At 32.5% G+C, this 110745-nt stretch overlaps 2 protein-coding genes across 6 annotated transcripts; one reads left to right on the forward strand and one right to left on the reverse strand.

The window, feature by feature from the left end:
* Positions 1–11789: 11789 nt before the first annotated feature.
* On the reverse strand, positions 11790–33469 carry LOC127703191 (uncharacterized). Of its 2 annotated transcripts, XM_052207725.1 has the most exons (7): positions 33406–33469; positions 26072–26410; positions 22996–23372; positions 21666–21731; positions 15401–15487; positions 13612–13746; positions 11790–12161 (listed from the first exon to the last, which is right to left on the reverse strand). In XM_052207725.1, the coding sequence occupies exons 3-7, from the start codon at positions 23362–23364 to the stop codon at positions 11940–11942; spliced, it is 879 nt and encodes a 292-aa protein (XP_052063685.1). In that variant the 5' UTR covers positions 23365–23372; positions 26072–26410; positions 33406–33469; the 3' UTR covers positions 11790–11939. The 2 variants fall into 2 exon arrangements, with proteins under 2 accessions (XP_052063685.1, XP_052063683.1); XM_052207723.1 differs by lacking the exons at positions 26072–26410; positions 33406–33469 and having other exon boundaries at positions 22996–23700.
* Positions 33470–33506: 37 nt separating this feature from the next.
* LOC127703183 (CCR4-NOT transcription complex subunit 1-like) lies at positions 33507–95947 on the forward strand. 4 transcript variants are annotated; one of them, XM_052207709.1, is made up of 49 exons: positions 33507–33807; positions 36684–36791; positions 37893–37991; positions 38690–38870; positions 39323–39466; positions 39785–39924; positions 40777–40832; positions 41343–41466; positions 42195–42314; positions 42864–43031; positions 45519–45646; positions 46465–46597; positions 48362–48469; positions 49545–49664; positions 51160–51282; positions 51966–52120; positions 52847–52991; positions 53299–53983; positions 54604–54768; positions 60864–61048; positions 61285–61409; positions 62108–62218; positions 63274–63352; positions 63772–64023; positions 65599–65739; positions 66063–66242; positions 66759–66875; positions 69549–69659; positions 70098–70232; positions 71082–71366; positions 72023–72163; positions 72670–72825; positions 73768–73926; positions 74905–75009; positions 76874–76996; positions 79026–79214; positions 79875–80029; positions 80591–80792; positions 81101–81168; positions 82657–82888; positions 83669–83905; positions 84548–84711; positions 85070–85187; positions 87372–87473; positions 88873–89130; positions 90110–90187; positions 90944–91121; positions 94183–94450; positions 95543–95947. In XM_052207709.1, the coding sequence occupies exons 1-49, from the start codon at positions 33706–33708 to the stop codon at positions 95640–95642; spliced, it is 7758 nt and encodes a 2585-aa protein (XP_052063669.1). In that variant the 5' UTR covers positions 33507–33705; the 3' UTR covers positions 95643–95947. The 4 variants fall into 4 exon arrangements, with proteins under 4 accessions (XP_052063669.1, XP_052063670.1, XP_052063671.1 ...); XM_052207710.1 differs by having other exon boundaries at positions 90110–90178; XM_052207711.1 differs by having other exon boundaries at positions 39785–39894.
* The last annotated feature ends 14798 nt before the right edge of the window (positions 95948–110745 follow it).

Raw genomic sequence — 110745 nt, forward strand, 5'->3', positions numbered from 1 at the left:
AGATGCATTTAGGGAAGGTTTTAAAAAGATCAGCATTAAAACTGTGGATACAGACGTAATTGTGATCGCTATATCTGTATTTAAGGACACAGAAGCTGATGAGATATGGATAACATTTGCAATCGGGAAACATTTCCGTTACATTCCTATTCATGATATTGCACAATCTTTGGGTTCTCTTAAATATAGGCTTTTACCAATATTCCATGCCTTTACAGGTTGCGACATTGTATCTTCATTTGCAGGACGAGGAAAGAAACAGCATGGGATACATGGAATACTTTCCCCGAGATATCAGCTGCTTTTAGACAGATGGCAGACCAACCAAGGACAATATGCCGTGATTCAATTCTACCATTGCTGGAGCGATATGTTGTTCTTTTGTACCATCGGATAAGTGAATCAAACAGTGTAAATGAAGCTAGAAAAGTGCTCTTTGTACATAAAGGTAGATCAATCGAGTCTGTACCACCAAAAAAGGGGCACTTTTCCAACATGCCAAACGTTCTGTGTACCAAGCTGGATTGATTTGGATACAGTGTTATCTTTTACAGCCTGTTCTTCCATCCCCAGACTGTATGGTTGGAAAAAGCATGACAACGGCATGTAAGAACCCGTTCTGGACAATATTGGCAGAGGCAACCTCTTCACTACAGGAGCTTGTTCACTGTTGATGCAAGAAAGGTTGTCGAGGACAATGCAAGGGTTTCAAATCCGCCCTTCCGAATACAGCTTTAGGCAAGTGTGGTGGAGATTGTGCCTGATGGACTGCAGCGAGTATAGGGTTTACCGACACAAACAAGATGAATGAACGTATTATTGCATATAACAGCTACTGTATATATATTACTTTCAATTGTACTCATCTGATATAATTTTTTGGTATATATATATAATTAATTATCTAATTACTACCACAATTTGATATTAATAGTATTGTAATTTTCATTGTTATTAATGAATGTAATGTCAGTATTACAAATCTAATCTTGAATCAATCCTAATTCTATCTTATTTTTGGGTAATATTTTTACAAATTCAAATGTGACGTCACTTTATGTGGTTTTTTTTAGAATTTCAAATGTGACGTCACTTTGTGCGTTGAGGCTTTGGCTAACTCGGCTGTGTATTTTTATGTGTTGGATTAAGTTGTTTTATGTAATTTATCCGTTTTTATTCTGTAGTTAGTCCCCACTTCGGTTTTATCATGTATATCTATTATATAGTCATTTTATAAAATTTACTGTTTGCAAAAGTATAAATTATTCTAAATTATAAGGATGTTCTTGTCCCAGGCAGAAAACTCTAGCCGTGTTAGGCGCAACTTTTTGGAAGTTTTGGTCCTCGGTACTCTTCAGCTTTGTACTTGTTTTGGCTTTCAAACTTTTTTCATCTGAGCGTCACTAGTTAGTCTTGTGTGGACGAGACGCACGTCTGACGTATTAAATTTTAAACCTAGTACCTTTTGTTAGCTATTATTCGTGTGTTTCTTTGTCCTATATGTTCTCCCATTTATATGTATTGTAGTCATGTCATGTAATGTTGTCATTTTAATGTTATATTTAACATTGCCATAAAAGCGGGAGGTTTGGCATGCCACAAAACCAGGTTCAACCCACCATTTTTCTTAAAATGTCCTGTACCAAGTCAGGAAAATGGCCATTGTTACATCATAGTTCGTTTCTGTGTGTGTTACATTTTAATGTTGTGTTTTTGTTGTGTCGTTGTTCTCTTATATTTGATGCGTTTCCCTCAGTTTTAGTCTGTAACCCGGATTTGTTTTTATCTCTATCGATTTAAGAGTTTCGAACAGCGGTATACTACTGTTGCCTTTATTTGCAACTTCCTTTTGACTTGTTTTAACATTTTTGTTATTTCGGCCGCCATCTTGGAAAAAACGGAAGTTGATAGTTTTTTATATTGGTTTCATATCTTTATTTGTTAAGAAGGGTCTAAAGAGATAATATATAAAGTTTCATTGTTTTACCACCTTGTGTACGGTTTCTTTGATATTTAGTTGAGAATTTTTGCAATTTTGTCCGCCATCTTGGAAAAAACCGGAAGTTGATTTTTTTCAGGTTGGCTCCATATCTTATTTTGCCTAGAATGGTGCTAAAAGCTTATATACCAAGTTTGATGCTTTTACCACATTTTGCAGAATTCTGATGAAAAATTGGACTTAGCTGCTTGATTATAGTTAATCATACGCAAAACAAGTACTCTAAATCTGTTATATAGTGACAAGTAAAAACTTTCTATGTAAATCAGAAGATCTTGTAAAGTTTGGCTATATACTGAGATTGTTAGCAATACAGGGGTAAATCTGCTATTATAGGGGCGCAATTTGAATCGTTGTTTGTGTAATTTAGATAACCAGTACATAGTCGGGACTTTCAAATGTTCAGAAGAGGTTTTTAGCTGGATAGTAGCAGTGATATGCTTGTTTACAATTTGACTCTCTGTGGAGCGTACGGACCTGAATGTAGAAGAATTGACAATTGCGTTCTGGAGATCTTCCGTGTGGTATATTCGTCACACCACTACTACATTGTTGGCTGCTTTGTCTGCCAGTACTTGAAATTTATTTTTTATTCTAGGAATGGGTATATCATGAAACCTATTATTAAATTCAAAATTGTTTTCAAAATGAGATATACGAATATCAACAGTATTCTTAATTTTATTTAAATAACTGTCGAGAGATTTTTTATCAGATTTTTCACTTTTTCACTAATTCTTACAGTAGGCTGACAGAGCGTCTTTAATGACCTGACGACACTGTTTTCAATCTATAATAATGGAGAACGATATTTCAGTTCTTTTTTAAGATAAGTTTTGACCTCACGGTCTTCAACGATGCTGAGGTCTCCTGTTTTCAAATGACCACAAGGAACATATCTAAAACTAAATGTTTCACTGGCTGAAAATGAAATTGTATAACACTGCAGAAAACTATCATATAATTAACTTATTGGTGTATCACCAAGTTTGCATAATAATTGATGTCTACCATTATTTTTATTAACGATAACAGGTAAGCAAGGGTATAATTTATACGTTGTTTAATACGTAGAATGCGGTTTTTAAGTTTACCATGAGACCTGTTATTTCTTAGCCGTTTATCTACAATATTCATGATATCGATAGAAGTTTTAGATACGTTCCCCTGTCCCAATATTGTGTCATTGAGACCGAGAGAATAAGCTGTTTGAAGTCTTTTCATCCAAAATAGTTCGCGAGCTTCACAGGATTTTTTAATTGCTTGTGTGATTGTCCTAGTTTTTTATGAAAGGTTTCAAGTGGTTGGAATTTTATAATTCTAGATTTTGATTATGCTTATCTAAATGTTGGTATATCAAACTTTTGAATTTTTTAGGTCTTCGAAGGCGGTAGAGGTGCTCTTCATTTCTTCTGTAATATTCTCATCACGTCTGTCCCACATATTGAATATCATACTTCAAGTTAACAGATAAATAAGGTTTTGGGTTTTTCAGGTAATGTCACAGGAAAAGGAGAACGAAAAATCTCTCCCGTTCACTGATGGCCAAACAGTATTGTTTGCGTTATTTCGCAAAGGTAACATAGGAAGAAATATTCAACAAATTGTGTGGCGCTAATACGCTTCCGTAAGGTAGACTTCACTTTTATAGAACTCTTTTTCATTTAAAGATGATGACGATATGAGTTTTTTTAATTGGCTGTTGTTTCGAAAAATTAATTAACACTTTCAGTTTCAGCATGAGTTTACTTGAACCATACAATTGGTTCTTTTTGAGTAAATAAACTCATCATAGATACTACGTCAGACGCGCGTATCATTATAAAAGACTCATCGTTGACGCTCGATTCTAAAAAATTTAAAAGGCCAAATAAAGTACGAAGCGGAAGAGAATATAATCTGTAAAGGGAATTAGCTGTTAAATTCACGTTCACCGTTTTTACTGAAATTATCATATTTGGTTAATATCATACTAAAACGTTTATCCAAATTACAAAAAGTTTAAAACAAAACAAAAAGCGATGCATTTACTCATTATAATGTATATGCATTTCGTTTGTATTTTATACTATATGCCATCGAATTGAACATCGAGATGACCTCAAAATAATCCTATAGTCATATGACCTGACTTAAACTAAATTATACACAAAAATACACAGACATACACGTGCAATCGTATAATGACGACTTTTCTAAGTCTGTTTGATTTGATTTCATAGAATTTGTTTTTTTCTTTTTTAATAACTGGCCATGCCTTACCCGTCTCCAGTTAAGTCGATTTGAAGGTCGCTTGAATACGGATTGAAATGAGGTTGACTTACTGACTTGCAAACCAACAATACATCAACGACTTGTTTAGCTTATTTTGGCACAATTGAACCAAATTGAATTCTAATAGCCAAAATTATTTCACAATACCGCTTTGATATTTGTTTGAAACAAAATAAATAAATTTCAATGTATATTCTAAATCGTAGCTAATGCTTATTAAAGGTGAGATATTCAACAGTAAACCTAAAAGTTTTTTTTTATTATTATCTTAAGCAATATACACCGACTAAAGTCAATTTGCTTGATGAAGATTGAATCGTTTTGTCTAGATTAGAAAGTTTATAAACGAAATCTTTTATACTAAATGTGATAAATCAGGCGAATTCTTACTATCAAAATAACATAAAGGCGAGACATATCTCTGTGTTAACAGTTTATTTATTCAAAAGAACCTTCTAATACCAATATGGAATAAAGTTTAGTATTGTTTCTAATCTAATTTTGATGGTATGTTTTTATATGTTATTCCACTGATTGAGATTATAGGGTGAGGGTTAAGTGCCAATAAAATCTAGTTAAACCCCGCTTCATGTTCATGCGCATGCCCAAATTCTGGAATCTCATCTGTAGTATCTGTGGTTCTCGGTAACTATATCTTAATACCAACCGTGCAAGACCCTCATGGGTAGTGAAGGTCGTTAATCCCCCCCCCCCCTTTCCCCAAACCCTAGTAGTGGATAATCTTAATATATTTGTCCTTTACAATTTGAGTCGTAATAGATCGTCGATAGTATCTGTTAAATCTATTCACTACTTGCATTCAGTCCTTTGCATATGATATAGCCATTTGTCGATTGTTGAGGACGTTATGTTGACCTTTGTTTTAAATATATAGGAGAGGGCGTGCGGTCGCATTCAAGACTCAACATTTTTATATATATATGAAAATATTAATTAAAAATATTAATTAAAGATATTAATTAAACAAGAAATGTCAATTTTAGGTAATTTTAAGCATTGATTTGAACATATACAATATAGGAAAAATATGATAATCTTCTTTCAAGTTCCTATTTCGCATTAGCTGTATATATCAGGTATAAAATACTTGGAATTTTAATTGAAGTACGGCAGAGGGAATACTGAAATAATTAAGTTAATGTAAAAATATGCTGTTTTATTCTAGACTTATGATTATGAATCGTGTTTTAATTATACAGGTCGGGTATATTTAAAATATAGATTAGAGAAATAAAGATTAAGTTAGAACATGACATATACTTTAATTTTTACATGGACTGAAGTTCAAGCTCGAGAAAAAAATATTAACATGTACAGTAAAAAAGAATGGAAACAATGCAAAATATGCTATACATGGAAACATGCCAGTTTTATTAAAATCAATGATGTAGGGAGGTTTATTTCAATATTCATTTTAATCTGAGACTACAGAGGTTCGTGAGTGACCAATCTCTGTGTTATAGTAGTCTCAGTTTTAATAGAGGAAAACACTAACGAGAGAAGTGTTATTTTCTTTATCGAATGCGTCTTTCACCAAATCAGTGTTTCAATTATTTCAATCGTTGATAATCATCTTTTTTTTCAAATAACGGTTAAATAAGCTAAGACATAATCAATGTGTGGATATTGGAAATACTCTGGAATTTGTATAACAATCAAGTTTTCGAGAAAATTTAAACAAACCAATTGATGGATTTGTTCCAAAAAATAGGAAATCCATCGAATTTATATTATATTTGCAAATTTTGGTAGATTGTATTTTAAAACAATATCTGTTCAAGCTTTTGTTGTTGTTTCATACGGGAACTTGCTAAAGTTATGATATCTCTCTGTCAAAAAGACTCAAAAGCACAGCCATAGTAAACAATTATAAACGTAGATAAAAAATAATAAATAAATATGGTTAAAATGAATATTGAAGACATAATCTTTCAATCAGTTTAATTGAAGTCTGGAGCTGGCATGTCAGTTAACTGCTAGTAGTCTGTTGTTATTTATGTATTATTGTCATTTTGTTTATTTTCTTTGGTTACATCTTCTGACATCAGACTCGGACTTCTCTTGAACTGAATTTTAATGTGCGTATTGTTATGCGTTTACTTTTCTACATTGGCTAGAGGTATAGGGGGAGGGTTGAGATCTCATAAACATGTTTAACCCCGCCGCATTTTTGCGCCTGTCCCAAGTCAGGAGCCTCTAGCCTTTGTTAGTCTTGTATTATTTTTAATTTTAGTTTCTTGTGTACGATTTGGAGTTTAGTATGGCGTTCATTATCACTGAACTAGTATATATATTTGTTTAGGGGCCAGCTGAAGGACGCCTCCGGGTGCGGGAATTTCTCGCTGCATTGAAGACCTGTTGGTGACCTTCTGCTGTTGTCTGTTCTATGGTCGGGTTGTTGTCTCTTTGACACATTCCCCATTTTCATTCTCAATTTTATTGACACGAGAAGATGACCATTAAAAGATCAGCTCATGATCATTTAAGCGGTATCAGGTAGTCTTGTGCAATATGTTTTGAACATCAAACTGATACTTTGGGTCCTCTGTACACATCGAAGACTGAAAGTCTCCATGAATTTCCTCTTTATGTCATTAGCGTCTATATGTTAGCCTTCCGTACACATCGAAGACCAAAAGTGTCCATTAATTTCCTCTTTATGTCATTTGTATCTATATGTTAGTTAACTCTATTCCTAATTGTATCAAGATTGTAAGATCACGAAGGTCTAGCCAACGCCCTGGGCCCTTTTACCTGAATTTTCTATGATTTTACAATTAAGCCCTCCGTACATATCGAAGATGAAATGTTTCTGGGAAATCCTTTTGATAGGATCTGTATCTATACCTATTCATAGTTTAAGCTAAATGTTATTGACATTAAAAACCAGGAAGGTCTCACCATCATTTGAAATTGGAAATTGGGAATGTGTCAAAGAGACAACCCCCCGATCAAAGAGCAGAAAACAGCCGAAGGCCACCAATGGGTCTTCAACACAGAGAGACAATCCCGCACCCGGAGACGGGCTTCAGCTGGCCCCTAAACAAAAATGTGTGCTAGTTCAATGAAAATGGACGTCACAATAAACTCCAAAAACATATAAATGAACTAAAATTAAAAAACATATACAAGACTAACAAGGCCAGAGGCCCCTGACTTGGGACCGGCGCAAAAATACGGCGGGGTTAAACATGTATTTGTGAGATCTCAACCCTCCCCCTATTTAAGCGGTATCAAGTAGTTTTGTGCAATATATTTTGAATATCAAACTGGCACTTTGAGTCCTCTGTACACCTCGAAGACAACAAATTCCTTAATTCCTCGTGATGTCTTTTTTATCTATATGTTAGCTAACTCTTACCAAATGAATATATAATCCATTAGTGCAATAGTAAATTATCCATTCCATAAATATGATGATAGTATTTAAAATTTGCGGTGAACTCAGATGACCAAAAGGATATCATGATGGAATGTAAATACAACTGGGTACCAAATATTAATGGTCTATTGCAAGCACTTCTTCATAAATAAACCTTATTAGACAACGTTACATTTAAATAAACAATGATTAACATTCAGATACTAGGCTGAAGCATGACTAAGGAGATGGCGTCGTATACGCTACTTGCAAAGCAAATGCAGAGATGTTCATACGACAGCCTGCAAAACACAACTTTTTCGTACTACTACAAAAACTACACTCTTCTGGAGCACAAAGTTCACATCAGGATTTAGCTCGATTTATATTACTCACACTTTAGTTTTCTGTGTAAAAAGTAAAATACAAAAATACCGAACTCCAAGGAAAATTCAAAACGGAAAGTCCCATATCAAATGGCAAAATCAAAAGCTCAAACACATCAAACGAATGGAAAACAACTGTCATATTCCTGACTTGGTACAGGCATTTCCTTGTGTAGAAAATTTTGGATTAAACCTGGTTTTATAGCTAGCTTAACCTCTAACTTGTATGACAGTCGCATAATACTTTGTAAAGTGTCGCTTTATTTTGTCTGGTCACGGGGTTGTTCGTCATTCTAGTAATTTTGGTTATCTCTGGAGTGTTAGAGTGTAATTTTATCATCAACTGAAATTAATTTTGTCATATTAACGTTTTGGTTATCGTCTGTTAAATTCATTAAGTCAAATGGCTATCCTGCTATAACAGATTTAACATAGCATTTCTCTAGGTCGCGTAGTAAATACTTTTATATGATTTATATGTTTTATTTTTGTAAACAAAGAGTTGGAGAATATTTGGAGAATATTTAGGTCAGTTGGAGAATATTTGGAGAATATTTGGAGAATATTTAGGTCAGTTGGAGAATATTTGGAGATGATGGGTATATAAGGGCCCCTGTTTTAGTGTTTATAAGAATTGAAGGCGAGAAAAGAACAATACAATATGAAACGTTAAAAAGGATTTTGTTATCTTGGCAGATTCTGGGCAGATTTTAGCATATCTTGGGAGGACTTATAGATTCATAGAAAGTTGTGTTACATTACTATTCAACTGTATTTAGTTTTGATATTTTGTCTGCACAGTATTGGACACTGTTGCGTGGTTTTTGTCCGCTCAGTATTGGACACTGATGCGTGGTTTTTGTCCGCTCAGTATTGGACACTGATGCGTGGTTTTTTTTTTTGTCCGCACAGTATTGGACACTGTTGCGTGGTTTTGTCCGCATAGTATTGGACACTATGTGTGTTTTTTTTTGTGTGCACAGTATTGGACACTGTTGCTTATTTTATGCGGAATGTAATGAAATCTGTTTGTGATGTGTGAAAGTGATGTACCAATGAATCTTTGAATCATACATTTTGTGAACTGTGTATAATGTGAATATTAGCCTGGAATATAATTTTGATAAATCATAGATTAGTCAATTTACTTGTATATTATATTTAACAACAAGACTACACATCATTGGATTATTTGTCGTTAATTGTCCGTTATTTCAATGTACCCGGCCTGACCTGAAAGATTTACTATACTCGACCGCCATGGCAGGAGTACCTCTTTAATGCTTTAAAACAACGTAAAAGTTCAAAACTGATTTCCTATACACTAAAATGCATAAATGCATCTTTATAGATACATCAAATTAGAAATCTTACCATTTCGATAATGTAAAAATTCCAAGCTTATTTGAAGCATAGCTGAGAGAGAGCCTCCTCTCGTTTGACTTAGGACTTAAATGTACATATGTTAATGTAACAGCATATCATCTATATACGGCCTATCTTAAATACTTCATTATAAAAAAATGTGTCTTGTGTTTTTTCTGCATTGAAAACTGTTTGATCTGGGCATTGCACTGTTCAAGATGTTATTTAAAATCTTACCACCTATGAAGTACGGTCATTGATAGAAGAGTGTAGGATAGCATGCTTTAATATTAGCAGGTAAAGTACTGTGAGCTTGCTTTCAGTTACTGCGAGCATTTTTCAATACGGTATATATATATATTGTTTATTATTGTTTTATTATCTATTATACCGTTAATTGCCTTTTCTGAAATGGTTGTTTTGTGGTCTTTTATGTTCTTGTATTAGTCCATTAATCGAAATTAAAAAGGGGAAGGGTAGAGATCTAAAACCAGTTTAATCCGATATTCACTACCCTGTTCGAAGTCGAGCTTATGCCATACCTTGATGTTTTTGTTGTTTTGAGAATTAGGCTTTAATGGGACGCTTTTGATTGTTTCTGTTTGATTTATTTACAACTTTTGTAGACTTTGGACGAATTTAGAGCTTGGTGTATTATACAGAAACGTATTAAAGACTGCAGTTGTCTTTTGAACATATTATCGTTGGTTACTGCCTCATTGACGTATACCCGCCATCTCCTTTTAGACATATACGAAAGGATGGACAAGCAAATGCCATCGGACAAAACTGAAGTTTATATCAAGTACTCACAGGAAAAGTTTTTTTTTAATCAACTAGTGTAACGATAAAGTGTTAGTTGCCATAGCATCGCAGAACAGATTGATCCCATATATTATTGATATAATGTTTAAAATATGACAATCCCATCATTATAACAGAAACACGCAAATCATTGACAGTGGTCAAACATTGATTTCTGGACAAAACTGGTGTTGGCAGATTGAAGCTCGCAACACATTAAGCAGTTTTTATCCCCCGCCAAACAAAAATCTACCTCTTATCAAACGATGTACAGCAAAGATTAAAATGAGTTTTTGTAAACATTCTTAAAACTAGTTTTGTGAGAGAAAAAAAATATTGGCACTTTTCCTACAAGATTCGTAGACATCTCAATTTGTACCGGACAATAACTGGTATTTCATAAATCATCCTACAGAGGTCATTCTACGAAGAAACCATTCGGATATCCACAGTTCATTTTCTCTCCCCATGTAAAAGAGAGAAAAAAATGAAAGGCATTCTCCATATGTACAAGAGTAATTAATGGCGTACAAAAAACAACGCCGAGGCTCACCGCATGGTTCTTCAGCGATTAAAACCATTCACCAACGATTAAACCATTCTTCAACGACTAAAACAACACAATACGGATAACTTATGAAGACTATGCTGCCGGACTTTAAAAACGCAACACACATGTTGGTGATTTGTTTTACCAAATCATGATTAATCCTTATATAATTGCTTTCATGCTTACCATACGTCTTTCTGTTAAGAAAAATTCAATACCTGATTTACCTGAGGTATTTTCAGTGAACATACCGGATTATTGACGTCGCACAAATTTCTAAAAGCAAAATTAGAAACCAATGCATGTTTTTAAAAGTTTTTTTTTCATCTTGAAACATTTCTTGGGATACATACCACCACTTTAATAAATCAGTAAAAATGTTACTTTTCAATATTACTGAGATAGAGCAACGAAAATCTGAATCAGGCCACAAGAATATTGCAGGCAGGAATATGTCAACGTGCTGTTGCAAGGCAATTTCAAGTCAAAATCGCCTCGTATAGTCCTTAAAACAACGGTACAGACAGACGGAATGTGTCCATGGCCAAATCAAACTGCAGTGACAACGCCAGGTCAATAGAATATATTACGCAACGCCATTTGCGAAACAGGTTTACGACTGCAACGTCAACTGCTTACCAAGTTTTCGGATGTCATGGCAGACAGATTCATCCCATATATGTTTCCAATATACTGAATTGCCATAGAATCGATTGCAGAAAAACATTTTAAGGCCTAAGGTTTAACCCGCATAATTGCCAAAAACAGACTGTTATGGGTAAACCCAAATCCGAATGGACAAAACAGAGCTCAAAACAGGCACAAAAGTCGGTCAATCTTTTATGCGTTGGTAACAAGCAGTCATTGCCTTAATTCGACGGTGACACATCTATCGAATAGGAGAAAACCATGGTTTCAGTGCATACAACATGATTTGAACAAAAAACGTGACGTAATCAATTCAACTTTCGAACTACTAACTTTATTTGAAGTCCGTCAGTTTATAAACATTTAATGCATAAAGATATATGAACAAGGCAGAAAATCTATATTTTAGCAAAATATTAACACAACAACAATCAAAACATAAACAACTTTAACAATGATAATCACTTAGTAACTATTTAAAGATTTGTAGACGACTATGACATTAAAATAATTGTAAGGGTAGACAACATATCACTCTTTGTACGACGGTGGATCATCATAGATAACCTGTTGTGATTTAAAGTTATCTCCTCCTTGGTCACGATGCTCCGTCACCTCATACTGTGATGCCCGTGATGCCCGGCTGTACTCTGATTGTCTCTGGTACTGTTCGGTGTTCATGTCATTCCCCGGGATATGAGTTTGTGGAGGACTCATTATCGTTCCTGGCTGATTAGAACTGAAGTAAATTACCTAAAGTGCAAAATGATCATTGTAATAAAGAAAACAAAATCAGTTTTAAGTGTATACGTCCGCCAAAAATGGGTATTAGGTTTTTTTTATCAATTTAATATTAATATTGACAGGCGGAATAAATGTCATTGAGACAGCAAACAAACAATAGAGTGCTCACAAACATGCTTAACCCAATCAAATTCTATATGTGCCTGTCTGTGCCAAGTTTGTAGCTTAATCATTGGTTGTCTTTGGTAGCTGTATGTCATATTTAATTTTCGGTTATTGTTTTATCAGGCCGTTGGATTTTTCGGTTGAATCTCACATTTTGTCATGTCGGGTACATTTATAGCTCACTAAACGGTATGGGTTTTACTCATTGTTGAAGGCCGGACGGAAACCTATTAGTCCTATAACATAAGCCTTCGTAGGTTCATATCGTTTGCTTTCGACGTTTTTTATTTGATATTTTTGTTTACTATCAATGCCGAACCACGTCGTTTGATGTTCGGCATTGAAAGTAAAAAAAATATCCGTCGAAAAAACGTCGAAAGCAAATGATATGAACCTACGAAGTCTTATGTTACAGGACTAGGAAACCTATAATTGCTTACATCCACGTCATTTGACTCGGTGGATTGTTGTCTCACTGGCAATCATACCACATTGCCTTACTATGTAATAAACATATTTTTGTGCGAATTTTATTTATCAAAAGCCATCAAAATTGTGGGTTTTTTTCTATTTGAAAAGAATTTTACGAAAACTCAAGTTACCAAAACAGACCTGCTCACTACCTTTATAAACGAGGGGCATTTAAAGCTTGAATACATATTGCATAGACCATATGCTGAGCTACAGATGATTTTATATTTTTTTTTTTTTTTTGAGTTACTTGTTGTCTCATTGACGTATAAATCGCCTTATATTCGCTTTAATTGAAGGAAGAATCAAGACTTTAAAAATGAAACGTGAATATCTTGTTTTTTTAATTTTTACTGGAAAATAATCAGTTACTAACATGCAGTTTTCTTAATTCATTAATCTTTTTTCCGATTAACCGATGGCTGATTCATCTAACTTCAAAATATTTATGTCGGGGACATACGTGATAACTCCTGCTTGTATTCGTAATTTATTCTCCACTAACTTAAAAAAAGGGAGGTGAAAAATACCAAAAAGATATTCAAACTCATAAGTTGAAAATAAACTGACAACGTCATGTCAAATAACGAAAAAGACCAAAAGACAAACAACAGTATACAAAACACAACATAGAAAAATAAAGACTGAACAACACGAACCCCACCAGAATCTGGGGGAGAACTCAGGTGCTCCGTTATAACTTAGAATATGACCAAAATATATCTTATTTGGAACAGGATAAATGAAATTGTAACATCCAGTTTCTATTTACTGTAAAATCTTAAATACTAGTATACATGTATAAGAAAATTGTTCAACTTACGGTGGGTTCCGACACTTCCCATGCAGAACAACAACAGCAATAGGACGCTGAAATGATCCCTACAACAAACTGACCAGCAGAAAATATGGACAAAAAGGCTGACAGCACGACTACTTTTCCATTGTGGAATTCTCGCTGAAATAAAGGACGACGCTTAAATTAATAATAATTTCTGATATTAACGAAGTTAGAAATCGTCTCTTTTTTAGATACGTGTGTTATAATTAAATCAATTTAACAGACGAGAGGCAAAGTATATGTAACGAAAAAAATGTAGATGTAGCATTTATACTTACAGATATACAGTCATTTAAAACCCGCTGCATTTGTTTGCACCTGTCCTAGTGTTCAGTGGTTGTCGTTTGTTGATGTGGTTCATACGTGTTTCTCGTTTCTCGTTTTTTATATATTTTTTTAAGGATGAGTCATGGACATGCTTAATTTCTACTTTCTTTTTGGCTAATTATTATATCCAACTTTTTGTGTACTATACATATATGGATATCTATTTTTCTTTTTTCTTTTTGGGCTGCTTGTTTGTTATCTATATCAACCACACTTGCAAAAAAAATGCATTAGTATTAAAAAAAAAACATACCATAGATTCTTTATCTACATATTCTTTAAGAACTTAAATAGTTCTCGTTAAACTTTTTTTTTATCTCATTGTTTGTATTGTATTATGAAAAATTATTGATGTTGTAATGTTTATGCCCTTTGGGGCCCATAATTGGAAAAATATCTTATAGATTAGACCGTTGGTTTTCCTGTTTGAATGGTTTTACACAGGTCATTTTTGGGGCCCTTTATAGCTTGCTGTTCGGTGTGAGCCAAGGCTCCGTGTTGAAGGCCGTACTTCGACCTATAATGGTTTACTTTTACAAATTGTGACTTGGATGGAGAGTTGTCTCATTTCATGCATATGCAGGACGAGAACAAATATCGTCCGAGATGAAGAGTGGAAAATTTGGACTGCCATTTGAAAAAAGGATTTGTTGGATAGGAGCAGAAATTTTGCCTTGCGACTTGTGGTAGTGTTTTCCTGCATCCAAGTCAGCGAAACGGACGCCCTGTTTAGCATTTGTTTTACTATAGGAGGAGATAATTTTGAATAATGTCTTTAAAAAATTCGGACCTTCGTTTTGTCTTAAAATTTCAATTTCCTTACCGGGGAGAAATGTTTTTCTTGGGTATATGTATATAACTTATACATACTTCGTCTCAAGTTTAGGCCCAACAGTGTTAGATCTGCAAATTTGTGTTTATATATCACAATTTTTAAAAAACATAAACAAAAATCAGAAATGCTCGTTGCCTTCCTAACACTTCCTTTTTGAAAAAAATAAATGGATTCACGATTGAGAAGTTTCATATACACCTGACATTCAAAAACGCATAGCAATAGTTAATAAGCTGAAATTTAATTGTTGTCTTACAGTAACGTACATTCGAATGCAAAAAGTGCCATACTTCATAATTCAAAAGTGTGCATAATATCCGTCATTGTACGGGTTACTATTTAGTGATGTTTTAAAGGTCTTAAAATTTACTTGTGTATTGAATATTTATTAGTATAAAATCCAAAAATCGGACTGCTACTCAATACCACAAATAAACAATAAGCAATACAATTTTGTAACATTTACAAAAAAGAAAAATTATTTAAAAAAAAAACTAAGTTTGTTTGGGTTTTTTTTTCTTGTTACCTTTTCTTAAATGCTAGACAATAAGCCTCCCCTCAAATGGACATAACTTGTGTAGAAATTCTTATAGAAATAATCTTACTTACGTATATGGCTCCAATGACTCCAAGACTGAATATGATAGGTACAAATAGAGCAGATCCAATTATACTACATACCATAAAGGCAATTTTCTGAATAATAGAGTATAACGTTGAAAGAAGGGTTAGTCGAGCGTAACATATTTCGACATTAGCAATATTTTTTTTCCTTTCGTTTATGCATTATTTTGAATATATATAATGAAACAATGAAATATTTTGAAAAATCGTACTTTTTCAGATTTTAAACGGTTTTTAAATTGTAGCAAACTTGCCCTTCTTCATCCAGTTGAGCTAAAATTAAAATGAATCTTATGTTTAAATCTATAAACATAATGACACATTGATAATGATTATTCCCAAGATTAAAAAAATAAACTCATAATATATGCAATTACAATCCGAGTCCTTTGTTCTTTATAAGATCGAGAGTTTTTATGTTATCAAATTTCGAAATCATTTTAAAATAAGGAATCATGAATCTCTCTCATGCATAGATTTGATTAAGGTGTCAGACCAGTCTACCAATTCTCCCACCTCAATTTGGAACGTAAAATACTGCTTTTGATGTCATTGTTTACTTAAACTAACAAACAAATGGTGTCTTCCTCGAATGCCAACATTTTATATGTTACCTATTCCTTGAATGCCAACAAAAATATTTCAATGGATGTTTATATAATAACAATAGGTGTTTTTATAAGTATTTAACTGTTAAATAATTAGTGAACTTGATAAAATTGCAAAATTTTATCACTTTTTGATAAGAAAAAATAGTAGACATTAGGATAAAATTATTATGAATTTTAAAGAAATAAAGAAGATGAAAACATTTTTATTACTTTTTATTAAAAAAAAAGATATTTTGAGAATGGAAATGCTTATTAACCTATTCCTTGAATGCCAACAAAAATATTTCAATGGATGTTTATATAATAACAATAGGTGTTTTAAAGAAATGAAGAAGATGAAAACATTTTTATTACTTTTTATTAAAAAAAAAGATATTTTGAGAATGGAAATGCTTATTAACCTTTTCCTTGAATGCCAACAAAAATATTTCAATGGATGTTTATATAATAACAATAGGTGTTTTTATAAGTATTTAACTGTTAAATAATTAGTGAACTTGATAAAATTGCAAAATTTTATCACTTTTTGATAAGAAAAAATAGTAGACATTAGGATAAAATTATTATGAATTTTAAAGAAATAAAGAAGATGAAAACATTTTTATTACTTTTTATTAAAAAAAAAGATATTTTGAGAATGGAAATGCTTATTAACATAAGACATTAAAAAAAGGATATTAGAGATTTATTTAATTCCATATCATTGTAAATATTATATTATATAGACTATAGTTAATATGAACTAAATGAAGATTTCAATTGAATAAGTAATTAAACTTTAACAAGAGGGCACACGCTGAAATGTCTCGCCTTCTTTACTAATCATTGATATTATGTTGATAGTTCTAAATATAAAGCTTTACTACAACTATCACATAAATTTAACATGATCCAAGAAAATGAGGTCAAGGTCATATAAACCAAACAAGAAATACATGTACACCTTACAATCATTCAATACACTAAATATAGTTGACCTATTGCTTATAGTTTCTAAGATACAGACTTAACCAAGAAAACTAAATATTGACTAATGAACCATGAAAATGAGGTCAAGGTCAGATGAACCATGCCAGGCAGACATGTACAGCTTGCAATCATTCCATACACCAAATATAGTTGACCTATTGCATATAGTATTAGAAAAAAAGACCAAAACTCAAAAATTTAACATTGACCACTGAACCATGAAAATGAGGTCAACGTCAGAAGACACCTGCCAGCTAGACATGTACACCTTACAATCATTCCATACACCAAATATAGTAGACCTATTGCATACAGTATAAGAAAAAACAGACCAAAGCACAAAAACTTAATTATAACCACTGAACCATGAAAATGAGGTCAAGGTCAGATGAAACCTGCCAGTTGGACATGTACACCTTACAGTCCTTCCATACACCGAATATGCTAGACCTATTGCTTCTAGTATCTGAGATATAGACTTGACCACCAAAACTTAACCTTGTTCACTGATCCATGAAATGAGGTCAACGTCAAGTGAAAACTGTCTGATGGGCATGAGGACCTTGCAAGGTACGCACATACCAAATATAGTTATCCTATTACTCATTATAAGAGAGAAATTAACATTACAAAAAATCTTAACTTTTTTTCAAGTAGTCACTGAACCATGAAAATGAGGTCATGGACAATGGACATGTGACAAACGGAAAATTCGTAACATAAGGCATCTATATACAAAGTATGAAGCATCAAGGTCTTCCACCTTCTAAAATACAAAGCTTTTAAGAAGTTAGCTAACACCGCCGCATCACTATCCCTATGTCGAGCTCCCTGCGACAAAAGTCGCATGCTCGACAAAAATCATCAGAACTAATTAAGTAAATTTGATAACTTCGAAGCTGGAAACTTTAAAAGTTTCAAGAAAATCCATAATAATGGGGAAACAAGAATTCCGATGAGTTGCGAACATTTTAAACACCTAAACAATATTATTTTATGAATCAATTACAATAAAAAAAAGGTGTAGTATTATTATCAAGAAAAATATCCTGAACAAACTGAACAAAATAAAAACATTGTAATCTAACACGTGATACAAAGTTTCAAGAAATTCCATCAAGTAATATGGGAGGATATTACAGCACACACAACTATAGAAATATTGAAAAAAAAACTTCAAAGACTAAAGAGGCTATTGTAGAATTTGAGCAAACTGGAATTCCTGACAATATGCACATGTTCACTTTGTGATGCAACACTTTTCAAAGTTTCATTTTAAGAGAATCCATATTTGTTCAAGCAGTAACAGCAAAAAATGATATTCAACAACTTGACAAACATGAATTAGATTTAGCTACCTGTAATTTACCTATCTGTTTAATTAGTATGATTGTTTTGATAAGCATGCACTTTTGTTGTGATAACTACTTACACATATTCCTTGAACGCCAACATAATTTTACAGGTAAATCGTCGGTAGATCAAAGGATGTTGGCATTCAAGGAATAAACCAAACAAATTTGCAGAAATGAAACTTTTGGTGAAAGAGAAATATATGTAGACCATTTTGAGCCAAAATTTACTTGTTTATGAGTTTGCATTAAAAAAATTGAGGATAAATGCGCTACATAGTATACTTATTTAAGATATTCAGAAAACCAGGGGTTATTTTTTAGTAGTACTTGATTTCCGAACTGTAGTATTTCATTACAAGACTTTAAACATTGGTTGAAAATTGGCATGTAGAAAGGTGATGCATGTACAATTCAGGATATACCTGGTTTCTATGAAGTTAAACTTAAGGTAAAATATTTAGAGAGCTGTGAAAATTGCTAATAATGGTTGAATAGATAGGGATTTTGAATTGGTGGTCTGACACCTTTATTCATTGTCCGGGTTTGGCTTCATTTGTTGGTTCTATTTTGTTTTAGTGTTTTGTCCACTACATAACAATTAAATGAAATCAACTAAGTAACACAGCCACTTTTTTGTTTTTTACAGTATCATGTTTTTTTGTACAAGTCTAATTAGACATTTGCGGAAACTACGTCTATACCTAGGATTACACTTAGACTTACGATAACAGTTGACGAAAAACAAGGGGTCATCTCAAAATTAAAAAAAGCAACAATAGAGATACCTAGTAAAACCAAATGATTGTTTTTTTGTTAAACGTTTCGACGACATACAAATGGTCACAACAGATTTGAATCGCTGTATTGGATATGTCACCAAATAATCCCCATAACTTTGTTTTGTTTTTTTTCAATTCTTCGATGGCGTGTTCAAGCTTTACCTTATAGTGTTTAATAAGCCCATTTATTTTTTTAGACTGCCTCTACATATCCTGGGGTTTCGAACAATCTGTTGTCTTGTATAAGGTTTATAATCTTTTTGTTATAGTTCCCGGGCAAAATTGTGTCTTACTTTATTTTAGTAAAGCAAAACCAGCAAAAATTCGTTCAGAGGGTACTCAACAAAAGGTGCACTTGAAAATCAGGGAATATGCGACAAGCAAGTAACACAATATAATTATTAAGCAATGCTTTTAAAATATCAATGTCCTTCGTTTTCACGATTACATTTTGTATCCGAAACTGTTCCCTATAACCGGCTTAAATAGTTTTTCTTCTCGGCTGATATACCTTTGCACCTTTTATCCCTTTTAATCAACGAAATAATTTTGCGGATAAACTTTGTGTGACCGTCATAAGTGCACTCTAGAGTACAATTGTACCGGTCTCGGATCAATACTTACTGCTCATGCTTCGATCAGACCACACCCACCCATGTTTATGGGAGAGAAATGATTATAGACACCGTGAAAAAACCGTCTATACTCAAATGATTCCCAAGATCTCTATCAAAATTGCACAAAAAAAAACAACTCAGAAGTCATTTTTACCTGCGTCTCTGAAGGCAAAAGCAGATTTAGTAACCGCTCGGCTCTGTCCGTCTATCCGTTCGAAAAATCTTGCTTAAAGTTTTCCTGGCCTCTATAGAAAGGAATGATATTATATTTGGTCTACAGCTTAATAACTAGTGAGTTGAGACCCGCAAGTAAAATGCCATGAGAATAAACGGTTCTTTTAAAAGCACCAAACCTCTGTATATCCTCCCATTTTCTTAAAAAAAAATAAGGAAACTATATGTCTTAGCATAAACATAAATATTGTCAACATGCTCCTTAGTTGATCGTCCTTTCTTTAGTCTAAGTCTTGTTGAAATTAATTTCTAATTGTCCAAACCTAGCCAACGACAATACGTTTTTTTTTTTATTTCATGTAAAACTTATCAAGTGATGTTTGTCCATTCTATCATACTCCGTACATGAACACGATGTACAATAATTAATGTGTAAATATTACTTCATATATTTCTTAAAATCCCTGTTGTTCAACTATAGAAAAACATCATCGGAGTTCTAGAACGACGGTTCATATTTACACTTTGAGACGACCCAAGATTTAAATGCTACCTGAAAGTGTAATTGTAATCCTAATCGTAGGTGTATGACAGTTTCCGCAAATGTCTAATAAAAGTAGTTGTAATAAAATTTAAGCTATAAAACGGACTGCCTTATTATTTAACATTCAGGCGTTAATATTAGAAATAAATTTATACACATCTTTTCATTTTTTTTTAAATGAATGTGGCTTTTTAATCATTTAAAAAAAAAAAAAATTTGATTTTGTAAAAAAATTCAGCTATGTAAAGTGATAAGAATTGCTTACTCGATGATAAATGCAAAATTATTCTATTTAGTATGGCATACGCTAATAATATTAAAACTGTTACGTACATTTTGTACGTGACGTTGTTGACATGATAACACAATAGAGGGACATTTTTTGTTTTTTTTACAGTTTTTTCAAAACAACCTTTCTCTGTCGGGATAAAGATTGAATGCTTTTTCACACTTATAATTTATGGTCACAAATTTATATTCTAACGCGCTTCTGGTGTACCAAATTATAAGCCTGTTATCTATGAAGAGTTTTACCACCACTGGGTCGATGCCACAACTGAAAGACGTTTTTACACCCCCCCCCCTTCAAAGGGTATAACCATCCCAGTAATCAGTACGTTTTTGTTGACATGAAATATATATAGCATTCCTATGTTCTTTTTATGTAAATCAAATGTTTCTAAAATATTGAATAATTTGAAACACTAAGGTTTTTCTACTTCAGTTATAGATTGACCTAGCAGTATTTGGCACAACTTTTCGGTTTTTTAATGTTTTCCAACTTCGTATTTGATTTGCATTACGACCCGGGATTGCCGATTTTTTGTAAGCGTGACACGTGAAAGTCAAATTATTGTGCCGTGAAAACGGGAAATGAAGTCTAGCGGGACACGGGAAATTACAAAAAAAATGAAAATTGCTTACGTACATAGTGTAAGCGGGATACGGGAATCTGACAAAACAGTAAGCGGGATCCGGGATCAGAACCCCCCAATGAGACCCCCTTAAGTTATAAGTCTGGTATCTTTGATGATTTTTTTTCAAACATAGACCATTAAAAATGCCGTTTTTACAGAACCACATCGCCATGTATGTAATTTAAAGCTCTAAAACATTATGTCGTAATCTTGAACAATTGAGCGTTGTGGTATGGGTCTGTTGTTGAAATATATAATCAGGCAAAATCGGCCTGTTTACTTACCAGGTTTTTCCAGTTATGTATTTTCTTTCGTGACATACAAATGGGAAAGAATCCGGTAAATAAAAACTAAAAAAGAAATAAACATTCAAGTTTTTTAAGTGTAACACTGCTTGCTTTTCTTTTAATGTTTTAATCAATGTGAACGAACAGTTGGTCACACAGGAACTTACAAAACCTTTTGAATGAACTAGAACGCATTGCCTTCAGCTATTCGTTTATATTTTTATAGATGTATAACAAATTCTTCATAACAGACCGGAACAGAATAAAAATATCAAAACTTGGTATGCTTGTCAATGAGACAACTATTCACCAGGAACCAAATAACGTGGATATAAGCAACTATCGAGCACCGTAAGGTCTTTAAAAAACAATTTTCCAAAGTACATAACTTAGAATCACAAAACCGCAGAAAAAAATAAGTTAAGAAATGGCAAAGAAAAAACGGTTATTTCAAAATAATACAGAGTCAACTATAGTAATGTGATTTCAAGTTTAGAAAAAAAATCATTTATGAACTGTACATTTCAATTATGTAAATAATTCTGGCTCTCCGTGTCATATATTTGGTGAATAAAATGCCTACTATTAAAGAGTGACTGATATATTCTGATGGGGGTTAATTGTGCACCTCTTATTGTATTGTTATAAAACTAAGAAGATGTAGTATGATTGCAAATGAGACAACTCTCCTCCTTACTAAATGGCGTGCAAGTTAAAACAATAGGTCGCCTTACGGCCTTCAACAATGATCAAAACCCATACCGCATAGCAAGCTACATGTATTAAAATACTCGAAATGTAAAACAATTCAAACAAAAAAACTAACGGCCTCATTGGTGTACAAAACAAAAATACAGAATGTAGCGGGGTTTAACATGTTAGCGGACGTCCAACCCCCCCCCCCCCCCCTAACCTGGGACAGTGGTACATCAGCACAACACAGGAACAAACCGTTCCTTTACTGTTATGAATCAAAGTTTGTGGCTTAGATTCATAAAGATCCAAACACGCAATCATTCAGCAGTAGCATTGACGTATCAAAAGTAAACAAAAGTACGACATACGGCTACTGAACAACGCATGCCAAGTCTTGACAAAAGCTTTAATGGCTTCTGTACATATAAGCTACTCACAGCTGCCATTAGAAAAGATTTATGTACAGCTTTATTTCTTCTCGTTCATATTATTCATAAAATTATAAACATGTTATGTGTGTTGGTGTGAGTCTTGGTGCTAACGTATATATTTTTTATGGGTTTCCAGTTGTCTAAAGCAAAAAGTCCACATCTATTACATCAATACCATGGGAGCAAGTTAGTTAACATACCCATACTGAGCATATCAGACATGTTAGATCAAATGCAAGCAATGGTTCTGTGTATCTTCGCCATATCCAACACTGCCAGAACCAGGGATCATGGACGCCATAATAACTTTTATATGAGTGGCGACAGTTCCTGTTCATTTCAATTGCATCAATAATTACGCCTATGAAGCTGTGAACCATACAAATAATAGCTAGTGCAATCTGTGATCCTCCAAGAATTCGAAATGTTCTGACAGGAAACATCGGTTCTGGATTAGGTGCAACCAAGTTTTGGCCTATATGAGCAACAGATGGGTATGTGACAGTCTTTACTACTGGGTGATGTATTACAGTCGCAAATTCAGGTTCACTGATTGGGTGTGAGGTCATTCTGGAAACTAGCATTAAAAAATACAAGAAAAACATTAATTTTTCATCGTTTTCAATGTCAAATGTTTCGGTGTCATAGACGATTATATCTTGTTCTTAGTATCTGATCTACCCTCCCCAGAAACTGATAAAAGTGCAATTAAGTTAAAAATACATTTCCAAAACTTGAACAGTGTGGAATCTTACAAGAAACAACGGAAAAAATATAGTTACTATAAATAAATTCCATAAGTAGTATTTACAATTTTCTTTGATGGATTTGGATAAGTTCTAGCTAGTTTTTGACTTCTGCTGGAAAAACAAAAGTTGTTTTCATTAGGGCCAGAAACTAAGAAACCTCCGTCATCCCCCAAAGAACTGTAGCTATAAATATAAGAGCATGACACATTCCAAACACGTTACATGAGAGCAACATCCCTATCCCGACCATATACGGGATAGGATATTTATAGAACCAATAAACTGGGCGCCCCTTAGCAAGGATCATGTGCATTCCTATGGGAGAAGTCGAAGTAGTCCACTACCAAAATGTAGCTGTGTCTCGATACCCCTGTTATTTGAAGGGTCACATATCTGGGATTGGAAAAAAGTGTCACTAGCGGTTTTTTTCTTGCTACTGGACATGGATGATCTAAGCAAGGATCTCTGTTATCTACAATGAAGATGTGATGCGTGGATTCTTTGACTTCAATGGTATTTTCATTCTTAAATCGTGTGGTACACTGTCCCATCCAAATAGATATAAGAAGATGTGGTATGAGTACCAATGAGACAACTCTCCATCCAAGTCACAATTTGTAAAAGTAAACCATTATAGGTCAAAGTACGGCCTTCAACACGGAGCCTTGGCTAACACCGAACAACAAGCTATTAAGGGCCCCAAAAATGACTTAAAACCATTCAAACAGGAAAACCAACGGTCTAATCTATATAAAAAACGAGAAACGAGAAACACTTATGAACCACATCAACAAACGACAACCACTAAACATCAGGTTAGTCACATGTGAATTGATAAATGATACGATTATTTTATCTTATTGTAGAATTATCAATCTGATTGATACAGATCCTACGCCACATCCTCCATTGCAAGCAATAGCGTGGACACAAAATTTGTATTTTAATCAGATTATAGACTTATTCAATTAAAGCCGTTAATTCCTTGCTTCATAATATTTATGTTCCCTTTAGAGTTTAGAGATATATTATACTGCCAAGTAATTGGTATTCCAATGGGAACTAACTGTGTCCCTCTTATTGCAGTTTTATCCCTTTGCTCTTTTGAATAACAGTTTATGTTACAACTTCATAAAGACCAAACTAAACACCATTTGATAGATATTTTAAACATACCTGTAGATATTTAGATGAGTTATTCTCTGTCAACAAACATTGTTTTGTGTAAATATTCAAATGAAATTTATTCACCATAATTTACTCTTACTACATCGATGTCCCCTTTTAGCCCTTAGTCGAAATTTTATGATTTTAAAAAGTCAAAATTTCAAATTAAAGTCAAAATTTCGAGATTTGAAAAGTTAAAATTTCGAGTTATAGTCGAAATTTTAAAGATTTGAAATGTCAAAATTTCGACTTTGAAAAAAAGTGCAATGCCAATTTTATTTATACTGTGTCCCTAATACGCTTCCGTAGGATCCTGCATCCTTTAATTAACTTATGTAAAACATTTCTGGCTTTAATAAATTCAAAAAAAAAAGCGCTTCACGCGCTAAAATTCAAAAAATGCTATTTTTTATCAAATAAAACTTACACTTATCAATAAATTAGTTTACAAATAATTAACATATCATAGTTATGAATAAATTAATTTGCAAATAATTAACTATTAAATATTTAAATATGAATAAACAAGTGAAACTGCGAGCTACTGCTCACTGATGATACCCCCGCCCAAATATTTCGGTAAACAGGAAGTTGTTGAGTGATGAATCTGAAAACGCATCACACGGTAAAGCTGACTTATATTAACCCTGAAACCAAATTTCAGAAATCCTTGTATTGTAGTTCCTGAGAAAAATGTGACGAAAATTTTCAACTTGGCTATCATGTGTTAAATGATACAAGTGTTCGGTAAACAGGAAGTTGTTGAGTGATGCATCTGAAAACGCATTACACGCGGTATAGCTGACTTATATAAACCCTGAAACCAAATTTCAGAAATCCTTGTATTGTAGCTCCAGTGAAAGATGCGACGAAAAATATTCATGGGACGGAAGGATGGACTGACGGATGGATGGAAGGATGGATGGACTGACGGATGGACTGACGGATGGACTGACTGAGGTAAAACAGTATACCCACATTTTTTTAAAGCGGGGGTATAATTAATTTATAAATAATTAACTTATTTAATACTACGTATTTATATTTTCCTGGCTTTAATAAATTTTAAAAAAGCGCTTTACGCGCTAAAATTAAAAATGCTATTTTTATCAAATATAACTAACACTTATCAATAAATGAGCTTACAAATAATTAACTAAATATCTAAATAAGTAAATAATATCATAGTTATAGTTTACAAATTGTAAACTAAATATTTTAATAAATAAATGACATGTCATAACTATGAATAAATTAATTTTATACAGATAATTAACTAAATATTTAAATAAATAAATGAGAGACTATATCTATGAATATATAGATACTATAAGATTTATTCCGTTTTATTTTTATTTACCTTGTGTTCTGTTGGTTTCAACTTGTTACTTGTAACGTCTGATGAGAATCAGTAGAAATATATGTTTTTATCTTCTATAAGTAGTGATGTAACGTGCCTTTATACGTACAGAAAGTGTACTAATGTAACGTGTTAATATTTACCAACCTTTCCGATGACATTTTAAATTAATCTCAGCGAGATTTCATTTGAAAAAAAATCGTTTAATATTATCACACTGTGTAAGGATCGCCATGATGATCGTCATGACTGGAAAAGTATAGTGCGGTCAAGGTACAGCTAAATTAGCTATGTCAAAGGTTTTTGAAAATTTTTCCATTGGCTCGTTGAATTGTTTAACTGAAAATCGAAAAAAGATAATGCATTTATATCTCTTATTTTCTAAAATATTACTGAAATAATTCTTTCAAAATGGAAGCACATTTGTATCAAATCGGCGAAAAATGTTTGTTCGTCTAAAAATCACCAAATCTCATAGATCTTTCTTGTTTCTTGCAAGCAATTGATGATCGACACTTTAAATAGAAAAACAGATCATGACAAGAAAACTTCACTCAGTCTTTATAAAAATAAAAAGATTTGGTATAATTGACAATTTGTTGACTATGCACACGGGTGTCATTCGGTATATCGAGGAAAAAGATCGTGAAAGAATACCTTACGGTGGTCAAGTATTGTGATTGGATCGTGAAAGCTCCGGTGTAGGATCGTGAAGGAAATCTTATCGAGAAGACATGTGCAAGGTCAATTACTAATCTAATTTAATGAATTATACGGACAAATTTACAAAAAAAAATAAAACTGTCTGTCAAAATGGTTCAACATTATAACCAGTATCTGAGAAAAATCAAAGTTTAAAAGTACACCGTTTTTACAAAACTACAAAAGGCAGATTGCTCCTCGACATTTCAATGACATTAAATATGTAAACAAACAAGATGTTTTTCATAATTCGAATGATAAACAACTTTTCTTTGTGAAATGTCATTCCATTTTAATGATTCAAATGGTTCTTAAAGTTACTTTGTGTTAGCATAATCAGAAATTTAGCAAAAAATTGAAATATTTATAAAAAAAATGATTTTTCCGATCGTGAAAGATCGCGTACCGCTTTTTGAAGATCGTGAAAAGGATCGTGAAAGATCTGATGCTACGAAAACGTTCAAATAATTATTTAATTATAGGATAATTTATACTTTTAATTGGTAAAGCATTTACTGAATTTGCATGACTCATTCCGGTTCCTTTTGTTGGTGAATATGGCTATAATCGTTCAATGCAATTGGTATGGTATTATCTTATAATACCATACCGACTCTAGGTGCCTTATAGCAATATCAGTATACTTGTTCGTTCTTTATAAATTTGATTTCTAATACAAATTTAAGATTAAGAATCGAACTTAATCGGCAAAATTACAGTTCAAGATGGGCATCATGCACAATCGAGTTACGTTGATTGGCAATTTCCCCACTAAGTTGGGTACAATGACGTATAGCTGTTGTGAACAGACTGATCAAACAATCAAGTAAAAATAACGTTATCTTGGTACCTTTTTAGTTTATGTCAGCGCAGCCACGAAATAAACATTAAATTAGCCAATACTGTCATACTATGTACGCACAAACGACACTCCATATAACTGAAAGTAACAACCCTTACACAAAAAAAAAAAAAAAAAAATGCGTACACATGCATATATTTCCAGGGCGGATGCTTTAAGCATTATGGATACATAATTATATACTTTTACTTTTCGACAATTTACGCTCCTGAAGGTCCTTTCATCTTGTAAATCTACTTATCTAGACACGTGTTTAGTTATTTAAATAACTTCTAAGGAAAATTGTTGAAATAAAAAAAAAATGGAAATAAAATGAAAGCAGTACTGTTCGTTCTTATCTAAATAATTACACGCTTCAACTTTTTGCCAGTATATCAATTGGTAAAAGAAATATTGTTTTCTGATTATTAAGTCTGGTCTGGCGCGAGACGTTTGCGGTTTTTATAATGGACATTAGCGCTTTAATTTTTAGGACATTTACGCTTTAATTTTTAGGACATTTGCGCTTTTTTAATAGGACATATGCGCTTTATAGAGGGTGGATGGGAGTAAAATTAATTCCTTATAACAACCATGACTCTTTCTAAAAGTCAACAGGTACAGCAGGTGGTTTAACAATAAAATTTCGGTCTTCACAAATTGAAGCTTAGATAAACTATGAAGGTACAATTCCTTGGACTATTCATGCTACAAAATGGACAAATATATCTGGTTTACCAGAATAAATTTTTCTGATTTTGTCGTTTGTTCGGAAGAACTTTCAAAGAATATGTGAACATCTTTCCATGACTTGGTAAATTATTATAGGTGAAAAGCGCAAATGTCTTGTCAATTTTGTACAGGTGTATCAAAGTTTAAAGCGCAAATGTCCATAGTATTTGAAGCGCATATGTCCATAGTATTTGAAGCGCAAATGTCCATAGTATTTGAAGCGCAAATGTCCTTTAGTGTAACGGTAAAAAAAAGCGCAAACGTCCTGCGTCCGTCTGGTCACGCCTTGTCTTTAACGATGAAGATAATGCTTTGCCCGATCTTTCACGATCAATTTTGATGAAAAATCAACAAAATTCAATGTTTTCAAAAACAAAATGAACGGTTTCAAGGAATAAAAAACTTTTATTTTTCTGCTCTATCTAACACACCAAAAATTCAGTTTCAAATATATCATTATATATTGAAATGTGACCATTATAGGTACAAAACGTGTTTTTTTTTAATGAATCCCATAGACCTGTGTTGCGCCTTTTGTGTTTTCTCATAAACATTATTGAGAAAGTTGAATCATTTTGACAGACATAATTTTTTTCGGATTTGTTCTGCGTTTTGAAAATACAGCAGATTTTTCACAGATTTTGAAGTAGAATTACAATTTATTACATTCACGATCCGATACCAGATCTTTCACCGTTAGGTATTCTTTCACGGTCATTTTTCTCGATATACCGATTTTTTCTGATTTTCCTCATTTAAGTGTATTTCGTCAGTTATGAATTTCGTGATTTTGTTATTTATTATAACGTTATTATAGAGCTTACTAGCGCTTTTCCTGAACTATCTTCTATTGTGTATTATTTTATGTATCTTACGTAGTCCACTTCCACCGATCGAGAATAAAAAAAACAGAAGGATTTAAATCACAAAGTATAGCTTAATTTCGTCATATATCCAAGTGCCTGTCACAAGTCATGATTATCCTCGGTGGTTGTTGTACGGTCAATATTTGTTGTTTTTTCTTATGACGGAAGAATCTTGCAATCTGATTGATCAATCAATTGGGTGTAAAAACAAACACCCCACCCCAGTTCACCCCGGGATAAAAAGTAAAAATTTTGCAAAAATTTTCTCTCCCCAAAATTCCCGAAAAAATCAAATTTTTCATAATTCCCAAAAGTTAATAAATATACAAAAAAGGTTATATTTGACAATGGGCAACAGTTTGGTGTTGAAAAAAGTGTGTAGTGTTCTTCATATTGATTTTTCAATTTTATTCCCCAGTATAAAAGAAATAAAGGAACGTTTCATAAGAAATAAATTCTTTACATTGGCACAATCAGGGTCTACGGAATTTTTTACCGGTGTACGATTCTGTACACCCCTGATTTCACCAAGATAGCTAATATTATTTGAGAATTTTTAGTGTTGATAACATCGCTATAGGTTTTGTCTCATTGACGTATACCCCATGTATCCTTTCTCGCCTTAGATATAACATCGCTATCGGTTTTGTCTCGTTGACGTATGCCCCATATACCCCACATATCCTTTCTCTCCTCAGATCCAATATCGCCTTTATCTTATGTAAGCATCGATTGTTAATATAAGTCAAAATAACAAACGCATATGGATATATACCTTATTTGTTTCACCTGTGCTTGTTGATTATCAGAACAGTGCAGAAATCTCTGAAGATCTCCTGGTAACGATCAATATTGCCAAAGTAGTTGGGGGGGGGGAGGGGGGTGGGGGGTAGAATAGTACATAAATTTCAGACGCGGTTTCAGATCTTAATCTCTAAACATAACAAGGATACAACGAATTTACAAACAATTCACAAAATGCTTCCTTAAATAAAACCAAATGGCTGTTAAAATGTCAAATCTAAATTACATATGATCTGAACTGATGTCGTAAAATAAGAATGTCTCTTTTTGCATTTTTTCATGAGTTGGTATCATGTAATTTTAGCTTTACGGTTTTCTCTCTCGTAATATTTCGTAATATATTGAAAGCTATTTTTTTTCAGCAAGGAAATTTTTGAATATACCCCAAAAATGGAAATTATGAAGGACAGGGAAAAAAAAGTTTTAAAAAGACGAGTAATAATCTTAAAAACATTACACATAAACAGAATGATAATCATAACGTGGATTTCAACGCAGGTGCACAGCAACGGAAAGATGCACTCGATGTACTAAAAGTATTTCATCAGTCGTTCATATTAAAACTTGTAATAAGTTAGGTCACGAATGAGGAGGAATGTAAAGAATGTGGATAAAAGCAAATCCTTGCTCATCTATCGCGCTGAAATTCATTAACGTCCAACCAAGATATGAAGTCGATCGTAATTTTTGGGTTTAATTATTTCAATTTTACCATTAAAAAAAACATTTCCTTCGTAGCTTCAAGATTCTTCAATTAATGAAAACTGGCAAGAAAACATGAACTCCGAAGCTTAGAATACTCTGAGAGCGATGAGGGTGCACCTGAAATGTTGCTATATATATTATCATAAAGATGGAAAGTGCATAATGGGAAAATTTAAATGGTCTCATCTGAGCAAAATTTTTTGAAAAATTAGATATTAAATAAGTCGATCCAACATACGAATGTAGGTACTGTATCACAAATCGGCGTAAGAAATACATCAAAAATAGGCGGACCGGTCCTTTCGGAAAATCCAACCACTAAAAAAGTCGTCTAAGATACCATTGTTACCACGAGAAACGCGCTCTTTGACTAACCTGTCTCAGGTCTCATCAGTAGCGTCACGAATCTCAATTAATTTGAAGTTAATTGAAGGAATAATTTGACAAGTATTCACCTTTTCGTAGAATAACCTTTACTTAGACTAGTAAGCTCAATCATCTGCGTGGAAATTCAAAAGAAAGACCCTTTTGGTTTTAAGCAGTTTGAGATTTCTTTACCTACAAAATTAATGACTTGCCTGTTGGTACTATAGATTTTTTTTCTTTCAAACCAGGTCAAAAAGAGGTAGGACAAATTTCCCCTGAATGTGTTTCAGAAAGGGGACATTTCCAAAAATTCTTTCAATCTAAACTTAAATTCAATAAAAAAATAAAAATAATATTTAGTAACAATATCATGGCTTATTTTAAAAAAAAAAACAGGCTTATTTTTTGAAAAAAAAACAAAACATATCACCTTATTATAAACGCAAGATATACAAGATAGCCAAAACCCGTAATTTGGACAGGTATTTTAAATTTAATTGTTAACCTCCAAGTTATTGTTGTTTTTTTTCTTGGTGTCAAGTGGCAAATAGTTCATGCATATTAAGGTCGAGAAATACAATAGGTATGTTCTGCAAGATAGGTCGACCGAGAAGAAGGGAAGAAAATTTCGCCTGCCACTCGGGGGAAAATTGGGGAATAGAATTTGCCTTGCAACAGGCCACATACATACAAGGGTTCGTTAACGTGCAAAAAGTGGGGCACTTACCCTACACGATGCATCAGGTTTAACGTTCCAAACGGATGTCCGACTTTCTGAAGGGTTTTACTGCCGGATGGGAGAAGTCCGGTGATAACCATATTTTAATACCTTAGTCAACCCCTTGGGTACCAAATTAAAAGAGTTTGCAATCATGAAATTGATTTCAATTATTTGTTTTTTTACATTCTTTATTTTTGTTGTCTAGTATAAAACGTTAATGAGGAGATGTTGTATGATTAACGAAGGGAACCCCCGTAATATAACAAATAACAAGGAGGTTAACTTCAAATCACAGTACAGCCTTAGTTCAGTGATGAACAAACTCCATATCAAAATTGTAAGTTATAAGAAAAAATTGAATCAATTGAAACAAATCTCATGAACCATACCAGACGTTTTTCCTTTGCTTTTTGTCCTTTTTTTGCTGTGCATGTATCGATTTTGTGTCATGGATGGATAACCCATTTTTCTATTATAATTTAGTATGGGATACGCACGTTTCGTCTTTGTACGCTCACCAGAAGCGCTTGAATCAGCAAAGTTGGCAAAACCTTTCGGAATTGTGGGTCCTCAATGCTCTTTAACTTCATACTTTATTTGGCCTTAAACTTGTTTTATTCGAGTGTCATTGATGAGTCTTTTGTAAACGAAATGCGTGTCTGGCGTATATAAAATTATAAGCCTGGTATTTTTGATGAGGTTAATTTTATTTACAACCACTGGGCTGATGCCACTGCTGGTCGGGGGGTTTCCTCCCCGGTATATTGTTGTGTCGATAAGTATCACCAGCTCGGTAGTCAGCACTTCTGTGTTGACATGAATTAATTATCATTGATATTGTCATATCTATAAATTGACTGTTTACAAAACTTTGACTTGTTCGAAATACCAGAGACATATAGACTATAATACAATGTATCTTATGTTTCCGAAAATACTAAGGATCTTCAACATTAAGAATAGCTAGTCTTATCTGTATTTGACAAAACCTTTCGAAATTTTTGGTCCTCAATGTTCTCCAGCTGAGTACTTTATTTGGCCTTGCCTTTGACTTTTTTATTCGAGCGTCACTGATGAGTCTTTTGTAGATGGAAACGCGCGTCTGGCCGTTACGAAATTATAAGTCTGTATGGTATCTTTGGTGAAGTTTTTTTTAGACCAAATCAATAATGAAAATGAATAGAGAATATTGAAAATAGAAAATTCCAAAAAAGGAACAACTAATCTATTGAGTTTAGCCATTTACAACTGATATTTATAGCTTGTTTTTTTGTTGTTTTTTTTTGGGGGGGGGGGGGGGGGCAGGAGCCTGAAGCTAACGTTTGGAGTGATACTTGTAAACTGAAAAATATGCATTTATCATATTTGTAGCTCCATAAGAGGCCAAGTCCCCTAAATCTGCGTCTGCTATTTTCTGTTTCTACATACAATGTAAGTGGAAAAAACTGTTAAAATGGGGTCTACTGAGCTCTCACGTTATATAGACATTCTGTTGAAACTTTTCTTAACGAACTGAAAGCTGAAAACTTTCTGTAAATTTTCTATATTTAAAGAAAGAAAAATAATTGTGTGATTTCAGAATGACAGTTGGTATTACCGTTTACCATTCAAACTAACTTAACTATATAACTTGATATACGTTTTCCATAGTACGTGTCACATGATCCAGTGAATCGTTAAACGTCGGGAACTTTCGGCACGGATTTAACATGGCTGCTGTGACGCCATGTCGGTGTTAAAAATGACAATGTAAAATCGTAGAAATTTCCAGATGCCAGGCCAACAGAGGCCCCATATGACTAATTTACTTTATAAATATTGTGCAGAGAGTGTATATATTGGACTTAGAGAGCTTCAAACTGATTTGGGGCTTTCGTTTTCAGTTTAATGGAATAATATGAATCTTGACTCATTATCTTTTGCCTTGGCTGAAATAAGTTATTCAGTGGCCAATTTGACAAAGAAAAATTTTAAATCGAGTATAACAGAAATCAGTCATGTACGTATTATCATGAGATTAATGACAATAACGCTTATACTCCGAATATAACCAGGGATTGTGCCAGAGTGTCGTTATCAAGGGAGATAATTTTAGCTCGTGTGATCATGACCAATATGTGCACATGATTTACTACTTACTGTACAAATTAATTCAGTTTATATATCATTTCATTATCACTTTAAAAATATACCAATTCATTTGTTTGTATTGAAAGTTTTACCTTGATTGTTTTATGCACCCTTTTTACATGTCTCAGTCTCTGTACTTTGAAAGGGTGCAAGACTATCTTCTGACTTCTATGAAGGCAACTCCGACTGTCAGTAAGTCAACTTGGACCGTCTATGAATTCAACTCTGACCTTCTATAAAGTCAACTAGGACAAAATATGAAAAGATAGTTTTTACATGCATCTGTCTATTGTTGAAGATTGGAATAATAAAATTTACATTACCGATTGTAACATTTAATAATTTATAATCAATTACATAGTCAAAACTTTCCTTTAATACTTTGTCTGGGTTGACATTATAGATGGTTCGAGTTGACAGTATAGACCGTCCGAATTGACTTGTTAGTCGGTCTGAGTTGATTCAGTCCTATTTGTCCCCGGGCGAGTTGTACCATATTCCTTTGAAAGAGGTTCATCATGCAGTGATCATGTCAAATGAAAATTTAGTCATGTATTCCTGTCTCAGTCTTTAGTTCAAAGATGCATCAAGATTGTACAATGTATCAACACAGCCCTGATGTCATCATTTTACAACAAAAGTTTAAAAATATATATTTGGTGAGATTTCTTTGCTCTACTTTGTCATGGAGACTGAAATAATGAATTATATATCAATAAGATTTCATCTTCTCTCTCTGTTGGACATGCCATCGCAAAAATGACAAGTCCCTGGACTTGGCTTCAAAAATCCTTAGTGGGAACCTTGGTCATATGGAAACATACTCTTAAGGCATTTTATCTTGATTCCTCATCCTGGTATTTATCAGAAGGTATTCAACATATCCATGGTGAACTTACTAAGTACAAGGAATGCTTTGATGAACTTTGGTTGGGGCAACAGCGCTCTATGCAAGATTTTTTTAACACCAACACTTATGGCCACAAATTTTCTTTTTTTTACATAAATGCATATGACTGGTTAAGAAACTCATTAGTAAATCCTAGTGGACCTTTATTATGTTACTTATCATACTTATCATATTTCCGACTGATACAGACATGGATTATTGCTCGATGGAAAGGCTAGAGCGCTGTTTCCATTCCTTCTGGGAAGTCAGTAAATTTTCAGAATAGATAATTGGTATTAATCAGAGATGCTTAATCAATCCTATTCTGATTCATTTTCAAAATTTATTAGTACAAAAACTAGGTCTTATCCAGGGTTTAAGCTAGGATTTTGAGGGCTTTAGTCACTTTTGCGCGAGATGAAAATCAACATTATTTTGGGTAACAGCAAAGGGACCAAGGATGTGTGTATATAACTAGCTATACATCTTTGTCAAACTTTGAAGGACTAAGGCATAAATTTACTAGGCAGTAACTGCAATGGTTTGACTGATGTGGCACTTCAAAAATGAAGATTAGGATATAAAATCTGGAAATCTAGTTCAAACTTTCACTACGGCCCCAGCTTGTCTGGCGATATAGCCGTTGGACGTCAGAGTAATCTCGGACTAACTTTCACTTCAATAAGTTTCATGTGCCCAACAAAAAATGGCTTCAATTTGTCAGTTGGAACAAAGGATTTGTACAAATCCTTATTGGAACGATTCTAATAACTGTAAATTGTAATTGAGAATTGATCACGTTTACTTTCGATTTTCAAATGAAATGAAACGGGAAGTGACAAGTAGATTAATTATAAATTCAAAATGAATCCGGATTCATCTACGGATTGGTTCGTGTTTAAAAAAGGCAGGAAATTATCATTTTTTAATTTTAATTTGCTTATTAAGAGCTATATTTGTCTCTTTCATTTATTTTGATACTAAATTTATTTCGTATTTTACGTTTTAGTGTCTATAAATTCATAGGAATACTTTCACGCATGCGCAGTACATCGGAAAGGAAGCACCTGTTTGACTCGTGAAAACATTTCTGAACGTTCTGAATAAAGTTCTATCTTTTTAATCGAAATTGAAAGTTTTACATCAAAGATGACGAAAATAGGATCATTTGCCGAAACTACGACAAACGAACTGCAAATTGTGATCATTTTAGAAACATTGAAATTAAAAAGCGAACTTTCAGGGGGAAAACAATATTTTGTTCAAATGACGAAACTACGACAAACGAACTGCAAATTGTGGTCGAAGGCCTTTGGAAATATTGAAATTTAAATACCGACTGACTGATTTAACTGGGGAGAATAATTATGATGGTCAATTATGAAGTTTGGTAATAATTAACAGATTAGTGACCCATCCGATGGCGATAAGCAGATTAACTGTAATCACAACTTTATAACACTTGTTGTAAATGTTAATTAGCGGAGGGTCATAAACTTGTCAGAAACATAAAGACAGGTAGAATTGTTTTTCAATGCGAAAATATTTTTACACTTTCCAAATTCAAGTGACGAAACTGATTTGAAATACTTTCGTCATTTTGAAAACAGTTTCGTAAATGACGAAAGTGACGAGCGCTAGCAAAATCACTGTCTTATCACACAATGATCTATTGATATGGTATGGGTGGGCTCAAGTTATGACATCAAATAGTCCTTTTGAATCTTAAACATGATGAAAGAGATAAATAGTTTCAATTATCTTAAAAAGTCACTGTATTCAATACACCTGTAATTCTTTGAATTTGGCTTACCTTATATAATATAATTTTGTTTTTTTTTTCATTTATTTTTCAGCTTGTAAATCAACACGGAGCAGAAGCTGATAGACATTTATTTCGTTGTCTTTTTTCTCATGTTGATTTTAGTGGTGATGGTCGTAGTAGTGGAAAAGACTTTCACCAGGTATTAAATTAGAATGAATAAATATGAATAAATATGTACAACTGTGAGTCCAGCTTTACTTGAAAAGTAAAATGTGTGATTTAAAACCCGGGTAAAAAACACAGTTGTCATGCTGATATTAAATGTTTTCCATTTCTGATACATGTATGTTGAAAAGATCAACATGCACATAAAGTTGTAGTAAATGGAAACATTTGCATGGTGAAGATAGTAGACACATGTATCATTTTTGGAAAAAAAAGTTTTGTTCTAACCAAAAAGACGAAAACTTTAAACTAAAAAAAATCAAAGGTTCGTTTATAGTCATGACCAGGCTCATGTTAGCAGGTGACTTGAAAATTGCCTTTAACTAGTGCAACTATGCCTTCAAGGTATCTAAAAAGGACAATAAAGTCACAGGGAAGTTTGAACAGTTACCTGTGCAAATAATAAAGAAACAAAATTCTATCAAAATACAAATTTAGTTTCATTAAAAAATAGGAAGCATTTGAAGAATTGAACATTTCTGTGTATTTTCTCTTTTGACATGTTTTATTGATTAATTTCTTAAGTTCAATTTTTGGGGGATCAATTGCTGTAAATAATGACACTTATTTGATTAGTAAAAAAATGAAAGAAAACTGAAAAAAAATCTGACTTTATGGTACTAATTACATTAAAGTCATACTATTCTTGTAAGGAATACTTGTATAAGGTTATACATTTCTTCAACATGAATAGTGTTACTCTCTTCCATGCATGGCTACTTGAAACTTACATCATGTACATGATCAAAATAAAAATAAAAGTTGTGAAAATTTAATGAGATAAATAATCTTGGTTCATTGAACCAGATAGAAGTTCAACCAAAATTGTCTATTTATAGCAAAATTTCAATAGGTTTTCCTTTTATGGGGGGAAAGGGGGTTGATATTAATTGAACAGTGAGCATGTCAACTATGTGTTTGCTTGAATTTAGATGCACAAGTTAATACTTTTGTAATTTGTATGATCAATCTTGATTAATCATAGCTTTTTGTAGACATTTAGAGCAATGTAGAACTTAATTTGTATAAAATTGCAATTTTTATTTCACTACATTTATGTTTCACTTTTTTTCAGACTCAGTATTTGATTCAAGAGTGTTGTTCATTGCTGAGTAAACCCAATTTTGTATCCATATTGTGTTATTCTGTTGACAATCCATTACATCATCAAAAGGTTTGTACTGCCAGAGTAATATAAATAAGTGGATAACACATGATAGAAATGGAATTTATTTAAATGATGATACTGCTTGTTATACCCACCTCTCTGTCCTTTTGTCCTTAGTCCATCCAAACAAAATATTTCTGTCACACTTTTCTTAGGTACTAATGAACAGAATGATATGATAATCAGCAGGTTGGTGGCGATGAGTTTTGTGGGTTGTGCTCTTTTCAAATCTGCCAAATGTCAAAAACATACTTTCTGTTTTTCTATACTTTGAATTACTTGTAAGGAAATGCCTAGTCTGACAATGAATGCATTGTTACAAAATTGACAATTTCACCTTTCACAAAATATAGGTAGAAACTTTTACAAGCAGATCAAATTTAAAGGTATTTGTTCATGTATGCAGAATTCATACCATTAAGCAAACATTTGTAACTGTAAAGATGAGTTAAATCTTAGGAGAAATGTGTGCTGAAAGATGTTTGAAGGGTGATCAGGTAAGGCTGATTTTGTGACGTATATTTACTCTTCAAATTTCTTTTCTTTTTTATGTTGAGTTGGTGCACACTGTTGTCCACTATTGTAGTCTCAGCAATGGTTTGGAATGTTAAAACCCTGATTTAGTAACTTTGTTGGTTTATTTATATAAAAAAAGAATAATTAGATGTACCTATAGCTCACAAACCAGTATTTTTCTCTTTCAGAATTTGAAACCCTCCCCTCATTTGCTGCCACAGATCAGCAAAGTTATAAAGTTAAATCGTGTTCAAGAAGTAACATTTGGCATTGCACTTCTCCATTCTTCAAACAGTGAGACTCGTCAATACGCAAGCCAGTTTGTCAGACAGAAGCTTCCTGACCTTATTAGATCCTATGTCGATCCAGGTGAGTATATCAAATTACTAAAATTACTCTGTTGCATGTTTTATTGGAGACAGAATTCTGCATTTTCATCCTTTGTAACATTAGAATTGAAAGATAAAAATTTAAAGATGTTCATCTAAAATGAAAAATTGATCTGACTTGATTTAAGAAGGTGAATATCAAGATGATTTGCCTAATATCTCTCCCATGGATGTAAATTAGATAAACTAAAATTTGTAAATCAGTTGTAACATAGATCAAATTCATTGTCATACACCTGCGACTCTTTTCACAAAAAATCTTACGATTAAAATTGATCGTAAGTTATACTGAAATGTGTGTGACTTGCAAGTATTTTTACTCTTAAGAATTTTTGTGAAAAGAGCCGCTGGTTTTAAAACCTGATAACAAAAATTAGGAATTTGTTTGAAAATAGTGTCATTATTAATATACAAAATTATGTCTTTTTATAGAATCAAGTTTAAGACAAGAAGGTGGACTACAGGACGTTGCCATAGAAGTTTTACATCTACTCGTGGTTCACCTCATTCGTAACAAAGATAACTTTGGAATTGGAAACGATCAAAAGGAAGTGTTTTTGTCAACATTAAGGAAAGGTATGAAGCAGTTATAAAATTATAAACATTTAGACAGAGCATTTTGTTAACCTCTGGTTTTGTTAACTGTAGAGAATACATGCAGTTAACTTAATAATTGTAAAACCCTAGTTTCTAAATTGTTTGGTTCATCATCAATTTCTATTATAGCAGTCACTCAGCTCTAGTTTTATATTTCATCCATTCCTATTCCAGTAAAACTTGTTCCCTTGCTACACAACTACTGGGAAAAAGTCTTAAATTACATTTTTGACTGTTCATTTTAGCTGCACAAATTTTAATTATCATTTCAACTAAAGCTATTTTTATATTTTCCAGATTTCCCACACGAAAGAGTTCCAGTTATTTTGGGACCTTTATTGTATCCAGAATCGGAAGATTTAGCTGTTGATAAACTGACAGATATATCAAACATGCCTAAATCAGTGGTATGTAAATCTAACATGCCCAACTCAGTGGTATGTAAAGTTAAAACATTGTTACAGCAGATTTATATTCAATTGCTTTCTCTTATTTTTTCAAACTTACATTTTCACTTGTTTTAGCTTTTCTCTAGCAGTGTTCTCCTCAGAAATTTCTTATATCATCCTGGTAAACAGGAAATTATGAAATACCTTCTTTTTTCTAAAAACTATAGCATCACATCCATAACACTATCTATAAGAAACTTATTTCAGATACCATCACAATCTAGCAATATAACATCACATCACCATGATGCTAAAAGGCCCTGAGGAGAACACTGTTTTGTGCAAAATCATCAAAATCTAAAATTGCATTGTCAAACTCTATAAAGGATGAATACATAGTCAAACTGAATTGGTTCCACCTGAGGTTGAAATTTAAAATAAAATATTAACTGAATTTTATCCATGTTTAGGTCTGTTTCCATTAAAAACAAACATGGTAACCATAGAAAGCATTTTGAAAATGAGGAACCATGACCCCCTATAGATGCAGTTTTAGAAATTTACTGTATGAACAAATAATTGACAACCTGCCATAGTAGAGATTTTGAAATGCCTTCTCTGGGTCAGTGGGTCCCAACGTATGTTTTAATAGAACAGCCCTTACATAATTCACTACTAAAGATTCATTTAATTCATGGGTAACAATTTTTTTGGAAACTTGATTTCCTGGTTTCAGAAAATTTCTTCATACAGGCGTACAGGAAATTTGTACATTAGTTGTATGCCCACAAAATCTACAAAAATAATACCCCATGAATAATCATGAATCCTCAGTATTTGAAATACTGAATGAAAACTTTTTTCTGATTCTCAGTTTTAATAACTATTGTTCTACTTCAGTTTGATTCCTCCTTGGATTATATGATCTTAGAAAGAGGATACAGTTGTACAGCAAGGTAATGTTCTCAATAAAATAAATAAAACAAGTTTTTACATGTACATTCAACATTTTGACAGTTCTAATTGAGGTGGCATGATTCAGTTATTAGATTTTTCAAGCTATAATATTCAAATTGTTTTATTTCACTAAGGTTGTGAGTTCGAACCCTGCACCTGCATTTCAGCATGGAGGAGGTCGTCCAATTAAATTTTGCTGCATTGTCTCAACTATTTACCAAAAAAATCTCAAAAGCTGCTTCTAACGAACAAATTGACTTCTACATAATAATGTGAACATGAAAATCATTAACAATAAAGTTTATGTAATCTGTCACACTTCAGCGTTACCACCAACACACTTCGGCGTAGCTATCAACAAGATGATGTCACAAAAGCACCATCGCACTTTACATGATGAAAAACACACTTCAGCCTCAAACCATTGCACTTCAGCATGACCATCAGGGTTCAGAGTCATTAATATATATATATATAAATTTTGAATCAGATTATGCTTTTCAATTCAGTCCTGAAGAATGCAGAGTAATGCTAATGCAGTTTGGAGTAAGGGAAGTAACTCCTGCATCAGTTGCTAAAGTACTTGGAATGATGGCAAGAACACCAACGGGGCTAAACATGCATAGTGATCAGGTAGTGTTTTCTTAATACCAATTATTGAGTTTATTACATGTTTGTCAAAAACAGACAAAGTGGAAAGAGTTTGTTCTGTATTTGATATGGCCTGTGATTTTAAATCAAAGAGAAATTAGAAAGAAAAACTAAAATAACATTTTTTGCCTTTGATCCTGTATTATAGATAAATATCTAGAAAACGTCTGGAAAAGATATTTGCCAACATCATCATTGCATGTTTTCATTCTAATATCAGATAAACTTGTTGGATATGGAAATGGTTGAATTATAGTTACAAATATTTACATGACATTTATGCATATAGTTATTGAAAGTACATTTAAGGTATAACATTCTGTGGTATCCTGTGGTCAGATGCAAGTCAATATTAGACATGTGACACAAACCTAGGATACTGATTGCTTTACCCTTCACACATATTACTAGAATAGTTGTCATCAGGCCTTTTGGTCAGTACTTGAAGTACAAAATTGGTGCTCAAAACATTTAAGTTGATTTCTGAATTTGTGTACGATAATCTAGTTTTATGACTGTAAGCCCAGGTATGCTAGAAAAGTTTAGAAAGTCAAATATATGAAACATTGAAGTGCATCAAATTGAAAAAGGACCTTAATAGAATTGCTAAACTAGCTATGGTCAACATTGCATTAGTGAGTTTAAACTGAAGTTGTTTAAATTACATAATTTAAAATTGACTATAAAGAGGCATGAACTATAATTTACAGGTGACTTCTGACTGGGATATGTCAGATAAGACAGAGAAGCCTGGGATTAATACATGGAATGTGGATGTCTTCATCGGTGTGGTACAAGATTTGGTATGTACCTCGTGGAACAACAGACAGGTTGGTTATTTATATATTTATTGATCATTAGAATGGGCGACTGATTTAGGGGTAACCTACTTTATTTTGTGTATCTATGATGAGTTTATTTGTGCCCCTCCTATGATATATTGTTAAGTAGTGATAGTCAGCAGTAGTATACTTATAAAATTCCAGTTTAACTCAAATGTTAAAAGTGTATTGCCAAGATTTAATATTAGTTATTTTGTGTGGGAAAACTTTTAACAATTTGACATTTCAATAATGAATACAGAGTTTGATATTTTTATGTACAAATTATTATATACAAAATATATATATAGCTATGAAATTCTATATCCTTATTAGGTGACTGTATTTAATGTAAATGTTAACATATAATGTGTATTTGATATACATGTGTAATATCACATTTTACAAGCTGAAAATGTATGATTATTTCAACATTCCCCCCTTAAAAAAAAGATGATTTTGTATTTGCTAATGTGTTAAACAATATGATTCCTGAGCTTTGATAGTTGATTTAAATGTTTTTAATGATACCATGGAATGTTTTGTTTTTGACTTCAGGCTCCTCACTTTAATTGGAGAGATGTGGTGATAGAACTTGATCACCCTAACTTCATGGTCCTCAACAAAAAGGGACTACGGTTACTTGTACAGGGACTAATTAAAGGACTACAGGAAGTTTTCCCCATTGATTACATATACAGGCCATGGAAAAATACAGAAGGACAGGTTTGTTGATCTATCAATGTTTCATGTACAAAAAAATGTATATGTTGTTTCAGTAAAATAGTGAAATTTGTGAACAAAAGTTTTAAAGATTTTAACATCAACAAAGCTCTTTTCAATAAGACCTGGCTTCAATACTGAATTTGTTTCTAAAATTATATCAAAGAGAGTACATCTGGTTTGACTATTTGTAGAGATATTTTGAGAAGTAAGTGATTAAATGGGTGTTACTGCAAGGCCAAATAGGGCAAATTGAAAAATATGTGTGTGAGGATTTTTTTCGACCTACCCTATTTTTGAGTTTAACTCTTTCAGCACTATGACCCGGTTTACCTGGAAATCAATTTTACTTCGGTAAACACTATAGCCCGCTATACAGGGCTGCACATGCTACTTTTTTTATTCCAAGATATCCATTGGTCGGTCGTCGGGAAAACCCCTTTGAAGTAACATACTATCATCATATACATTCATTCGAGTTACTATGGCTTTTTCCGTATTTTTAACGGAAAATAAAGTAAATATTGGTCTATTATTAGCGATGAAAATTTTTGGAAATTTTGTACACAAAATGGTGGATATCGATAGTGAAAACTAACTGTCAGGAGACGAAATTATTGATTTATAATGTCAGCTAATTTGACTTAATAAATGTTAATAAAGCTGACAGATATGAATTTGAAAGGCAATGGAGAAATATAGTAGGGGAAAGTGATGATGAAGATGACTTACGAGGGGTTTGAAGCCGCGGACATGTTGACAAAAATTTTGACACATGGAGAAAGACAGAAACTCAAAGAAACATTCATAAATGTAGGGAACGTGTGGGCCCAGTTAGAAATTTTGACACTTCAGCATCTGCCCTGAACTATTTTCAATGTTTTTATACTAAAGAAGTCTCCACTTCTATCGTCAATTTAACTAATTTGAAGGGAATCCGAAAATTGAACATGAAAGTTGACACATTTACCTGTGCTAACGAAGTACAAATACCTTGTCAGTTGAGACAATATATCATTTATTTTTTAGCTCACCGGGGCCGATGGGCCCCATGTGAGCTTATGCTATCACTTGGCGTCCGTCGTCGTAAACTATTTCAAAAATCTTCTCCTCTGAAACTACTGGGCCAAATACCTTCAAACTTTAATTGAATGTTCCTTAGGGTATCTAGTTTATAAATTGTATCTGAAGTTTTGATCCATCGACAAACATGGCCGCCATGGCTAAAAATAGAACATAACGGTCAAATGCAGTTTTTGGCTTATATCTCAAAAACTAAAGCTTTTAGAGCAAATCTGACATGGGGTAAAATTGTTCAATTGGTCAAGAACTATTTGCTTTGAAATTTTCAGACGAATTGAACAACCCATTGTTGGGTTGCTGCCACCGAATTGGTAGTTTTAACAAAATTTTGCAGTTTTTTGTTATTATTTTGAATATTATTATAGATATATATAAACTGTAAGCAGCAATAATGTTCAGCAAAGTAAGATCTACAAAAAAGTTAATATGACCATAATTGTCAATTGACCCCTTAAGGAGTTATTGCCCTTTAAAGACAATTTTACACAATTTGTTCATCAAGTTTGCTAACATTTAAAAATCTTCTCCTCTGAAATACAGGTGAGCGATTCAGGCTCTTGAGAGCCTCTTGTTTAATAATCATAAACTATTAAATCAATATAAATTCAAACGAAAATAAAAGTGATTTCATAGTTAAAACACCAGTTTATCAAAATTACCTGATTTACCTGTATGTCACCATAAGTCACAATAAGACAACAGGTACATCAAATACAAAGTATGCTGATTATTTTGATACCTCATATGATGGAATTGGATGACAGATACAAATATACATCAGTTTAAAAGTACCTACCTTAAATAAATGAAAATTCTCAAAGTTACTTAGTGTTGAAGGGTATAATACATTGAAAGTTATGCAGTGTTGAAAGAGTTAAACCATAACTTTTTTCTGAAAATTTCTTCACCATAAATTCACAAACATTTCAGTTGTTATATCTGCTTACTTATTCTATTAAAATAATGGACAGATTTGATCAACATCACCTTAATCATTGTTACTTTGTTCACTGACAAATTACAAATAGCAAACTTGCGGTAAGACAATATGTGAATACTGGAATCAAGACTGTGAATTTTTTGGGGTTTTATTATACAAATACAACTGTATGCAAATAAACACGGGATAAGCAATAGGCTATACAACCTGTAAATCATTGGTTCTTTATGTCGTTGAGTAAATGGTTCTAAAGGGGAAGTTTTGTTTAGTATTAATTTTAGATTCTATTCATCAAGGCGCTTCCTTAGAACAATTAGACACAGATTTAAATCTCAAAAACACATGTAGGATTTTTTTCACCGAATTTCCATTATTTTACTAAATAAGAAAGAAATAAAAAAAGTTTTTTCAACATTCAACTTTTAATACAATTTTTGCATATTTAAAATGGACTTATTTTTTTTCAGTTGTCATTGATTGTACAGGCCTTACGTAACCCAGATGTCTTCTGTTTTGCTGATTACCCTTGTCACACAGTGGTAACAGACATACTTAAGGCAGCACCAGATGATGACAATAGAGACATTACAACATGGTAGGCTGAACTTAGACTTTTTTTTTTATTTAAGAATTGAATGAATGCTTCTTTTTGAAATTTTATTGGGGTGTAAAAGCGTTAGACAAAGTACATAAAAATGTGTGCACATTCAACGCTTTTACGCCCCTATTAGATTACAATAAGAAGCATTGAATTCATATAATAACATTTTTATGCTAAATCCATGAAATAAGGAGATAAATCAAGCCTTATTTGTTTTTATGTGCATTGTTTTAATGTTATCACGGTTAGCACCTGCAGTCATATTATAGATGTTGCATATTATACACAAATGAAATTTAACTTCTTGAATGCTTTGGCCAATCAAAGTTACGGAATTGTATGAAACTTCTTTGTAATGTAATTATTCATTAAACATTGTAACAATCTTCCATTTTATGGAGAAATTCTTGTTCTGCAATGCTGACAATGTCATGGAATGTCTTATTAATGCTCTCCCAACCCTTTTAGCATCCCGGTAATGTGATGCTACCTAAAATGATTTTCTTGTATAAAGATTCATGAAAGTGATGCTATAATTTCGAGATTCAAGATGGTTTAATAGGATCAAATGAATCTTCATACATTGTATCTGAGATCTTTTGTCATTCTCTCTTGATAGTGTAATGATTCTTTTTCTTTCCAATTTAAAGAACACACAAAAAAAAACCTGATTACAAGTTATATTAGTTATCTAAAAATTGGGAAGAAATTCAGTGGCAAATTTACTGACAAAACAATTGCTGTACTTCTTTTCAGAGTAAGTAATACATGTTTGCATTTCCCATTAGTAATATAAAATACGATTGTTTTAGGAGATCATTAGATATGGTTGAGACATTACTGAGGTTATCAGAAGCAGGACATTACCAACAAATATCCGAGTTATTCAAGTTCCCAATACAAAACTGTCCAGACATGCTGGTATTGGCATTACTACAAATCACAGTAAGTTTTACCTAGTTTACAATCTAGAATGATTTTTCGTAATTTCTCTGAAAGATGAAATTCTTAAATTTTGCCTGTTCCACTCGTATAAGTGACCTTGATTATCTTGCCTCATTATAAATTTTGTCCTTTTATTTTTGTGCACCCCAGAACCGCTTTTTATCTGGGGTGATAAACTAAGTGATAATTATGTAAGTGTTTCTTAGTATTACATGTATTACAGGATACAAATAATGTATATATCATGAGTAGTCAAGGTCGTTAAAGGAGACTTGACACGATTTTTTTTAATTTTTTTTTTTTTTATTAAATTAATAAATATTAGTCTTAAAACATGTTTTGTACAATTTTGCTGGTCAAAACCTGGTAAATCAGCATTTTTCTGGTCAAAGAATCAAGCGCTTGTCATTAAAAATGGGGTTTTCTCATTATTGGAGGCCCTACGGTAAACAACACTTTCTTCATTTATTATAAAGTTTCCATTTTAAAATGAATGTTTTTCATCATCTGAATCTTTACCAACTAAATAGTTGTCAATAATTATATTCGATGTTCAATATAATAAAATTGAGAATGGAAATAGGGAATGTGTCAGAAAAAGAATGTAAAAGACATGATTCACATTCTTGTATCATTTCCTTGTTTGCTTTTTATGCTTTATGTCGAACAATTTCTTACAAAGTTATAGACTTGCAAGCTTACAAGAATATTACTTTTCCATCTCAAGAAGTCAATTAAAAAATGCATCTGTTATAAACCTTTTTATATCTGCATATTCTTGAAAGCAATAAAAATAAGATCTATATACAGGTTGTCTATTAGTTATCAACACGGGTTAGGGTATTTAACTGGTGGTGCATAGGGTATTGTATGGTCGTACTACAGGTATTCATTAAACATATATGATCAGGTAGTTGTACCTGTTTTCTGTACACAACAATAATATATTCCAATCTCACCTGTGCCCTCGGCAAAACCAACATTCAGGATGTACACAAAGAGGTTTTGAAGTAATATTGCGTAATCAATATATGTCTTTATCAATCCCCCATGTGGAGTGACACTTGAAGCTTCAAACGAGACCCGAAATTGCGAAACTCAATCATCTGTACCGTACACCTGTGACCTATGATGAACTCATGGCATGGCACCCGAGACCCCAACTCTGGAATCCTAATGAAAGTGGCGAAAAGAAGTGTAGTTTCGGCTTGTTTAAAAGTCCCATCTTTACACCTTCTAAGTCTGCGTGTCATTCAAAAAAACAGAAAATATCATGTCAATATTCTTTTTAATTACATTGTTGAATCCATCGGCATCACACATAATCATTGTTTATCACTGTCATGCGTTTTGTTGGATAATAATCGAAACTAAATTTGTGCTGTACCCTTATGTCAATATGAATGAATGTAACCACTGACGTAGTAGCCTCATTCTGAGTGACTCCCGGGATGGAAATATGCATATTTGACAGGTCGATAAATCGTTGCATTAAAATCTCATTAAAATATATATTTTCCTAAATAGTTGACACTTATATTGCTATCGATGTATTTTTGGGGAAAGTTAAGTATAAATAAACATTTTGAAACACAAATTGAAAATCGTGTCATGTCTCCTTTAAACACCACATAGTAGTATGTATATATCTTTACACAATAAGGTTGATTACAAAAATTGTTGTCATTTGTTTGTATGAACTTGATTCAAATATTCTCTGTGGAACAAAATATTTTTTTTATAAAAAAGACACTTTTCTTGCAGCCTACATGGAACACATTGAAACAAGAACTGATCTCCACTTTGATGCCAATATTCCTCGGAAATCATCCAAATTCAGCTGTTGTACTGCATTATGCATGGCATTGTCAGGTAATCTCTAAGTGTTTTATTTTAAAGTTAGTAATATATAGATGGAGATAGATCATAAACTAATGCAAACTACATGAATTTCTACATCTGAAGTTTTTCAAGAAAAAAATGAAGTTAGCTATTTGTTATATATTCTATGCTTAATGTTATCTATAGTCTATAGAATGACATATATTCTGTGTTGAAGGCTTTGTTTGTCAAATTGCATTAGCTTTAGTACAATTACAAAATTTTATGAACTGAAAATTTGAAGGTTAAATTGCAAGCTGTGCTTATATCTTTTTAGAAATAACTGCTGAAAATGTAAAATGCTCTTTAATTAAGGCATTTTGATTGTCAACTTTTATATGAGACATTTACTCCCAAAATAAAATATTTTAAATCATTGTTACATACCAAGAGATCAAGATATTAAATTGAAAGACAGACAATTGGGAAATTTATGTGTGCATTATTATTGTGACAGTTGAAAAATGAACGAAAATGCAAGATTAATTATTTCAGTAAATGCTACATACAAATAATGCTATCAAAATTTAAGATGGAAGTTCTAATTTTTGTGAAACCTCTTCTGTTACAATTTTTGCAACAATAAAGAAATATTGCAAAAATTTCTGAATTTACAGTAACTGATTGTATTTACAGCTGTTATCATAATGCTAGCAAGTTAAAGGTTTGGTTGGCTTGCTTGCTTTGTTTGTGTTAATGTTTGTTCAATCATTGTAATTAAGATTGACATCTGAAAACAATATATAAAGGCAGAGTTAAACTTGTATACATTATACTTAAATTTGATTGGACACTATTAAATAATCAAATTTACCTATATACAGGTTTAACTCTGCCTACTTATATTGTTTGCAGATGTCAATCTTAATTACAATGCTTGAGCAAACATTAGTACAAAGAAAGCAAGCAAGGCAACCAATCCAACTAAACTTAAACTCTGCATGCATTAGGAATTCAACTGTATGTAGAAGAACATATGCACTTTTGTTTTACCTACTTTTTCTTATCAATGATGACTGCATTTTTGTGATGGTAAAGTAAAGGACTGATTTTGTTTTTGCTATAGGGTCATTCCAATACAATTCGTACCCTTATCATGCACTCTATGGCTGAATGGTACATGAGGGGAGAGCAACATGACCAGAACAGATTATCTCGAATTCTGGATTGTGCTCAGGACTTGAAGGTAATATAACTACACTGAATTTTTTCACATTGACAGTCTGTTTTTTTATGCCCCCACCGTAGTGGAGGGGGCATTAAGTTTTACCCTTGTCCATCTGTACGTACGTACATCCGTCCGTACGTCCCAAAATTGGTTTCCGTTCTCTAACTTGAGTTTGCCTCAACCAAATGTTATGAAACTTATACACAATGCTAATTACCACAAAACACAGATCAAGTTTTAATTTTGGTGGTGTCACTTTAACCGTTCTAGAGTTATGCCCCTTTATAAATGGAAAAATTGCAAAATTTTTAGTTTCCGTTTTCTTACTTAAGGTTGCCTCAACAAAATGTTATGAAACTTATACACAATGCTCATTACCACAAAACACAGATCAAGTATGAATTTTGGTGGCGTCACTTTAGAGTTATGCCCCTTTATAAATAAAAAAATTGCAAAAATTTTTATTTTCTTCTTAATATCAAGTAATTCTTAAAATTGGAGTTATCTTCCTTTGTCCATGATTATAGTTGAATCAACTACAATCAATTCTTTATACAATGCAATGTTTAATTTTGACTTCCACTGATAAAACACAGATCAAGTTGAATTTGGGTAGAGTCACTTTAACCATTTTTGAGTTATGCCCCTTTATAAATCGAAAGATTGCCAAATTTTTAGTTTCCATTCTGTAACTTAAGTTTGCCCAAACCAAACATTATGAAACCTATACACAATATTCATTACCACAAAACTATGATCAAGTACAAATTTTTTGTTTCCGTTTTCTAACTTTAGTTTGCTTCAACCAAATGTTATGAAACTTATACACAATGCTTATTACTACATAATACAGATTAAGTACAAAATTTGGTGGCAACACTTTTACCATTCTTGAGTTATGTCCCTTTATAAACATAAAAATTGCTGAATTTTTTAGTTTGTCTCAACCAAATGTTATAAAACTTATACATAACCCTTCTAGAGTTATGCGTGTTTACAAATAGAAAAATTGCTAAATTTTTAGTTTCTGTTCTCTACCTAAGTTAGCCTCAACCAAATGTTATGAGACTTACACACAATGCTTATTACCACAAAACTCATATCAAGTACACACAATGCTTATTACCACATAACTCAGATCAAGTTCAAATTTGGGTAGTGTCACTTTTACCGTTCTTCAGTTATGTCCCTTTATAACTATATGATATGCAAGCGGGGGCATCATCTGTGTCCACATGTGGACACTATCCACATTTTTTTTTTTTTACTTTAGGAAGAAATTTTAAAAGATTTTAATAAAATTGTAATTTCATGTTGTGAACCAATCTATTATTGGGAATTGATTTGAATAAATAGTTTAAGAGTGTTTTCTTTTTCTTTTTTTGTTTGTTTGCATAATTGATAATTTGATATACTTGAGAAACAAATTTTAAGATACTTTTGCATGGAAACTTTAACTTTCATATTGTGTTATTTTAGGATGCTAAATAATTTGTTCAAAATTTGTTTTCAGGCATTATCAATGTTGTTAAATGCCACACCATTTGCCTTTGTGATAGACCTAGCTTGTCTTGCCTCCCGTAGGGAGTACCTCAAGTTAGACAAGTGGTTATCAGATAAAATCAGAGAACATGGGGTGAGTATACAGATGTTTTAGCTGATATTTATAGTCTATTTTTCAAGAGGACAGACTAAGTAATGTGTGTGTGTAAACAACAGTTGCACTTAATTAATATTTAATTAAGCTAAGAACCGTGTTGTAGATATTCTATACTAGTTTTAAAAAACTTTGTGTAAATTGCATGTAAAGGCAAAACTTCATTACATTGAAACATTATGGTTTGACGGTTTTTATAAGAAAAATATTTTAGTTATTACAAATTTTCAAAATAACATTCAACTTTATCACATTGGTCATGGAGAACAACAGATTTATAAAAAAGATATTCTTTCTATAATTACCAATAATTTATTTTGGTGTGTTTGACCTTTCAGTAAATAAAATGAAAACATGTTCTTTTGGATTCATTTATTTTCATGGATACCCATTAATTGATTGAGGAAAAATTGTGTTTTCGTGGATACTTAATTTTGTGATTTGACAAATTCTACATTTAAGCCTTTAGCAAATTAGTATTTTGTTGAACAGGAACTTTTACCCACAAACTCCATGAAAAATAGTTCCCCAGGACTCATAATAAATTCACAGTAGATAAATTGGGTTACATTTTTGTGTGAGACGGATATATAAATGTTTTCAGACTTTTTCTTTATTGTTTGCAAGATCCTAAACTTAATGCTAAAAAAAAATTATTTCAGGAACCATTTATACAGACTTCTGTAAACTTTCTGAAAAGAAGATGTCCCCAGTTGATGGGTGGACCACCAAAGGATGACCAACAACAGATCAAAAGTCAAATGCTACCTCCAGATACTATAGGGACAATGTTGGCTTGTCTGCAGCAGTGTGCTAGGTAAAACTTTAAGATATATGTTTAATTGTGAACCCATGACTGTGATTGAAACGGTTTTGTTATGTACACACAAATAATAAAAGTATGCTTTATCCCCAAGTTTTTAATTTTTCCTTACAGTTGTGATATCTTTGGGTTCTTCCGAGGCAATGTATTCTTTTTGGAAAATATCTAGTTTTTAGATGCTTGTATAACTAATAAGAGAACATACAGGTCTATTTTTCTATAAAAAAAATTATGTATTATACATTCTCTATTGAAAAATATTTTCATTTGTAAAAGTGTTATTTTATATGTCAGCAGCAAATATTCTTAACATAACTTTACTGCAAAATTTTGCATAACTTAAGAAACAGTTGCTTACTGCAAAATTTAGCATATCTTTAGAAACAGCTGATTACTGCAAAATTTAGTATAACTTTAGAAAACATCTGAAATTTAGAAATAAGTGTGACTTTTGTAACTTATAACAAAGGGTGAAAATTCTTATAGTTGCTAGTTGTCTTCAACTACAAAGAAGAATGGCATGAATTTTTCTTACAAAACAATAATGTATTCCCTTGAGCAGATCTTATATAAAATGTTTATCTATGATCCCATTTAGTCAATGAAGTGAGAAAACATCTTGAACTGATCATATGTATGCTTATTGATCTGCAAGAAGGAGCACCTTGGAAGTCAGTTATACAAACATACATTTTAATGTGCATGTTCTTTCCTTTTCAGTCAAGTATCACAAGAGCTGTCAGAAGCCATATTAACAATGGTTGCCAATGCCAATATTTTGATGAATAAGACTAGACCAGTTGGCCCTGCTGGAATGGGACCAAAGCCTACTATACCAAATATTGGCCCAACATTAGGAAATCCTGTGAGTTATTTAATACATGTAATAGTTTTGATGACTTTCAAGTTCAAATTTAAAATATAGCATTCTTCATTCTTTTTCAGCATGTTCAGTAAAATGTCTTTCAGTTGGATCAATTCCACTATATGTAGTTAAAAGTATTTTAAAAGATATGTTTAGTTGTGAACCCATGCGACTGATTGAAATGAATTGTTTATGTACACACAAAGAGTTTTAAGTGTTATAAAACACAAATGTTTATGTTGTATTGGATGCAAGTAATAAAAGGTCATTTCTAAATGTGAATATATAAACATTTTGACTCTTTCAGCTGGATTCATTAGAGAATTCAAACCCTTTAGGAATCCCAAAATCTTGGGGCATGAGTGGTGGAGGTTTCCCACAGACTTTGGCTTCCAGTGGAACAGGATTTCCACCAAGTTTGTCTTCAAGTGGAACTGGATTTCCACCAAGTTTAACTTCTAGTGGAACAGGATTTCCACCAAGTTTATCTACTAGTGGAACAGGATTTCCACAGCCTTTATCCAGCAGTGGTGCAGGATTTCCACAAAGTCTGTCCACCAGTGGCTCTGGATTTCCCCAAAGTCTATCAACCAGTGGCTCAGGATTTCCACAAAGTTTATCTACAAGTGGCTCAGGATTTCCACAAAGTCTATCCAGCAGTAACTCTGGATTTCCACAAAGTCTATCCAGCAGTGGCTCAGGATTTCCCCAAAGTCTATCAACCAGTGGCTCAGGATTTCCACAAAGTCTATCAACCAGTGGCTCAGGATTTCCTCAAAGTTTATCTACAAGTGGCTCAGGATTTCCACAAAGTTTGTCCACTAGTGGCACAGGATTTCCACAAACTTTGTCTAGTAGCAGTGGAGCAGGATTTCCACAGAGCCTGGCATCCCTTACAACATCAACCACACCTGGTTCCCCAGCTAAGGGATTTCCTCCTACCAGTGCTGCTAGCTTTGGTGCAATACAATCTTTAACATCACAGCTTCAAAGTGAGTTATGTTTATAAAAATAGGTTATAAAAGACTAAAATGACGAAATGTGTATTCATCTACATAATAGAAACTTAAACAAGAGTAGAAAATGAATATCAGTTGAAATTATACTAAAAAAATGGAAGTATCTTTCCATTCTGTGAATTATGCTAGGGTACTTATGAATAATTCATTTTATCCTGCAATCGACCTCTTAACTACAAATAAAGGTTGATAAAATGAAGCGATAAATGTATAGTGTGCATTTATAGTCTCCTGGTATCTTGCATCTGTTGCGAGGGAACAGTTATGTTCAAATTACTGTTCAATTTTGGGTCCTCATTGCTGTCCAGGTTTTTGTCATGTTGATTTCATTCATAAACAAAATCGACAATTTCTCTGGAAAAAAACTAAATGTTTAAGTTCAATGTTAAATTGCGAGATAAAAACAAGACTCATACAGTGAAGGAAAATAGAAAATTTATTTGTACTCTCGAACAAACAGGAGAAAAGCTCGGACAGCCTTTGTTTTTCTCTCTGTTTCAAAAGCTTGTCAAATAAATTTTATATTTTCCTACACTACCAATATTGTATATATATATATGACAAGTCTTCTCATCAAAGAAAATATATTTCAGATATATCCATGAACAACCCTATAGGAGCCCCTAGGAGCTCTGTGAACTCATTAGGTGCCATAATGGCTGGAGCTGGAATAAAACCAACACAGCAACAGCAGCCACAAACACCACAGCCAACACAGCTTCCAGGTCAACAACCACAACAGCCACCTATTAGACCAGGTAGGTTAACACTATTTCTGTTAAATTCTAATTTCTTACATAAAAAAAAAACTATCTGGAAAGATTTTATGATCAAATCAAGCAGTTGTATCAACATTTTTGGCGTATGTATTGTTGTCCTGGACTAAGTATTTTGAAGCCCCTGATGATAAGATTATCTGATTAATTTCAGATTTTAAAGCTGCTTGTCTGTTAACAGAACCAATAAATCTGTTCATTACTGACTGTCTACACAGGGAGGACTGAACTCTCTACCAAATCTTTAGATTTAAATCAAGTCAGCATTACTTTTCAAGTTCGAAAAAAAAATGACAAAACAGTATCCATTTAGTTTACAAGAAAAAGTAAATTTTGACAATTGTCATCTCCAAAATCAAATGTTTAAGTTTTAGAATTACATTTCCATTTGCAAAATAACTAAAATATAAACTCAGGAAACAGCCAGAAAAAAATTAAAGAATATTGAGTACATTATTATACGACCGCAAAAAATTTTTTGTGGTCGTATATTGGTATGACGTTGGCGTCGTCGTCGTCGTCTTCGTCTGGCGTCGTCCGAAGACACATTGGTTTTCGCACTCTAACTTTAGTTTAAGTGAATGGATCTCTATGAAATTTTACCACAAGGTTCAATACCACAAAAGGAAGGATGGGATTGATTTTGGGGGTTATGGTACCAACAGTAAAGGAATTAGGGGCCAAAAATAAGCATTTTTATACGCCCGTTTACGGGACGTATTATGGTATACCTCTGTCCGTCCGTCTGTCCGTCGTCAACATGTCGGACATTAACTGAAAAATGCTTTCACCAATTTGAATAAAACTTTGGTGAATTGTTCATATTTATTGACGTGAGCTCCCTTTCGTTTTTTATAAAATTCAGATTTTACCTTTTCGATTTATGGGGTTTTATTCATTAAAAAAAGGGGGATTTTCCAGTTTTCGGACAATAAGTCAAGAATGCTTTCACCAACTTGCAAGAAATTGTGGTGAATTGTTTATATCTATTGACATGAGCTCCCTTTCGATTTTTATAAATTTTAGATTTTACGTTTCCGAGTTACAGGGTTTTATTCATAAAAAAAGGGGGGATTTTCCAGTTTTCGGACAAAAACTCAAAAATGCTTACAGCAATTCTTATGAAACTTTGGTGAATTGTTTGTATGTATTGATGTAAGCTCCCTTTAGAATTTTATAAATTTTACATTTTACATTTCTGAGTTATGGGGTTTTATTCATTAAAAAAAGGGGTGATTTTCCAGTTTTCAGACAATAACTCAAAAATGCTGTCACCAATTCTCATGAAACTTTGGTGAATTGTTTATATCTATTGATGTAAGCTCCCTTTTTATTTTCATACATTTCTTATATGACATTGAGAATTAATTGAACTTTATTTGTTTATAGTCTGACAACAGATATACTTAGTATTGCACAACAGCAAGAAATCTTTAATTGAATATAAATTCAATTCATATGACCAATTTCAAGTTTTTTGACTACATTTATTCAGAAACCTATAATATGTCAAATATTTAATTACAATCCAAATTCAGACCTGAATCAAGCTTGAATATTGTGTCCATTTTTGCCCCAACTGTTCAGGGTTGGACCTCTGCGGGCGTATCTAGCTGCGCTCAGCGAAGCAGTTTATTGTAACTTCCAGACATAACTTGTGTGTTAGTGTATGGATCTCTCTGACATTGTACCACAAGGTTCCATATCACAAAAGGAATGCTGGGATTGATTTTGGGGGTAATTGCCTCAAAATTTTAGGAATTAGGGGCCAAAAAAGGGGCAAAAAACAAGCATTTTTTTAGTTTCATGACAATAACTTGTGTGTAAGTGTATGGATCTTTCTGAAATTGTACTACAAGGTTCCATATCACAAAGGGAAAGCTGGGTTTGAGTTTGGGGGTAATTGCCCTAAACGTTTAGGAATTTGGGGCCAAAAAACACATTTTTCTAGTTTCCAGACAATAACTTGTCTTCAAGTGTATGGATCTCTCTGAAATTGTACCATACCACAAAGGGAAGGCTGGGATTGAGTTTGGGGGTGATGAATCATAAGGGGGTTCAAAAAATTTTGGGGGGGGGGATTTTTTTTTTTTTTCCTTTTTTTTCTTTTTTTCCTTTTTTTTTTCTTTTAAAATTTTCCATTTTAAGTTGGTTATTTCTGATTTATATTTAAAAGCAAATAATAATGATATGGTAGGAGATACACACCAAACAGGATGTGTAAATAATTATATAATAAGTATTGTGCAATAGCAAGAAATTTTCAATTGCACAGTATTGCACAATAGCAAGAAATCTTCAATTGCACAGAACTGGCCGCCACGAAATAGCCCAAAAGCGGTGCTTAAAAGTGGCGTTAAAACACCAAAAATCAAAAATCAAATCAATTGCACAGTATTGCGCAATAGCAAGAAATCTTCAATTGCACAGTATTGCGCAATAACAAGAAATATCCAATAGCACAATATTGCGCAATAGCAAGAAACTGTCAATTGTACAGTATTGCACAATAGCAAGAAATATTCAATTGTACAGTATTGTGCAAGAGAAGATACTTCGTATAAATTACTTATTTCTTGACCAATTTCAATGGGGTTTTATTCTTGAATTCTTGGGGTTTTTTAATATGCTGAATCATACCGTGTATTCAGTTTTTATACGACCGCAAAAATTAAAAATTTTTTGGTCGTATATTGGTATGACGTTGGCGTCGTCGTCGTCGTCGTCGTCGTCGTCGTCGTCGTTGTCGTCGTCGTCGTCGGCGTCGTCCGAAGACACATTGGTTTTCGCACTCTAACTTTAGTTTAAGTGAATGGATCTCCATGAAATTTCACCATAAGGTTCAATACCACAAAAGGAAGGTTGGGATTGATTTTGGGGGTTATGGTACCAACAGTTAAGGAATTAGGGGCCAAAAAGGGGCCAAAAATAAGCATTTTTGTAACTTTCAGACAATAACTTGTGTGTAAGTGTATGGATCTCTCTGACATTGTACCACAAGGTTCCATATCACAAAGGGAAGGCTGTAATTGATTTTGGGGGTAATTGCCTCAAAATTTTAGGAATTAGGGGCCAAAAAAGGGGCAAAAAACAAGCATTTTTCTAGTTTCATGACAATAACTTGTGTGTAAGTGTTTGGATATTTCTGAAATTGTACTACAAGGTTCCATATCACAAAGGGAAAGCTGGAATTGAGTTTGGGGGTAATTGCCTCAAAATTTTAGGAATTGGGGGCCAAAAAGGGGCCAAAAATAAGCATTTTTCTAGTTTCCAGACAATAACTTGTGTTCAAGTGTATGGATCTCTCTGAAATTGTACTGCAAGGTACCATACCACAAAGGGAAGGCTGGGATTGAGTTTGGGGGTGATGAATCATAAGGGGGTTCAAAAAATTGGGGGGGGGGGGATTTTTTTTTTTTTTTTTTTTCTTTTTTTCCTTTTTTTTTTCTTTTAAAATTTTCCATTTTAAGTTGGTTATTTCTGATTTATATTTAAAAGCAAATGATAATGATATGGTAGGAGATACACACCAAACAGGATGTGTAAATTATTATATAATAAGTATTGTGCAATAGCAAGAAATTTTCAATTGCACAGTATTGCACAATAGCAAGAAATCTTCAATTGCACAGTATTGCGCAATAGCAAGAAATCTTCAATTTAACAGTATTGCGCAATAGCAAGAAATATCCAATAGCACAATATTGCGCAATAGCAAGAAATTGTCAATTGTACAGTATTGCGCAATAGCAAGAAATATTCAATTGCACAGTATTGTGCAAAAGAAGATACTTCGTATGAATTGCTTATTTCTTGATCAATTTCAATGGGGTTTTATTCTTGAATTCTTGGGGTTCTTTAATATGCTGAATCTAACCGTGTATTAAGTTTTTGGATTTTGGGCCCCGTTTTTAAATTGGTCCACATTGAGGTCCAAAGGGTCCAAAATTAAACTTTGTTTGATTTCATCAAAAATTAAATTATTGGGGTTCTTTGATATGCCGAATCTAACCGTGTATTTAGATTTTTAATTTTGGGTCCCGTTTTTTAAATTTGTCTACATTAAGGTCCAAAGGGTCCAAAATTAAACTTAGTTTGATTTTAACAAAAATTGAATTCTTAGGGTTCTTTGATATGCTGAATCTAAACATGTGTTTAGATTTTTGATTATGGGCCCAGTTTTCAAGTTGGTCCAAGTTGGGGTCCAAAATTAAACTTTGTTTGATTTCAACAAAAATTGAATATATGGGGTTCTTTGATATGCTGAATCTAAACATGTATTTAGATTTTAGATTTTTGGCCCAGTTTTCAAGTTGGTCCAAATTGGGGTCCAAAATTAAACTTTGTTTGATTTCAACAAAAATTGAATATATTGGGTTCTTTGATATGCTGAATCTTACCATGTATTTAGATTTTTTATTTGTGGGCCCGCTATCAAATTGGTTCATATTGAGGTCAAAAGGGTCCAAAATTAAACTTTGTTTGATTTCATCAAAAATTGAATTATTGGGGTTCTTTGATATGCCAAATCTAACTGTGTTTTTAGATTTTTAATTTAGGTACCCGTTTTTTAAATTTGTCTACATTAAGGTCCAAAGGGTCCAAAATTAAACTTAGTTTGATTTTAACAAAAATTGAATTCTTCGGGTACTTTGATATGCTGAATCTAAACATGTGTTTAGATTTTTGATTATGGGACCAGTTTTCAAGTTTGTCCAAGTTGGGGTCCAAAATTAAACTTTGTTTGATTTCAACAAAAATTGAATATATGGGGTTCTTTGATATGCTGAATCTAACCATGTATTTTGATTTTGGACATTGGACCATAATAGGTAAATTAAAAAAATTGAAGTTCTTAGACCACATTCTTTCTGTGTCAGAAACCTATGCTGTGTCAAATATTTAATCACAATCCAAATTCAGAGCTGTATCAAGCTTGAATGTTGTGTCCATACTTGCCCCAACTGTTCAGGGTTCGACCTCTGCGGTCGTATCAAGCTGCGCCCAGCGAAGCATTTTATTGGATTTTGGGCCCCGTTTTTAAATTGGTCCACATTGAGGTCCAAAGGGTCCAAAATTAAACTTTGTTTGATTTCATCAAAAATTGAATTATTGGGGTTCTTTGATATGCCGAATCTAACCGTGTATTTAGATTCTTAATTTTTGGTTCCGTTTTCAAATTGGTCTACATTAAGGTCCAAAGGGTCCAAAATTAAACTTAGTTTGATTTTAACAAAAATTGAATTCTTAGGGTTCTTTGATATGCTGAATCTAACCATGTATTTAGATTTTTGATTATGAGCCCAGTTTTCAAGTTGGTCCAAATCGGGGTCCAAAATTAAACTTTGTTTGATTTCAACAAAAATTGAATATATGGGGTTCTTTGATATGCTGAATCTAACCATGTATTTAGATTTTTGATTTTTGGGCCCCGTTGTCAAATTTGTCCACATTGAGGTCAAAAGGGTCCAAAATTAAACTTTGTTTGATTTCATCAAAAATTGAATTCTTGGGGTTCTTTGATATGCTGAATCTAACCATGTATTTAGATTTTGGATATTGGACCATAATAGGTGAATGTCCAATTTAAAATTTTTAAGTTCTTAGACCACATTCATTCTGTGTCAGAAACCTATGCTGTGTCAAATATTTAATCACAATCCAAATGCAAAGCTGTATCAAGCTTGAATGTTGTGTCCATACTTGCCCAAACTGTTCAGGGTTCGACCTCTGCGGTCGTATCAAGCTGCGCCCTGCGGAGCATTTTATTATTGTTTGAAGTGATAATTATTTTCATGTTTATAGTATTTATTTTGTGATTGTTCACATGTTTATATATTTGCACAAATAGTGTGGGTAGTTATTTAAAAACTATGTACATTAAATAAAAGGAACTAGTCCATCATGATTTTGTTCTACAGAAAAAATATTGCAAAGGTTTTTTGTATAATGATCCTCAATATCTGTGCAAATATATGATCAGTCACAAAATAAATTATCAAATTTTAAAATAAAACATGTAAAGCAAAGATTATATTTTTTGCAAGCATATGAAAATATTTTTTTTTACTTCACAGCACCATCTGGTGACATGACAAATATATTTGCTGACATATCCCAGCAGTTTTCTACAGAAGTAGAAGATGAAGCAAATTCTTACTTCCAGAGGATTTATAACCAGCCTCCGCATCCTACGATGTCTATAGATGAAGTCCTGGACATGCTGAAAAGATTTAAAGACTCCCCTAACAGGAGAGAAAAGGTTAGCCAGTTTATCTGATAAACTATCAACATAGAATCCATGCTTATATTTTAACTGAGCATTTCCTTAAATGCAAAAAAAGTACGAGAGAAAAAAATGCTTTGTTTCTGTAGATGTCGCTTGAAATACCTGTTTTTTTCATTACTTCACTTATTTTAGTTATACGCAATTTTCATTTTGCATTCCCTTTTTTGTGTGATTAGGTTATGTAATAACATGTATACATATGCTTTCAGGACGTGTATGAATGCATGCTGAGAAATTTGTTTGAAGAATACAGATTTTTCCCACAGTACCCTGAACGAGAATTATTAACTACTGCATACCTTTTTGGGGGTATAATTGAAAAGGGGCTTGCAACGTAAGTTTGAAAATAAATAAGATAATTTTTATGCCCACCTACGATAGTAGTAGGGGCATTATGTTTTCTGGTCTGTGCATCTGTTCATTCGTCCGTCAGTTCGTCTGTTTGTCCATCTGTCCCGCTTCAGGTTAAAGTTTTTGGTCAATAGTTTTTAATGAAGTTGAAGTCCAATCAACTTGAAACTTAGTACACATGTTCCCTATGATATGATGTTTTTAATTTTAATGCCAGATTAGTTTTGACCCCAATTTCACTGTCCACTGAACATAGAAAATGATAGTGCGAGTGGGGCATCTGTGTACTAGGGACACATTCTTGTTTCTTCATGCAATAGAGTTAGCGTAAAGTTGAACTCAGAAATAAAAGAGTATTTAATTTTAAAAAAAAAAGAATAATCAAAATTTAATTTAAATGTTGATTTTAATAGCGAAAAAATACTGACAAATATTTTTTAGTTTGAAAAAACCCACAAAAATTCAGAAAACACTACTTGTACAGAAATATTTATATTTCAATCGGTATGTTCAAAATTGGTAGTGTATAATTTCATCCCATAAAAGTGAGTAATAAATTTCAGAATAATGGAAAATAAAAAATAATGAGTGTTCTTATATCTATCCATATGATTTTGATGACCTCATTCTATTTTATCAGATTTTATGTAGAATCTTACCCAGATCAATCATTTCTTACAGGTATATGGCTTTAGGCATTGCATTGCGATATGTTTTAGAAGCTTTGAAGAAACCACACAACACAAAGATGTACATATTTGGTATTGCTGCTTTAGACAGATTTAAAACCCGGTAAAACAATTTTGTTTATAGAATATACTTGTTTTGTTTAAAGTAATGCCTTTTAGTAGCATTGAAATCATACATGGATTCAGACGGGGGAGCATCCTTTGCCCGTACCCAGGACAGACACAACTGACAAGTAAGGTTTTTGTCACGCCTGTGATGAAAGATGTAGATGTTGCTTTTCCGGCAGCAACTGCGTCAACAATTTTTATAAGACCACATCATATAATGGTTTTGCGTGGTCCAAAGACATTTGGTTTCCAGACAATAACTTGAGAAAAAGTATATGAAAACTCTATGAAATTGTACTACAAGGTTCCATACCACAAAAGGAAGGTTGGGATTGATTTTGGGGGTTATTGTCCTAACTGTTTGAATACGAATTAGTGGCCAAAAACAAGCATTTTTCTTGTTTCAGGACAATAACGTGTAAAAGTATATAGATCTCTATGAAATTGTACCACAAGGTTCCATACCTCAAAAGGAAGGTTGGGATTGATTTTGGGGGTTATGGCCCAAACCGTTTAGGAATTAAGGACCAAAAAGGGACAACAAAACAAGGATTTTCTGGGTTACGGACAATAACTTGAGTATAAGTCTTTACAAGGTTCCATATAAAAAAAGCAAGGTTGGGATTGATTTTTTTGTGTGTAGGGGGGGGGAGGGTGTTAAGGTCCTAACCATTTAGCAAAAAGGGGCCAAAAACAATACTTTTCTAATACTTTGTTTAAATTGCTTATTTCTTGACTAATTTCAATGTGTTTAATTCAAAGTCTTGAATTCTTGGGGTTCTTTAATATGGGCCCTATTTTTAATTTTCAACATATGCATTTTTCTTATCAAATTAGATACAGGCAAGAAATATTTCTGTGTCAACAGTTTATTAATTGTTTACACAAAAGTTCAAAACCTTTGAAAATAGTCAGTTGTTAGCCATTAAAGTAGTCAAGAATGAAAATATTTTGTTTACATAATATGATTCTTAATGTAAGAAAATATGTGATCTTTATCGTACAATACCGGTAATTTGTAAATAAATGTACAATATTTATATTTCTTAGGTTAAAGGATTATCCTCAATATTGTCAACATTTGGCAGCTATACCTCATTTTAGTCAGTTTCCTAATCATCTCATAGAGGTAAGGCATTATTTCTCTGTCAATATGCAATGTAAATTAGAGGATGATATTACAGGCAATCATTATATAATATGAGTCAACATTTTCCAGTAATTTTATTTGTATTGAATCCTGCACTCATTGCAAAAGAGAGGCAAAAGATACCAAAGGGACATTCAAACTCACAAGTCGAAAATAAACTGAAAACGCCATGGCTAAAAAGGAAAAAGACAAACAGTACACAAAACACAACATAGAAAACTAAAGACTGAGCAACACGAACCCCACCAAAAACTCCGGGTGATCTCATGTGCTCCGTGGGGGCAACCTATTTTATTATTGTAACAATATACATGCTGCCTACACATAGATTGCCAAAAGATTCAGAATATAATAACAAATCTACAGTACCTCTTAAGTTTATCTTTGTTCTGTTCCAGTTTGTCGAATATGGTGCTAGATCTCAAGAACCACCTCCGCATACAACATCATCTAGAAGTTTAACTCCAACGGTGCCAGGCATTTCTAATGCCCTCACAGCAGGACTGACCAATAACCTTGGTATAACGTCAGGCACTGTAACACCGACTACAACACTGGAAAGTATGGTGGCCACTACAACAACTTTGACAACTTCTGTAACAACAACAGCAACCACAACAACATCAAAACCAGCTGCAGCTCTTCCAAAAGTAAGTTTCTTATTATATTTACACGTTAACATTATTTTCTATCTATATTAAGTTTTTATGCCCCCTCCGTGGCGGAGGGGGCATTAAGTTTTACCCTTGTCCATCTGTACGTACGTATGTACGTCATAAAATTGGTTTCCGTTCTCTAACTTTAGTTTGCCTCAAGCAAATGTTATGAAACTTATACACAATGCTTATTATCACAAAACACAGATCAAGTTTGAATTTTGGTGGCGTCACTTTTACCGTTCATATGCCACTCTACAAATGAAAAAATTGCCGAATTTTTCGTTTCCGTTCTCTAATTTTAGTTTGCCTCAACCAAATGTTATGAAACTTATACACAATGCTTATTACCACAAAACACAGATCAAGTTTGAATCAAGTTTGAATTTTGGTGGCGTCACTTTAACTGTTCTAGAGTTATGCCTCTTTATAAATGGAAAAATTGCAAAACTTTAATTTCTTCTAAATAAGTAATTTTTATTAAAATTGGAGTTATCTTCCTTTGTCCATGATTATAATTGAATCAACTACATTCAATGCTTTATACAATGCAATGTTTAATTTTGACTTCCACTGATAAAACACAGATCAAGTTGAATTTGGGTAGTGTCACTTTAACCATTATTGAGTTATGCCCTTTATAACTCGAAAGATTGTAAAATTTTTAGTTTTCATTCTGTAACTTAAGTTTGCCCCAACCAAACATTATGAAACCTATACACAATATTCATTACCACAAAACTAAGGTCAAGTACAAATTTTTTGTTTCCGTTTTCTAACTTTAGTGCCTCAACCAAATGATATGAAACTTATACACACTGCTTATTACTACATAATACAGATTAAGTACGAAATTTGGTGGCAACACTTTTACCATTCTTGAGTTGTGTCCCTTTATAAACATAAAAATTGCTGAATTTTTCATTTCCGTTCTCTAACTTTAGTTTGTCTCAACCAAATGTTATAAAACTTATACACAATCGTTCTAGAGTTATGCGTGTTTACAAATAGAAAAATTGCTGAATTTTAAGTTTCTGTTCACTACTTAAGTTAGCCTCAACCAAATGTTATGAGACTTACACACAATGCTTATTACCACAAAACTCAGATCAAGTTCAAATTTGGGTAGCGTCACTTTTACCGTTCTTCAGTTATGTCCCTTTATAACTATTATGAAATGCAAGCGGGGGCATCATCTGTGTCCACACGTGGACACTATCCACATTTTTTAAACATAAGATTCACCTCAAAAAACACACAACAAAAAGCAAAGTATCAGCTTAAAGTCGCAGAGAGGCCTTCAACACACAGCAAAAAACTCTCACCTCACTGGAAGTTTTAAGACGACCCCTAGCACGTGTTTTAACATTTTAAAATTTTTACCAGCTGTTCTTGGTTAAGTCTAGAAAGTAGTTAAAGATCAACTTAATTGTTAGAATTCAAGACGACAACATTGTTTAAAGTTACATGAATATATGCTCTAAGGTTATAGCCAGTGATATACACATATACAAATAAATGCTTTATAATGGATTTAACTGTTCAATAACCATTGTTTTTGTGTTTCAGCCATCAATAGCTAGTGCTACAAATATTGACACATTGTTAGCAGGACAATTGAAAGAAAACATACCACCACCTCCAGAATCTGTTCAGGACAAAATCTTTTTCATATTCAACAATCTCTCTTTGGCTAATATGAATCAAAAGGTCAGTAATTTTTTTCCAAAATTGCCTTTATATGTTCCACTGTTTGCCATCTTGACAGCATGTAAGAAATGAAAGTAAGATGTCCAGTTATTTTTGAGGGCATTTAATCTCATATTCCTTGTTGGAAGAGTGCCATTTCAGTTGAATTTACAAGAACTATTATACAGCAATAACTAGCAATGATAATGATGTTAATAGATTGTCTACCTTAAATACAAAGATTTTGTGTGGCTAGTAGTACTAACTATACAGCAGAAAGATCAAATCTGTTGACATTTAAGAAAATATTGTACTAACTGCAAGCTTCTTCAATTTTTGAACAGGGTGAGGAATTGAAGAAGGAAGTATCTGAGGATTATATGCCTTGGGTTGGTCAATACCTTGTCATGAAGAGGGCCAGTATTGAACCTAACTTTCACACATTGTATGCCAGTTTTGTTGATGTACTTGGAAATGGAGAATTTCAACAGCAAGTTATCAGAGAGACTTTTAGAAATATAAAGGTAAGAATGAAGATTAAAATTTATAGTTACACAAATTGACATTCTGAAATGAAGACATTTTACTAACAACATGCTGCTTGTGCTTTGAAAATTTAGCTGTACATTGATATTTACAGAATAACCAATCGAAACAGAAAAAAATATTCAAAGAGTGACCAAACAACACATTAATTCACGAATGCGCATAGCGCATGAGTTAATTACCAGTGTTGTTCTGTCACAAGTTGAATATTTTTTTCTATATGTTTTGTAATATTAATGGTGAGAAATAAATTAACTATGAGTATTGTATTGCATTGCTAGTACACTAAAGCATACTCACACAAGAAATGTAATTTTTTTAATGCAGTCTCTCATAATTTTTTTTAGACTGGCATTACTATTTTGTATTATTCTATGTATTCATGTATTATGTTATGTTTTGTGATATTAATGGAGAGACATAAATGAAGTATTTGTATTGTATTGCATTGCATTGCTAGTACACTAAAGCATATAATTTGTATTTTATTCCAGGTTTTGTTATGCAGTGATAAAGGAGATGCCAATTTTTCAGACCGGACATTATTGAAGAATTTAGGTCACTGGATAGGAATGCTGACGCTAGCAAAGAATAAACCTATTCTTCAGCTTGTAAGTATTCTTCACATTTTAACATTTTATATAAAAAAATGAAGATGTGGGGTACAAGTCAATGAAACAGCAACACAACAATGAAAATTACCAGATGACAGATTTTTATACGACCGCAAAAAAATTTTTGTGGTCGTATATTGGTATGACGTTGGCGTCGTCGTCGTCGTCGTCCTGCGTCGTCGTCCGAATACACATTGGTTTTCGCACTCTAACTTTAGTTTAAGTGAATGGATCTTTTTGAAATTTTACCATAAGGTTAAATACCACAAAAGGAAGGTTGGGATTGATTTTGGGGGTTATGGTACCAACAGTTAAGGGATTAGGGGCCAAAAATAAAGATTTTCTAGTTTCCAGACAATAACTGTGGAACAGTGTATGGATCTCTCTGAAATTATACTACAAGTTTCCATACCACAAAGGGATGGTTAGGATTTGCTTTGGGGGGTTATGGCTCAAACCGTTTGGGAATTAGGGGCAAAAAAGGGGGAAAAACAAGGTTGTCCTGGTTAATGGACAAATACTTTAGTACAAAACATAATTTAAAGCAGTGTAAGGGAGATAAATCAAATACATCATTGAAATTATCTCCCTTACACTGCTTTTAAATTATGTATAAAGTAATGGTTAATGAACAATAAAGATAATTTAAAACAGTGTAAGGGAGGTAATCCAAATACAACGTTTTGGTTACTTCCCTTACACTGCTTTTAAATTATGTTTAAAGAAATGCATATTTATAAAGGAAGACCAGTAAAAATATCTGCAAATGTTGCATCATTTTATTTTACAAAAAAATCCATATGAAAGATTTGACACTATATTTTTAATTCTATTATAAAATAGATTAAGTTAGCACTATGGTAAAATTAAATAGGTAATTATGGTTGCCAACTCCATTGGAAATTTGAATTGAGATTATGACCATATCTTGAGGGAAAGAATTTTTTTGGGGAAAAAAGGGGGGGGGGGATAAAAAGAAATTGTGGGGGGTCAATTTTTTCTCATTTCAAATTTCAGAAATTAAAAAGAATTATTCTTCAAATATTATTTTTTTTTCAAATTTCAAATATTGAAAAATTTCAAGAAGTAATCTTTAATTGCACAGTATGGCGCATTAGATTTGTAAAATCTTTGATCACATTTATTTATTTGTTATGCCGAATCTAACAGTGTATTTAGATTTTTAATTTTGGGTCCAGTTTTCAAAATAGTCTACATTAAGGTCCAAAGGGTCCAAAATTAAACTTTGTTTGATTTTAGCAAAAATTGAATATATGAGGTTCTTTAATATGCTGAATCTAAACATGTATTTAGATTTTTGATTTTTGGCCCAGTTTTCAAGTTGGTCCAAATTGGGGTCCAAAATTAAACTTTGTTTGATTTCAACAAAAATTGAATATATGGGGTTCTTTGATATGCTGAATCTAACCATGTATTTAGATTTTTTATTTGTGGACCCCGTTATCAAATTGGTTCATATTGAGGTCAAAAGGGTCCAAAATTAAACTTTGTTTGATTTCATCTAAAATTGAATTATTGGGGCTCTTTGATATTCCAAATCTAACCGTGTATTTAGATTTTTAATTTTGGGTCCTGTTTTTTAAATTGGTCTACATTCAGGTCCAAAGGGTCCAAAATTAAACTTAGTTTGATTTTAACAAAAATTGAATTCTTGGAGTTCTTTGATATGCTGAATCTAAACATGTGTTTAGATTTTTGATTATGGGCCCAGTTTTCAAGTTGGTCCAAGATAGGGTCCAGTATTTAAACTTTGTTTGATTTCAACAAAAATTGAATATATGGGGTTCTTTGATATGCTGAATCTAAACATGTATTTAGATTTTTGATTATGGGCCCAGTTTTCAAGTTGGTCCAAGTTGGGGTCCAAAATTAAACTTTTTTGGATTTCAACAAGAATTGAATATATGGGGTTCTTTGATATGCTGAATCTAACCATGAATTTAGATTTTTTATTTGTGGGCCCCGCTATGAAATTGGTTCATATTGAGGTCAAAAGGGTCCAAATTAAACTTTGTTTGATTTCATCAAAAATTGAATTATTGGGGTTCTTTGATATTCCAAATCTAACCGTGTATTTAGATTTTTAATTTTAAGTCCCGTTTTTTAAATTGGTCTACATTAAGGTCCAAAGGGTCCAAAATTAAACTTAGTTTGATTTTAGCAAAAATTGATTTCTTGGGGTTCTTTGATATGCTGAATCTAAACATGTGTTTAGATTTTTGATTATGGGCCCAGTTTTCAAGTTTGTCCAAGTTGGGGTCCAAAATTAAACTTTTTTTGATTTTAACAAAAATTGAATATATGGGGTTCTTTGATATGCTGAATCTAACCATGTATTTTGATTTTGGACATTGGACCATAATAGGTAAATTACAAAAATTCAAGTTCTTAGCCCACATTCTTTCTGTGTCAGAAACCTATGCTGTGTCAAATATTTAATAACAATCCAAATTCAGAGCTGTATCAAGCTTGAATGTTGTGTCCATACTTGCCCCAACTGTTCAGGGTTCGACCTCTGCGGTCGTATCAAGCTGCGCCCCAGCGAAGCATTTTATTTTTAAGGTTATTTTTGAAAAATTGATTTAATTTGATTTTTGATTAAAGCAAAAACATGATCTTATGAGTAGAAATTTAATTCGTATTTTACAGGAGATAGATATCAAGTCCTTGCTGTATGAAGCTTACCACAAAGGGGCAAGAGAACTACTGTATGTTGTGCCATTTAGTGCTAAAATAATAGAATCATGTGCTAAAAGTAAGGTAAGAATTCGACACTTAACATGGCATAACAAAGTGTTGAACATTCATTTCTAGGAGGAAGAAACTACTGATATTTTATTTCCCTCACAAGTGGCCATAGAAATCGTTCATTCTTTCCTTTAATGGTATTAAACATTCATCTGTACTTCTTTTATCATGCCTACACATATTTTCCTAGTATTTAGTAATTAATTGTATGATGAGGAGCTACAAGTGTGTTGTTTTTTCCAGTATATTAACTCTTTATCGAAGTATGCCTCTTGTTCACATCTTACTTTCTAATAGAAGGGTAGGATATATTTAGTCAAACTCAGAAATGCTATAGATGAATGACAAGGTATTATATGTCATTCATATATACTCTACATTGTTAACAACACAAATTAATATCTAAAAGCATGCATTTGTTTTGTATTAATTGTTAACAATCTATTTCAGGTTTTTAAACCTCCAAATCCATGGACAATGGGAATAATGAATGTTTTGGCAGAGCTACATATGGAACCAGATCTGAAATTGAACCTGAAATTTGAGATAGAAGTTTTATGTAAAACTCTAAGCATTGACCTGAGTGTAAGTGTCCAGTTAAATCAAAATTATTCATACAAATATTACAGTGTTAGTGAATGAAATAATTTAGATTTTCAACTTCAATCCTTGTAGATTGTATTGTGCAATCTTCATAAATGATGTCTGGACCAATCAGAATGTTTAAAACAGCAATATTCCCCAATCTTCATAAATGATGTCTGGACCAATCAGAAAGTTTAAAACAGCAATATTGTCCAATCTTCATAAATGATGTCTAGACCAATCAGAATGTTTAAAACAGCAATAGTCCCCAATCTTCATAAATGATGTCTGGACCAATCAGAAAGGTTAAAACAGCAATATTGTCCAATCTTCATAAATGATGTCTGGACCAATCAGAATGTTTGAAACAGCAATACTCCCCAATCTTCATAAATGATGTCTGGACCAATCAGAATGTTTAAAATGGTAATATTCATCATGCATTATCATTGCTTAATGGGTCCATTATATTAACAGTGCAACATAATTATATAAAAAGTTTCATTGTAATTAGGTCAGTTGGGGTCAGTTTGTAAGCTTAGTAAAATTAGTTAGTTTATTAAGATTGATTATTAGGACTGTTCCAAAATTTATCTGGTGGTGGGGATGGGAGGCACTCAAATTAATTAAATATTTATGATTGAATTTTCCTCAGAATTTTGTAAGAATTATAAGTAAAATGTAAGTTATTATTTTATTGGTGGTATGGTTTAAAAAAAACATGCCTTCTGTGCCCATATCCATTTAATTTCGGAACAGCTCTAATAAAAGTCAATATTTTTTACCAGTGAAAGCATAGTCAATAGTAAATGTGTAATATTTTGTAATTTTTTTGCTTTTGATGAATAGGACTGTCGACCAACTATGTATCTGAAAGATGTAAGTAGAATTTCGGAAATAGAGCCCCAGTTGTCACCAGGTAGTAAGCTACCACATCCACTGCCAGACTTGACCCCACAGCCTGGGGACCAAGCAGCCATGATGACAGCTGGAACACCAACTGTTCCAACAACAGCCAGAGGCACCACACCAACAACGACGCCTAACTTACCACCACGTCCTCAATTCTCATACGATGATGTCAATACTGCTAACATGGCAACCATTGGTAATCTGTGTACTATTAACGATCAGGTAATATTATTTTATGAATGATTAAAGTTTGTGTTGAAAGATTTTTAAACTCATTTGCAACATGTCAATTTAATACTATAAAAGCCATGATCTCAATAGTCTTTATTTTTTTTTTGAATGAAAAAAAAATTCTTTCATTAATAGGTATAAGAAGATGTGGTATGAGTGCCAGTGAGACAACTCTCCATCCAAGTCAAAATTTAAAAAAGTAAACCATTATAGGTCAAAGTACGGTCTTCAACACGGAACCTTGGCTCACACCGAACAGTAAGCTATAAAGGGCCCCAAAAATTACTGGTGTAAAACCATTCAAACGGGAAAACCAACGGTCTAATCTATATAAAAAACGAGAAACACTTAAGAACCACATCAACAAACGACAACTACTGAACATCAGATTCCTGACTTAGGACAGGTGCAAACAAATGCAGCGGGTTTAAACGTTTTAATGGTACCAAACCTTCACCCTTTTTCTATAACAATAGTGTAACATCACAACATAGAAAGACACACTATAAAATATCAACCTTCCTTTGAAAAAGAGTCCTGATTACTTTTCCCTGCTTTATTGTAAGAACCAGATGGTCTAATTATTCAATAGTTTATTTATATTAGAATTGCAGAATTAACATTCGTTTTCAATTGTTACATTTCAGATTGCACTATTCCAAGCCAATCCTCAGCTGAAACAGCTGGTAAAGATTGCAGTTGAAAAATCTTTACAGGAGTTACTTCCTCCTGTTGTTGAAAGAACAATAAAGATTTCATTGGTGACCTGTGAACAAATTATCAAAAAGGTATGAATTTCTAGTTTTATTGGGTAAGATTCAGTGTGGAAAACAACATTGTGACAAAATGTAAAAAGAACAGTAATAAAAAGGGGAAACAAATTGTTTATTCATTAGTTTGATAATGGCTTTACTGAAATGTTAATAGTTCTGTAAATGGTCAGTTATTCATTTATAACACTGTAAAATACCTTAAAATTATACCAGAGTTTGTTTTGATGCATACAACATATATTTATGCAATAATTTGGTAACATTAACATACAGAGCTATGCTGAAAGTTGACATTTTTGAACTAAAAAAATTTTGGAAAACACTTTTATACGCTTAAAATCAAAATGAACTTGAACAAAACAGCAATTCTGATGAAAAAGTGAAACTAGAGCCTCGTTTATATAAACTCTTAATTTTTTCATAACATATTAATGTTTAAAGATGTGATTGTAGAAACATTTTTAATGAACCATTTATATCTGCATTATAAGTAATAAAATTTTGGTAAAAAAAAATTTCAGGATTTTGCATTGGATCCTGATGAGAGCAGAATGAGGGCAGCTGCACATCACATGGTTCGTCACATGATTTCTGGACTGGCTTTAATTACTAGCAGGGAACCAGTACTTGTTAATATCAGCAACAATTTAAAGAGTGCTTTCCTGTCAACACTAAGGGTAAGAAAACAAATAAAAAGCATAGTTTTTAGAATGAACTGAATATAACCTTGTTATGTCCTGTATAGCCTAGGACAGTAGAGGGGCATTATGTTTTCTGGTCTGTGAGTCTGTTTGTCTGACTGTCTGTCCTATATTAGGTTATGTTTTGGTTAAAGGTAAGTTAAGTTTTGGCTTAGGGCAGTTTGTGGTCACTTCAGTTTAAAACTTAGTACACATGTTTATTATGAGGTAAGCTATTTAATATGTTTGCCAAATTAGGGTTTTGACCACTGAACATGGAAAGTATTAGGTTAAAGTTTTGGTTTAGGGAAGTGTGTCACATTAACTTGAAACTCTATATACATGTTCATTATGAAGAGAAATATTTAATTTATATGTCAAATTTGAGTATTGACCTAGATTTCATGGTTCACTGAACAAGGAAATAAGATAGTATGAGTATGACATAGTTTCCTATGGACACATATTTTTGTTTTCATTTTACTTGTCTTCTGTAATGAAAAAATGCAAGACTTTCTATTTGTGTAAATTCCATTTGCAGATAACTTTTAATTTGATGTGGTGTAGCTATAAAAAAGTTTGTTTTAAACTTGTTTCCTTTAAAGGGGCACTAGCTACGAGATATATAAAAAATCTAAAATAGGATTTTTTTTGTTCAATCATTAATGAAAGTGAAATAGTGAAATAATTATTCGCTTTTAGCAGCCAGTATGGTTCAATGGAAGCTACATATTACCGAGCCCATGCCTTGTAAATTGTTTATTTTAGACTTTTAATAGTTTGGATAAAGGTTTTACATTGTTATAAATCAAATATGAGAATTTGAGTCAAATCGGTGAACATGAATTTAACAGCTAGTGCCCCTTTAAATGATATAATAGCTGAAAATGTCTGGTAATTTTATATATAGATAATGAAAAGACTGTTTATTTTTTGTAGATTGATGCAAATTTCCAAGGAGCAACTCCACAACAAAAGGAAATGATAGAACAAGCTGCACAACAAGTAGCACAGGATAATACAGAATTAGCTTGTGTCTTCATCCAGAAAACTGCCATAGAAAAAGCAATACCAGATATTGACAAAAGATTAGCTACAGTAAGTTTGACAATAGATAAGCTTAAAAATATTTCCATTTCATTATAAGCTTAAAAATATTTCCATTTCATTATCTGCTGCAAAACCCATTCATATAATACCCCTAAAAACAAAGTTGGTGGTGGGGGGTATATAGGAATCAACCTGCACATTTGTCAATGTGCCTTGTAAGGACAACTTTTCCTAAACGGCTAGATGGATATTTATGAAATTTTACACAGTTGCAGAACACTACATGAGGATATGCATAAAGGAAAGTGATCATGGTCAAAATGGAGATAACTCAGGTAATATTCTCTCAGAGGTAAACTCAGGTAATATTCTCTCAGAGGTATCCTTATGTAAGTTCATTCACAGTTCTAGTTCGCTGACTAGTTAGTTAATTCTGCTTTCGTCATCTGAATTGAAACAGGTTGATTCATATAACTTTACCACAGATTTACATGACTTCTGTCATATCAATATTGAATTCAATAGTTTATGATTTTCTTAAAAGAAAGCTCTTGTAACATGACTACCTACAAGAAAAATGGATTAGGCTGTAATTTGTGTTGATATTTCTAAAATTGTTGTTAATGTTCAGTGCTTACAACGCTTGCTAGTTTTGTAATAAATGATAATTTTGAAAGTTGAATTAAACTTGCAAGACATTGAGATACTTGTTTTTACATGCTTGATGTGCACATCACACTACTCACATGCACACATTATTAGATGTCCAGTATCGATTTTGATGAGTAAAGAAGTTGAAGTTAAGTGTTAAAGAAACATGAGGAATATTATGTAAATAAAAAGGACACCTGAAAAACATATCTTTAAGCAACATCTAAAGTCCAGAGGCAGATGAAAAAAATAATTACTGTTACTCAAATTAATAATGATGACTAAAATGTGTTCAATTGTTTACAAGATTTGTTAATACAAATACAAAAATTTTTGATTGTTCACATATAACATTACAAACATAAAATATTGTAGGAATTTGAACTTAGAAAACATGCTAGAACAGAGGGTAGACGTTACTGTGATCCTGTCGTACTGACGTATCAAGCTGAGAGAATGCCAGAACAAATCAGATTAAAGGTAAGTAACTCTTCAGGGGATTTTGTCAAAGGATAACTCTATGCATTTGATATCTTTTATGCCTTCTTGTTATTGATATGTTGAAATCCAAAGTTTTAAAACACATGGTAACCTTTTGTGATGCTAATATAACATCTGTATGGATGAGACAGGATTAAAGTTGGGTAAGAAAACACATCAACATCAATACTTCTCACCCCCATTTCATGAATTATTTTTGTTTTTATTTCTGTAATATTCATATGAAATGAACAAGATATCTAGGATAAGTGTTATAAACTGTTATTACTAGCCGTCTTTAAAGCTAAAGTAATAGATAATAGCATAAGTTAATATCAGAAGAAGTTAAACTATTTTACAAGATTTTTTGTCTCGCCTTGACAGAGTCAAAAAGCGAGACATAGGTATGCTGTTTCCGGGGGCGGTGGCGGCGGCGTCAACAATGTATTAGTTTGTAATTAGGTCTAGTTTATGGTGAACAACTAGTGGTAGATCAATGATATTTGGTATGCAGTTGTATTAGCATTGGCACATCTCATTTCCATTGAATTTGTTTGGCCCTGCCCCCTCAGTCATGGTCTATTGATTTTGAAACTTTTGCTTGGTTTACATTTATGAGTTTGTGATTAGGTCAGTTCATGGGGAACCACTAGTGGTAGGCCAATGTTAATTGGTATGCAGTTGTATAAGCATTGGCATATCTCATTTCCATGGAAATTATTTGGCTCCACCCCCTCATTCATAGTCTATTGACTTTGAAACTTTTGCATAGTTTACATGTATTAGTTTGTGATTAGGTCAGTTCAAGGGGAACCATTAGTGTTAGGCCAATGTTAATTGGTATGCAGTTGTATAAGCATTAGCACATCTCATTTCCATGGAGAATATTTGGCCCCGCCCCCTCAGTCATGGTCTATTGACTTTGAAACTTTTGCTTAGTTTACATGTATTAGTTTGTGATTAGACCAGTTTAAGATGAACTGCTAATGTTAAGTCAATGATATTTGGTATGCAAATTTATTGGCATGTGCAAGTCTTGTTTCCATGAAGATTATATAGCCCCACCCCATCATCATGGTTCATTGACTTTGAAACTTTTACATTAAGTTTATTAGTGAATGTTTGTGTTTAGGTTTGTTTAAAGGGAACGACTTATGATAAGTCAGTGGTATTTGGTATGCAGTTGTATTAGCATTGGCACATTTCATTTCCATGGAGATTGTTTAGCCATGTACCTTCAGTCATGGTTCATTGACTTTGAATATTTGCATAACTTACATGTTAAAAGTATTGCTATTTCAATTTCAACATTTGCATTATCAAAATTACAAAAAGACGAGACATATCTCTGTGTTAATAGTTTATTTATTAACAGAGAGAAGTGTATTTCCTTGTTTTCTCTTATTATAAAACTAAGAAGATGTGGTATGATTACCAAATAACGAAGAAGTTAACAAAAATTGGTCATCGTACTGCCTTCAACAATGAGCAAAACACATACTGTTTAGTAAGCTATAAAAAGAAATGACAAATGTAAAACAATTCAAATGAGAAATCCAAAAGCCTGATTTATGTACAAAACAATAAACAAAAAACAAATTTGATATACAGCAACAAACGACAAGCACTAGATTACAGACTCACTTGTAGGTTTGTTTTATTGGCTTTATGTAATGTGTGGATGAAGACTTGTTCATATAATATTTTTTTGTGACAATGTAATCATAGACCAAATAATTATTAAGAAAATATTATTCACAAAATGTTGATTACAGTCAGCAGTGTAGTGTGATGTGAGTTTGCCTTCATTGACTTAGATACCATAAACTTAACAGTACAACATTATGTATCTTTCTAAATATAGGTTGGAGGAGCCACTCCAAGTCAGTTATCTGTATATGAAGAGTTTGCCAGGAACATCCCAGGATTTCTACCAGCTGGAGATCCCTCCTTTCCTCCTGGAGCTGTACCTGCTAAACCACAGCCTGTATGTTTATCTTTTATTGTGAATTATAGTTTCCTCAATTCGCCGTTTCAAAATCTTACGCATTCTGGGAAATATTTTAAAAGCGTAAACCATTACGTTATGATTGGTTAAAAACGTCATTAACAATTGAAATTTAACCAATGACGTGACATTATTTTCATTTTGAAGTAGGATAAATGAAATTACTCATAGTCCTATGAATTCTGAAACGGTGAATTCACAAACAATGAATTTATAGCCGTACTATTTAAAACATTCAGGGCTTACCACAGCAGGAGAAGTGAGTAAGATTTTCATCCTAGGATTCTGATTTTGCCCTGAATATTCCTCCAGGTGAAGTTAAAGTTGCCTTAAATTTTCAGAAATGATGCCCTCGGTTCAGAATTTCAATGAAATAAATATATTGCGTCTTTAAAACTTGATATAAATGATCCCTTATGAATGTTTGACATATTTATTGTAGTATAAATATCCTATTCCCTTCCTTGTCACATGTCAAAGATTATTTACCTGTGTGATCAGGTTATTTTGTCAGCCACCATTTGCCAAATGAAACCTTCATGAAATTTTAAGAAAATTCAGACAGAAGCTTTTTTATGATCAAAAGACAATATTTTAAAAATTTTACTCTGTATTACTGTATTCAGAGTAAAATTTTTAATAAAATATATTTTTGTAACTTTTCCGTATTTTACTGATAAAAGACTTGGCTTTTAACAATCAACATTACGCTTTTACACTGACAGCAGCATTCAGGCTCTTGGGAACCCTTTACAAATTTTTTGATTATCCAGAAAATAGAAAATAGTTGCTATTTTGGAAAAGAAATCATTGATTATAGACAATACTATAAAAGTATTTCGAGGTCTAATGAAATAGCTTAAAATAAAACTTATTAGTGTCATATTTCTTATACTTTCATATAGGGAACATGGGGTAGATCTTCATGTGTCAACATTGCTGAGCTACAATAACATACCAAAATTCATATAGGGAACATGGGGTAGATCTGCATGTGTCAACATTGCTGACTTACAAAAACATACCAAATATCAACCAAGTAGGCTATTAGTATTAGAGATCAATGTATAATACATGTATGGGGGAAAATAAATTACCAAACAGGAATTGAACAGTTTATCAAGGAAAATATGTTATAACATCCTATTAGAGGTATTACAAAAATACTTAACTTTGAAGGGAATGGTCAAGATGGCAAAGTATGCATAATTACTGGCTACATGTATCTCGAATACTTGAGACAGCACAGATGTCACATTAAGATCTATTTAAGGAATTATATGGAGTTGATGTATCCCTGAAGTCTCCCTATTATTTCATGAGTTCTCCTTTTTGCGTACTACGAAGAAGTCTACTCCCCATCAATTTGAAGGGTGTTGACAAAGAATAAACTAGTTTCCAATTTCTGTTTAATGAATAAACTGCCCCTGTTGACCTGGGGTTATTAGGTGGGAAAAGTGTCATAGTACACTAGACACTGATTGTAACCTGAATATATTTGTTTTATGACGTCAAATTTGTCTGGGAAAATGCATTACTTGGACGATTGTGTTTAAGTTTAGGACTAAGATAAATAGATATATAAAATAAATACTTCCATTGATTTTATGGAAAAGAATTAAATATTATGCGGCTTGCTTGAATAATTCATACTGTTCATTCTGTTGTAAAATTATTTTAAAAAAAACATTGCTGCTTGCTAGAAGAAAATTCTTTAGCCTCTGAAAAATCTTATTTTTAGAAAAAATTAAATGCTTACTCCTCTTTTTTGGCTCAAGAAGTGAGGAACCAGGAATTAATTTGGTTTGGCCTTACCATTCCTGATAGGTGCACACTTTATGTAAGGCAATATTTTACAGGAAGCCTGAAGTATACACAATATATTCAATTTGTATTTTGAGCATTTACATTTATGAAATTACTGTCAATGTACAATATGTTGTAAGTGTTAAAATATTGACAAGATAAGATCTAACAAAAAGGCTATATTATTATATTTGTTTTCTAGACATACAGTGATGAATCCTTCCAATTGTTTGAGAGAATTATTCGTGAGATAGAGCAACACGTACAACAGTTACAGATCATGTTCCCTGCCAGTAACCCACAGATCAATCAGCTCCACAGTCTTTTGGAAGCCTTGATCATGCTCAGAAATTCCAGAGAACAAGTTACAGTAGTCAATCTAATACAGAAAGTATGTAATCGGGTCAAATTATCTAGTTTATAACTCTTTTGTTAGAAAATCAAACTGGTCTCCCTAAAGAAACTGCTTATACACGAGAACCACTCTACCTGAGGATAGATATTTGAGTGATGCTCCTCATACAGCACAATCTGTTAAGCCCCAAGTAAAAATAGCTGATTTCAAGTTGGATCCATACCATCTTGCATTGTTCTCTGGTTAATTTCTTTCAGCTTCTGTTCATTATCAAATATAATTGTACCTATAGATGATTGTCTATATTCTCAATAAGTCAAATCTGTTACTTTTCAAACCTCTTAAGTTTGATGTCTCTATAAAGAAAATTGTGAGACTCCCATACTGGTTAAGTTTTGAGGTTTTCTACAGACAGTTTGAGATTTTCATAATTTTGATATTTAGCTTTTGAACAGTCATAACTTATAAAATTTTGTAAGGTGTAAACAAACTAACAAACTATAAAATCATAAATAGAACTTGAAAAATTGGTAAATGCTTGTGGCAAAATCACACAAAAACAATAGATTAAAACACAAATGATATGTTTTGTAAGTCAGTGGTTAGTTTTCTCTCAAACAGAGACTAACAGTGATTTATAAATACAATAATTGAGGATGATCTATTTTTGGAAATGTATTTTATTTACATTTGTAGGCTGTTGAGGGTTTATTAGAACATCTGCAAGGATTATCAGCAGATCAGGAACTCACGTTGAGGTTCAAGGAATGTAACTTGACAGTTCTGAGAGCGCTACAGGAAATGAGAGCATTTGGATTTGGCGGATCTTGGACAAATAAACAAGTAACTAGGTCAGTGGCATATTAAACTTGTTTGTCCTGTTAATTTAGATTAAACAAGGTTTTATAGACCTACCAAAATAAAGGTGTTCCCCTAATCCAGGATGCAAAGATCTTAATCAGTCTCAGTTCATCAGAAACAAACATTACTTTTATTTTGTCATTCTATGTAAATACAGCATGTCTGAAACTCCTCGGGTGTAATACAAAGCTACTGCCTTTGTCTTCAAAATACAGCAAAAGTATGAATTAAGTGATGTTCTAATTTTTGCTAATTTTGTGGTTCCCGAAAAGAACTAAAAACGAGATACTTTTGAAATAAATTTGTCATAATTAAAATGCATAATATATAGTGTAAATATGTGAAAAATAAATATCCATAAAAATGATAAGACAAACAAACAATGGTAGAAGATTTAAACCTGTGAAAATTTATTGTGGACACCACTGCATTCAAATTTTCTTATCAAAATTTTTGAAATAAATTGTGCAAAAGCATTATAAAAAATTAATAGTACACCTTTTTAAGAAGTATTTTGTTTAAACTGTAGATTATATTTGAATATATTATAGGTGTATGATAGAAGCTAATGAACAACACAAATATACAATAGAAGCTGTAGATTGTTTGATACGAAGTCAGCTAGTTAACATGCCCCAGTACGACATGTATCTAGCCCAGCTGATGGAGAATGGTATGAATTATATGGCTGTAAGTCTGGCCATGCAGGTAGTCCAAAGATTCTGTGTTGATGATAAGGCTTCAGCTACTGAGGTAAACATTTATTTCATACATAAAAGAAACAATATATAATGTAAAAAATGTTGGAAATCTGTCTTTTAAATGGCTTTAAAGCTTGAATTTTTTTTAAGTAATATTTGTAAAGGGAAATGTGCTGTTCATTGAGAATATAAATCTAAATGGAATTAAGAATGTTTTCAAATGAACAAATATATTTTAAAACTTTAAATGGGTATATACTTGTAAGCATATGTTTTGGTTATTGTATTGATAAATAGATTTTAATGAAAATAAGAAAATAAAAAGTGGTGTGCAAATTTGGTATATATTTTTTTTTGCAGAGTGACTTTACAAACACCATTGAAGCATTGACAACAATATCTACTCGAACTAGACAATCCCCAGAAGGGTGAGTACTTTTTTACCTTCACATTTTATATGCATTGTCAAACATGCTAAGTGTGAAAAGGAAACAAAATTGTAATAAGATTTTCCTGGCAAATGATTAACTCTTTATCTACCACTGACTGATACATTCACGGTTTTTATCATCGTTCTATTCGCAGTAACTGATAAATCTGCTTGCATAAGTATGTCTTGGGATAAACTGATGTATCCGCTGTTAACAAACTTGCATGTAGTCACAGTGACGGATATTTTCCTAAAATATACCACTGTTAAAACCTTTTTGATTGGACACAACTGTTGGGGAATCCCAAAAGAACCAATGAAATTCTGTTTTACAAATGTATAATCTGTCAACTCGTACATTCCTTTTCTTTAGAAGGTACTTGTTTACACTAAATTATGTTCAGAATGCCTTTTGACACATATACATTTTTGATATGGAATACCAAGGGAAATTTTTCTAAACTTAATATTCATCTTGTGGTTGAATACAAAGGTATTTTGAAGGAGGGAAAAAGACATATTATACATGCAGCACATCATACTTTTACAGTACAGCTAAAAAAACTGGGATACCAGATTTTGTGTTGACATAATTGATTATTTTTAAAGTGATATGGTCTATCATAATGTCAAGATATATAACATTGTATCAGATGATCATGATATCATTCTTTTATTTGGAAACTACATCGTATGATCAAATATGTTCATAGTCAGCAATACTGTTGTTTATACCTGTCTCAAATTGGTACTATTCCATTACACTCTACAGTTTCTTGAGTCATCCTCAAGATGTATATATGGATAACATAATTTTGCCTATAGCTTCTCATGTATATAGATAACATAATTTTGTCTATAGCTTCTCGTGTATATAGATAACATGATTTTGTCTATATCTTCTCATTTATATAGATAACATAATTATTATACCCCCGCTTTAAAAAGTGGGGGTATACTGTTTTACCTCTGTCTGTCCGTCTGTCCGTCCATCCATCAGTCCTTCAGTCCGTCCTTACGTCCTATGAATATTTTTTCCTCGCATCTTTCTCAAGAACTACATTACAAGGATTTCAGGAATTTGATTTCAGGGTTTGTATAAGTCAGCTAGACCGTGTGATGCGTTTTCAGATTCATCACTCGACAACTTCCTGTTTACCGAACACTTGTATCATTTTACACATGATAGCCAAGTTGAAAATTTTCATCACATTTTTCTCAGGAACTACAATACAAGGATTTTTAAAATTTGGTTCCAGGGTTTATATAAGTCAGCTATATTGTTTTCAGATTCATCACTCAACAACTTAATGAACACTTACATATTTTTACACTATTAAAATTATCCACTTGCGGCAGGGGTATCATCAGTGAGCAGTAGCTCACAGTTTCACTTGTTTTGTCTATAGCTTCTCATTTATATAGATAACATAATTTTGTCTATATCTTCTCATAAATGAAAGTTTTCTTTGTATGTATAATATAGCTTGAGTAACTTACTGGAGAATTTGAGACCAAACACTGACTTTGGCTTAGAGAGAGCTTTGGGAGGTCCCACAACTATGATGCAGACTGGTATATTACAAGCCAGAGAGATAGATGATCCTCCTGGACTTCATGATAAAGCAGAACTGTTATTGAGAGATTGGGTGAACATGTACCACTCACCCCAGGCAGGACGTGACAGCACAAAAGCATTTACAGCATTTGTTCAATCGGTCAGTGTTAAAAATAGTTCTTTGAAATGTTGCTACAGATTGAAAAGATAAATAGTTTATCATGATTTCATTGTAGATTATGTGTCTTTTAGTTGAAGATTCAGCAAAGATGGAAAAGTAAAAAGAGTTGAACAAAGAAAATATTTTTGAAAAAGTTACATACTAAGTATAATGATAGTAATCTTTGCTGAAATTCACTTCAATTTGTGCATTTGTGTTTATTTAGCAGGCATCAGAAAAAAATCATATTTCTGCTTCAACTTCTCATTGGAGGATTTAGTGATCAATTAGATAAAACATTTCAGTTTTAGTAACTATGAGATTATTGCATTTGTAAGTGGAAGTCACACTCTTTGTATGCACACTTTAATTCATTTTCTTTTTTATGCCCCACCTAGGGGCATTATGTTTTTCAGTCTGTGTGTCTGTTCGTTCGTCCGTCCAGCTTCAGGTTAAAGTTTTTGGTCAAGGTAGTTTTTGATGAAGTTTGAAGTCCAATCAACTTGAAACTTAGTACACATATTCCCTATGATATGATCTTTCTAATTTTAATGCCAAATTAGAGTTTTTACCCCAATTTCACGGTCCACTGAACATAGAAAATGATAGTGCGAGTGGGGCACCCGTGTACTATGGACACATTCTTGTTTTACGTTATGTTATAACCTATTCATATTTTTTATGTTTTCAGCAGTAATGCAGGTACATCCATACTGTTAAATTATCTTATATGAAGATATATTATATGTGAAATTCAGAAATATGTTTTTCTAATTTTAGATGCACCAACAAGGGATTCTAAAAACAGATGATCTCATTACACGTTTCTTTCGTCTTTGTACTGAGATGTGTGTAGATTTGTGTTACAGGGCTTTAATAGATCAGACCCAGAACCCTGCTATTGTCAGGACCAAATGTTTCTATACACTTGATGCCTTCGTAAGGCTGATTGCACTGCTGATAAAACATTCTGGTGACACTACAAACACAATCACAAAGATCAATTTATTAAATAAGGTAATTATATTGCAATATTATAGGTTCTGGTTTATTATATTATGAGAGAAGAAAATTTTGTTTTAAATGTACACGATGAGTAATTCTTATGTTCTGGTGATTGGCTACATGATGTAAGACAAATTAAAAACATTATTGATTAGTATATACTCACAGAGAAAATCTTATTATTTTTGAATTGTATATAGCATTGTATAGAAATCTTAAGATCAAATCTCATTGATGTCTTGGAAAACATGGATTAGAATTTAAGAGCATTTACAGAAATACTTGATTGTACCTCTTGGAAAGTAAAGACAAACTTATACATATAAAATTATGCATAAACATATTTATGGATTACAGATTACTAGTGAAAAAAAGATTTCCCTTCACAGTGTTCTACTCAGAAATTTCTTATATCATCCTGGTAAACAGGAAATTATGAAATACCTTCTTGTTTCTGGTAAATTATAAGTCAAGCCTATATATTTTAGAATTTTTTATTGGAAATTCATAATATGGAACAGAAATAACCAGATTTAATTCCTATATGACTTTTACATGACGTAGCCTCCATACATGTAGATAAATCTTGACATGACAACCAACAATCAATCTGTCCTATATTCCATGGTTGAATGCTTTTGTTCTATGTGATAGGTACTTGGTATAGTAGCAGGTGTATTACTACAAGATCATGCAGTAAGAAACACAGAATTCCAACAACTGCCATATCATCGTATATTTATCATGCTATTTATAGAACTCAATGCACCAGATCATGTACTGGAAAATATCAACTATCAAGTCCTAACAGCTTTCTGGTAAGAATTTCTTAGTATACTGTAGACTCATTATTATTCGTGGTATACCAATTTCTGTGGATTTAATGAGTACAGGTGAATAAATTTAAATGTTCAACAAAGTACAACTTTTCAATGCAGACTTGTAAAGCCACAAAAACGCATTTTTTCCTTAATCCACAAAAAATGGTATCCGAGAAAATAAATGAATCCACAGTAGTTGCATCCAGCATAGTTTCATTTCTGTCACATAAATAGTTTCAACTGCATCTTAGTTGCCTTTACAAAATAAGATTTCATAAAAATGTATGTTTAGTTGCACGTGTTATAAACCCAGAGAGCTATGTTTAAAGTATATTATTGATTTATTAAATTTCAGCAATACCTTCCATGTGTTGAGGCCTGCCAAAGCTCCAGGGTTTGCCTATGCTTGGTTAGAGTTGATATCACACAGGGTATTTATAGGAAGGATGTTAGCGCTGACCCCACAACAGAAGGTATGTTATATTAAATTTTTCTTGATATATATATATATTCTAATATTTTGACAATGTATATAATAGATTTTGGTCAAAGTCATGATAAATAGTATGAAAATAGAAAAATAAACAACTTGAAATCATAAATGTATTATTATTTAGTAAGAACTAAGTAAGGACTGTTCCATACAAGCATACATGGGACTCCGGGGAGGTCCAGGCAAATTTCATCTATGGGTGGTAGTTAAATACAGTGAATGTAAGAGAAATTCTTAAGTGCCTCTATGGAGTGATTGATGGTCACACCATTTTCAGAGTGGCCTCCCTGAGTTTAATGTATGTTTTAAAGGAATAGTCTTAATACTATATCTTTGTTCTGTCTTTAGGAACAAAACTATTTCAGGAATGTAAATTATATATTCATTGTCTTCTGGATTATTGAATCAAATCAATAGATTTAATGAACTGCATCAGTGTTCTCCCCAGGATTTTTTTAAGGCGCAAAATTCAAGGGCGCGTAACTCTTTTTTTAGAGTGAACGTTTGTGATCTGAAGCAATAAGTCATAAATCATGACATGCAATATGAATTATAATGCTTTGTGTTATGTGTTTAATAATGCAGAGTATTAATGAATTACAAGAATATATATATGAAATAAATTGATTTTAAACACAAAAGTTATTTATATTCAGTCAATTAAAGAAGTCAAAATATAAATATTCATCTCTACTCTCTGCTCCTTCAAGGGATATTGTTTCAAGATAGTGTTATTTTTTTGGACAGTCTGTTCCTCAACTTTGTCTTTATCCTCTTCAGGGTTAAAAATTAAACCCCCACTCACAATAACTTTTGATTATACCCCCTTTAACATTTCTAAGCCATGAAAACTCAGTCAGCCACTTGTCATTGAAACCAGAAACATGGTGCTTGCTTTTATCAATTGCTAAAACTTGAGCTTGGTTGGGATTAGGAAAAGCAATGAAATCTGCTTATACTGACAGTGTAGACGGAGGTGTATTCCCCTTTTCATTAGAAGTCATTGGTGTGAAAAAAACTTCTACTTCCATCATCTACCTTTTGCTTATAATTCACCCCTTTGTTATTTGCAGAGAACATGTTCATTCAGAATTAATAAAATCGAATATGGTTAATATATTTGGTATACAACTTTTTAAAACAATTTTTTTTTATAAATGAACAGCTGACCAGTTTCCGTAGTTTCACATTACGCTTCCGTGCGTATTATTGTTTAATCCTATCTTTGGCGGATAGATATAAACGAAACTTTACAAATTCGTTAAAGTTAAAACCATTGAAATTATTTAGCCAGTGACATTATACAGAAGCTGCGGCGATTCTGTACCCGTGTTGATTGTCACATATTTCCTGACGCACGGATTCACGATCGATGTTCAATGATCATTTTATTTCTAAAAATATGACAGTTTCAGACGAATTTACCTTGCAAGCAACATTTTTTCACTTTCTATTAAAGTAAATCACTCCTCGTTATCTTTAATCAAACTTTATTTTAATTTTTTCAACTACTAATACTTTCATTCATAGTTTTCATAGTAAATATCTTTAGCAATGTGTATTCAAATTTATCATGTGTATTCAACACGTTCATTGGTCGTGTTTAAATAGATTCTTCTTCTCGACCAATGAAAAAAATCGTTATATAAATGGTCAAGTGATCACACACACGATGGGTAAATACAATGTATTTGCGATCTATTTCTTCAATTTCTGCACTAAAGTTTTAAAATTTTTTAATTTTCTTCAAAAAATATCTATCTTCTTGATGATCATTTACGCTATTACCTGATAACATAGTACGATAAGGCTGAGATTAGCGTGGCTCAGGTAAAACTAATTGTCAGTTAAATATTGCGTAACACTGACCGACCCATCAGCGGTGATCAGTAACTTGACAATTTTAACCAACATTTATAATGAAAATGTGAAAATTAACACGCTGCGGGATCAAGTATTAAGGGACAGCGGCCAATTAAGACGCTGCGGGATCTACAAAAATATTATGTAGGTGCTGCGGCACCGCAGCGTCATATCGGCCTGGGGAGAACACTGTGCATGCTGTAAAAAAAAATCTCATCATGTAGTGTCACATACTTCATTCTTATTTTGTTGTACTTCTTGTTATTTTGATTTATTAGAATATAATGATCTATCTTTTCAGGGTTGGGGAATGTATGCTCAGCTTCTAATAGATTTATTTAAATTTCTGTCTCCATTCTTGAGGAATGCTGAACTTACCAAACCTACACAAATGTTGTATAAAGTAAGTTTTTTATATGATTCATATGGAATGTTACGTGGAGGAGTTGTTTTTCCTACATACACAAGTAATATAACTCCGACAATAAAAGTGAATCGTGAAGTCAAGACATGTTGATTTGATCTAATGTTAGGCATTATTTATATTAATTTTTTCCTACTGTAAATTCAGAAATTTTTTAGGACGTTTTTACTATTGCGAAACTGCAACGGGATTGTTAGTCCTCTCAAAACTGAAAAGTCCCATTTTAAATATTGATAGCATTATTTGCATTCAGCATTTCCTGAAATCGCATATTTGTCCATTGTTCAACAATGGCAATAATTTATCTCTCATATTTGTCCATTGTTCAACAATGGCAATAATTTATCTCTCATATTTGTCTATTGTTCAACAATGGCAATAATTTATCTCTCATATTTGTCAATTGTTTAACAATCACAATAATTTATCTCTCATATTTGTCCATTGTTCAACAATCACAATAATTTATCTCTCATATTTGTCCATTGTTTATTGTTTAACAATCGCAATAATTTATCTCTCATATTTGTCCATTGTTCAACAATGGCAATAATTTATCTCTCATATTTTTCCATTGTTTAACAATCGCAATAATTTATCTCTCATATTTGTCCATTGTTCAACAATGGCAATAATTTATCTCTCATATTTGTCCATTGTTCAACAATCACAATAATTTATCTCTCATATTTGTCCATTGTTTAACAATCGCAATAATTTATCTCTCATATTTGTCCATTGTTTAACAATCGCAATAATTTATCTCTCATATTTGTCCATTGTTTAACAATCGCAATAATTTATCTCTCATATTTGTCCATTGTTCAACAATGGCAATAATTTATCTCTCGTATTTGTCCATTGTTTAACAATCACAATAATTTATCTCTCATATTTGTCCATTGATCAACAATCACAATAATTTATCTCTCATATTTGTCCATTGTTCAACAATCACAATAATTAGTGCAAGCAAAATTTCTGAATTTACAGTCTATATAAAATGCTATGTTTGAAAACAAAATTGCTAAGTGATTTATCTCAAATTGAATTTAGGTTTTAGATGACACGCTTGTAAATTTTTCATGCATGTATTATATCTTGGGGCAAATTTTCACTGTTGATCAACATATAATGGAAATCCCTTTAATACTCAGAACATTTTTTACAACTAGTCATAGAATTCTAACTAAATTTGGTATCTGTTTGTAATTATCACAAAATTATGTGATTTTGTGAAATGTAAATTCTATATGGGTAAAAACAAACAAAACAGAATAATCTTTGTTGTTAGATAATTTTCAATTTGTAATGTACCATTTTGTATTGAATACATCTGTAAGATAGGTACCTTTTCACATTCGTTGATATTTTTCAGGGAACTTTACGTGTATTATTGGTGCTACTTCATGATTTCCCAGAATTCCTCTGTGATTACCATTATGCTTTCTGTGATGTGATACCACCAAACTGTATTCAGATGAGAAATCTAATCTTAAGTGCTTTCCCTCGTAATATGAGGTTACCAGATCCATTTACACCTAATCTCAAGGTGGATATGTTGGCTGACATTGCTCATGCCCCAAGGATACTTACAAACTTTGCAAATATGATTCAGCCAGCACAGTTTAAAAAGGTAAAAAACTAATCTGAATAGCTTTGATGGTCTTGTGGTAATGTGTTCACCTCCAATTTGAGAGGTTGTGGGTTGATCTACTGCCAGGTCAATCCAAATATTGTATTGTTATTTGCTGCTTCACTACTAAGCAGGCAGTATAAAGAAATAACTAAAGCAAAGATTGATTGACTCAGAGTCAGAATAATGTGTCTGTGTAGGGTAACTGTAAAAATCTGGCTCAAAGTGTGGGTCTAGTACAAAGCAGGATTCATATTCATATCGCAGCAACATGTTCTTGTCCTGAATATGTATTTGAATAATCACTGAAAGTTAAACAGCCACCCGTCATCATCTTCATCAATTACTTTTTAAAATGCAAATTGACTTGTTGTTTGCTTGCACCTGTAAAGTTATACTGATATCGGATTGGAGATAGTAATAAATAAAACGGTGAGATGTCAATAGAAAGTTATTAAATGAGAGAAGAAGGAAACCTGTGGAATTCACTGATGATCAATTAATGGATGATACCATGTAATAAACTGTATATATCATGGGGCAATGGTAATAAATGACCAAGGGTCGGTGTATGAGTACATCAATACTCAATTCTACATATGGATAAACATCAGTCAACTCAATAACAGACTTGGAAAAAACATTTTACAACACAACATGTTGTGTGTTGAGACTAGAATGAGTACAGAACATTCCCATTATTACATTGGACAATATTTGAAAATGATAAAATCTGAACAGACAAAAAATGTATTTTGATAAGTTTGACACTATTGATGGCAGCACAACATAAGTAAGAAGTACACATTAATGACTGTATAAATCAGCAATAGTATCAAATTATATTATACTTTTTATCTATAGAAATGGTAAAAAAAAAAGCTGCAGTGTTTTCACATCTTTGGATTAAAAACATTAAACATTTAAAAGTTCTAATTGTTAGTTTGTACATGTTTTTAACTTTCTTGTTTATTTGTAGGATTTGGATTCATATTTAAAGACGAGATCACCAGTCACTTTCTTGTCAGATTTACGTTCATATCTACAGGTAAAAAATGTAAGAGCAATCGGGAGGACATTATTCAATATGTACAACACACTTCAAAACACTAGAAGAGTTCTGTAGCAATTATAGTCAAAGTTATATTTCTGTAAATAGAAAATCTTGTGGACTGTAAATGGCCAAAACAATTGAACAAAAAAACTGCTCAAAACATTTTACTACTTGGTTAAAAAAATTAAAAGTATAAACATTTCATTCAACAGTAATTGTTAAGATTGAAGTTATTCCTGATAAATAAAATCTGTCTTTTAAGTAGAAAGAACATTATAATTGTTTGTACTTTCGTATATTTAAACATGTTAAAGTAAATTAAAAGCTTTACTCGTGAATCATCTTTATTTAAGAATAAAAAATGGATTAAAAAGCCTGTTTCAATGTTTGGTCATTTTCAGTTAATCAACTATTTTTTCTGAGAATAAAGTTTGCCTCCCTGCTTTATGAAAAATTCTGTAAATTTGCTTAAAAGGATTAAACAGTACACTTTAAGATTGTTAAATTGAAAAGAATTTGGTCCTGATATAAGGCACTTTAAAAAATTACAATGAATAGACCTTAATGATAACTTTTTAGATTGGAAATGTGCAGGAAGAGGAAACAATAATTGTTGATTGGTTTATTTATTTCTTTTACTATACAACAGCTTTAAAGATATATTTATGTAGTTGATCATTAATTTTCAAATGTTATCTTTACTAAATGAAATATCCTTAAATTTCATTCTTTTGACTATTATTGAATTTTATTTTTCAGTCGAATGAACCAGGAATGAGATATAACATTCCTCTGATGAATGCCTTAGTATTATATGTAGGGACACAGGCAATAGCTTTCATCAATAGTAAAGGACAAACTCCTAGTATGAGTACTATAGCTCACTCAGCTCATATGGACATTTTCCAAAATCTTGGAGTTGATCTGGATACTGAGGGTAATTGTTTATATAGAAAATTAATGTATTTACTATGACACTTTAACCATGTACAAAACTTTGTAAACCTACAATGTACCTTATAGCAATGTTATTTCTTTTGACAACTTTTAAAATATAGCTTACCTTTTCTATTATGTTTGGTATAGATATGTTGTTACTGACAATTGCAACAAATAACTGTTTTCTGTTGTAACACTGCAATTTTTTAACCTCGACAAATTGTATGTTTGGATTTCTGCATCAGTTTTAAAGAATAGATATTGGGTGTGTGAACATGTCTTAACCACAGAATACTAAGAAATTTCAAGTACTGGCATATCACTTTTATTGCTATGGTTCCATCTGTACAGTTACTGGGACAGTGAAGTTAAAATCTCTCTTAATGCAGTAAGAACAAAATGGCCCCTAGCATCAGATTAATTATTGCTTTTTGTCTCACCTTGACGTAGTCAAAAAGCGAGACATAGGCGGCGGGGGCGCCGCCGTCAACAATGTATTAGTTTGTGATTAGGTCTAGTTAATGGTGAACCACTAGTGGTAGGTCAATGATATTTGGTATGCAGTTGTATTAGCTTTGGCACATCTCATTTCCATGGAGATGATTTGGCCCTACCCCCTCAGTCATTGTCTATTGACTTTGAAAATTTTGCTTAGTTTATATGTATTAGTTTGTGATTAGGTCACTTTATGGGGAACCACTAGTGGTAGGGCAATGATATTTGGTATGCAGTTGTATAAGCATTTGCAAGTCTCATTTCCATGGAGATTATTTGGCTCCGCCCCCTCAGTCATGGTCTATTGACCTCAAAACTTTTGCTTAGTTTGCATGTGTAGTAGCACTTTCTAGGGCTAATAAACACAATACTTTCTTCTGAGGTGGATTCGTTTTATTTCTTGACAAAATCAGGATAATAACAATAACTAAATAAATACCCTACAAAATGAATACAATAGTAAGATTCTGACCGTTTATCGAATAAATAATCTAGTACATAGGTTTCTATTCATGTAATGTGATAAACAAATGTTTTACTAATAGAAATAGAAATAAATCTGTTCTGCATGTATTTACAACAATATTCTTATATTGTTGAGCGTATCTGACAAAGTTTAGTCCATATGCACCTAACGACTCATATTAATAATATAAACAAGTCTAATATACGAAAAATGACAAAAACGGTTAACGCAAACTTTAACATAAGCAAATTAACAAAACTAAAAGCAAAAGCTGCATGCTGTATAAATGCCGTAAGCATAAAGTAGCAACAAATAAAAATACGAACATTACAAAAATAACACTTAGCTTATAACAAATAAACAAATTGTAATCCATGTTTTACTGTAATAATCCACCTGTTTAGGATATGTACATTTAGTTAAGATAATCAATCAATACCACATAACTTTTATTACGTTTATATCTGTACCTTTAAAATTATTTAAAGCATTCGTACCGGAACACTCGAATTCTCATACAGTGTATTAAATTAATTCTTTACCAAATTAGTTAAAGTACTTTATTTATGAAAATATGAAAATAACGTCTCTTAAATCATTTAATCAAACAGATAATACTTTACTGTACTTTATCTATTTTTTATCATTTTAAAGCATTCATCTCCATTCAACATTTACGCATCAGCCTTTCATTCTAAGTAAAATAATAAATATCTGGACTATTAACATATAATTAGTAATAGAGAAAGATAACTGACCTGTATATAGAATATAGAACACTAAGAAAGAATATTACTCAAACTTAGAAAAATATCAAACACATATGTCTATGTCCACCATTATATCAAAAGTGATAACCAGTATGAAGAACAAAAGAAATATAGCACCAAAACATAATGACCAATAGAAATAATGAAAGTGTGCGGTCCAATGAACCATGAAAAGAAAGCCTTTGAAGTAAAATACAGAGAAACAAAAGTTACCCAAACCAGTAGAAAACTTGTCTGTCAATAAGTCCAAATGTCAAATAAGCAAATAAAATGAACTATGAAAATAAAAATACTGATCAATTAATTACAATCTGTAATTAATATACTCATACCTTTAATTAATCAATATAAATCATATAATATACAAATTGGAATAATAGAATACCATAAACTTAATATAAAAATATACACAATTACTGTAAAACCTACAGTCTACCACACATGTATTAGTTTATGATTAGGTCAGTTCAAGGGGAACCATTAGTCGTAGGCCAATGTTAATGGGTATGTAGTTGTATAAGCATTAGCACATCTCATTTCCATGGAGAATATTTGGCCCCGCCCCCTCAGTCATGGTTTATCGACTTTGAAACTTTTGCTTAGTTTACATGTATTAGTTTGTGATTAGATCAGTTTAAGATGAACCACTAATGTTAATTAAGTCGATGATATTTGGAATGCAAATTTATTGGCACTTGCAAGTCTCGTTTCCTTGGAGATTATGTAGTCCCACCTTCTCATCATGGTTCATTAACTTTAAAAACTTTTACAGAGTTTATAGTTAATGTTTGTGTTTAGGTTTGTTTAAAGGGAACGTCTTATGATAAGTCAATGGTATTTGGTATGCAGTTGTATTAGCATTGGCACATCTTATTTCCATGTAGATTGTTTAGCCATGTACCTTCAGTCATGGTTCATTGACTTTGAATATTTGCATAGCTTACATGTTAAAGTATTGCTATTTTAATTTCAACATTTGCATTATCAAAATTACAAAAAGGCGAGACATATCTCTGTGATAACAGTTTATTGTTATATAGCAATACATGTTATGCAAGACCTGCAAACAATCTGTCAGACTGATTCCTGCAGGGTATTTACTAATTAACACATCATTGAGACATTTATAGGAAAACATGACATAGAAAGGCACGGTACAGCTATGTTGAAAGGGCAGTGGAAAATATATAAATGTGTTTTTTAACCACAGTATTTCATAACTTTAAAAATATGAGAGTAATGAATTAGTACATTATCAACCCTTATTTACTAATATTTTGATTGATCATACATTCTGAAATCTTTGAATATTATTGTTTATATTTCAGGTCGATATTTATTCCTGACAGCAATAGCTAACCAGCTGAGGTACCCCAATAGTCACACTCACTATTTCAGTTGTACGCTCCTTTACCTGTTTGTAGAGGCTAATATTGAGGCTATTCAGGAACAAATTACAAGAGTTCTATTGGAGAGACTGATTGTTAACAGGCCACATCCATGGGGCTTGTTGATCACATTTATTGAACTTATTAAGAATCCTCAGTTTAAATTCTGGAACCATGAGTTTGTCCATTGTGCTCCAGAAATTGAGAAGTAAGTGTTTAAAAAATCAGATAACTCTTCCCAGATCATGATGCTTAAAGAGATGGTGAACTACTGTTCATTCATTTATTGTTTGGGGATTGAGGGAAAAATTGTATTTTCAATGATGCTTGATTTCTTTGTTTTGACAAATTTGGCACACAAGCCAATTAGAAATTTTTATTTTGTTGAATACAAAGTTTCATAGTCCACCTTTACTCAGGAAATCTGTGAAAATATTACTCTTAAGAATAATAATGAATCCATGGTATTTTAGTGTGAACAAAAAGGCAATAAAATTTAGGTTTGCTTGTTTTTGGAAGGTTGACCATTATATCAGTATTACCACTGTTCACTATCTATTTTAGGAGTACAATCATTGGTCCGTCAATCAAATCATTAAAACATTTATTATTTCTGTATTTACCATAGCCAGTAAAAAAATCAATGTTCACCTAGCACATAATCAAACTTTAATTTTGTTTACTAACTAAATACTCAAATAATTTCTACTGTAAAAAAAAGTTTACTTTCAAGGAATCTGTTTTTTCATTAGACCTTTTTAGTAAGGACCTTGTAAGCATTTTTGCAAACAATCTATACTAATACAACAAATTTCCAGGGCTAATTTGAATAAAAGAGCTATACTGGTATATTCTGATGACCTCAGGCAGTTTTATGGTAATTTAAAGAAATTATGTCATTCTCCAATACCACTCATGGATTGAGGAACAGGAATATCTTGAAATCTTGAAATCGATTTATATAATTTTCACACAAGATTTCCAAAATTCCAAAATGATATTTAAATCTTACACATTGTTTTGATAGACTTGAACTGAATTGCATTATGAAAATACCAGATATGAGACCAATATAAAAATAAGTAGATGTGGTATGATTGTCAATGAGAACTATCTACCAGACTTCAAATAATGTAGATTTAAGCAATAATAGGACACCTTACAGACTTCATAAATGAGCAAAACGCACACTGTATAGTCCGCTTCTAAAGGCCCTGATGTGACAAATGTGAAACAATGTCTGATATACATATATGATTGAAATGGGATATTGTCCAATCTATTTTCTTTTGTTTTGCAGATTATTTGAGTCTGTAGCCAGATCTTGTATGCAGCCAAAGTCTGGTGGATCAGGCAATACACAAAATCTGAGAGAAACTGACACCACAGAACTTCACTGATTTACAAATCATGGCGTCACACTAGACAATAAATCCGTCAAATTTTCATTGTTGTTAATTGTTGTGAACATTTTTAAGAACTTTTTGAAGGATTATGAAGACTTTTGTATTTATTTTTGTGAAATGACATCAAGAGAAGATATATTTTGTTGAGAGTACATCAAATTGGGCCACTAAGTAACTTGTTTCATTTGTAAATATGGTGTCAGATCATGACTCTGACTACAATGACTATTGTTGACAAAGATGTGTTGAGTGTCAATACTTCCCCAAATTTGTTTGAATAAATTATAACATATTTGAAATCTTTGTTTTTTTATGTGATTTATATTAGACTTGGGATGAAATAGTTATTTCTCACACATACAATTCATATCCAAACATTTTAAACCACTTCAGTAGTCTCATTGAATCAAGTTTGCCTCAAGCGTGGGAGGTCATGGGTTCGAACCCCAGCCAGATCAAACAGAAGACTTTAAAATTGGTATATGCCACTTCTTCGCTAAGCATGCATATTATGGAGTAAGAGCAAATACTGGTTGGCTTTGAGTCAGAATGATGTGTCCGGGTAGGGTGACATGTCTTACTGCGGATTGTTACCGTGTCAACCAGCAAGTTTAAAATCTGGCTTAGTCTGTCAGTCTACTACAAAGCAGGGTTCATATTCCTATCATATTAACATGTTCTCGTCCTGAATATGCATTTAATATGCCACTGGACTTTAAACAGCCATCCATCCAAACAATTAACAGAGCTAAGTTACTGTAAATTCAGAAATTATTGCAAGGTTTTTATATGACCGCAAACAAATTTTTGTGGTCGTATATTGGTATGACATTGGCGTCGGCGTCGTCGTCCAAAGATGCATTAGTTTTCGCACTCTAACTTTAGTTTAAGTGAATGGATCTCTATGAAATTTTACCATAAGGTTCAATACCACAAAAGGAAGGTGGGGATTGATTTTGGGGGTTATGGTACCAACAGTTAAGGAATTAGGGGCCAAAAAGGGGCCAAAAATAAGCATTTTCTAGTTTCCAGACAATAACTGTGGAACTGTGTATGGATCTCTCTGAAATTATACTACAAGTTTCCATACCACAAAGGGATGGTTAGGATTTGCTTTGGGGGGTTATTGCTCAAACCGTTAAAGAATTATGGGGCAAAAAAGGGGGAAAAACAAGGTTGTCCTCATTAATGGACAAATACTTTAGTACAAAACATAATTTAAAGCAGTGTAAGGGAGATAAATCAAATACATCATTGAAATTATCTCCCTTACACTGCTTTTAAATTATGTATAAAGTAATGGGTAATGAACAATTAAGATAATTTAAAACAGTGTAAGGGAGGTAATCCAAATACAACGTTTTGGTTACTTCCCTTACACTGCTTTTAAATAATGTTTAAAGAAATGCATATTTATAAAGGAAGACCAGTATGGCGCATTAGATTTGTAAAATCTTTGACCACATTTATTTATTTGTTATGCCGAATCTAACCATGTATTTAGATTTTTAATTTTGGGTCCAGTTTTCAAATTGGTCTACATTAAGGTCCAAAGGGTCCAAAATTAAACTATGTTTGATTTTAACAAAAATTGAATATATGGGGTTCTTTGATATGCTGAATCTAAACATGTATTTAGATTTTTGATTTTGGCCCAGTTTTCAAGTTGGTCCAAATTGGGGTCCAAAATTAAACTTTGTTTGATTTCAACAAAAATTGAATATATGGGGTTCTTTGATATGCTGAATCTAACCATGTATTTAGATTTTTTATTTGTGGAACCCAGCTATCAAATTGGTTCATATTGAGGTCAAAAGGTTCCAAAATTAAACTTTGTTTGATTTCATCAAAAATTTAATAATTTGGGTTCTTTGATATGCCAAATCTAACCGTGTATATAAATTTTTAATTTTGGGTTCCATTTTTTAAATTGGTCTACATTAGGGTCCAAAAGGTCCAAAATTAAACTTAGTTTGATTTTAACAAAAATTGAATTCTTGGGGTTCTTTGATATGCTGAATCTAAACATGTGTTTAGATTTTTGATTATGGGCCCAGTTTTCAAGTTGGTCAAAATTGAGGTGTTGTAATTTAAAAATACCCGTAGAAACCGGAAGGTGGACAAACATTACAAAAGAAGAAAGAATATGCCACTTATGTCATAAAGGAATTGGCACTAAATTTCATTACCTTTTTGAGTGTCAGTTTCCGACAGTCGTAATAATACGAAACAAACATATTCCTATTTACTTTACTAGATATCCATGTTATCAAAAAATGATAGGCTTATTGTCACTAAGTAATGTAAAAGTGTTAAAAAATCTAACACTTTTTATTAGTAAACTTAAGAACATTTTGTAAAATGATTGTTAAAAAATGTATTTTATATGTTTTTTCCTTTGTTATACCCACCATTTTTTTTTTTTTTTTTTGTATTGTTTGTATATATGTAAATATTGTATTCCTCTTGTTACACGTATGTATTGTGTCTGAGTGATCAAATAAAAGTTGAGAAAGTTGGTCCAAGTTGGAGTCCAAAATTGAACTTTGTTTGATTTCAACGGAAATTGAATATATGGGGTTCTTTGATATGCTGAATCTAAACATGTATTTAGATTTTAGATTTTTGGCCCAGTTTTCGAGTTGGTCCAAATTGGGGTCCAAAATTAAAGTTTGTTTGATTTCAACAAAAATTGAATATATGGGGTTCTTTGATATGCTGAATCTTACCATGTATTTAGATTTTTTATTTGTGGGCCTGCTATCAAATTGGTTCATATTGAGGTCAAAAGGGTCCAAAATTAAACTTTGTTTGATTTCATCAAAAATTGAATTATTGGGGTTCTTTGATATGCTGAATCTAACTGTGTATTTCAATTTTTAATTTTGGGTCCCGTTTTTATACAACCGCAAAAAAATTTTTGTGGTTGTATATTGGTATGACGTTGGCGTCGTCGTCGTCGTCCGAAGACACATTAGTTTACGCACTCAAACTTTAGTTTAAGTGAATGGATCTCTATGAAATTTTACCATAAGGTTCAATACCACAAAAGGAAGGTGGGGATTGATTTTGGGGGTTATGGTACCAACAGTTAAGGAATTAGGGGCCAAAAAGGGGCCAAAAATAAGCATTTTTGTAACTTCAAGACATAACTTGTGTGTAAGTGTATGGATCTCTCTGACATTGTACCACAAGGTTCCATATCCCAAAGGGAATGCTGGGATTGATTTTGGGGGTAATTGCCTTCAAATTTTAGGAACTAGGGGCCAAAAAGGGGCAAAAAACAAGCATTTTTCTAGTTTCATGACAATAACTTGTGTGTAAGTGTATGGATCTCTCTGACATAGTACCACAAGGTTCCATATCACAAAGGGAATACTGGGATTGATTTTGGGGGTAATTGCCTCCAAATTTTAGGAATTAGGGGCCAAAAAGGGGCAAAAAACAAGCATTTTTCTAGTTTCATGACAATAACTTGTGTGTAAGTGTATGGATCTCTCTGACATTGTATCACAAGGTTCCATATCACAAAGGGAATGCTGGGATTAATTTTGGGGGTAATTGCCTTCAAATTTTAGGAATTAGGGGCCAAAAAGGGGCAAAAAAACAAGCATTTTTCTAGTTTCATGACAATAACTTGTGTGTAAGTGTATGGATCTTTATGAAATTGTACTACAAGGTTCCATATCACAAAGGGAAAGCTGGGATTGATTTTGGGGGTAATTGCCCAAAATTTTAGGAATATGGGGCCAAAAAGGGGCCAAAAATAAGCATTTTTCTAGTTTCCAGACAATAACTTGTGTTCAGGTGTATGGATCTCTCTGAAATTGTACTGCAAGGTACCATACCACAAAGAAAAGGCTGGGATTGATTTTGGGGGTAATTCCCTCAAAATTTTAGGAATAAGGGGCCATAAAAGGGCCAAAAAAACAAGCATTTTTATAGTTTCAGGACAATAACTTGTGTGTAAGTGTATGGATCTTAATGAAATTATACTGCAAGGTTCCATATCACAAAGGGAAAGCTGGGTTTGAGTTTGGGGGTAATTGCCCTAAACGTTTAGGAATTTGGGGCCAAAAAGGGGACAAAAAAACAAGCATTTTTCTAGTTTCCAGACAATAACTTGTGTTCAAGTGTATGGATCGCTCTGAAATTGTACTGCAAGGTACCATACCATAAAGGGAAGGCTGGGATTGAGTTTGGGGGTGATGAATCATAAGGGGGTTCAAAAAATTTGGGGGGGATTTTTTTTTCCTTTTTTTTCTTTAAAATTTTCCATTTTAAATTGGTTATTTCTGATTTATATATAAAAGCAAATAATAATGATATGGTTTGAATAGGTAAATTAAAAAATTTTAAGTTCTTATACCACTTTCATTCTGTGTCAGAAACCTATGCTGTGTCAAATATTTAATTACAATCCAAATTCAGTGCTGTATCAAGCTTGAATGTTGTGTCCATACTTGCCCCAACTGTTCAGGGTTCGACCTCTGCGGTCGTATCAAGCTGCGCCCCAGCAGAGCATTTTATTTAAATTGGTCTACATTAAGGTCCAAAGGGTCCAAAATTAAACTTAGTTTGATTTTAACAAAAAATGAATTTTTTGGGGTTCTTTGATATGCTGAATCTAAACATGTGTTGAGATTTTTATACGGCCGCAAAAAATTTTTGTGGTCGTATATTGGTATGACGTTGGCGTCGTCGTCGTTGTCGTCGTCGTCTGGCGTCGTCGTCGTCGTCCGGCGTCGTCATCCGAATACATATTGGTTTTCGCACTCTAACTTTAGTTTAAGTGAATGGATCTTTTTGAAATTTGACCATAAGGTTAAATACCACAAAAGGAAGGTTGGGATTGATTTTGGGGGTTATGGTACCAACAGTTAAGGAATTAGGGGCCAAAAAGGGGCCAAAAATGAGCATTTTCTAGTTTCCAGACAATAACTGTGGAACGGTGTATGGATCTCTCTGAAATTATACTACAAGTTTCCATACCACAAAGGGATGGTTAGGATTTGCTTTGGGGGGTTATGGCTCAAACCGTTTAGGAATTAGGGGCAAAAAAGGGGGAAAAACAAGGTTGTCCTGGTTAATGGACAAATACTTTAGTACAAAACATAATTTAAAGCAGTGTAAGGGAGATAAATCAAATACATCATTGAAATTATCTCCCTTACACTGCTTTTAAATTATGTATAAAGTAATGGTTAATGAACAATAAAGATAATCTAAAACAGTGTAAGGGAGGTAATCCAAATACAACGTTTTGGTTACTTCCCTTACACTGCTTTTAAATTATGTTTAAAGAAATGCATATTTATAAAGGAAGACCAGTAAAAATATCTGCAAATGTTTTCATCTTTTTTTTTACAAAAAAATCCATATGAAAGATTTGACACTATATTTTTATTAATTCTATTATAAAATAGATTAAGTTAGCACTATGGTAAATTTAAATGGGTAATTATGGTTGCCAACTCCATTGGAAATTTGAATTGAGATTATGACCATATCTTGAGGGAAAGAATTTTTTTGGGGGAAAAAGGGGGGGGGGGATAAAATGAAATTGTGGGGGGCCAATTTTTTCTCATTTCAGATTTCAGAAATTAAAAAGAATTATTCTTCAAATATTATTTTTTTTTCAAATTTCAAATATTGAAAAATTTCAAGAAGTAATCTTTAATTGCACAGTATGGCGCATTAGATTTGTAAAATCTTTGATCACATTTATTTATTTGTTATGCCGAATCTAACAGTGTATTTAGATTTTTAATTTTGGGTCCAGTTTTCAAATTGGTCTACATTAATGTCCAAAGGGTCTAAAATTAAACTTTGTTTGATTTTAGCAAAAATTGAATATATGAGGTTCTTTGATATGCTGAATCTAAACATGTATTTAGATTTTTGATTTTTGGCCCAGTTTTCAAGTTGGTCCAAATTGGGGTCCAAAATTAAACTTTGTTTGATTTCAACAAAAATTGAATATATGGGGTTCTTTGATATGCTGAATCTAACCATGTATTTAGATTTTTTATTTGTGGACCCCGTTATCTAATTTGTTCATATTGAGGTCAAAAGGGTCCAAAATTAAACTTTGTTTGATTTCATCTAAAATTGAATTATTGGGGTTCTTTGATATTCCAAATCTAACCGTGTATTTAGGTTTTTAATTTTGGGTCCTGTTTTTTAAATTGGTCTACATTGAGGTCCAAAGGGTCCAAAATTAAACTTAGTTTGATTTTGACAAAAATTGAATTCTTGGGGTTCTTTGATTTGCTGAATCTAAACATGTGTTTAGATTTTTGATTATGGGCCCAGTTTTCAAGTTGGTCCAAGATAGGGTCCAGTATTTAAACTTTGTTTGATTTCAACAAAAATTGAATATATGGGGTTCTTTGATATGCTGAATCTAAACATGTATTTTGATTTTTGATTATGGGCCCAGTTTTCAAGTTGGTCCAAATTGGGGTCCAAAATTAAACTTTGTTTGATTTCAACAAAAATTGAATATATGAGGTTCTTTGATATGCTGAATCTAACCATGTATTTAGATTTTTTATTTGTAGGCCCCGCTATCAAATTGGTTCATATTGAGGTCAAAAGGGTCCAAAATTAAACTTTGTTTGATTTCATCGAAAATTGAATTATTGGGGTTCTTTGATATGCCAAATCTAACCGTATTTTTTATTTGGGTCCCGTTTTTTAAATTAGTCTTCATTGAGGTCCAAAGGGTCCAAAATTAAACTTAGTTTGATTTTAACAAAAATTGAATTCTTGGGGTTCTTTGATATGCTGAATCTAAACATGTGTTTAGATTTTTGATTATGGGCCCAGTTTTCAAGTTGGTCCAAGTTGGGGTCCAAAATTAAACTTTTTTTGATTTCAACAAAAATTGAATATATGGGGTTCTTTGATATGCTGAATCTAACCATGAATTTAGATTTTTTATTTGCGGGCCCTGCTATCAAATTGCTTCATATTGAGGTCAAAAGGGTCCAAAATTAAACTTTGTTTGATTTCATCAAAAATTGAATTATTGGGGTTCTTTGATATTCCAAATCTAACCGTGTATTTAGATTTTTAATTTTAAGTCCCGTTTTTTAAATTGGTCTACATTAAGGTCCAAAGGGTCCAAAATTAAACTTTGTTTGATTTTAGCAAAAATTGAATTCTTGGGGTTCTTTGATATGCTGAATCTAAACATGTGTTTAGATTTTTGATTATGGGCCCAGTTTTCAAGTTTGTCCAAGTTGGGGTCCAAAATTAAACTTTGTTTGATTTTAACAAAAATTGAATATATGGGGTTCTTTGATATGCTGAATCTAACCATGTATTTTGATTTTGGACATTGGACCATAATAGGTAAATTAAAAAAATTCAAGTTCTTAGACCACATTCTTTCTGTGTCAGAAACCTATGCTGTGTCAAATATTTAATAACAATCCAAATTCAGAGCTGTATCAAGCTTGAATGTTGTGTCCATACTTGCCCCAACTGTTCAGGGTTCGACCTCTGCGGTCGTATCAAGCTGCGCCCCAGCGAAGCATTTTATTTCAAATTAAGCAAAGAAACATTGTTTATGAATTATTAACTTGAAAGTAAATAATTCGACCTCATTGAATCCGTATTTATATGAACTTTAATTGATCCCTATAGCTAGAGATGGAATACACATGAAATAGAAGTGTTCAGTTATTAAATGGAAAAGATTGTAAACATTGAAAGTGAAACAAGGGTAAACCATTTAGTTGACTGGTTTGATCTAGAAAAACTCATTCTTATACAGATAAACACTATGATTAACATATTTTTTTAACCTATAGTGTGAAATCAAACAGACCTAGAAAAATCCAATTTCGAGTTCGCAATCTATATGTTTATGTTTAGTTCGGTTATATGACCGTCGGCAGTCTTCAGAGGTCACCTCGATAGTTAATTAGATGGCGTCTAGACTAAAATACACACGAAATGCTGATATATTCCATCGAGTCTATGCATCGTAAATTGTTTATTTTAGACTTTTTATAATTTGGATATTTAGCATTTTAGTATGTTATAAGTCGAATTTAAGAATTTGAGTCAAATCGGTGAACATTAATTTGACAGCTAATGCCGTTTTAAGAGATACGATTTCTTAAAACAACACCAAAATGGGATATTATGTACCCCTGTTTAAGTAGGGAGTTATCTGTGCTTATTACACTCCAAACAATAAAGTTACAGAATTACGTTTTTGAACTTTTAATTAATTTCTCATCATTTTGTTGTCTTCACATGATATTACTTTCATTTTTCCCTGGTTTCTCTTTAAATTTGAAAGTTTCCACTCATCAAATTGCAGATGAGTTCCATAATCAGAAAAGTCTGCAGTTTGGGACCTTAAGTAAGAAGAGCGCATGTAACAATATTCCTAATTAATTCTTGTCGCTGGGATGGCACCTTTATTTTTGTCTCGGCTGTGAAAATAGCAGACAAAGGATGCTAATCTGACCAGTGCGTTATTTTTTTGTATGGAGCTTTATATTTTAGACATAGAGAACCTGATTACTTCATATTTTGTATATAGATGCCTTATATTAAAAATTTTCCGTCTGTCAGATGTCATATATCCTTGATCTCAATTTCAATGGTTTAGTGAATGCTTAAAACTGTATATTGTTTTTCTCTCCTGAATTTTTCAGGGTGTTTATTTTTTATCAGATCATCTGAAGGCTTTCATCCATCAAATCCTAATCCAAATATCAGAACAATTGAGGTTGGGGACTATCTTATCGAGAGGGTGACTTGCCAGGTTTAATCCACTATTTTCTACATAAGGAAATGCCTGTACGAAGTCAGTAATATGACAGTTGTGATTTTTATATGACCGCAAAAAATTTTTGCGGTCGTATATTGGTATGACGTTGGCGTCGTCGTCGTTGTCGTTGTCGTCGTTGTCGTCGTCGTCGTCCAAAGACACATTGGTTTTCGCACTCTAACTTTAGTTTAAGTGAATGGATCTCTTTGAAATTTTACCATAAGGTTAAATACCACAAAAGGAAAGTTGGGGGTTATGGTACCAACAGTTAAGGAATAAGGGGCCAAAAAGGGGCCAAAAATAAGCGTTTTCTAGTTTCCAGACAATAACTGTGGAACGGTGTATGGATCTCTCTGAAATTATACTACAAGTTTCCATACCACAAAGGGATGGTTAGGATTTGCTTTGGGGGGTTATGGCTCAAACCGTTTAGGAATTAGGGGCAAAAAAGGGGGAAAAACAAGGTTGTCCTGGTTGATGGACAAATACTTTAGTACAAAACATAATTTAAAGCAGTGTAAGGGAGATAAATTAAATACATCATTGAAATTACCTCCCTTACACTGCTTTAAAATTATGTATAAAGTAATGGTTAATGAACAATTAAGATAATTTAAAACAGTGTAAGGGAGGTAATCCAAATACAACGTTTTGGTTACTTCCCTTACACTGCTTTGAGATTATGTTTAAAGAAATGCATATTTATAAAGGAAGACCAGTAAAAATATCTTCAAATGTTGCATCTTTTTTTTTACAAAAAAATCCATATGAAAGATTTGACACTATATTTTAAATTCTATTATAAAATAGAATAAGTTAGCACTATTGTAAATTTAAATAGGTAATTATGGTTGCAAACTCCATTGTAAATTTGAATTGAGATTATGACCATATCTTGAGGGAAAGAATTTTTTGGGGGAAAAAAAGAGGGGGGGGGGGGGGGTAGAAAGAAATTGTGGGGGGTCAATTTTTTCTCATTTCAGATTTCAGAAATTATAAAGAATTATCCTTCAAATATTATTTTTTTTCAAATTTCAAATATTGAAAAATTTCAATAAGTAATCTTTAATTGCACAGTATGGCGCATTAGATTTGTAAAATCTTTGACCACATTTATTTATTTGTTATGCCGAATCTAACCATGTATTTAGATTTTTAATTTTGGGTCCAGTTTTCAAATTGGTCTACATTAAGGTCCAAAGGGTCCAAAATTAAACTTTGTTTGATTTTAACAAAAATTGAATATATGGGGTTCTTTGATATGCTGAATCTAAACACGTATTTAGATTTTTGATTTTTGGCCCAGTTTTCAAGTTGGTCCAAATTGGGGTCCAAAATTAAACTTTGTTTGATTTCAACAAAAATTGAATATATGGGGTTCTTTGATATGCTGAATCTAACCATGTATTTAGATTTTTTATTTGTGGACCCCGCTATCAAATTGGTTCATATTGAGGTCAAAAGGGTCCAAAATTAAACTTCGTTTGATTTCATCAAAAATTGAATTATTGGGGTTCTTTGATATGCCAAATCTAACCGTGTATTTAGATTTTTAATTTTGGGTCCTGTTTTTTAAATTGGTCTACATTAAGGTCCAAAGGGTCCAAAATTAAACTTAGTTTGATTTAACAAAAATTGAAATCTTGGGGTTCTTTGATATGCTGAATCTAAACATGTGTTAAGTTTTGTGATTATGGGCCCAGTTTTCAAGTTGGTCCAAGTTTGGGTCCAAAATTAAACTTTTGTTTGATTTCAACAAAAATTGAATATATGGGGTTCTTTGATATGCTGAATCTAAACATGTATTTATATTTTAGATTTTTGGCCCAGTTTTCAAGTTGGTCCAAATTGGGGTCCAAAATAAAACTTTGTTTGATTTCAACAAAAATTGAATATATGGGGTTCTTTGATATGCTGAATCTAACCATGTATTTAGATTTTTTATTTGTGGGCCCCACTATCAAATTAGTTCATATTGAGGTCAAAAGGCTCCAAAATTAAACTTTGTTTGATTTCATCAAAAATTGAATTATTGGGGTTCTTTGATATGCCAAATCTAACCGTGTTTAAGATTTTTAATTTTGGGTCCTGTTTTTTAAATTGGTCTACATTAAGGTCCAAAGGGTCCAAAATTAAACTTAGTTTGATTTTAACAAAAAATGAATTCTTGGGGTTCTTTGATATGCTGAATCTAAACATGTGTTTAGATTTTTGATTATGGGCCCAGTTTTCAAGTTGGTCCAAGTTGGGGTCCAAAATTAAACTTTGTTTGATTTCAACAAAAATTGAATATATGGGGTTCTTTGATATGCTGAATCTAACCATGTATTTTGATTTTGGACATTGGACCATAATAGGTAAATTAAAAAAAATCAAGTTCTTAGACCACATTCTTTCTGTGTCAGAAACCTATGCTGTGTCAAATATTTAATCACAATCCAAATTCAGAGCTGTATCAAGCTTGAATGTTGTGTCCATACTTGCCCCAACTGTTCAGGGTTCGACCTCTGCGGTCGTATCAAGCTGCGCCCAGCGAAGCATTTTATTTATTATGGGACCAGTTTTCAAGTTGGTCCAAGTTGGGGTCCAAAATTAAACTTTGTTTGATTTCAACAAAATTGAATATATGGGGTTCTTTGATATGCTGAACCTAAACATGTATTTAGATTTTAGATTTTTGGCCCAGTTTTCAAGTTGGTCCAAATTGGGGTCCAAAATTAAAGTTTGTTTGATTTCAACAAAAATTGAATATATGGGGTTCTTTGATATGCTGAATCTTACCATGTATTTAGATTTTTTATTTGTGGGCCCGCTATCAAATTGGTTCATATTGAGGTCCAAAGGGTCCAAAATTAAACTTAGTTTGATTTTAACAAAAATTGAATTTTTGGGGTTTTTTGATATGCTGAATCTAAACATGTATTTAGATTTTAGATTTTTGGCCCAGTTTTCAAGTTGGTCCAAATTGGGGTCCAAAATTAAAGTTTGTTTGATTTCAACAAAAATTGAATATATGGGGTTCTTTGATATGCTGAATCTAACCATGTATTTTGATTTTGGACATTGGACCATAATAGGTAAATTAAAAAAATTGAAGTTCTTAGACCATTCTTTCTGTGTCAGAAACCTATGCTGTGTCAAATATTTAATCACAATCCAAATTCAGAGATGTATCAAACTTGAATGTTGTGTCCATACCTGCCCCAACTGTTCAGGGTTTGACCTCTGCGGTCGTATCAAGCTGCGCCCAGCGAAGCATTTTATTATTTATGCTACTAGTATCTGATACATATATCGGTAAACAGCTTTTCCTGAAATAGCAATAATTGATCTTAAAGTTTGGTTGGTCATGTCAAAGTTGCAATAATAAATGCTCGAAATAATTTCTGAATTTACAGTACCATATGGTTTCAATGATAGAATTGAGAATGGAATCAGGGAATGTGTTGAAGAGACAACAACCTGACCAAAGAGCAGAAAACTGTCCAAAGGCCACCAATGGGTCTTCAACATGAGAAAATCCTGCACATGTGGGCGGCTTCAGCTTGCCTCTAAACCATTATGTAGACTAGTTTAGTGAAATGGATGCCACACTTAACTCAAAAACAATATTAAAAAATACACAAGACTAACAAAGGCTAGAGGTTCCTGACTAGTGACAGACACATAAATGTGTACATCATACAGTTAACATACAGACAACATGGATTGGGATCATGTAATAAATTATCAATTCAAAGGAACATAATTATTAAGATTATTAAAAATCCTACCACAAATGTTTGCATATCACTATGAATCATATTGCAAAAGCTTGAAGCACATTTGCCAAAGACCTAAGAAGCAACTCTGGACAGATAGTCATACAGGCAGATTGTATCATTTGTAACAAGCTTATTCTCGTATATATATTTACTCTGAAAGTTCATTAATTGCCAACTTGAGTTCTGGCAGTGGTGGGTTTGATCTCCAGTCAGTTCAAACCAAAGACATTAAAATTCAATTTGATATTTGCTGCTTCTCAATGAGGTATTAAGGAGTAAGAGCAAAGGCTTGGATGGCCCTGACTCTGACGAATGTGTCTGGCAAGGGTGACGTCTTCCTGAGGACTGTTACTTTGTAATCTATGTTGAACTGTAAAGTGTGAAATTGATGGGCTAATTTGGGGAAAAAAAAAAATCTTGAAAATATCCTGCCTGTTGGTTTGATTTATTATAGCATTCAAAAATTACTACCAATCACCTTTCGCATGACAATTACAATAAAAATATGTAGAAGATTTATTAGAATTATTTTTCATAATATCAATGAAGTGGAATTAAAGTTTAATAGGTTGTAAATACAGTTAGATTCGTTATATCCAAGTACACTAAAAAAATAATTTTATTTATTTATTAATGAACCATGATATCCAAGTACACCAAGAATTTCATTAATTTATTTAGTAATGGACAATATTAGCTAAGTTTTTAAAGGGGTTTGATTCACTAAAAAAATAAATTATACAGAATAACAAACAAACTTACCAAGAAGTTCTTTTCCAAAATATCATCATCATTAATACAATGTCTTTAAAAAATCTATAAAACTGACCTCTTAATTATTTTTCAAAATATTTAATAATGAACAGTAAATTTCAAACTATATTTATACATAATTTCTAAAATTAGAATATGATGGCGCTATATCTATTTTTAACTACTGCTGTAGAAAAGAAGTCAAGTCACGAAAGAAAGCATACTTAGATTTTGGATATTGGAATCATAGTAGGTAAAATCCAATTTCAAATTTTTCTGTTCTTTGACTACATCCATTCTGTAACAGAAACCTATGCTGTGTCAAATATTTAATCACAATCCAAATTCAGTGCTGTATCGAGCTTGAATGCAGTGTCCATACTTGCCCCAACTGTTCAGTGTTCCACCTCTGTGGTCATATCTGTGCCGGCAGGGCATTTTATTTGGAGTGAAATGCTATGTAAACTTGGAAAAAATCACTGCTGATTGAATGTGTTGGCTGTCATCATGTAGGTTATCTATGTTATGCCCATAAATTAAGATATGGACATTTCAACACACAAGAACAACAATATGTCACTGTGGCAAAGATGAGGATAAAAAATGCAGAATGTGACCCCATGCCCCTGCTGGTAAATATCCTGTATACAGCAAATTCAGAATTTTTTCAATTTACAAAAGAACATAACTTGAGAACGGAGAAAGTGACGCCACACAAATTCAAACTTGATCTGAGTTTTGGGTAATAAGTATTGTGTAATTTAGGCAAGCTAAAGTCAGAGTGTGGAAACTGCAAATTTAGCAATTTTTACACAACCACAAAATTTTTGAGGCTGTATAATGGTATGGCAATGTTGTCATCTTCCTCTTAGTCCTTTACGTCGTCCGAAAACATTTGGTTTCCAGACAATAACTTGAGTATAACTATTACTGTATAAGTCCATGGATCTCTATGAAGTTGTACCACAAGGTTCCATACCAAAAAAAAGGAAGGTTGGGATTGATTTTGGGGGTTATGGCCCTAACCTTTTAGGGATTGGGGGCCATAAATACTACTTTTCTAATACTTTGTATAAATTACTTATTTCTTGACAAATTTCAATAGGGTTTAATTCAAAGTCTCTATTTCTTGGGGTTCTTCAATATGCTGATTCTAACCGTGTATTCAGATTTTGGGCCTCAATTTTAAATTGGTACACAGGGTCCAAAATTAAAACTTTGTTTGATTTCATCAAAAATTGAATAATTGGGGTTCTTTGATATGCCGAATCTAGCTGTAATTAGATTTTAAATTTTGGACCCCTTTTATCAAATTGGTCCACATTAAGATCCAAAGGGTCCAAAATTAAACATTGTTTGTTTGAAAAAAAAATGAATGTATGGGGTTCTTTCATATGCCGAATCTAACCCAGTATTTATATTCTTGATTTCGGGCCTGGTTTTCAAATGGGTCCACAGGGTATAAAATTAAACGCTGTTTGATTTTAACAAAAATTGAATATTTGGGGTTATTTGATATGCTCATTCTAACTGTGTAGGAAGATTTTGGATTTTGAGCGCAGTTTTCAATTTGGTCTAAAGGGTACAAAATTAAACTTTGTTAGGCTTGGGTTCTTTGATATGCTGAATCTAGCCATGTATTTAGATTTTAAACTAATAGGTAAATATCCAATAACAAATTTTTAAAGTTCTTAAGACCACATTCATTCTGTATCAGAAACCTATGCTATGTCAAGTATTTAATTACAATCACTTTTCAAAGCTGTAACAAGCTTGAATGTTGTGT

This window comes from Mytilus californianus, unplaced genomic scaffold (genome assembly GCF_021869535.1).
Source record: "Mytilus californianus isolate M0D057914Y unplaced genomic scaffold, xbMytCali1.0.p SCAF_5, whole genome shotgun sequence".
In the NCBI taxonomy this organism is placed as follows: Eukaryota; Metazoa; Mollusca; class Bivalvia; order Mytilida; family Mytilidae; genus Mytilus; species Mytilus californianus.

Excerpts from the sequence above, each read along its gene's own strand:
- LOC127703183 (XM_052207709.1), top strand. The coding sequence starts at position 33,706 with ATGAATCTTGACTCATTATCTTTTGCCTTGGCTGAAATAAGTTATTCA. Across the intron at positions 61,049-61,284 it reads CCCCTAACAGGAGAGAAAAG|GACGTGTATGAATGCATGCT; the intron begins GTTAGCCAGTTT and ends ATATGCTTTCAG. Across the intron at positions 62,219-63,273 it reads TTAGACAGATTTAAAACCCG|GTTAAAGGATTATCCTCAAT; the intron begins GTAAAACAATTT and ends TATATTTCTTAG.
- LOC127703191 (XM_052207723.1), bottom strand. The coding sequence starts at position 23,400 with ATGTTTTTCTTGTATTTTTTAATGCTAGTTTCCAGAATGACCTCACAC. Across the intron at positions 13,747-15,400 it reads GAGTCATTGGAGCCATATAC|CGAGAATTCCACAATGGAAA; the intron begins GTAAGTAAGATT and ends CCTTTATTTCAG. Across the intron at positions 12,162-13,611 it reads GGGAAGTGTCGGAACCCACC|GTAATTTACTTCAGTTCTAA; the intron begins GTAAGTTGAACA and ends TTTGCACTTTAG.